Here is a 112,500-nt window from a genome sequence, read left to right on the forward strand (position 1 = left end):
ATTAACAATCACAGCCTCTATATATATATAGTTTTGGGGATTGGAAGAGGGGAAAAAAAAACAGATGATAGAAAACATATAAAAGGATGCCAGAAATATAGAGCAAGAGGCACGTTTAGTATTTATCATTGCTGCGAAGGAAAATTGAGGGAGGCGTCTTTAAATTTGCTTTCTTTGCATTCTACACCATGTCTTTTCCTTCCTTCCTTCTTTCCTTTCTTTTTCTCTTTATCTTCCTCTATCATATTTCTTCTATCCTTTACAGTATCTACTTTCCATCCATCCTTCCTTCCTTCCTTCTTTCTCTCTCCCATCTTTCTCTCTCTTTCTATTTATCTTCCATCATCTACAGTATATTTTCCTATCCATCCATTTTTCCTTCCTTCCTTCCTTCTCTCTCTCTCCCATCGTTTTCTCTTGTTCTCTTCCATTATCTATAGTATATTTTCTATCCATCCATTTTTTCCTTCCTTCCTTCCTTCTTTTCCTCCTTCCTCCTTCCTTCCTTTCCTGTCTTCTTTCTTTTTCTCTCTCCCATCTCTCTATTTATCTTCCATTATCTATAGTATATTTTCTATCCATCCATTTCCTTCCTTCCTTCCTTCCTTCCTTCCCTTCTTTCTCTTCCTTCTTTTCTTCTCTTCGATTATCTACAGTATATTTTCTATCCATCCTTCCTTCCTTCCTTCCTCTCTCTCTCCCCTTCTCTCTTTTCTCTCTCTTTATCTTCCATCATCTATAGTATACTTTCTATCCATCCATTTTTTTCCTTCCTTGCTTCCTTCCTTCCTTCCTTCCTTCCTTTTCTCTCTCCCATCTTTCTCTCTATTTATCTTCCATTATCTATAGTATATTTTCTATCCATCCATTTTTCCTTCCTTCTTCCTTCTTTCTTTCTCTCTCCCATCTTTCTGTCTCTTTCTATTTATCTTCATCATCTACAGTATAGTTTCTATCCATCCATTTTTCCTTCCTTCCTTCCTTCCTTCCTTCCTTCCTTCCTTCCTTCCTTCCTTCCTTCCTTCCTTCCTTCCTTCCTTCCTTCCTTCCTTCCTTCCTTCCTTCCTTCCTCTCTCTCCCATCCTTCTCTCTCTTTCTCTCTCTTTATCTTCCATCATCTACAGTATACTTTCTATCCATCCATTTTTTCCTCCCTCCCTCCCTCCTTTCCTCTCCCCATAATTATCTCCCATCATTTTTCACATTCTCCTCCTGGGCACGTCAAGGTGACGGCTGCAGCGGGGGAGGCTGCGTAGCAGCCAGACTTTATTGATCTACCCCTTGATTTAGGAATGCTCTCCCACTTACGGATGCTGCCAATCATGCCGGCCCCTCCGTGGCAGAAAACCAGCCCTTTCCTCCAACCGGCCCAGGGGGATTTGGGATAATAAACCCGGACCGGAATCCCGTCAAAGTCGAAATCTTTTGCGTAAACTCCGGGATGGATCTTGGATTTCTTGAAAGATATCAGGAAGCGAATGAAAGCGACTTGTCTGCATACGTGCAAGATTTCCAAGGTCTTCCCCTGTTTTTCGAAAGAAAAAGGAGGAAAAAAAGTCAAGCCCCCCCCGACTGGAAGGGGGCCTTGGAGGTCTTCTAGTCCAACCCCAACCCCCCCCCCCCGCCCGCGCTCGAGGAGGAGACCCCTAGACCATTTCACTCACAATCAGGAGGCTGTGAGTTCAAACCTAGGTAGAGGCTAATATTTGGAATAAACTCTCCAGCTCGAGCAGGGGGGTTGGACTAGATGACCTCTGAGATACCTTCCAGCTCTGTTGTTCTATGTTCTTTTTTAAAAAAAATATTCAACAGTTGTAAAAATTAAAAACATGTATATACATTTTACAGCATTGTTTGAGCAATAGATACACTTAATACTTTCCTTCTGATAGTGTGTTCTACATTGTCGTAATAACTCCTTTCTCCTTTTAAGCTCTATATATGGATACATATAGTTTATTTATATTTATTTACACGTCACCCTTCTTTTCAAGATATTACCAAATCATCAGATATCACCTTTTTTTTTTATCCAATCATACCAGATATCCCATGTTTTGTAATATTCACTGTCTTGATTATCTTTTAGCAATTTAGTTAATCTATTCATTTCGGCACGTTCATGAATCTTATTAATTCTCCTGTTTTCTGAAGGGGTCGTAGCCAATTTCCAATTTTGAGCCAAGCTTATTCTAGCTGCTGTTATAATATGCAAAATCGCATATTGGTATTTCTTTTTCATACTTGGTCCTAGCATGGCTGATAGAGAAAAACACCCGTTTCAAATTTTACTTTCTCTTTTGTTATTCCCTCTAGCCAAGTTCTAATTTTTTGCCAAAATTTTCGTGCATGGGGACAAGTCCACCACATGTGGAAATAAGTTCCCTGATTGTAATTACATTTCCAACAATTGGATGTTGTGTTTGGGAACGTTTTGGCTAGCCTCCTCGCTGGTGGTAAATGCTAGCGATGAAACATTTTGTATACATTCTCTTTATCAGAGACCAACATTGTTAACCTGTAGTTTGTCTGCCAAAGATGTTCTGTTGTTCTATGTTCAACTGCACTTCTATGTTCAATCATTTTGTCGATCAGGATAGAGCTGGAAGGGACCTCGGAGGTCTTCTAGTCCAGCCCCCTGCTCAAACAGGAGACTATCTACAGTAATAACCCAGCTAAATGTTTGTCCGCTCTCCTCTTGAGGACTTCTGGTGGCAGAAGAACCTCTTTTCTCTAGACTGGCCAAACCCCAAATCCTGCAACCCTTCTTCTTCCTCCTGTGTTTTAGCCTCCGGGCCTTTAATCCTCTTAATTGATCCCTCTCTAAACCCACAGTGTAACTTTGAAGCAATAATTGACTCACCAGTGTGAACAGCATCACGATACCCACGTGAAGGAGACGCAGCTTCAGTGGATTCTGAAATCCCAAAGGGATCTTGGTTCTCCTAAAATCGTAATAAATGCCCCAGGAGACCAGGACCAAAATTGCCATCCCTAGGGCGACTCCTCCGCCAAAGAGAACGTCCAGAAAAAGTCCCATTTTTGGTCTGGGATAAATGCCAAGACCGAGAGAGAGACAGACAGCAGAGACCCGTCTCCAACCCCAATCCAAGGTGACAGAAGTTCTCCAGAAGTTTTCCTTCCCTTCGGAGGCCGTGCAGTTGTTTGTGAAGTGATTCCTGCCTTCTGTGCACACCTCCACATATGGATCAGAAGAATATCTAACCATGGGATAATTACACCCAAGAAGGCGGTTTCCAACAATGTTGGTTGGAATGTGGAAGTCACCCAGATGCCAGCTTTGTTTGTGGGCCAGAAGATCAGATAGATAGATAGATAGATAGATAGATAGATAGATAGATAGATAGATAGATAGATAGATAGATAGATGGATGGATGGATGGATGGATGGATGGATGGATGGATGGATGGATGGATGGATGGATGGATGGATAGATAGATAGATAGATAGATGATAGATAGATGGATGGATGGATGGATGGATGGATGGATAGATAGATAGATAGATAGATAGATAGATAGATAGATAGATAGAAGATAGATGGATGGATGGATGGATGGATGGATGGATGGATGGATGATAGATAGATAGATAGATGATAGATAGAAGATAGATAGATGATAGATGGATAGATGGTAGATAGATGGATAGATAGACAGATAGATGGATAGATGATAGATAGATAGATAGATAGATAGATAGATAGATAGATGGATGGATGGATGGATGGATGGATGGATGGATGATAGGTAGATAAGTATAGGTAGATAGATGATAGATGGATAGATGGATAGATGGATGGATGGATGGATGGATAGATAGATAGATAGATAGATAGATAGATAGATGATAGATAGAAGATAGATGGATGGATGGATGGATGGATGGATGGATGGATGGATGATAGGTAGATAAGTATAGGTAGATAGATGATAGATGGATAGATGGATGGATGGATAGATGGATGGATGGATAGATAGATAGATAGATAGATAGATAGATAGATAGATAGATAGATGATAGATAGATGATGATGGATGGATGGATGCATAGATAGATGATAGGTAGATAGATAGATAGATAGATAGATAGATAGATAGATAGATAGATAGATAGATAGACAGACAGATGATAGATGAATGGATAGAGGAAGGAATGGATGGATGGATGGATGGATGGAACAGGTTGTCTCCATAGGTTTTGTGGGTGCGTCATCCCTGGAGGTCTTCAAGAAGAAACCAGATGGCCATTTTAACAGAATGGTATAAGATCTCCCACTTGAGCAGTGGGTTGGACTAAAAGACCTTTAAGGTCCCTTCCAGTCCTATGATTTTATGATTCTGAGATAGATAGATAGATAGATAGATAGATAGATAGATAGATAGATAGATAGATAGAAAGAATGCATGACAGAGGGAGGGAGGGAGGGAGAGGGAAGGAATGGATGGATGGATAGATAGATAGATAGATAGAATGCATGACAGAGGGAGGGAGGGAGGCAGAGGGAAGGAATGGATGGATGGATGACGACGGGAGATAGATAGATAGATAGATAGATAGATAGATAGATAGATAGATAGATAGATAGATAGAATGCATGACAGAGGGAGGGAGGGAGGCAGAGGGGAAGGAATGGATGGATGGATGGACGGATGGACGGAACAGGTTGTCTCCAGTGGTTGTGGGTGCTCCGTCACTGGAGGTTTTCAAGAAGTGACTGGAACACAGTTTTGTTTGAAATGGTAAAGAGCTTCCTGTTTGAGTAGGGGATTGGACTAGAAGATCTCCAGGGTCCCTCCCGGCTCTATTCTGATTGATGGATTTAAAAAAATATAGGGTCTGTGATTCAAAGCGGCTATCAGGGGATGCTTCAACCATTGGAATTACATGTTGATAGATTTTCCTCCTCTTCTCCGTTGCTGTGTATTTCCACTTTTGGATTTTATTTTATTTTAATTCTTAACACTGAGGGTTTACATTTTGGTAATTAGTGGTTTGCAACCGGTGTTTTTCTATAATGGGTTTTGTTTAATTGCTATACGCTGCCCAGAGTGACTTCGGCATAGATAGGCGGATGTATAAATTTGATTAACAAATAAATATTTGCCATTGTTGTGGATGTTATCAGAGCGTTGGCTTGCAAATTGGAAGGGCGGCTCGCTTTATTTGCCCAGCCCAGTTCAGGGCACAAAAAATGTTGGGCCGCATGTTTTGATATCCGAAAATTGGGTGTTGGAGAGAAGGGAGCAGATAGGTACTCTTCTACTTACCATTGAGCCCCAAGTGTCTGTCCTTAAGCGAGACATTGACTAAGTGAACTTAGTTTCACTGAATTTAGAGAGAGAGAGAGAGAGAGAGAGAGAGAGAATGTAGAGAGAGAGAGAGAGAGAGAGAGAGAGAGAGAGAAGGAGAGAGAGAAAGGAGAAAGGGATAAGAGAGAGAGAGAGAGAGAGAAAGAAACAGAAGGAGAGAGGACAGAGAGAAAGAGAGAGAGAGAGGAGAGAGAAAGAGAGAAAAGGAGAGAGAAAGAGAGAAAAGGAGAGAGAGAAAGGAGAAAGAGGTAAAGAAAGAGAGAGAGAAGGAGAGAGAAACAGAAGGAGAGAGAGGACAGAAAGAAAGAGAATGAGAGAGAGGAGAAAGAGAAGAGAGAGAAAGAGAGGAGAGAGAAAGAGAGAGAGAATGAGAGGGAAAGAGAGAAAGAGGAGGTAGAGAGTATGTATGTATGTATGTATGTATGTATGTATGTATGTATGTATGTATGTATATCTTCTGCGAAAAAGGCCCCTCCCTCTGTCCTTTTTTTTTTCTTTTTTCAAATCCCAGGTGAACAGGTTCTCTTATCTACCTGTTTTTGCTCCAAAGGTTCCCGTTGCTCGTCCGTGCAATTTTTCAGGGTTAGCTTCTCCTAATCTTCCCATCTTCACACCAAGCAGTAATTTTGTCAATGCTAGCAGGATCCCCAAGCCTACGCTACATCCCAAACGCCCGGGCTGGTTCTGCCACTCACACCCCTAACTTCCTTCTGACGGAGGCATGTAAGCCCCGAGGACAAAAAAGGAGGGAAGGAAAAAAAGAAAAAAAAAGGAATGAATTTGTCCTGCCGTTTTCCTTACTCTTACATAACCACCTGGCTCAGTTGAAGTCCAATGAAGTTGGCATTTATAGGTTGGCATCAGAAATAGGCCTCCCTACCTTACAACCCATTTTCCACACTTATGACATCCCTCCAAATTTGGACACTTGGCCCCTGACTCATATTTATGACTTGTTTATAACAACGGCGGCTCCCTACTAGGTGCAAAGAGAAAATACACGCTGTTTACAAAGTCTGCACTACTATTACTATTAATCTTCTCATCACTCCTTATCGCCCATCCCCTCCCACTTGTGACTGTGTGACTGTAACTTTGTCACTTGTATCCTTACGATCTATATTGACTGCTTCCTAGTATGATTTGATATCTTATTGTACCCTATATCATTAAGTGTGGTACCTGATGATTGGCCAATAAAGAATTCTGTTCTATTCTATTCTATTCTATTCTATTCTATTCTATTCTATTCTATTCTATTCTATTCTTCTATTCTATTCTATTCTATTCTATTCTATTCTATTCTATTCTATTCTATTCTATTCCATTCCATTCCATTCCATTCCATTCTATTCTAATTCTAATTCTATTCCATTCTAATTCCTATTCTATTCTATTATATTCTTATTCTATTCCATTCTATATTCTATTCTATTCTATTCTATTCTATTCTATTCTATTCTATTCTATTCTATTCTATTCTATTCTATTCTATTATTTCCATTCTATTCTATTTCCATTCCATTCCATTCCATATTTTCTATTCTATTCTATTCTATTCTATTCTATTCTATTCTATTCTATATTCTATATTCTATATTCTATATTCTATATTCTATTCTATTCTATTCTATTCTATTCTATTTCCATTCTATTCTATTTCCATTCCATTCCATTCCATATTTTCTATTCTATTCCATTCCATTCCATTCTATTCTAATTCTAATTCTATTCCATTCTATTCTGTTCTCTTCTCATTCTCTTGTTTTTCTCATTCTCTTATTTCTATTCTATTCCATTCCATTCCATTCCATTCTATTCTATTCTTATTCCATTCCAGAGGTGTGCTCTTCTAACATCTTGGCATGTTTATAATTTGAGGTTGCCAGAACGGAAACCATGCTGCACTGCCCATCAACTAACCAGTGTGCAAGAGGTGGGAGATTTTTACAGGTCATCCTTGAGTTACAACAGTTCACTTACTGACCAGTTCGAAGTGGAGACGGCACTGAAAAAAGGGACTTTGGGGCTGCTGTCCACACTTAACGACCGTCGCAGGATTCCCACAGATCAAAATTCGGATGCTTGGCAATCGATTCGTATTTATGATGGTCGTAGTGTCCTCTTTTGCGAACTTCCGATGAGGGAGGTCAAGGGGGAATTCACTTAATGGTGAATGAAGTGTGGCTAACTGAACCACTGCAGGGGTTCCCTTCATGAGAGGTTGTAAAATGGAGCAAAAATTCACTTAAAGAAAACGTCTTGCTTTAGCAGCAGAAATTTGGGGGTCGATTGTGGTCGTAAGTCAAACAGTCCCCTGTGATGTACTCTTGATTTTATGCATCTTCTTTTTGAAATCCACGCAGTTCTTCACAAAACTTTTCTCTCTTTGTTTAAAATAATGTTGAAGCAAATGTGTTATTTATTTGTAAGATTATAGCTGCCCAGCCCACAAGCAAGCGACGCAGGCAAAGTGAAACAATAAATATCTCATAGGAGGAAATGTGAAAAACATTAGATATGTAGATATATCCCAAGAACTAAAACCAGATTTTTATGGATTTATCTAATTTATAGAATGAAGCAAGCAACTAAATAAACTTTCTGATTTGGTCAGTTCCCTTTGCTGGCTAAGCTGCTGGTTGCCACTAGATGGCGCCAATGGATTGCAAATTCAGGAAGATTTCGGTCAGCTCTGCATAACTTCTTAGCAGTTGAAGGAAGGAAGGAAGAAATAGGGAGGGAGGGAAAGAAAGAAGGAAGGAGGAAGGGAGGAATGAAGGAGGAAGGGAAGGAAGAAAGAAAGGAGGGAGGGAAGGAAGGAAAGAAGGAACGAAGGAAGAGAAAGAAAGAAAAAGAAAGGAAGGAAGGAAGGAAACAAGGAAGGAGGGAAGAAAGGAAGAAAGAAAGAAAGAAAGAAAAGAAAGAAAGAAGGAAGGAACAAAGGAAGGAAGGAAGAAAGAAGGAAAGAAAGGAAGGAAGGAAGAAAGGAAGGAAGAAAGGAAGGAAGAAAAAGAAAAGGAAAGAAAGGAACAGTCAGGAAGGAAGGTAGGGAAAGAAAGAAGGAAGGAGGGAGGGAAGGAATGAAGAAAGGAGGGGGAGAAGAAAGGAAGGAAGGAGGAGGGAGGGAAAGAAGGAAGGAAGAGTAAGAAAGAAAGGAACACAAAGAAAGGAGGGAAGGAAGGAATGAAGGAGGAAGGGAAGGAAGAAAGAAAAAGGGAGGGAGGGAAGGAAAGAAGGAAGGAAGGAAGGAAGGAAGGAAGAGAAAGAAAGAAAAAGAAAGGAAGGAAGGAAGGAGGGGAAGGAAACAAGGAAGGAGGGAAGAAAGAAAAGAAAGAAAGAAAGAAAGAAAGAAAGAAAGAAAGAAAGAAAGAAAGAAAGAAAGAAAGAAAGAAAGAAAGAAAGAAAGAAAGAAAGAGAAGGAAAAAGAAGGAAGGAAGGAAGGAAGGAAGGAAGGAAGGAAGGAAGGAAGAGGGATGGAAAGAAGGAAGGAACAAAGGAAGGGAGAAAAAGAAAAGGAAAGAAAGGAACAGTCAGGAAGGAAGGGAAGGAGGGAGGGAGGGAGAAAGAGAGAAGGGAGGGAGGGAGGAAGAAAGGAAGGAAATACATGAAGTTAAAAATACAGTTACCCAATTACCAGGTATGTATGCATTTATTTGCTTATATGAAAGTATCGGGTCAAAAAATGTGAAAAAACTCATTTTCTCCCCCTCTGTGCTTGGATGATAAGTTGTAAACGAAACTAGAACCACGCAGACTAAAATAGGTTTGGGAAAGCCAGCATTTTCCATGCCAAAGTTAATAGCTCATCTTTTAAAAAGTTGACCTTAAAAAAGCAATAAAAAATTAACCCAGCCCGCTTGTTTTGCTGCCTCGTCTGAGGTTTGACTGTAGCTTCCGCCTCCCCAAAAAATAAAGCATAACTTTTCTGGATTTCTTTTAGTCAAGATAATATCACACACGTTTCCTACCTTTGTATATTTCGGTACCTGGTTTTGTTTTGTTTTTGAATTATGAAAGCCGATTAATTTTAATAAAAAGCGTTTCTACGACAAGACAGTCCTTAAGTTACGACAACTGCACCCGACCTTTATGATGACAGCGGTTAAGTGAACTTTGCGTCATTTTACAAACTTTCTTGCCACCGTCATTAAGTGAATCCTTACACTTAAGTTGTTAAGTTAGTCCCACCATCAAAAGGGGGCCCCAAGGAAACTGCAACCGTCATAAATACGAGTCAATTTGCCAAGCATCCCAATTTTGATCACATGATTTTAAAGGAGGATACAACGGTCGTAAGTGCAAAAACCGGTCCTAAATCCCCCTTTTTTACAGTGCCGTTGTAACTTTGAACCAAATGAACTTCCTCTACCCCCCTTAATATATATAAAAAAGCCTTTTCTAAGATGGTTTGCTAAATCTCCACATTTTTTAATGTCTCTCGATCACATGATAGAATTATTCCGGTTCAGGAAAAGATTGGATAATAAATATTCCATCAGAACCTGAAGATATTTTTTTTTCTTCAAGAATTTTGGCAAAAAAAAATTGGCAATGGATAGAGGAAATGTTAAATTTAAAAATTAAATTATACACCAGAAATGTTCTTCCTAGGAATAACACGTGAGAATCTTTAAAAAGCAGATCTGTATCTATTTATCTATATTATCACAGCCGCAAGATTATCAATTGCCCAAACATGGAAACTAAAAGAAATACCTAATGATGAAATAATAAAAAATAATTAAAAAAAATCTACAATGTGCTGAGATAGACAAGCTTAATGTTAGAACTGAAGGAACGAGACACTTCAGAATTCTATGAAATATGGGAAAAAAATATAATTGGAGGGATACGAAAGGAAGTTTAAAAATGCAATATATATATTAGCATTCCAAGGCTGGTTAAAAAGGAGGCGGAGACGCAGAAATAGCTGCCTGAAAGCACTCAACAAACAGAGATAAGAGTAGCTTACAACATCCTTCCCTCCATCGTGGAAGATAAACTGGAGGGGTTGCAAAAGGTTTTCTTGTTGCATTTCCTGCCGGACAAGGAAATTCGGAATTTGTGGAATTAAACCTGTTTAAATGGGATCTTTCAAAGTAAGCTCTAAGTGACAGACTTCCCCTCCCTGGATCCTGGCTTAATCAGCTGCCAACTCGGCTTGTTTGGGCTCACGATGAAGACCCCCACGTGTAGGAGGTTCTGCCAGAATAAAAGGGCTGGAAGGGACCTGTGAGGTCTTCTAGTCCAACCCCCTGCTCAAGCAGGAGACCCTAGACCCTTTTCAATCAGAACAGAGCTGGAAGGGGCCTCGGAGGTCTTCTAGTCCAACCCCCCCCTCCGTGCTCAAGCAGGCCCTCAGGTCAAAGGGGAGGATCTCAGCCCCTGCCCCCGAGAGTCCTGGGTTCAAATCCCACACACCGCCTTGTATAACCTTTGAGCCTACCAAGCTTCCTCGACCTTGGCAACTTTCCCAGGTGGGGCATTCTGGGGAGTTGAAGCCCACCTCTCTCTTAAAAGTTGGGGAGGGGGATACCACCGTAGTAGAGCACCTGAGCCCTCCCCGAAGAACCCCACCCACCCACCCACCGCAGTCCCCAACGAAGAGGCTTTCAGAACCGCCTCCCATCCGAGCCCTCCTGCGGTATCTGACCCAACCCCAGTCGGGGGCGGGGGGATCTTGGTAACCCCGGGTTTGGGGTGGGGGGCGGCGAGGGGCCGCAGGAGACGGGAGGAGGGAGCCCAGGGCAGGAGCTGCGGCGGGCGCCCGCTTGCAAAAGCCGGCGCGGCTTCTTTGCCAACCGAGAGGCGGGGAGAACTGGGGGGGCGGCGCTGCAGGGGGAGGAGGAAGAGGAGGAGGAGGAGGAGGGCAAGCCCACTCCCCACCCACCCAGCTGGTCCCAGGCAGAGAGGGAGGGAGGGGGCGGGCAAGCAAAGGGGAGGGGCTTCCCCTCCCCTCCCCGCCGCTGTCACTCCGCGCTGCTTTATAAAAACCTGCCCCGCCGGAGCGGAATCCGGAGTCAAGCCCGATCCGCAAGCGGCAACCCAACGCCTCCCCACCCACCCTCCTTTCTCTTCCCCAAGACCTCCGCTGGGGCGGGGGAACGACAATCGCGGAGAGGCGCCAGAAAGAGAGAGACACCCCCTCCCAAATCCCGCGCCCGGGTTTGGCTTGGTCTCTGCGCCCCCCCCTGCGAAACCTACCCGGGCGCCACTTGGGGGTCTTTGCCGGCTTGGGAGAGGAGGAGGAGGGAGGAAGGGGAGCCCGCTTGGCTAAGGGGAGGGGGTCTTGGGAGGGGAGGGGAGCCCTCTTGGCTAAGAGTAGGGGTCTTAGGAGGGGAGGGGAGCCCGCTTGGCCAAGGGGAGGGGGTTTAGGAGGGAGGGGGAAGCCCGCTTGGCTAAGAGTAGGGGTCTTAGGAGGGGAGGGGGAAGCCCGCTTGGCCAAGGGGAGGGGGTCTTGGGAGGGGAGGGGGAGCCCGCTTGGCTAAGAGTAGGGGGTCTTAGGAGGGGAGGGGAGGGGGAAGCCCTCTTGGCCAAGGGGAGGGGAGGGGGTCTTTGCCCTCCGCCTCGGGGGTCTCCAGGATGGGTTGGGGGCGCCTGGGGCTGCGCTGCTGCTCTTGGCGGCCCGGATCTTGCTCCAGACGGCCAGGGCTCTCCTGGGTCGCCTCTTGCCGGCCCGACCCCGCGACCTGGCCGCCGACTGCGTGCTCATCACCGGCGGAGGACGAGGCATCGGGCGCGCCTTGGCTCGCGAGTTCGCCCGGCGCGGAGCCCGCAAGGTGAGAGCCTCGGCTGAAAGGCAGGTGTGGGTGGGGGGAGGGGAGGGGCTCTGCGGGACGGACACACACACACACACACACACACAGAGAGAGAGACACAAGACCCCGCCCTCCTCTAGGGAGGCTTTTTTGGGGGATATCCGCAAGACCACCCCTCACCGCCCCCATCCGGACCCAAGCTGGCTGACCCAACCAAAGGGGCTTGAAGCTCGTCCGGCTCCCGGTTCGAATCAAATTCCGGACTTCCCCCAACAAGGGAGAAGACTGAAGCGGAGGGTGGAACGGCTTGCCACTGGAAGAAGTGGGCGGCGGCGGCGGGGAAGTGGGGGGAGGCTTCCTCCCTATAGAAGAGGTTGGACAGCCACCTGTCTGAATTGGTCTAGGTAGGGTCTCCTGCTCGGGCGGGGGTGGGGGTGGGGGCTGGGGGTGGACTAGAAGACCTCCGAGGTCCCTTCCAGATCTATTCTGATTTGATCGATGGACCGGTATGAATCTAGGTCGTCCTGTTTGAGGAGGGGGTGGTGGTAGACTAGAGGACCTCGAGTCCCTTCGAGATCTGTTCTGGTTTGTTTGTTTGATGGATTGAAATGGTCCAGGCTCACCTGTTTGAGCAAGGAGTTGGACTAGATGACCTCTAAGGCCCCTTCCAGCTCTTTTATTCTGTCCTTCCTTCCCTTCCTTCCATCCCTTCCTTCCATCCTTCCTTCTTTCCCTTCCTTCCTTCCTTTCTTCTTTTGCTTCTTTCCTTCCTTCCTTCTTTTCTTCTTTCGCTTCTTTCCTTCCTTCTCCTCCCCTTTGAGCAAGAGGGTTAGACTAGAAAACTTCCAAGGTCCCTTCCGGCTCTTTATTCCTTCCTTCCTTCCTTCCTTCCTTCCTTCCTTCTTCCTTCCTTCCTTCCTTCCTTCCTTCCTTCCTTCCTTCCTTCCTCCCTCCCTCCCTCCCTCCCTCCCTTCCTTCCTGGAGTTGTGGGCGCTGGAGGTTTTCAAGAAGAGATGGGGTAACCATTTGTCTGAAACGGACTCTGGTGGGGGTGTCTGCTGCTTGAGCAGGGGGTTGGTCTTGATGACCTCCAAGGTCCCCGAGAACGAGAACCTCATTTCTTCCTCACACGGATGGATAGAAGGCTTCATTGTCCAAGAAAGCCCAGACAGGGTGGGGGGCACCCCGAAATAACAGCGAATGGGATTTCTTTTTGGGGGTGGCATTTATTAAACTGCCCTGCACCGCTTGTGGGGTACAATCTGGTTGCGTCGCTGTGCAGATAGGCTGTGTGTGAAATTCAGCCTCAGCTGAATGGCGGAGAAAGGCCATCAAGTCTCTACTTGAGTGAGCCAAGTGTTTATGGGTGGGTGTGTTAAGTGTGTGTGCGTGCCTGGAGAAGGGGTGTGTGTGTTTTTTTGCAAATCTCATACCTTTCACACATCAGAGAGATGCCTTCGGCGCCGATGCGTGTTTCGGCTTGCCTAGGTGTGTCACCTTGTTGTGTGTGTGTGTGTGTGTTTTTTTTTTTTTGGTTGGCCTGTCGAAAACAAGTTCCTTTGAAGTTTTTGTTTTTATCGCCCAGAACCGGATTCAAACCTAAAGTCCTCGACTTAATGGCCAACCTTCCCGTTGCTGAGCGAGATGGGGCTTAAGGAGGAGGGCTGCCCCGTTTTCCGCCCCCCCCCACCCCGCCGCGGTTCCACGAGCCGCAACGTTTTGCCATGGATGAATTTGATTTCCCCATGGAGATCGCCGACGCAGGATCGTGTCGTAAATACGAGTCGGTTTGGCCCAGTGTCATGAATTTTGATCACGCGCCCTCGGGGATGTTTGCAAAGGCTGTGTTAAGTGTGGGAAACGGCCGTAAGACCCTTTATTCCAGGGGTCACTAAATGAACTTGTTGTAAGTCAAGGACTAGCTGTATTAACTGTTCTGGAAGGAAGGAAGGAAGGAGGAAGGGAGGGAGGGAAGGAGGGAGGGTAGAAGGAAGGAGGAGAGAGAGAGAGAGAGAGACAGAGACAAACTAGCTGATCAGTATAACCAAAATAGCCGATTAATGTAACCAAATTAGCCAATTAGCATAACCAAACTAGCCAATCAGCATAACCAAATTAGTTGATTAGCGTAACCAAATTAGCCAATTAGCATAAATTAACAAATTAGCATAACCAAACCAGCCGATCTGCACAACCAAATTAGCCGATTAGCCTAACCAAATTAGCCAATTAGCATAATGACTTACAACGATTTGTTTAATGACCAAGTTACGACGTCAAATGAAAAAAAAAAGTGATGTTTTCCCAACCCGGGATCCACATTCAGACTCTTGCCAAACTGATTCGTACTTACGACGGTCGCTGTGTTCTCGGGTGTATGTGTTTGTGTGTGTGTGTCACGCGGTCCCCTTTTGCGGCAAGGCAAAAGTCAAGAGGGCAGCCAGATTCGCTTAACGTCCGACTTCTATCCCGGGCACCAGGAAAGCCGCCCAATGGAGCATCCGCAACTTCTGAAGTCAAGTCGTTCCACGAATTAAACAATGGTGGAGCCGACTGACAAGAGGGAGCCTCAGCAGAGCGATGGAAAGAGCCACATGCGGCTCTAGAGCAGCAGGTTGCCGACCCCTGTTCTAGAGGTTGCTTTTCTCCTCGATCAGTTGGGTGGGGGGAGGGAGAAAGGTAGGTGGAGACATGGATTCACACACACACCCTCCACCCCTGTGTGTATCACATTCTCAACACAACCGAGTAACTCAAAATACCTTGGGAGTCTGGTTGGGGGTTCCGGTGGGCTCCACGGCAGTGGCGACTCCAACTTCTCTTGGGTGGCGTGTTAAGGTCTAGCTTGGGACTTTCCTAGTGGTATCTCAACTAGGTTGGGCTCTGCTCAGTCACTGGAGATGGCCGAGGTTGGTTGTCGAGGGCATCCCTGGATTGTGAGGGGTCATCGGGGACCACGTCCTGGGTCCCTAAAAACACGAAGCCGCTTCGTCTTGCAGATCGTCCTGTGGGGACGGACGGAGAAATGCTTGAAGGAAGCCACACAGGAGGTCCGAGCGATGGGCACCGAGGGCCACTATTTCGTCTGCGACGTGGCCAATCGGGAAGAGGTTTACCGGCAAGCCAAGGCCGTCCGGGAAAAGGTGAGTCGGTCAGTTGGTCTGCGGCCCGGACACGAAAGGACAGGAAGGCTGAGGTGGGCCTTGCCCCACCCCCGAACGAGCCACTAACATCCAGGTCCTGCTGGCAACCCTCGAGCTACAACAAACAATGGGGGTGTGTGAGAAGATTCGTTGTTAAGTGGTGTGGTCATTAAAGGAAGTATTATATGACCATATCTGATTTTATGATCTTCCTTCCTTCCCTTCCCCTCCCATTCATCCTTTCCTTTCTCTCCTCTCCTCCCTTCCCTCCATCCCATCCCATCTTTCCTTCCTTCCTCATTCCTTTCCTTCCCATTCATCCCTTCCTTCCTTTCTTCCCATCCATCACATCTTTCTCGTTTTCCTTCCTTCCTTCCCATCCATCACATCTTTCTTTCTTTCCTTCCTTCCTTCCCATTCATCCCTTTCTTCCCATCATTTCTCTTCCTTCCTTCCCTTCCCATTCATCCCTTCCTTCCTTCGTCTTTCCTTTCCTCCCTCTTTCCTCCCTTCCTCTCTTTCTATCCTTTCCCCACCACTCCTCCCGCCCTCCCTGATATCACATGGTTCCCCCCATTGGTGACCTGCTTCTCTCCCTTTCCAGGTGGGAGATGTCACCATCCTGGTGAACAACGCAGCCGTGGTTCATGGGAAGACTCTTCTGGACAGTGATGACCACGCCTTGCTCAAATCCCAACACATCAACACCCTGGGACAATTTTGGGTAGGAACCACTCTTTCCCCCTTCAGGGTGGCGGGCGGGCAGGATAGGCCCCTCCCAGCTCTACTCTGATCCTGATTGGTGATTCCTCAGACCACCAAGGCCTTCCTACCGCGGATGTTGGAACTGCAGCGAGGACACATCGTTTGCCTCAACTCCATCCTCGCTTTGTCGGCCATTCCTGGCGCCGTGGATTACTGTACGTCCAAAGCGTCTTCCTTCGCCTTCATGGAGAGTTTGACCCTGGGGCTTCTGGACTGTCCGGGAGTCAACGCCACCACCGTCTTGCCCTTCCACACCAGCACGGAGATGTTTCAAGGGATACGGATCAGGTGGGTGCTGGTTGAATTCGGGTCGATGCCCCGTCGCTTCAAAACAAAAAAAAACCAACGGTGGTTTTCCTCCTCCGCTCCAATGCTGGTGGAACGACAATTTCTGGATGCAGGCCGGAACTCCCCAGGGCCAGAAGGAGGCTCTGGAAGGGGAGGACGGATCAAAGCGGGCAGAGAGGTGGCCCTGGGTTCAAAACTCCCAGCAGCTCTGCTGGGATCTGGGTCGAGCTTTCTCTTTAGGTGAAACACGCAAAGCTCCTTGGAGCTGGTAACAACTCCTGGTTGTGAGGCTTCAACTCGGAGCAGCTTTAACAGAGGAGCCCACAAACCGAGCCCAGGTGTTGGCATTTTGTGCCCCACCAGTGGCCCTGGGCAGAGCTGCCACCCCACGGTTTCCTTGGCGGGGGGTCTCTCCAGCATAATAAGTGGCGCAGCAAAAGGGTTCCCCTCCCTACACAATTCAGCCCAGTCGCAGGGGTCTCCAACCTTTGCCACTTGAGGACTTGTGGACTTCAACTCCCAGAATTCCCCCATCCAGCTTTGCTTTGTGTGCTGGGGAATTCTGGGAGCCAAAGAACACACGTCTTATAAGATGGCTGGAGTTGAGAAACGGTGAATTAAGTTTTCTCTTCCTCCCCAGTCTGAGCAATTGGGGGTGAGGGAAAAGAAACAAAAAATGTTGTAAATTGGAAGGACTTTTCGGGCACTGGAATGGCGGCCTTGTCGGTCAGAAGCTGCAGCTAAGAGGCTGCCTGGCATTTTCGGTGTGTCCTCCACCCCAGATGGCGTTGGGACCCCCAAAATGGCTGGCGGCGACAGCTCGGGAAAGGATTTGCCGTATTTAGAGAATAGGGGATGGGAAGGGAGACTCCCAGAGATCCAAAATGTGGCCGGATCGATAACAGTCCACAAAACGGACCGCTGAAGAAATACAAATCGACGTACGACCGCAACGGGGCCCGGAATTTAGCTTGCTCAGTGAGAAATGGGTTACCTGAATTTGGTCTTGTTTTACGACCCTTTCTTGCCATGTTGGTGAAGGGAACCACCGCCGTCGTTCAGTGAGTCCCACGGTCGCTAAGTGAACCCACGGAGCTTCCCACGGACTTGGCCCAGGTTCCGAAAAACGGGTTTAGCACGCCGTGTGAACGTGGATCAAAATACAGACGGTTGTCAACTCCTGACCCCAACGGAACCCATGGCAACATGGAGGTTGCCAAGTGAGGAATCTGCGAGTTTTGCCTCGTTGGAGCAAATCCGCTGCCGTTATTCAATTAGACGGTCGTTAAGTGAATCCCCCCTGGACTTTGCCAGTCAAAAGGTCACAGGGAGCTCGAAGTCGGGCATTGAGGTGGCTTTGGTTTCTCCGGCAGGTTCCCCAGTCTTTTTCCTCCACTCAAGCCGGAGACGGTGGCCCGGAGGACGGTGGAGGCCGTTCAGCAGAACCAAGCGTTCCTCCTGCTCCCATGGTCCATGCACATCCTCATCTTCTTGAAAAGGTACTTGGGTCGTAACTCGGATGCTGCTGCTTCTGAGTCAGAAGTTGAACCTGGAAGTCATCATGACCGACATCAACCAACCAACAACTGGGAAGGGGGAGGACAGGAGCATCAACCCATCGGTGTGGCAGACCCTTCCTTCCTTCCTTCTTTCCTGCTTTCTCCTTTCCTTCCTTCCCCTTTCTTCTTTCCTTCCCTTCTCTCCTTGATCTTCCTTCCTTCCTGCCTGCCTGCCTTCTTTCTTTTCCTCCTCCCTCCCTCCCTCCCTCCCTTTCCTTTGTCCTTCCCTCCTTCCTTCCCTCATCCTTCCCTCCCTATCAATTCTTCTCTTCTTTTCCTCCTTCCTTTCCTCCCTCCTTCCTTCCCCTTCCTTCCTTCCTTTCCTCTTCCTCCCTCCCTCCTTCTTCCTCCTCCCTCTTTCTTTCTTTCCTTCCTTCCTCTCTTCCTTTCCTCCTTCTTCCTCTCATACAATTTCTTCCTTCATTCCTTCTCCTCCTCTCCCTCTCTCCTACCACCCTTCTCTTTCTTTCCTTCCTTCCTTCTTCCTCCTCTCCATACCAGTTCTCTTTCCCGTTCCTTCCTTCTCTCCTTCCTTCCTTCTTTCCTCCTTCTCTACAATTCTCTTTCCTTCCTTCCTTCTTTCTCCTCCTTCCTTCTCCCTCCTTCCTTCCTTCTTTCCTCCTTCACTACCAATTCTCTTTCCTTCCTTCCTTCTTTCTCCCTCCTTCCTTCTTTCCTCCTTCTCTCCTACCAATTCTCTTTCCTTCCTTCCTTCTTTCTCCCTCCTTCCTCCCTCCCTCCCCCAACCTACCCTACAACAATAAGAACCACCTACCAGGCATTGGGGCTCAAAACCAACCCCCCAACCAACCCAAGACAATGGTCACAACCTTGAGACCGGGTCCAAAGAACAGCTGAGGCTTCCATTATGGGGGTGGGACAACCTTCATCATAGCTATTTTGCAGCCCCTCCCTACAAGACCCTCCCCTCCCTCCCAGGCCTACTTCATTGGGGGTTTCCTGCACCAGGTGGTGGGGGCTGCCCTCCCCTCCCAGTCCTAACACGCTTGCATTTCTGGGTGGGGCTGCCTTCTGACCATCTGCCTCCGGCTCTTCCAGGAAAAGAGGGGTGGGCCCAGAAGCCCACTCCCCTTGCTACCGAAAGAGGGAGGACGGCACCCAAGTTCTCAAAGGTCTCTGGCCGCCTGCCAGAGATCTACCCCTCCCCAATTCCTCGCCACTTCTCAATGCGGCCAACAGTCTCCTCCTCATTTAATGGAGGAGTGGGCCAGAAGCGAAGCCCACCCTCTTCTAGCTTTACCCACCAATTCCTGGTCCCCAACAGGAGCTTCTGGAGAACCATCGTAGGCCAAGGCTTGGGGAGGGGTCCTTCAGAGCTCATCCAGCCCTTCCCAAGACTCGAGACTTTTGAATTTCCCACCTGGGGGTCCTGTGGAAAGTCTCCAACTTGTCCCAAAAGTGCTTTATTTTCCTCTTCCCCCCCAAAAGGTCTTTCTTAGTTTTTTTTTATCCCCCTTGAAAATGTTTCGCTTCTCCTCTGAGGAACTTCTGAGGAGCTTCTTGGAGAAGCGCCCAAGGACGTCTTTTAAAAACCATCTTGGAGAACTTCCGTGGTCTGGTCCCTCGCTTGTCAGAAGCCTCCAGCCCCGTTTCTCCCCTTCTTAGGTTCTTCTAAGACAAGCGTCTTCAAACTTGACAAGTTTTAAGGCTTCGTGGACTTCAACGCCCCAAAATCCCTGAACTACCGTGACCGGAGGAGGAATTCTGGGAGTTGGGAAGTCCACCAGTCTTTAAAAGCCGCCAAGTTTGAAGACCTCCTTGTTCTAAGACGTCAACCCAACCACGTCTCTCATTTCTGTCCCGGCAGCATCTTCCCGCAAGCGGCGCTGGACGAAATCCACCGGTTCGCCGGGAGCTACCAGTGTATGAATACTTTCAAAGGACGGACCTAAAACACCGTTGGCCATCAAAGGCTTGGTCTCCCTTTCAGGGTTGGGCTGCTGGTTCTTCCTGGCTTGCGGTGAGGCCTCCAAAAGCATGGGCCAGTCCAACTGCCACGGAAGGCCCAACGGACCAGGGTGGTTTTGTTTTTAACGACCTCCAAGGCGCCGTTATTTTAGCTTGTGATGTTCCTCAGCTGGAGGCATCTCAGAGGGGTTCCACCACCTCCTTTTTTTGGAGGGCCGAGGAGGTCCGTTTGGGCTTCTACATGCCACACTTCCAGGAAGGAGTTGGTTCTTGAGGTCCTTCTTGGAAGGAGGAGTGGAGTTTGGAGGTTGTCCTCTGCTGGTCCACCTTCACGGGAGATGAATTTAATCGGCGGGAGGATCTCCAAAGGGTCCATGGATTGGGATCTCCCAGCCAAGCTGCCTCCAACCCCACCGCCACGGGTCTCACCGAAGAGCGACGGACACTACGTGGATGTGGACGGAACCGCTTTTCAGACGGCTTCGGGGCGACTTCAGTGGAGAAACTTATGGTTTTACAAGGCGCGTAAACGCACGTCCTTCATCAAGATGGACGCTTGACCCCCAAGCGAGACCTTCTCAGCTACTTGGGCCTGGACTGGAGCAGCTGGTGGGGCCAAAAACCCACAGGAGGAGTTTCAACCAGGCCGCCTCCTGCCTTGGATGGTGGGGAGGGGGAAAGGGGGGAGGGGTCAGACTAGAAGATCTCCAAGCTCCCTTCCAGCTTTAGGAGCCTGTAATTCTGCATGGGGGATATCCATAAATCCAGAAACACCTTTCTGAGAGCGTCTTGGCTTTTGTGGTTCGCGGTGAACACCGAATCGGTCTGTGTGTGTGTGTGTTGTGTGTGTGTACATGTGCCCACAAACAGTCCTGGGTTACACACAGGGTAGTCCTTGGTTTATGCCCGCCCAGAATGTATGTAGCTGAGCGAGAAATCCGCTCAGGGAGCTTCTATTAAAAAGTGGAAGTCGGGCCGTGGGAAAAACACCTCCGAGACCATCATCCCCGGACCAGACTGGGCCGTGGCTCCTTATTGGCAGCTTGGCTTTCTGCTCTAGGGCGCCTCATCCCCGCCTCGTGATGGACCTTCACCGGGGGTTGCCCACCTGTCTCTGGCCGAGTGGAGGAACAGGTTAGCCCGCCTGGGTGAAAAGTTCACACACACACACACACACACACACTCCCACACTCCTTGGGCCGGCCGCTTGGCCGCCTGTTCCCTCCAGCTGAATTTATCGGCTGTTTGGCTAACCCTGCTCTGAACTCCAGGCTGTGGCTCACGTGGGGAGGGGAGGGCTGTGGGGCAGGGAGGGGGAGAGAAGCCCTGCCTGGATTGTCTGCTCACCCTCTTGACTTGTAAGGGGAAAAGTGCCAGGAGGAGGAGGAGGAGGAGGAGGAAGAGGCAGAAGGCAAGTCCCGGGGGGAGGGGAGAACAGTCTGGAGAGAGCTGGAAGGGACCTTGGAGGTCTTCTAGTCCAGCCCCCTGCTCAAGGGAGGAGACCCTAGACCGTTTCAATCCATCAGCCAATCAGAATAGAGCTGGAAGGGACCTCAGGGGTCTTCTAGTCCAGCCCCCTGCTCAAGCAGGAGGTGCGGAATGACAGGATGACACACCCCCGGCCCTTCTTTTCATTAAACTACGATTACACAATTCCAGCAAACGGTCTTTCTGTACGTTTTAGCCTCAGGCCTCCATTCCTCTTTGTTGCTCTTCTCTGCACTCTTTCCGGAGCTTATTTTTTGATATCATGGAGACCAAAACCAGAAAGAAGGGAGGGAGGGAGGGAGGGAGGGAGGGAGAGAGAGAGAGAGAGAGAGAGAGAGAGAGAGAGAGAGAGAGAGAGAAAACAGACAAAAAGGAAGGAAAGACAGACAGACAGACAGAAAGAGACAGAAAGCAAGCAAGAAAAAAGCAAGCAGGGAAAAGAACCAAGGAAAAAAAGAAAGAGAAAAGAAAGAAAAAAGACAAGAGAAAAAGGAAGGAAGGAAAGACAGACAGAAAGAGACAGAGATAAGAGAAAAAGAAAGACAGAAAGCAAGCAAGAAAAAAAGCAAGCAGGAAAAAGAATGGAAAAGGAAGGAAGGAAGGAAAGAAAAAGGGGAAGGAAGGGAAAGGAAGGAAAGAAAGAGAAAGATAGGAAAAAAAAAAGAAAAGACAGGGGGACCCCCAAACGGAGGGGAGGGGAGGGGCAGGGAAGATCCAGGGCTAGCAAATCCATTGTCTTGGGCTGACAGGGAGCAACTTTCACTCCACACTTTCACTGCCAACTCCCTCTCCCACTCCATCCATCACGGAGGAGGAGGGTCACCGGCGGGTGAAACGCAGCCCGGCCGGGGCTATTTTTGGCTAACCGAGACTGGTGAGATAAAACGGGGCATGAACCAGCCCCTCCCCAAAAAAAAAAACCTGGCAGTGGGGGGAGGGGGAGAAAGGACCCCTCGTACCCTCATTAAAGTGTCAATCAAAGAGAGTCAGGGGAAGGAAAAGGCCGGCAGCTCTGAAACCTGCAAGGGGGGGGGGCTGGGTTGGGGGGGGTCTGATTGACAGGCACGGCTTGGTGGGGAAAAGGCCAATTTCCCTCCCTTGCTTAGCAAACTTTCACACGTAACGCAGAAACAGGTGTTGGGGTTGGGGTTTTTTTTTGGGGGAAAGGGGGTGGCCAAAGCAGTCCCAGCGGCATCATTTCAACACCCCGAAAAGTGAGAGTAAGGCTCTAGACCGCAACAGGTGAGGCCTCACACCTGGAATAATGCCCAATCTTGGTCCCTACGTGATTAAAAAGAAAAAGGCAGTTGAGAAAGAGCCACGAAGAGGATTTAGGGGGACCGGAGGATTAAAAACCTAGGAGGAAGAATGGTGGTGCAGGAATTGGGGGTGTCCGGTTTAAATAGAAAGAAGGACATGATAGCAGGGTTTCAATATTATTATTTTTTTGGAGGGGGGCTGCCATAAATAAGATGAATTTCAATGAATCAGTCAGTCAATAGAGCTGGAAGGGACCCCGGAGGTCTTCTAGTCCAACCCCTCGACCTCTTTTTTTTAAAAAAATAATACAATGACCAAAACTAGATGCCGTAATCCAAGTGGGGTCTCGCCAAGGCATTATAATAAAACGGTGTTAATCATCTACCTGATCTTGATCCTATCCCTCGGTGGATGCAGCCTTAGGATCGCGTTGGCTTTTTTGGGGGGGGCCGCTGCCGCCCCACGGCTGGCTCACAGTTTTAACTCCCACCTGCGTTAGAACTAACTGGAATTTTTGTCTTTGGGGGAAAGGATTTTTAAAATATAAATAAATAAATAAATAAAGGGGGAAAGGAAGGTATTTTAAGAGCGAAGAGGAGTCTCGGTTACACTCTTGTTTATCCGCTTAGTAATGAGGTGGGGACGCCAATGTCAACACAGACCTCTCAGCAAAGCATTCTTGGTGGAAATAACGCCGGTCTTTTTGGCGGTTGGCTTGTGGCCTTCTCTTCACCCGAAGGATGCCAAAAGTGGGGAGAAAAAAAATTTAAAAAAATAAATAAATAAAACCCCTCCCTCCCAACCGTTTATTTTTTTTGGCTCTCCGAACGAATTCTTTCTGCAGGTATGTTCCAATGCGAGGCGCGACGTCCTGTTTCCTGCCGAGCGAGCGAGGCTGGTGGCGGAGGCCGGCCAAGCGGCCGTTGGAGGAGGAGGGGGGGGCAGCAGGATCAGCGGTGGGGAAACTGAGGTCCCCCCCGTCTTCTTTGGGGTGGGAGGGGACCTTGGAGGTCTTCTAGTCCAACCCCCCCCTCCCGGCTCAAGCAGGAGAACCTAGGCCATTTCAATCAATCCATCAGAGCAGAGCTGGAAGGGAGATCCTGGAGGTCTTCTAGTCCAACCCTCTGCTCAAGCAGGAAGGGCCTAGCCCATTGCAGACAAGCGACTCTCCCCTCTCTTCTTAAAAACCTCCAGGAGCGGAGCACCCACAATTCCTAGTGGCAAGCAGTTCCACGGGTGAATTGCTCTCAAGGTCAGGAAGTTTATCCTGAATTCTAGGAGTTGCTTCTCTCCTTCGTGAGTTTGCTTCTTCTTGTCGTGCCCTCTGGTGCTTTGGAGAATAATCTGACCCCCCCACACACACACACACTTCTCCCCACTGCCCTGTTGTGTCGAAACAACAGCCGTGACCTACTACTGTGGAAATAACCGCAAGATGGCAAGAGCAGCCGTGATGGTGGTGTGTGGTTCCTTTTTTTTGGGGTGGGGGGTGTCTTTTGTTTTGTTTTAATGAATCCACAGGGTCAGGTTTGCAAATATTAGACATTTATAAACCGAATCGGTCTGCTTAAAACTTTCCTCCCCCAACAGTCCAGGAGGATGCCGGAAAGAAAACCAGCCTACTAGCAAGGATTGATTCCCCGCCCCCCCACCAGGGGTGGGTGAGTGGGTGGGGAGAGTATTACCCACTCCTCTCTCCCCCAGGGGGGAAATCAATGCCCCCCTACCGCCACCCTCCCCCGAGATGCCAAAGGAGAAACCCCACCCAGCACTTCGGACACGTCCCCCAGTCCCTTCTTCTCCTCGGCCTCTTGGCCGCTCCAGCGAAAGGAAGGAAAAAAAAAAAAAGTGCCTTTCCCCCCAGCCCAGCCCCCCCTCCCTCCCCCCCCAAAAATGCTCAAAATCAGTGCAATATAACTTTTCCTATCAGTTCTTTACACGGAAAGAAAACAAAAAAGAAAGACTTGTTGTGCAACCTCGCTGGCGTGTGCGATCAAGTGTGCAGACAGACACACACGTCTACGCATCATACACACACAAGGGTATGTATATGTATGTATGTATATATGTGTGTGTGTATGTATATATATAAAAAGACATCCTGATACATACATACATACACACATATATATACATCGGGATGTCTGTTTTTTCAGTTTTACCTGGAACTTATATTTATAGAATAATATATATGTATACACACACACACACATATATATATATTATATTTATATGTGTGTGTACTATATATATATGTATATATATATACATACACATATATATACATACAGAAATGGTTAAGAAAATACCAGGGTTTTTTTTAAGGGGTATCGGCTGTCGGTGCAAGATCATTTTCTTCCCCCCTGCGGAGTTTTTGGTTTCTGTGCTTCACCCGAAAACGTCCTTACGGGGCCCCGATTTTCCAGCTGAGCTGAGTGTGCGGTGGTGGTGGGAGGAGGGCCGGGGTGGGGTGGGGGCGGTTTCCTCCGGGTCAGGAGTCCAGTTCTAACTGTTCGTGGGGCTCGCCGGACCTCAGCATGAGCTGCTGTTCGTAGAAAAGGCTCTTTGCATAGTTGATCTCTTGACAGAGGCGGACGGCCACGTCCTCGGCGGAGACGTGGACCTGCGGGAGGAAGGACAGGACCACGGAGGCTTAAAAAAAAGGACACACACAAAGCCTCCTGCTTCAGCAGGGGGGTTGGACTAGAAGACCTCTGAGGTCCCTCCCGGCTCTATCCTGATTGATTGATTGACTGAAATGGCCTAGGGTCTCCTCTTTGAGCAGGGGGTTGGACTAGAAGACCTCTGAGGTCCCTCCCGGCTCTATCCTGATTGATTGATTGACTGAAATGGCCTAGGGTCTCCTCTTTGAGCAAGGGGTTGGACTAGAAGACCTCTGAGGTCCCTCCGGCTCTATCCTGATTGATTGATTGACTGAAATGGCCTAGGGTCTCCTCTTTGAGCAAGGGGTTGGACTAGAAGACCTCTGAGGTCCCTCCCGGCTCTATCCTGATTGATTGATTGATTGATTGATTGATTGAAATGGCCTAGGGTCCCCAATAAAAAAGCTCTTCCCGTCAGCTCACCAGCTGAGAATTCTGGGTAATGCTCGACTTACGACATTAACAACCTAGAAATGGAAATCCCGTCGTCAAGGCAAAGACGTGCTGTGCTGAATTTGGAGACTTATATATACCGCTTGCTTCACGGCTTGCTTGACAACTGTCTCTGAGGGAATATAACAACTTATAACTGTTCGTTTAGGGACGGCTCAAGTTACGACGGGGCTGGAAAAAGGGACCTAAGGCTGTTTTCTTTCACCCTGACGACGGTCGCCGGCTCCCTGAGGTTCGACGGGGGAAGGCAGGTTCGTTTTTAACGACTTCACCGCTTGCAGCAATTCACTCAACGACGGTGGCAAGAGGGGTCATTAAGTGGGATGACCCTCCCTTAGCAACGCTCAGCCACGGACATTTTGTGGGCTCACAAAATATCCGCCTTCGCTCTGCCACTTCTGTTGTGCGGCAGAGGCGTTCGGGCATCCGACGGTGGTCGTTAAGCCGAGGACTCCCGGCCATTGGTTTGAAAAGGCCCCAGACTGAACCCTAAAACAACTGGGTTTAATCACAAGGGCTCCATGCGCAACGCCGAAGCAAACTCAACCTGGTGCCCAACCCTAAAAGCCACCTGCCTTTTTGCTTAACAAGGGAAGGTTTCGGCTCCGCGACGGTCGGTCGTTAAGCCGAGGAATACCTTGTAATAAGGGTTTCCAAAGCCTCCAAAGGGTTTCCTTTCAAACCGGTGCAAAGGATCCAACCCAACCGTCCCGAGAGAGAGAGAGAGCGGCTCACCATGGGCTTCTGGTGCGACGGGCCGGGCATCGAGACGCCGCTGGCGGAATTGACGGCCTTCTTGGTCAGCTGGACGTAGACCTGCCCGTGGTCCCTGGAGATGAGGCAGTGGTAGAGGTCGTCGTATTTCACCTCCAGGAAGATGGCCTCTCGGTCCAGGGCGTCGCCGCTCTTGAGGAAATAAACCGCTCTGGAAGAGATGACCACGCCGTAGCCGTCCACGTTCTCCACCGCGATGAAGCTGGAAAGGGAGGAGGGAAGACGGGAGGGTTCGTTTTTTTTAGAGCGTGAGATTCACAAGAGCTGGAAGGGAGCTGGTAGGTCATCTAGTCCAACCCCACCCTACGCCAAGCAGGAGGCCCTACGCCGTTTCTGACGGATGGGTAATCCAGTCTCTTCTTGAAAGCCTCCAGGGATGAAGCTCCAACAACTTCCGAAGGCAACTTCTGTTCCATTGAATATAGAATAATAATAAGAGTTGGAAGGGACCTTGTAGGTCATGTTTTTCACTGACGTCCATTTCTCCCATCCGGGTTGGCTGCCAGGCCTCCTTAGTGATCCTTAAAAAAATGCCAGGTTTTTCCCAATCCCACCAATTGCAAAAGGGAGAATTCCCAGCCAGCGCCACCGATTAAAAAAAATAAATAAATCAAAGGAGTTTTTTTTAAAAAGAAAAAAGAAAAAGAAAGGAGAATCAACCGCATCTACGGAGGGAGAATTTATGGCCCGAAAGTCGGGACCGCCTCCGGCAAAAGTCACACACAGACACACACACATCAGGAAGTAATTTAATTACTCAGCAACGTTTTTTTTGTTTTTGTTTTTCAGAAGTGAAACAGGGAACCCAGCTGAGAATAACAATGTGGGATCACTTAGCAAGATACTTTAAATTAAAAAAAAAAGATTAAAAAAAGAAGATTTAACTCTGAAGAAAAAGGTCGTTTAAGCGTCGCTCGCTTTGCGGCTTGGAAACTCGCACAGTGGCCATCATTGCGACTCCAAGGGGGTGGGGGTGGTGCTGGGTTCGGATCCAGGCCGCGAAGCCGAGGACTCCCTCCCTCTGGTACTTACAACTCATCCTGGAGGTTATCGGCCAGCCTGAGGAGTATCTCCTGCCCTTCCGCCTGGCTCCCGGAGTAGCGGGGTAGCAGCCCTTGGGGTCCCCGGCAACACCGTGGCCGCCGTATCCGCTCCGCCTGGGTCCTGTCAATCGGAGGGGGAGGAAGAAAGGGGTCATTCCGGGCAGGAAAGGAGAACCGGCCCTTGGGCCAAGGGGTCCAAGGCCTAGGGGGTCTCCAGCACCCGTGAGCCCAACTGTGCTTGATTTACAAGTTTGTGTAGTGGCCGTTCGAACTTACGACGAGCAACGGAAAAAGGGGCTTGGGACTGTTTTCCGCACTGACAACCATTTGCAGACTAGACTCCCTGTGGTGGCATCTCCTGTTCTCCTTCTCTCTTTGTCTCTCATCTAGTTAGGTATCCAGGTATCCCCACCTCTCTTTCTCTCCACCCACCCACCCATCCATCTACCATCTACAGTATCTATCATCTCTCTTTCTCTCTTTTATGTGTCTGTCTGTTTGTCTACCTACCTACCCATCCATCCATCTCCTACAGTATTTATCTATCATCTCTATCTATCCCTCATCAATCTCTATCATCTCTTTCTCTCTAATCTACCTATCACCTGTAACCTCTATCCTCTATGATCTGTCATCTATCTATCCACTCATCCATCCATCATCTACAGTATCTATCATCTCTCTTTCTCATCTATCTATCATCTATCTATCTATCTATCTATCTAATCTATATCTATATCTATATCTATCTATATCTATCTATCTATCTATCTAATCTATATCTATATCTATCTATCTATCTATCTAATCTATATCTATATCTATCTATCTATCTATCTATCTATCTATCTATCTATCTATCTATCTAATCTATATCTATATCTATATCTATCTATCTAATCTATATCTATATCTATATCTATCTATCTAATCTATATCTATATCTATCTATCTATCTATCTCTACCTACCTACCTACCTACCTACCTATCCATACATTTATCCAAAAGGTCTACCTGCCTGCCTGCCTACCTACACTGTCTGTCTGTCTGTCTGTCTGTCTGTCTGTCTGTCTGTCTGTCTGTCTGTCTGTCTATCTATCTATCTATCTATCTATCTATCTATCTATCTACCTACCTACCTACCTACCTACCTACCTACCTACCTACCTAGTTACCCACCTACCCATCCATCCATCCATCCATTCATCCATCCACCCATCCATCCATCCATGGGGCACAGTGGTCAGAGTGCAGCAATTGCAGGCTTAACTCCTTGCCCACTTGTTGGCAGTTCGATCCTGACCGACTGGCTCAAGGCCGTCCATCCGTCCGTCCGAGGTTGGTGAAACGAGGACCCGGATTGTTGAGGGGCGAGAGGCTGACTCGATTAGTAAGCCGCTTAAGAGAGGACTGCCAAAAGCCTGCGCAGCTGTCTATAAGTCTAAGGGCAGCGTGTCTTTGGAGTCTAAGGGCTCGAGCGTGCTCTTGGGTCTGTTTTGTTCTCTTCTCTGGCACGGCCTGTCCTCTGGCCACACACACACACACACACACACACACACACACCCTTTCCCAGTTCACCCAGAGTAGCATCCAATTCTCCCAGAGCCTTGAGTCTTCGCTTCCCTCCAGGGCTGGAAGTCCCTGTTCCAAAGCCAAGGAACTGGATCCATCACCAAGTCGAGGGAAGGAGGGAGGAAGGCAAGGCTGCTCAGCGGGCAGGACTTGAACCCGGGATAAGGCCAGCGGGAAAGCACAGCCTGCCCTCCTCTCCTCTCAGGCCACGTCCATCTGGCTTCCCAAGTCCCACCACCACCAGCACTCCCCCCGCAAGCGCCGGAGGGAGGAAACTTGGAACAGTCGCTAAGCGAACAACCGTGAGCCAAGCGAGGACCGTCTGGATTTCGGGCTTCGTGGCAGCCTCTTTGACGCTTGGCCAAAAGGGCAGGAAGATTCCCCCCCCCCTTTGTGTGTGTGTGTGTGTGTGTGTGTGTGTGTGTGTGTGTCGCTGGAGCAGTGTTACGTTGGCTCGGGAGCCCCAGATATGATTTTTGCAAAGCGCGAGGGAGGCCAAGGAGGCCGTTGTGTAACTGAGACGCATCAGCCACACAACGGAGGCTCCGCAAAGAGGCCCCCTCTCCCCCTCCTTCCTCACAATTGTGAAGCGCAAATTCTTTGGCAGGGACGGTGCCGAATGTTGCGCAGCCCAGTCTCCTTTTCGGGGTTTAAATTACACCCCAGATCATTGAATCGGTTTCTTTCTCTCTCTCTTTCCTTCTCTCCCTCCTCTCCCTCCCTCCCTCTTTCCTGTTTGCCTTTCTCTCTCTCTCTCTCCTTCCCTCCTCTCCTCTCTTTCCCTTCCTCCCTCTTTCTGTCTTTCCTTCTCTCTCTTTCTTTCTCCTTCTCTCCCTCTCTCCTCCTCCCTCCTCCTTTCTCTCTTTCCTTCTGTCTCTCTCTCCTTCTCTCCCCTCCTCTCCCTTTCTCTCTCCCTCCGCCCCTCTCTTTCTTTCTCTCTTTCCCTTCTCTCTCCCCGTCTGTCTGTCCTTCCTCCTTCCCTCCTCTCCCTCCCTCCCTTTCTTTTCTTTTTCTTCTTTCTCCTTCTCCTTCTCTCCTCCTCCCTCCCTCTTTCTTTCTCTTTCTTTCTCTCTCTCTTTTCAATCTTAAAAAGCTTCCCTTTCTATACGGGTAGTCCTCGACTTATGACGAGTCCTGGACGTTGTCAATGGGGAAAGCGGATTCGCTCAACGACCGTGGGAATTCACAACTGCAACGATCTGCTTAGCAACGATCGCATGAGAGGCCGTTAAAAACCTGGGCAAAGCGCACTTAACACACGTCTCACTTAGCAACGTCAACGTTGGGCTTCAGTGGCGGTCATAAGTCGAGTATTAAAATATTAATACCTTCCTAGGAAGTTTCCACTTAAGGTATTAAGGTTATTAATATTTATTATGATTAAATATTACATAAAGTATGAAGCGTGAAATAAACCTGTATTTATGGCCAACAAGCAGCTCAGGGCTTCTAAAACATTGTGTGGTGTCTTGAGGACTACGAAATAAAGGAAATATTGTGATATTGCATGGCAAATTCCTGAGAGTTAAAAAAGTCTGCAGCCTGGTCCAATTTTCCCCAGCATGATACAGAGCTTGCAATGGTTTTAATTTTTTTCCCCCCCTCTTCTTTTCTTTTCTCCAAACTTTCCAACTTTTCACATTTTCTGATGATTTAGGCTCTCCCAAATTACTTTGAGAGGAGTGTTCTGTTTGGATTTAATCCCTTTATTTGATTTCTGTGTTTGTTTGTTTAACGGAGGATCTAGCAAATGAGAAACAACCAAGAATTGGAGGCCTTTCCAGCACAATAGACAGTATTTTTTTTTTTTGGGTGGGTGGGTGGGGGAAGGTAGAGGATTACCTGGGTCAAGTCTTTCGCAGTAGCAAAAACACGAGGGGGAAAAAAAAACAACGAAGTGCAAAAATTAAGACGGTGACAGGCAGGAGGAAAGGGGGTTATTTCTGACTTGGCCAGAGGGAACCTGTCTTTCTGGCGAGAGACCCGAATGCTTCTGTTGCAGGCTTAAGCGGAGAAAATGGGACTATTTGGAAGGAATTTTTGTAAGGGGGCCGAAAACAACCCCACCAAATCTCCCACGGGGCATGTCTGACTGCAGGCAACACAACCTGCACAGCTACATTTTTCACCCAGTGTCCTCATTGTTCTTTTTATTTTTTTTAAAGGGGGAAAAAAAACCAGATTATAAACAAGGCCGAGACTTTCACAATCTAAGTCTAATGAAAAGGAGGACCGGGGGAGACAGGATAGCAGCCTTCCCATATCTCAGGGGCTGCCCCCAAAGAAGAGGGAGCCAAGCTGTTCTCCAAAGCACACCCCCCCCCGAGGGCAGGACAAGAAGCAATCGATGGGTGGGGAACAAATCCAGGAGAGAAGCAACTTAAAACTAAGGGGAAATTTCCTGACAATTAGAACAATTCATCAGTGGAACATTGCTTGCCTCCAGAAGCTGTAAATGCTCCAACACTGGAAGATTTTAAAAAAGATGTTGGATAACCATTGGTCTGAAATGGTGCAGGGTTTCCTGCCTAGGCAGGGGGTTGGACTAGAAGACCTCCAAGATCCCTAGATCTAATTCTATTCTATTCTATTCTATTCTATTCTATTCTATTCTATTCTATTCTATTCTATTCTATTCTACTCTACTCTACTCCATTCCATTCTATTTTCTATTCTATTCTATTCTAGACTGTTCTATTCTATTATTTCATTCTATTCTATTCCTATTTCATTCTCTTCTCTTCTCTTCCTATTCTATTCTTCTCTTCTCTTCTCTTCTCTTCTCTCCTCTCCTCTCTTCTATTCTCATTCTCATTCTCATTCTATTCCATTCTAACAATCTTCCTCAACAGACTGAATTAAGCCTGGGGTTGCCCAGGTAAGAGGTTCATCCTCGAGTTATGACCGCTTCCCCCCCCCTCCAGCCCCCAAAGCTGGGTGAGAACAATTTGTCAATAAGGGGGAAGCTTTGGCCCCTGGTTTTTACGACGTTCCCTGGCCACCGTTGTTAAGTGAACCCCCGGGGACGGGATCAGTGAGTCAGTGGGGTTGTTTGGCGGATCTGGCTCCCCGAGTGACTTGGCTAAAGGGGATGGCGTGACACACACACACACAAACACAAACACACACACACACAACCCCAGGGACAAACTGTGACCGTCATAAATACGAGACCATCATAAATAGGAGGGGGGGGGAAGGGCAAGCTTCTGAATTTTGACCGCGGGGAGCGAAGCGCGGTAAAAAACGGGTTCTGAGTCGCTTCTTTCATAGACGGTTGTGAAAGTTGGACCGTCGCAAGTTGAGGACTATCCCCTATCCCATGCCCCACTGCTGGGGGGGGGGGCGGGGGAGGCCTGAGAGAAAGAGGAACGTGTGTGTGTGTGTGTGTGTGTGTGTGTGTGTGTGACATCAATGTCCCCCATTGTTTCCCTCCACCCCGAAGCCGAGACTTCTTCGCGGGCTTGAGAATTGGAAATAAAAGAATAATTGAAAGTTCCCAATTTTTTTTTTTTAATCCCCGGTGGGGGGGGAAACGTCGAGATCCGGGGATCCGCTACGTGCTGCTGCGCGAGAGGGTTAAACTCGGAGAGCCTCGTCTCGCTCTCAACTTTTGCCCTCTGCATATGTACTCGTTGGCGGCCGTACAAAACCCCCGAGTAGCATTACACACGCCTTCACGCTGTAGTTCAACCGCCGGTCAACGCCGGGGCCTGGCTCCCCGCCAGACCGCAATCCATGGGACCGAAAGCTTTCTTCTCCGCTCCCCGTATCCCACCCCACCGGGCCTTCCGTCATCGCCGCTCACCTCGGATTTTGTCAGGATGGGGTAGAGGGGGCTGAAAGGGAGGCACCCCGAGTTGCGGTTCTGGCTTGGGACCCCCACCAAGGAGGGGGAGGAGAGGAACCCTTCAGCAGCCTTGCAAAGGAGAGGTGCGTGGCAAGAACGGCGAGGAGGAGGAGGAGGTTAGGGACTCCAAGGGAGGAAACGAGTTCAAGAGAAGGGCAGAAGGACAGAGAGACAGAGAGGGGGGGGGAATCCATCTTGGGGTGGGGGGAGAGAACGTCCCTCGGCTGCAGGTCAAGGCACGGGCGGGCTGGGGGCTCCGGGGCCGGATGAGCTGCCCTCCGCCGGTGCCACGGGAGGTGCCAGACCCCGGCAGGGTGGGTGCCCGGCCTTCCGTCCACGAGTGGGACGTGCCCCGAGACCCACGGGGAGCTGCGATGGGGAGATGCAGGGGAGACAGCAGCTGGGGGTGACTTTGGGCCCGTCCTGCTCTCTCTCTCTCTCTCTCTCTCTCTCTCTCTCTCTCTCAGCCCACCTCGGAGGGTTGTTGTTGCAGGGCCAAAAGAAAGGAGGCGCGTCGGGTACGTCCGCCTCCGTGAGCCCTTGGTGAAAACAATAGGGTGGGATACAGAAAATAAAATTAATAAAAGGAGGGAGGAGAAAAAGGGAAGGATAAAAGGAAAGGAAGGAAGGAAGGAAGGATAAAAGGAAAGGAAGAAAGGGAAAAAAGGGAAGGATAAAAGGAAGGGAAGGAAGGGAAGGAAGGAGGAAAGATAAAAGGGAAAAGGATAAAGGAAGGGAGGAAAGATAAAAGGGAAGGATAAAAGGGAAAGGGAAGGAAGGATAAAAAGGAAGGAAAAAAGGAAAGGAAGGAAGGAAGGATAAAAGGGAAGGGAGGAAAGATAAAAGGGAAGGAAGGAAAAAAGGGAAGGATAAAAGGGAGGGAAGGATAAAAGGAAAGGAAGGAAAGAAGGAAGGGAAGGAAGGAAAAAAGGGAGGGAAGGAGGGAAGGAAAGAAAGGAAGAAAGAAAATGGAAGCCACAGAATATGGAGGGGTTGCCAAACTATTGTAAATAACCAGCTGATCAGAATGACCATATGGCCAACATATTCCAAGGCCCAATTCACAATGCAGGACATTCCACGTTCAATTCCTACGATCTCTCTCTCTCTCTCTCTCTCTCTCTCATTCTCTCCTTCTCTTTCTCTCTCCTGCCCTCTCTCCAGAACCATAAATAAAAGCACATTTGAGACATCCGTTGTGCACCATTGTGTGTCTGTTTCTGGAAAGGCTAAACATCCATGGATTATTTTTCCCCCAAGGATGGCGGGGGGGAAACAACCCCCCCTCCCACCCAGGATTTCCTAAGCCCCATTGGGACAGAGAATAAAGAAATCACCAGACTGCCTCCCGCTCGTTTTGGCCGTTGTCACGAAGGGAAATTCCCCAGAGAAAAAAGTACTGGGAAGAGGAAAGCAAAGGAGTTCGGAAGGCAGCCGGAGCAGAGAGAGAGAAAATAAATATATCTATATTGGTTTTAAGATGGGAAGGGGCGCAGAGAAGCATCAGATGTGACTGAATGGTGACCTCATCATCATCATCATCATCGTGTCGGGATGATCCCCTTTAAATCCTTCTTTGCTCTAATCCAGCCGTCCCCGATTCCTGCAACCGTTCTTTCTACGTTTTTTTAGCCTCCGGGCTTTTAATTGTTTTAATTGCTGATGATTAGAGGGTTGGACTGTACAATGAATGGTTGCAGGAACTGGCTATGGCTAATCTAGAGAAAAGAAATGTTTTTTTTGGGGGGGGGGGCTTTTAAGAAGAGATTGGACATCCGTCTGTCTGAATTGGTATAGGATCTCCTGCTTCAGCAAGGGGTTGGACTAGACGACCTCCAGGGTCCCTTCCAGCTATTTATTCTGATTGATTGAAACGGTCTAGGTCTCCTGCTTGAGCGGGGGTGGGTGGGTGGGTTTGGACTAGATGACCTCCAGGGTCCCTTCCAGCTATTTATTCTGATTGATTGATGTAGCCTAGGGTCTCCTGCTTGCAGGGGGCTGGACTAGAAGACCTCCAAGGTCCCTTCCAGCTCTATCCCGATGGACGGATCCTGGCTGCTTTTCTTACAACGGTCCCGGAGTTACGACTGCGCTGAGCGGGGCTGTCATTGGAGGACTTTCCAGAGCATTTTCCAACGTCTTGGCTGATCGAAACGGGAGGCCATATTCCCAGGGGGACCTCCCACCCTCGTCCTCACGTGTGTGTTTGGGGGGGAAAGCGGGGCTGCCTTTTGGCCCGAGCCCACGACCACGGTTTCCCAAGAGCGCGTATCCGGGAAAGCCGCCCCCCCCCCCCATGAAATCCAGGTTGCGCTACAATGGGGATTCTTTGGCTGAACTCCACTTGAACCCAGAAGCGTATTGCGAACAATGATGCAGTGATTACCTGCTTAAGGGGGGGGGGAGGGAGGGAGGGGGGGGTCAATGGGAGTTTGCTTCCCCCCCTCCCCTCCCCTCAGCCCCTCCCTCCTCCTCCTCCCCGTCTTTCATCCTTTGGCGTTTCCCTTCGCACACTTCCTCATCGCCAAAACAGAAGAGGGGGAAAATCATAGTAATAAATAAACTCCAAATGGCTGTTTGCACACCGGGGCGACAACACACACCCAGGTTGGCAAACAGCCTGACTGGCGCTTAATTTATTTATTTATTTATTTTTTAAAGGAAACGGAACAGACTTGAATTAAAAATTAAAATTGGGGGTCGGGGGACGACGACAGGAAGAGGGGATCAGCATGGGTTTGTTTTAACAACCACGGGGCTCGCTTAACGACCGGGCTGCCGCCTAGCAGCTTGCAGGGAATCGGCTTTGCGGCCGCTGCAGAACGTGGGATCGAACTTACAACTGTCCTGGAGTTACGACTGCACTGAGCAGGGCTGGAGGACGACCAGCACACTTATGTCCGCAACGCTGCAGCCAAGGCTGGCGATGCACCAGCCTGAATGATTGACAGCCGAGGTGGAGGGACGCCTGGGAAACTGTCAATCACCCTTACTCAATCCTGGGTCGCTTGACTTGTCCAGCAAGTGCCCGGTAGTTCCTCCACTTACGGCCAAAAAGGAGCCCGGAGTTTCGGATGCCAAGCGAAATCGGTTGTTAAGTCACTTTTGCCCCCTCCCATATTTGTGAGCTCTGTGAAACTAACCCGGGGCTGCCTTCCGATAAGTGGTTTGCTCTACACAAAGCACCATTTGGTGCAGGAAGTTGGTTTGATAATCCTTTTTTTTTTTGGGGGGGGGTCTGAATAAAAAGGAGGAGAGAGAAAAAAACAAGAGAAAGAGAGAGGAAGAGAGAGAGAGAGAGAGAGAGATAAAAGAGAAAGAGAGGAAGAGGAAAAAGAAGAAGAGATATAAAAAGAAAGAGAAAGAGAGAGAGAGGAAGAGACAGAAAAAAGAGAGAAAGAGAGAGAGAGGTAAAAGAGAAAGAAAGAGAGAGAGAAATAGAAAAAGGGAAAAACAAACCAACGCTGATCCACCCTTTCTGCCCCTGATTTTAATTTTAATTCAGATTCTGCAGTTTCCTAAAAAAATAAAAATAAAGTGCCAGTTTTCCCATGTAAGTGTGTGCACTGGTGTGCAAAAGAAAAAGAGAGAGAGAGAGAGAGAGAGAGAGATAAAAGAGAAAGCGAGAGGAAGAGAAAGGAAGAGAGAGATAAAGGAGAAAGAGAAAAAAGAAAGAAGAGAGATAAGAGAAAGGGAGAAATAGAAAGAGAGAGGAAGAGAGAGATAAAAGAGAAAGAGAGAGAAAGAGAGAAAGGGAGAAAGAGAAAGAAATAGTGAGATAAAGGAGAGAGAGAGAGAGAAAGAGAGAGATAAAAGAGAAAGAGAGAAAGAGAAAGGAAAGAGAGAAAGGGAAATAAGCTGTAATTACCCTTCAAACAAACTTATTTCCCAGGCACAATGTCTGCACCCCCAACCCAAAGAGGATGCTGACTCAGCCTGAGAGGCTAAATTTGGTTTTTAATCCAGGTTGTAATTGGAGCAGGGCAATCTCGCCTTGGGGGAAATAGAGGCTATTTCACTAAACCCCTCTCTCCCCCCCCCCCAGCTGAACTCTGAGGGGAGGGGAGGACAAAGGGACGGTCTTGGGTCTCCTTGGGTCACCCCCCTTCCCCACAATTATCTGGAGGAAGCTGCACTTCCCATACCAAGGGAGGGGGAGGGGGGGTTGTGTCTGGGACTCGTGGTCAGAAAGGAAAAAAGGGAGAAAATAGAAAGTAGCTTGTTCCCGTTGGCCAAATACCAGAACTCCCAAGTCAGATGCAGCCACCAAGTTCGATAATGGGAATCCCAATGAAATCAACCCTCTGGGCCAGTGTTACTCAACTTTGGCTATTTTTCCATCAGAATAGAGCTGGAAGGGACCTCGGAGGTCTTCTAGTCCAGCCCCTTCCTCAAGCAGGAGACCCAATCAATAAATCAATCAGAATAGAGCTGGAAGGGACCTTTTCAATCAATCAATCAATACCTAATCAATCAATCAGAATAGAGTTGGAAAGGACCTTTTCAATCAATCAATCAATCAATACCTAATCAATCCACCAATCAGAATAGAGCTGGAAGGGACCTTTTCAATCAATCAATCAATCAATCAATCAATCAATACCTAATCAAACAATCAATCAGAATAGAGCTGGAAGGGACCTCGGAGGTCTTCTAGTCCAACCCCTGCTCAAGCAGAAGACCCCTAGACAAAGCAATCAATCAATCAATCAATCAATCAATGAGAACAGAGCTGGAAGGGATCTCGGAGGTCTTCTAGTCCAACTCCTACTTGGGCAAGGGGTTGGAGTAGATGACCTCCAAGGTCCCTTCCAGCTCTATTCTGATTATTCTTCTTATTTCCACCAGCATTTGCTTTGCATCAGCACCGTAGCCTCCTGGCTAACGCAACATGGCCATGGGCTAAAATAAAATAATAAAATAATATTATCGCAAGAGCAAAAATGGGACCTGGGGACGAAGGAGAGGTGTCATGGCCTGGCCAAGGAAGAAAAAACAAAAACCACAAGAGTGTCAATAAAACTTTCTGGGTCTAGGAGACAGAAAGAAGAAAGAAAGAAAGAAAGAAAGAAAGAAAGAAAGAAAGAAGAAAGAAAGAAAGAAAGAAAGAAAGAGACGAAAGAAGGAAGAAGGAAGGAAGAAGAAGAAAGAAAGAAAGAAAGAAAGAAGAAAGAAAGAAAGAAAGAAAGAAAGAAAGAAAGAGTTTTCTTTCATTCTTTTTTTTTAAGAGCCTTTACATAAGTGACACCAGAATGAGAAATGGATTATTTTGGGCTCAGGAGAGGAAGGGAGTATCCAGAGTTCAGCCAACACAAGAAAAAGACATTTGCAGTACATTTTCTCTCTCTCTTTCTCTCTCTTTTTTCTTTTGGCTCGGTTCTGGAAGAGGGAGGGAGAAGGGTGGAAGCTTGAAGCAACAGGCAAAGTCAAGGCACCTTTCGACTGCTGGGTTCAGAGGAACGGAGCTGGAAGGAGCCTCGGAGGTCATCCAGACCAACCCTCTGGAGACCGACCCTATAGCATTCCGGACAAACGGCTGCCCGGTCTTATAAAACCTCCATTCTTATCTGAATAATATCTCCATTATTATCTGTTTACGTTATGTTAGTTTCTAGAGCAACTCAAAGGCGCTCGAAAGCGAATGGGCTAACAGAGTAGCCTCTATCCAACCCCTGTCGAGGCCACCATTATTAGCCTCTGTCCTTTAAAAGCCTGCAGTGATGGAAGCCCCATTCAACTACCCTTTCTTGCCAGGTTTATCGCTGATGTAAACAGTCCCCGGACAGTTTCTCTAAGGTTGCTTCCCCAATCATTTCCATCGTCAGAATGGTCGCCTTGTTTGGAGAATAGGGGACCCCTTATGTTATGTTATGTCATTGCCATGTTAGTTCCGATTTTTGATCATGGGACCCCGGAGATGCTGCAAAAAAAATAAAATCTCAGTGCTGTTTGTAACGTTAATGGTCTATAACAACTCAAAGGGACGTCTAATACAAGTAGCCCCCACCACGGCTTTAGTCTGGTGAGTGAGTTTGCCCCTTTGACCCTTTCTTGCCGCGGTGGTTATCGCTGCAGATGTTAAAGCAGCAACCCAGCTGTTAAGGGAATCTGGCTTCCCCAACGACTCTGCCAGTCAGAATGGTCGCCAAAGGGACCGTCATAAATCTGAGTCCGTTGCCAAGGGTCTGATTTTGATCATAGGACCCCGGAGATGCTGCAAAAAAAAAAAAAATCTCAGTGCTGTTTGTAACTTGAATGGTCACTAAATGAGTCCAGAACGGCTTGCATGATGACGCCGGATGGAAGCCGACTCGACCGGTTTGACTCACCTGGGGCCGGTCAGCGTGGCTGTCTCTCGGACGGCTTGGGCGGTCTCCGAGGCGAAGTCAGGGCTCCGGCCACCGGCTTGGTTAACGTCCCAACGAGTCCTTTTCGAGACCGGACATGAAGCCGCTAACTCCCCTTCTTCGGTCTTCACCTTCCACCGTGGAGGTGATCACGCTGGTTAACCCGCCAATGATGCCTGGTTTGGGGGGAGTGAAAAGAGAAAAGACAAATATTTATTAGAAGAGCTTGAACAAGATGTGGCAAAATGGTGCAAAAGGCAGCGGCTCGCATGATTTTGGATAGAGGTCAGTGTGCACAACGTATGGCCTCTCCTGTGGAATAGAATTAGAATAGAATAAGAATAGAACGGAACAGAATGTAGAATAGAATAGAGTAGAGTAGGGTAGAGAATAATAATAATAATAATAATAATAATAATAATAATAATAATAATAATAATAATAATAATAATAGAATATGGAATAGAACAGAATAGAATGTAGAATAGAATAGAATTAGAATAGAGTAGGGTAGAGTAGAGTAGAATAAGAATAGAATAGAATTAGAATAGAACACAGAATAGAATAATATAGAATATAGAGAATAGAATAATACAGAATATAGAACAGAAAAGAATAGAATAACAGAGTTATTAGAGGTCTCCTAGTCCAACCCCCTACATCATTTCAATCAAATGTTTGTCTAATCCAGGGGTCATCAAACTTGGCAGTTTTAAGACTTTGTGGACTTCAACTCCCAGAATTCCTCCTCCAGTCACGTTAGCTCAGGAATTCTGGGAGTTGAAGCCCACAAAGTCTTAAACTGGCCAAGTTTGAAGACCCTTGAGATAAATGGTTGGAAGGGACCTTGTAGGTCATCTAGTCCAACCCCCCGCCCCCAAGCAGGAGACCCTACATCAGGGATCTTCAAACTTGGCAGCTTTTAAGACCTGTGGACTGCAACTCCCAGAATTCCTCCTCCGGTCATGTTAGCTCAGGAATTCTGGGAGTTGAAGCCCACAATGTCTTAAACTTGCCAAGCTTGAAGATCCCCCCCCCCCCCAGGTCCTCCTTTTCATCAAAACTGAAAGATACCCAAGGACAGCCTCAATGTTCTGGAAATATATCCACAGGCGGAAAACTTTACAGCCTTGATAATAACGGATTTACCATGAGCCAGGCCTTGGATGCCGGCCACGAGATGTTCACCGCTGGTTGCCGCGTGGTATCGAATGTATTCCCGCTCCGTCTGATGCCGGTTATCCATGGTCTTTCCCAGACCGTCAGACAAAGTTCCTGTAAACTGTCATCAAGATGAGAAAAAAGAAAAAGGACAAGATATTAATTGTCTGGATTAATTCTGGATATTAATTGTCCAGGACGTAACGACCCTACACGTAGCTAAATAATTTACACCCTAAGGACTGGTACTCCTATACGTTTAAGGGAAGATAACCTCCTTTGTCGCTTTTCTGTGTACAGGATGACACATATCGAAAAGAAATTCCGATGCCTGCTATCTATCTATATAGGTAAGAAGGATGGATGGATGGAGATAGATAGATATAGATAGATATAGAGATAGATGATAGATAGGTGGTTATATAATAAGGGATATAGAATACAGATAGATAGATGGTAGTTTGACAGATATAGACATAACACACATATAGGGGTATTTTTTCAGTACTGCTTTAACTTCAAACGGACACTAAACGAATGGTCGTAAGCCCAGGACTTCCTGTTTGAAGCTTGCAACCTCCAGATCGCTTTCCCAACAGACCTGGGCATTTTCCCACTTCCCTGGCTATAACCTGATCACTCCGACTACTTTCTCCCCCTCCCCACAACAGATCTGGGGAATCGACTGGCTTCTTGGGAGTGGATCGGCCAAAGGCCCAGAACTCGGATTGGAAAAAAAAAAAACAATAAAAAATAATACAAAAATAATAATCATAATAAAAAGACAGGGGCCGGCCGCCGGCCAAAGGAAGGATTGTCGAGCGGCTGCCTTTTTGTGAAGAGTGCCAAACTTTGGCACATGGCTGGTGGCAGGAGGCCTGATGCCTTGGCTGAGAACGAGAAGGGGACTAGCTTTGGACGACGGGTTAGCGAAAGCAGCGTTCATAGCCACGATTCAGGGTTAGCCACGATTCAGGGCTTCCTGGTCCAATCTTTGAAACTCCTCAACGGCCTCAAAGGCAGAGGGCAATTCATCCGGAGCCTTCCAAACATGTCTTTTTTTAAAAAAAAACTTTTTAATTGGTTTTCTATTAAATGCATTTCTTAGTGCTTAATGAGCATCATGTTGTCTGGGTAATGATTGCTTAACATTATATATTTTACATTCTTAATCTCCACCTCTCTTTGCCAGCCACTGGTCAAATAAAGACTTCCAGGGTTGATTAACAATCTGCAATCTTCTTTCTCTTTAATTTCTGAAGGAGGAGGATTGTGGGGTCCTTGGTGCTGTCTGAGCTGCGTGGTTTTCTTGCAGACATTTCAGGACCCAACAAGGGAACATCATCAGAGCTAGAAAGGAATTGGGTTTGCAGAGAGGAGGAGGAGGAGGAGGATTGTGGGCTCCTTGGTGGTCTCTGAGCTTGGTTTTCTTGCAGACATTTCACGACCCAACAAGGGAACATCATCAGGACGAAGAGGAGGAGGAGGAGGAGGAGGTCTGTGGGTTCCTTGGTGCTTATAGAGCTGGGTGCTTTTCCCGCAGACGTCCCATCGCCCAAACTAGGGAACAGCATCAGGACGACTCCCGAACGCACTAATGGCGAGGAGCAATTGGCCCAGACGAGGACTCAATGAAGCGGCAGGAAGAGGAGGGGGGGCAGCCCCTCCCCTCCTTGGCAGAGGCCTGGCGGGAGGCAGCTGCCCTCCGAGGAGGAGCTCCGGTGAAGCCGCCCAGTGGGTGCCTGGGGGTGCCCCGTGTTGTGTTACAGGCCTGAATGGGAGAGAGAGATCCCGGCAGGAGCCGCTGGCTGTTTTCCCTGCATGCACACACACACACACTGACACACAGACACACAAGGCCGTCAAAAGTCCATGGAGTGAACTTGAAATGACCCCAGCTGGAGAATCGCTGGCGGGTTCAACGCCCGGGCAAGTTAGCCTTTATTAAGCCAGGACGGATCGTATTTTCTTTTTGGGTGGGTGGGGGAAGTGAAGCCTGGCAGGAGGGGGGGGGCTTTTTCCCTCCCCCCCTCCGTAAAGAGCTTGCAAGAGAGACCCATTGCAATGCACCAGAGGCCTTAGGGGAGCATCTTGGCTCCAACTGGACCCCCGAGTCCCGTCCCATTGACGCCTCCCGCTTCCAAAGCCATCCTTGAAGCCGGCTTTAAGCTCCTTTGGTGAGAAAAAGAGGCGCAGAGGGTCAAGGGGCACAAGCCAGCCCCCAAATTGAAATGGTCTAGGGTCTCCTGCTTGAGCAGAGGGCTGGACTAGAAGACCTCCAAGGTCCCTTCCAACTCTGGCATTCTATTATGATGCTGATTTTATCCCTTCAGTCACGTCCCCCTTGGGGCAATTCTACGGGCCAGGTGTCCAAAAAAAAAAAAACCTTCTGAACTTTTATTTATTTTATTTATTAAACACTATTTATTTGAGGGTTTTTTTCCTCTGCTCTGGCTGGGCTCAGCTTTGATAGCGTCCAGCCAGCGGCTTTCCTGGTTTCCTTTCCCCGCTGACTCTTGCCAGCATTAATTGCCATTTTCCGGTGAATTTCCCACCCCGGGCGGCCACGACGACGTGGCCCAAATAAATTAACCGGCTACCTCAACCTACAAATACCTGGCCCAAAACCACCCTGGTTTTCGATGTGAGTTTGCAAAGGGGACAGGGCAATGCAGTGGCTGCCTCGTGCTTTAGCCCTCACTCTGCATTTGTGTGTGTGTGTGTGTGTGTGTGTGTGTGTGTGGTATGTCCCTGCTGAAAAGGTTGTGCTTTGGGGAAGGGTGTCAGGAAACGCTGCCAAAGTTTTGCCCTTCTGAAGGGCTTGTTTGTCGTATACATACAACGGCACAGAACATCCAGGCCAGAGGCAAAAGGAATAAATAAAAATGTTTTCCCTTTTTTGCCAAGGGTTCAAAGTCTGCATTGATAGTGATTTACAAATGGGGAGAAAGAGCGCGGGAGGGCTTGGAAGAGGGGGGGTGGAAAGGAAAACCAGGGCAACTTTTCACCTACACACACACTCACTCACACACACACACACACACACACACACAGCAGCAGCAGCAGCAGCAGCAGCAACACGGGGCAATGTTACACAACCCATCCTCCTCCTCCTCTTGGGTCAAGCGCGGGACTCATAAAACGGGGGGAGCTTTGTGGTCTTGCTGGTTGTGGCTGGAAGCACAACACTACCACCTCCAGAAGTTGTGAGTGCTGCAACACCGAAGTTTGTTTGTTTGTTTTTAAAAGAGAAGAAGATTGCAACAACCCTTTTTTGCCTGAAATTCGCTGAGTGGATGTCTCTCGCTTTAGCAACAGGAATTTCGGACTGCACGGCAGTCGTAAGGGGAGACTAGAAGTAGAATGTCTGGTGTGTGAAATTCTGCAAAATTCAGGGTGGTTTCCCCCCCCCCCCTCCAACCCCCCAATTCCTTCGTTCCCCCTGGGCCGTGAATGGCGGCTGAGCCCCTTAACCTCTCCACACTTCGGATGGAAACGTTCTGTTCCTGGTTGGCCTCCGTGCGGTTCCCCGCCTTCTCAATGGAAGGGGAGTGGGCTGCGGGGGTGGGGGGGCGGGGGCTACAGCTGCAGCTGGCTCAGCAGAAAGCAAAAACTCCCAAAGAAAAACACACGACATGTCCAACATGAAAGCCACGCTCGCTGGCTCGCTGGGGGTATTTCGTGGCCTCGTCTGTTGATATGTTTTTTTTGTCAGTTTCCAAAATCTTTTTAACACCCTCGGTCTCCACCCTAGCGAGGAAATCGTGATTTACCTCCTTTCTTCTTCGGGCTCCTGAGAGGTTATGATCTATGGCTGCTGTATTATATTTATATTTTAATTTTATATATTGCATTGCATGTACTGCATTGCATAGCACTGCATTCCGTCCTATCCCATCGTATTTTTCTATTCTATTCTATTCTATTCTATTCTATTCTATTCTATTCTATTCTATTCTATTCTCATTCTATTCTATTCTATTCTATTCTGTATCCTATTCTATTCTTTCCCTTCCTTCCTTTCCTTTCCCTTCCCACTTCCCTTCCTTCTTTCCTTCCTCCCACCCTCTCTACCCCTTTTTCTTTCTTTCTCTTTTCTCCTTCCCCTCTCTCTTTCTTCCTTTCTTCTCCTTCCTTCCTTTTTTTCCTTCTTTCCCTTCCTTTTTTCTTTCTCTGTCTCCTTCCTTTCCTTCTCTCCTCTCTTCTTTCCTTTCCTGAAAGCCAGCAGACTGCAAGGCAGAGGTAATGGAAAACTCCCTCGCAGACCTATATTTAGGATCAAAAGTCCTTTCCAAGCACGCACAGACACACACACACACACACACACAGAGACAGCTGGTCTCCAGGGATCAAACTGCAGTGAACTTTCTCGATCTGGGTTCTCCGTGCCAACTTCAATCCTCAGCTCTGGGCGTTTGAAAGAAGCCATTCCCCCCACTGCACGCTTCCAAGGTACATGGAAAAACCATTATGGGGATCATCAAGCGAAAAAAAAAAAAAAAAAATGTATAATGGCAAAACCAGACACGGCCCATAAAGAAGGATTATTTTTTATTTTTGGCAGGCAATTATTATTATTATTATTATTTTATAAAAAAGAGGGGTTATTAAAGTTCAAGCTTTGTTCAGCTTTGTGAGCCCCAAAGGCCCACCTGGTTTGAAGAAGCAGGTAACGGAGAAGGGGAAAGGGGCCGTGTTTCCCCTGACGTCGACCTTGGATTGCCAGCCGCCCACCCCAAAGCACAAGCCAGACACGGATGAAAGAAAGTCTGGATTCTTTTTTTTTTCTTTCTTTTAAATCCAGCAGAAGGATCTGGGAAGCAGACAGGGATCATTAATCATCCCTTCCCTTGTCGACAGCATCCACGGAGAAGCTGCAGCCGTGGTCAACTGGTCAAGCTCAACTTCCTTGCAGGGGAAAAGGGCAATATTTTAACAGAATGACAAGAGTTGGAAAGGACCTTGGAGGTCTTCTAGTCCAACCCCCTTGCTCAAAAAGGAGACCCCGGACCAATCAATCAATCAATCAATCAATCAGAATAGACCTGGGAATTTGAAGGTCTTCTAGTCCAACCCCCATTTGAGACACATGGCTGTCCAGTCCCTTCTTAAAAACCTCCAGTGATGGAAGGACCTGCAAATTCTAGTGGCAAGCAGTTGCACTGGTGAATGCAGAACCCACACTTACTTCCTTCCTTCCTTCCTTCCTTCCTTCCTTCCTTCCTTCCTTCCTTCCTTCCTTCCTTCCTTCCTTCCTTCCTTCCATCTTTCTGTCCTTCCTTCTTCCTTCCTTCCTTCTAACCTGCTTCCTTCTTTCTTCCATCCATCCATCATCCATCCATCCATCCATCCATCATGTACCCTATCTCTCTTAGAATCATAGAATCATAGGGCTAGGTGGGACCTTGGAGGTCTTCTAGTCCAGCCACCTGTCCAGGCAGGAGATCCTATATCATTTCAGACAAATGGCTGTCCAGTCTCTTCTAAAAAACCTCTAGTGATGGAGCTCCCACAACTCCTGGTGGCAAGCTGTCCCACTGGTTAATTGTTCTAAATTCCAATAAAGTTTTCTTTAATTCCAGGTTGCTTCTCTCCTTGGTAAGCTTCCACCCTACTATTTCGTCCTGCCTCGGTGTTTTGGAGAATAACTAAAGCTTCGTTAAGGGTGGCCTGACAGCAGTTCATAAATGGACCCCCCTCCTCGCTGGGACAGCCTTTCAAGGATTGGGGAGACTGCTACCATGGCACCCCTAGTAGCCTTCTCTTCGGACGGTCGTTAAGTGAGCTCTGTCAGAACTGTGCCTACCTTTGCTGCGGAGTTCGACACGCCGTGGGCCACGTTCCGTATCAGTCCGCCGACGTTGCCGTATTTTATCAGCCCGGTGACTCCTTCGGAAACGTCGTTTAAGAGCCCCATGGGGTTACCCAGGAAGTCCACCGAGCTCAGGATCCTGGCCGCTTGGCTGAGCAGCTCCTGGGGAAACACGAGGCGGACGTCACAACGCAGAGCTCGCCGGCGGAACTCACAGACGCTCAGGGATGGCTGCCCCGCGAGAAGGGGAATAACTCTCCTCCCTGACGGAGGAGAAAGCTCTTACCAGGGTGGCCTGGTTCAGAGAAATCCCTTGGAGATGGGAGGATAGATGGATGGGAGGATGGAAAGAAGGATGGATGGATGGATGGGAGGATGGATGGATAGATGGATGAATGGGAGGATGGATGGATGAATGGAAGGATAGATGGAAGGATAGATGGATGATGCATGGATGGATGAATGGATGGATAGATGGATGAATGGGAGGATGCACAGATGAATGGATGGATTGGAAGGATGGATGGATAGATGGAAGGATGGGATGAATGAATGGATAGATAGATGGATAGATGAATGGATGGATGCATGGATGGATGAATGGATGGAAGGATAGATGGATGGGAGGATGAAAAGAAGGATGGATGGATGAATGGGAGGATGGATGGATCGATGGAAGGATAGATGGATGCATGGATGGATGGATGAATGGATGAATAGATGGATGAATGGGAGGATGCACAGATTAATGGATGGATTGGAAGGATGGATGGATAGATGGATCGATGGAAGGATGGGATGAATGAATGGATAGATAGATGAATGGATGGATGCATGGATGGATGAATGGATGGAAGGATAGATGGATGGGAGGATGGAAAGAAGGATGGATGGATGGAAGGATGGATGGATGAATTAATAAATGAATGGATGGATAGACGGATGGATGTTTACAGGACTGGAAAGCAAAGCAGATCTGGGGGGAAAAAAAACACCCATGCACCCTGGGAGCGACTTACTTCCTGAAAGTGCTTGAGAATGTCGTTGACGATGAAGCTCTTGGTCTCGTAGGGGTGAACCCGGGTGTAGGGATCCAGATCTATGACGGCGTCTTCGAAACGGACAAGAGGGAAGCCCAGGGTGCTCTTCAGCGCCTGAGCCACAAGGGGGAGAAAAAACACCTGTCACCTGCTAGGAGGAGGGGAGGAGGGGAGGTTGGTGTCACGCAGGAATGGATATTTTACTAATTGTCACCAGACGGATGCGGACTTCGGTGGAGAGTTAGGACTGCACAAAAAGAATAATGGCAGCCATCCAAAATAGCAATAGCACTTAAGACTGATATACCTCACAGCCCTCTCTGGAAGGAAGGAAGGAAGGAAGGAAGGAAGGAAGGAAGGAAGGAAGGAAGGAAGGGAGGGAGGGAGGGAGGGAGGGAGGGAGGGAGGGAGGGAGGGAGGGAGGAAGGGAGGGAGGGAGGAGGAAGGAAAGAAGGGAGGGAGGAAGGAAAGAAGGGAGGGAGGGAGGAAGGAAAAAGGGAAAAAGGAAGGAAGGAAGGGAGGGAGGGAGGGAGGAATGAAGGAAGGAAGGGAGGGAGGGAGGGAGGAAGGAAGGAAGGAAGGAAGGGAGGGAGGGAGGGAGGGAGGAAGGAAAGAAGGGAGGGAGGAAGGAAAGAAGGGAGGGAGGGAGGAAGGAAAAAGGAAAAAGGAAGGAAGGAAGGGAGGGAGGGAGGGAGGAATGAAGGAAGGAAGGGAGGGAGGGGAGGGAGGGAGGGAGGAATGAAGGGAGGGAGGGAGGGAGGGAGGAATGAAGGAGGGAGGGAGGAAGGAAGGAAGGAAGGAAGGAAGGAAGGGAGGGAGGGAGGAATGAAGGAAGGAGGGAGGGAGGGAGGGAGGAATGAAGGGAGGGAGGGAGGGAGGGAGGGAGGAATGAAGGGAGGAGGAGAGAGGAAGGAAGGAAGGAAGGAAGGAAGGGAAGGAAGGAAGGAAGGAAGGGAGGGAGGAATGAAGGAAGGGAGGGAGGGAGGGAGGAATGAAGGGAGGGAGGGAGGGAGGGAGAGAGGAAGGAAGGAAGGAAGGAAGGAAGGAAGGAAGGGAGGAGGGAGGAATGGAGGGAGGGTGGAAGGGAGGAATGAAAGAAGGGAGGAAGGGAGGAATGAAAGAAGGAAGGGAGGAAGGAAGGAAGGAATGAAAGAAGGAAGAAAGGAAGGGAAGGCAATAGCTCTGAAGACTTATATACTGCTTCCCAACCCTCTCTAAGCGGTTTACAGAGTCAGCCTTTTGCCCCCAACAAACTGGGCCCTCAGTTTACCGACCTCGGAAGGACGGAAGGCTAAGCCAACCGGGAGCCTGGTGAGAATCATACTGCACGGGTCAGAATGAGGGCTGAGAAAATATCTGCAGACCCCCTCACATCTTGGACAGATGACCTACAAGGTCCCTTCCAACTCTGTTGATCTGAATCTACCCGCTCCAACTCCTTTCCCTCGAGACGACACAGGTTGTAGAATGATAAAATCTTGGTATAGAATGATTCACAAGAGCTCATTAAACAGGACTTAAGTTTAACGAACACACCCACACCCACACACACACACACCCGCCCACTTTGTTTAAGACATCCACAAAGTCTTGCCTTCAGATCCAGGGGGAGCTTGCTGGAGGTAAAAACGCTCAGTTTTATTTGGGGGATGCTAATTTTGAGGTTTTCAAAGTAGTATCGCTTCCGGGCAAGCTCTTGACCGGCGGGCTTTTCGTGAAGGTTTTCATCGTAATTTTCAACCTCTGCAAGGGAGGTTCAAAGAAGAGAGGAAGAAAAAGAAAAGAAAAAGAAGAAAAGGAAAAGAGGAAGAAAAAGAAAAAAAGAAAAAGAAAAGAAAAAGAAGGAAAAAATGAAAAGAGGAAGAAAAAGAAAAAGAAGAAAGAAAAGAGGAAGAAAAAGAAAAAAAAGAAAAAAGAAAAGAAAAGAAAAGAAGGAAAAATGAAAAAGAGGAAGAAAAAGAAAAAGAAGAAAGGAAAAGAGGAAGAAAAAGAAAAAAAAGAAAAAGAAAAAGAAAAGAAAAAGAAGGAAAAAATGAAAAAGAGGAAGAAAAAGAAAAAGAAGAAAAGAAAAAGAGGAAGAAAAAGAGAGAGGAAAAAAGGAAAAAGTTATTTAAGCTGCAACGGAGCCCAACATTTCTGTTGCTAAGTGAGACACTCATTAAATGAATCCCCTCCCTTCTCCATTTTACAGCCTTCCTTGCCAACATTGTTAAGTGCATTTTGCCCTGTTTTACAGCCTTTCTTAGCGGATTAGCGTCCCGGATTAGCGACGGGTAAAAAAACCGCATTTTGCCAAACGGTTTTTCAGGATCCACCGAATTTCGCGGGAAGAAACGTACCCGATTCGGACTGGTTGCAGCCAAAGAAACTGAGAAGTTTCAGGAGCAGCTTCTCCTCTATTTGAACGGTGAATCTGCTCGCCGTGACCATCAGGTGCTACAGATGATAAACAGATAAAACAATCAGAGTTGGGAGGGGCCGTGTAGGTCATCTAGTCCAACCCCACCCCCCGCCCAAGCAGGAGGCCCTACGCCATTTCTGACAGATGGGCAGTCCAGCCTCTTCTTGAAAGCCTCCAGGGATGATGAAGCTCCCACAAACTCCCTTCTGCTGGAACCGAAGAGGACGATTCCAGCCCACCCAGCACTCGGAGGGGTGGTGGGAAAGAGGAGACGAAGGAAAAGACACCAAGAGGTGACCCTGAATCGCGAGGGCCCCCCCGCAAATAAATGTGATCGTAATGATAAAAGGTCGCAAACGAATTGCGTTTTAGGAGAACCTCGCAAGGCTGGAATTCAAGTTCAGAGGTTCCTTAGGTGACCTTAGAAAGGAATACATCAAAATAAGGGCTCTTGTCCCATAAAATCAGAATTATGGGGCCCCGGGTGCTCTCTGAGCTTGGCTGTTTTCTCACAGACCTTTCATGACCCAACTAGGTAACAACATCAGTACTAGAAGGGAGGGGGGTTTGAAGGGATGGGGAAGAAGAGGAGGAAGAGGAGGAGGAGGAAGAGGAAGAGGAGGAGGAGGAGGAGGAGGGAGGAGGAGGAGGAGGAGGAGGAGGAGGAGGAGGAGGAGGAGGAGGAGGAGGACGGCTGTGGAGTCCTTGGTGCTCTCTGAGCTTGGCTGTTTTCTCACAGATCTTTCATGACCCAACTAGGTAACAACATCAGTACTAGAAGAGAGGGGTTTGAAGGATGGGGAAGAAGAGGAGGAAGAGGAGGAGGAGGAAGAGGAGGAGGAGGAGGAGGAGGAGGAGGAGGAGGAAGAGGAGGACGGCTGTGGAGTCCTTGGTGCTCTCTGAGCTGGGCTGTTTTTTTGCAGACCTTTCACGGCCCAGCTAGGTAACGTCATCAGGGCTCGAACGGATTACCTTGTATATGTCACTTAGAGGACTTTTACTGGGGAATTTCATAGCGTTCAGCTGCACCGCTGGGCCCGTTTCGGCCGCTTCATTTTCACCCAGCTTGGGGGTGAGGAAAAGCATGAAGGGCTGGGTGGTGCGGAGAAGTTGGTTATCCACCTGGGAGGAGGGGAAACAGATCGTCAAACTCCAGGCTATCAAAAAGCTCTGTTATTAAAACAGAGGCCAAAAATATGATCCATAGACAAGCCCGCCGAGGAAGCTTACAGAATGCCAGAGCTGGAAGGGACCCGGGAGGTCTTCTAGCCCAACCCCCTGCTCAAGCAGGAGACCCTAGACCATTCCAGATAAATGGCCATCCAGAGTCTCGAGTGTTTGAGCACCTACAATTTCTGGAGGCAACTTCGGTTCCACTGGATAATTGTTTCAACTTTCAGGAAGTTTCTCCTTCGTTTCAGGTTGCTTCTCTCCTGGCTGAATTTTCATCCTTTGCTTCTTCTCCTGCCTTCTGGGGCTTTGGAGAATAATTTGACCCCTTCCTCTTCTTTGGGGCAGCCCCTCAAATACTGGAAGGCTGCTATCGTGTCATCCCCTGGTCCTTCTCCTTGTTAGGTTAGACCAGGGGTCTCCAAACTTGGCCCCTTTAAGACTTGTGGACTTCCAACTCCCAGAATTCCTCCTCCAGTCATGTTAGCTCAGGAATTCTGGGAGTTGAAGGCCACAAGTCTTAAAGGGGCCAAGTTTGGAGACCTGTCTGTCTGTCTGTCTCGTCTATCTTCTATATCTATCATCTATCTATCTATCTATCTATCTATCTATCTATCTATCTATTTATCTATCTATCTATCTATCTATCTATCCATCCATCCATCCATCCATCCATCCATCTATCTCCATATCTCTATCTCTTCTCTATCTCTATCTCTCTCTCTCTCTATCTATCTACCTTCCTACCTACCTATCTATCTATCTTATCTCTTTCTCTTTCTCTATTTATCTATTCTAGCAATCTATACTATCTTTCTGTCTCTCCCTCTCTATCTATCTATTCTATCTCTCTCTCTTTCTTTCTTTCTATCTATTCTACCTCTCTTTCTCTAGCTATCTATTCCAGGGGTCTTCAGATTTGTCATCATTAAGACTTATGGACTTCCAACTCCCAGAATTCCTCCTCCAGGCATGTTAGCTCAGGAATTCTGGGAGTTGAAGCCCCACAAGTCTTAAAGGGGCCAAGTTTGGAGACCCTTGGATTAGACATACGTAGCTCCCTAAACGGTTCGTTGCATGGCTTAGCCTCCTGCCCCCTAATCCCCCCTCTTGTCCTTCTCTGCACCCCATCCTTGAACTGGTCCTCAGGTGAGCACAGTGAGGCCACCTGTCCTCTCACTTACCTGCACATCCTGAATGCTCAGTTCCAGCACCTGACTGGCCGACAGCTGGGTGAAGTGGACAGTGATGCCCATGAAACTCGCAAAGATCAGTTCCTCGGGGGCCTTGTTAACCAAAGACAAGCCGATCCCTCCTTCCAATTTCAGCTGGACCTGCGAAAGGGCGACACACACACACACACAGAAGAGGTGTTGTTGTTGTCGTTGTTCTTTGGGAAGGAATGGCAACCTCCAGGCCAGAGCCGTTTTCTGCCAAACACTCACTTCCAACTCTTGTTCCAGGTCTGGGTTTTTCAATTTCCACAGGTCCTGGTCCAACTCCTCCCCTTCGTACGAGAGACGTTCATTCCGGCGCTGGTTGAAATCGGTGATCTAATATACGGGAGGCACAGACAGGATGCTTTTTCGGGCGGCAATTCTAGGAAATGCACAATTGTCGAGGGTTGTCTGTACACAGCATGGGTCTTGTGGGTTTCAAGCTATGGGATGACAAGAGAATCTCTCTCTCTCTTTTTCTTTCCCCCCTCTCTTTCTCTCTCTCTTTTTCTCTTCTCCCCTCTTTCCCTCCCTCTTCTCACTCTCTCTTTCTCTCCCTCTCTCTCTCCTCTCTTTCCCTTCCCCCCTTTCCCTCTCTCCTCTCATTCTCTCTCCTCTCTTTCCTCCTCTCTTTCTCTCTCTCTCTCCCCTTCTCTCTCCTCTTTCTCCTCTCTTTCTCTTTTCCCCTCTTTCTTTCTCTCTCCTCTCTTTCTCCTCTCTCTCTCTCTCTCATGCTCTTTCCTCCTCCTCTCTTTCTCTCCCCCCTCATTCTTTCTCTCATTCTCTCTCTCATTCTCTCTCTCTCTCTCTCTTTCTCTCTCTCTCTCATGCTCTTTCCTCCTCCTCTCTTTCTCTCCCCCCCTCATTCTTTCTCTCATTCTTTCTTTCTCTCTCTGGATCTTGGGAGGTGATTTTGTACTTAAAAATATTGAGGACAAACAAGCACTTGGAGGTGGGGGATTTATTACTCTGTTTTAGAGGCTGAGATCAAATTAAAAATAATAAAAATAAATAAAAGCACAGGCCGTTACCTGGAGCACTCTGGTCGGGCCATCCGGAATAACCTGGACCGCCAGGGCTCCAGAACCAGGCCGCATCTTCTGGTTGATGAACTGTTGCTCTGATGGGACCGGACTCAACTGTTCAAGGGAGGTGTCAGGTCCGAGAACTACCTCTGCCCCATCACGAAGCCCGGCCCTGCCTCCTTTGGCCTTAAGGAGAAGACAAGGTGACCAGAGGAAGAAGAAGACAAACCGGAAACCCACGCAACACCCCTTAAACAGATACAGATCGACGGAGTTGGAAGGGACCTTGTAGGTCATCTAGTCCAACCCCCGCCCCCACCCCCACCCCGCCCAAGCAGGAGACCCTACCCCGCTTCCGACAGACCCCCTGCCTACCTGCACCGCCAATCCATGCATGCCGCACAGCAGTTTCCCATCCCGGAAGCTCCAGGTTTGAGTGGTGCTCCTCCGCCGGTCTGGTTTCCTCAGCATCAGGGGCTCGTATCTAGGGCAGCAGGAACAATGGTCAGAACAGAGGTGGAAGGGGCTGCAGAGGTCTTCTAGTCTAGCCCCCTGCGGAAGCCGGAGATTCTAGACCATTTCAATGGGTTAGTCAATCCATCCATCAATCAATCAGAACAGAGCCGGAAGGGACCTGGGAGGTCTTCTAATCACTTAGCAACTGCCTCGCTTAGCAACGGAAAATTCAGGCCCAGCTACCTGTACGGGACGCTCCAACCGAGCGTCTGAGATGGAGAGAAAACCACGAGCTTCGCCCACCTGTTGTCCGTCACAGCGGCCAACCCAGCGATGTCCAGAATCATGGAAGACTCGGCCGAGCGAGGCGGGGAAGGTTTATTCGGGGGACGGGGACGGCCGAGCCTTCGTGGCACAGCATGCCGGCCCCTGTCATTCTCCACAGCTGAGAGCGTTTCCCAGGTTCCTGTGAAGGGGGGGGGAAAGTGGGAGGGGGAGGCTGAATGAAACCGAGAGGCTGCAGCTCAGTTTCACCCTCTTCGAGGCAGAGCCTCTTCCCCCACACCCCCACTTTCTTCCCAGGGCTTCCAAGCAGCATCGTTTGGAAGGAAAAACCAGGAGAATCTCTGCAGCTCAGGGTTGAAGAGTCCTTGGGGGCTCCCTGACCATGGTGGTTTGCTTGCAGACGTTTCCATGACCCAACTAGGGAACATCATCAGGGCTAGAAGGGAGGGAGGTTTGAAGAGAGGAGGAGGAGGAGGAGGAGGAGGAGGAGGAGGAGGAGGAGGAAGAAGTGGCTTGTGGGGTCCTTGGTGCACTCTGAATTTGGTTGTTTGCTTGCAGATGTTTCTTGACCCAACTAGGGAACCTCATCAGGGCTAAGAGGAAGGAGGAGGAGGAGGAGGTGAAAAAGTACTTGTGTGGTCCTTGATGCTTTCTGAGTTTGGCTGTTTTCTTGCAGACGTTTCATGACCCAACTAGGGGAACATCATCAGGGACAGCGCATGTGGGAGTACACAGTACAGATAGGAGGCAGTGACCAACTTACCAATTCTCGCTGACCGCATAATCATGCTGGCGAGCAGGTAATACAGGCTGTCCTAGTGAAAGAGCTTCTCCTGGTTCAACCAGGTGAAGTTTCCTACCTTTTTCTTTAGGATGACTCTCTGCGTCTTGGGAGAAACATCCAGAACCAGCTCCGCGCAGTCCAGATCCTTGTGGGTAGCAACAGGTCTTCCGGTCTCTTCCTGGACCCTAGAATTTCGAAGGAAATTGAGGAGGAAGGGTAAGAAGCGAATCACAAAGTCCAGAGGAAAATCACCGATTTTAGCTTGATTGAAAACCGGAGTGGAAAAAGCTAGGCTGGCTTGGACATCGAGAATTATTGCTGGAATTGGGGATCGTTGAATGAAAAGGAGGCGTAGGGGCGACGTGAATAGCAGCCTTCCAATATCTGAGGGGCTGCCCCAGTCAAGCTATTCTCCAAAGCACCGCAAAGCAGGACAACGAACAATGGATGGAAACTCATCAAGGAGAGGAGTGAGAATCCTTCCCTTCCCCACCATCCAGTCAAGAGCTGAAGAAGCTTCTTGGATGAGGAGCAAAATGTCTTTTGAAAAACCAGAAAGTCCAGTTGCCTCTTGGAAAAAAAAAAAAAAGGACTTTTGGGATAATCAAGGAGGGAAGAAACCTGGAATGAAGGAGAAATTCCCCGCGAGTGAGAACAATTCATTGGTGGAGCAGAACAGCGGGTGCTTTTAAGCAGAGGCTGGACGACTCTGACTTTGTGCCTAAGCAAAAAAAAATTCACTGTGACCGCAGCGGTTAGTTGGAGGAGTTTTACTAACGGATGGAACCTTTTTTTACGTGTTTTTACCCCGAAAAGGTGTACGTGGCCGCGATGTAGATGAAGTTTTCGTAATACAGCTGCTTGCTTTCTTGGAAGTCGTTCATGCAGCAGGTGACTTCGGACGAGCCGGCTCCTTTGACGGTCAGAGTGACGTAAGGCGGGAGGGTGGGCTCGTCCCAGGCGTAGTCCAAAGTGGTGGAGGGCTTCACTTCGGTGCTGAGACGCGGCTCGGCCACCCCGTGCTGGGCGAACACGACTGGGACCTGGGAGGAAAGGTGGAGAGAACAGCAACGGAGCTTCGCCATCAGGGCCCTAGATGATAGACTGGAACGCTCGGCCCTATCTAACAAAATGAAATTCAACGTGGAGAAAAGTAAAGTCCTACACTTAGGCAAGAAAAACCCAAAGGACACAGGTAGACTGGGTGAAACCAGGCTCAACAGCAGGAACTGGGAGAGGGACCTTGGAGTCTCAGTGGACAACCAGCTAAATAGGAGCCAGCCGTGTGCAGCAGCAGCCGAAAAAGCTAATGTCATCCTTAAATTGCATTAACAGAGGGATACAATCCAGATCGAGGGAGGTGCTCATGCCGCCCTATAAAGCCTTAGTAAGGCCACACCGAGAGTACTGCATCCAGTTTTGGTCACCACACTAGAAAAAAGATCTTTAGAAAAAGGGCAGAGAAGAGCAACCAGGATGATGAGGGGATTGGAGGCTAAATAACATTCGATGAACCGTTGCAGGAACAGGGCCTGGCTAGTCTTGGGAAGAGAAGGACCAGGGGAGACAGGAGAGCAGCCCTCCAATATTTGAGAGGCTGCCACAGAGAGGAGGAAGGGGTCGACCTGTTTTCCAAAGCACCTGAAGGCCAGACAAGGAATAACAGATGGAAACTGACCAAAAAGAGATTCAACGTGGAAATAAGGAGAAATTCTCTGACAGTGAGGACAATCGATCAACAGAACAGAAGTTGCCTTCAGAAGTTGTGGGAAGTTTTCAAGAAGAGACTGGACTACCATCTGTCAGAAATGGTGTAGGGTCTCCTGCTTGGGTGTGGGGGGGTTGGACTAGATGACCTACAAGGTCCCTTCCAACTCTTAACCTGTAAGTAAGGATTGAAGGACCGCAGACTAAAACATACAAAGAATGGTCCTTCAATAATTTTGTTAATCTATCCATCTCTGTGCATTGATATATCTTATTAATACCGAAGCTGTTCATTTTCAGAAGCCCAACCCAGTGTAATTTTTTTTTTTTTAACCTTAGAAAAGTTGTCGATGCGGTACGGAGGCGGGAATTTGTCGGTGTCGCTGAACGAGACGCAGTAGGTGGCTCTCTTCAAGGTGATCTCGACCTGAAGGAAGCAGCACTTCCCGAGGGTGTCCCTGGGGAGTTTTCAAAGGCAAATGGTGTAAATATTGTTGTGCATTTTGCAACCTGGCAAATTTGCAAACCTGGCAGGGCACACACACACACACACACAGACACACACACACACACAGAGTTTCCTACCTCATGTTGATGTGGAAGGAATTGTTCTTGTTGACTTCAAAGCCTCCAGACCAAATGCAGTTGGGGACGTCCATCAGCCGGACGCACAGCAACTGGTCGTAGTCGTTGCGTGGCCAGTGGAAGACCACGCTGGAACCGGGGAGGGTGGAGAGGTAGCCCTCCGGATTGGATGTCCCCTAGCGGGGAGGGGAAGGAAAAAGTCACAGGCAGCTCAACTCAACCATCCAGGAATAGGGAATGCTGGGAGCTGAAGTCCACCCGTCTTTCAAACGGCCGAGCTTGAGAAATCCGGAGGGGTTATAGGAGGAGCAAAGGGCGAGGTTGTTTTCTTTTCTTACCTGTCCTCTGGCGAATGCCCTCTGTGCGAAGGCGAGGGTGTGCGAGGATTTATTGTCCAGCAGGTAGCGAGGGGCGAACGTCACCATGCAAGTATCCATGTAGCGACCTCGGCCCTTCTTAATGTCGATGCCTGGTTAAAACACATAGCTGGTCAGGACAGGAGGGCCAGAGTTCGGGCATCTAGCACAATTAACTTTTGTTTACTGGAGGGGAGGGTGGTCTTTGAGGCACTCTGAGCTTGGTGGTTTTCTTGCAGACCTTTTGTGACCCAACTAGGCCACGTTATCAGTGCTAGAAGAGAGTGGTTCCTAGCACAAGACATCCCCTAGTTGGACCATGAAACGTTTGCAAGAAAATCACAAAAGCTCAGAGAGCACCAAGGACCCCATAGTCCTCCTCCTCCTCCTCCTCTCTGCAAAGCCCCTTCCCTTCTAGCACTGATGTTGTTACCTAGTTTGGTAATAAAACCAAGGAAACTACCAAGGACCTCTCATTTCAGCCCTGAGCTATAAATAGTCTCCTTTATTGGTCTGTATGTTGCTCCCCTTACCCCAAAGGCTCTGAGTGGCTAACTATAAAAAACATAAAAAGAAACTTTTTAAAAAAAAAATCACGAGCCTCCACCCCGAAAAGAATAATTAGATATATTAAAAAAACAACCCAATTGAGTTGCAAGAAGGAAACACAGAGAGAAAGACCCTACCGATATTATAAATAAGGCCCGGTCGGTTTCCTTGCTGGATCACTTTAAGGGCTCGGACGCCGCTCCCTCCGTCCAAGGAGAAGGCCTGGCACCAGCCGGGCATCCCTTCGGGGTGGATACCTCTGCCAACTCTCATGGTACAACTGCATTAAAAAAAGAAAAGAAAAGAAAAGAAAATCAGAACAAATTAAGTTCTCAACTCTCAGGTATTACGACGCGACCTGTGAATTTTCTAGCAGGTAACCTCGTTCCCTTCATCTTGCAGAGGATCGAGTCGTAACAACAGAAGAGACACACCCACACACCCACACACACCCCGACACACACAGAGTCGCAAAGAAGCTCACAGGTTTGGCTGCTCTTTGTCGGCGTAGCAGAAGAGGAGGGGGCTCAGGCTGCGGGCCAACTCGTGTTCTTCAAACTGGCCGGCCGCGTCGGTCTTTGCGTTTTCTTGCCGGAAGATTAAGGGCAACCCTTCGGATGCAAGTAAGAGATAATATTCAAACAGCTGGAATTGGGGATGGATAGTTTCATGAGGAGGAGGAGCAGGGGGAGTGACACGATAGCGCTGTTTCAATATTGGAGGGGCTGCCCCAAAGAAGAGGAGGGTGTGTGTGTGTGTGTGTTCCACTTATTTTCCAAAGCACCAGAAAGGCAGGACAAGAAGCGACGGATGGGAATTCATCAAGGAGAGAAGCAATCTGGAATTAAGGGGGAATTTGGTGACAGTTTAATCAGGGGAACAACTTGGCTCCAGAAGTTGTGAAATTTAAAAAGAAATTAAAACAAGTGCATGTTTGAAATGGTGTAGTAAGGCTTCCTGCCTGAGCAGGGGGCTGGACTAGAAGATCTCCAAGGTCCCTTCCAACTCTGTTATTCTGTGCCCATGCTCTTTCCTGCAGTAAAAGCCACACAGGCCAAGAAGCGTTTCTTAAGATACTACAGACGATTCAGGATTTTGGGTTAAAACTATTTTGGTTTTAGATTTTCCAGAAGTTGTGGGAGCTTCATCCCTGGAGGTTTTCAAGAAGAGACTGGACTGCCATCTGTCAAAAATGGTGTAGGGTCTGCTTGGGCAGGGGGGGGGTTGGACTAGATGACCTATAAGGTCCCTTCCAACTCTGTTCATCTGTAAAAATCTGTAAATACTTCCCCCTCCCCACCTGTCCTCCTCGTTCTGCTCCAAGAGAAGAGAAAATGCAACGTAATCCTGGCAGGATCATGTTTCCACATCCAGCCATTTCTCCAGTTCCACAAAATTAAGAATTTTTTTGGGGTGTGTGTGTGGTTTTTTTCCCCTCCCCCTCGAAGTTGAAAAATGGAAGGGACTTGGGAGGTTTGAGCCGAATTCACCTGTTTTGTTGATGAGCCAGTAAGGAGCCGAGATGAATATCTTCAAGGAGCCTTTGGCTTGGCACACAATCCGGATAGTGAGGTTCAAGAGACGCCTGTTGTTGTCGTACAGCCTCATCCGCACCACGTAATTTTGTGTTCCTGGCGGGATCAGAAGCTCCTTGCAGTGGGTGAAGTTTTCGAGGGAGATCCCTGGCATCGAGGCAGAAGGAAGTTAAGGGTACCGAAATAAATAAAGAACAGTTCCGGATTGTAGTGCAGGCAGGCCTAGACTTCCAACATTGCATTTAGGGACACTTCAAAAGACACCAAAAAGGTTTGCAAAATCATTTTATGACACACTGTATGACCGTTGCAACTTACGACCGTGATGGGCAGAGTCCATTATGGCCGCAGGTCAAGGGACTAGCTGTAGATGTAACTCATTTTAAAATTAGATTTTAAAAAATGATTAAGGCAAAATTAGACTCACTTCTAAAAGGCAAAATAAGATTCTTGAAAAAAAATGATTAAGGCAAAATTAGACTCACTTCTAAAAGGCAAAATAAGATTCTTGAAATAAAGGATTCTTAAAGCAAAATTAGATTTAAAAAAAAACTGATTAAGACAAAATTAGACTCATTTCTAAATGACAAAATTAGACTCACTTCTAAAAGGAAAAATAAGATTCTTGAAATAAAGGATTCTAAAGGCAAAATTAGATTTTTAAAAAATTATTAAAACAAAATTAGACTCACTTCTAAAGGCAAAATTAGATTTTTTTAAAAAAAAGATTCTTAAGGCAAATTAAAGATTTTGGGAGACCACTGACCAATCGATTTGCAGACAGACATCATCGGCAGCTAGCCGGATTGGAACCGCGACCCGGAGGGATTTTGCAAAAGGGGTGCTTTGCCCTTACCGAGTTCGATGTTCTGCGAGGTGTCGGCAGTGTGCAGGACGGCTTCCTTCCTGGGTTTCAGGGTCCCGTTGATCGGGGCGCCCTTGACGTAGAACTCTAGCTCACAAGGGAGCAAGTTACCCAGCACCACGGTGGGCAGGAGATAAATGGTGTGTCCCGGCTGGCGGAAAATCTGTTTGGCGCTGTCCGAGAAGATGCTGGAAGGCATGTAGTCTGGATAATTCTCTTTCTTGATAGCCACACAAAACCTACAAGGGGGGAGACAACGGGGGAGCGTTTAAAGTGTGTGTGTGTGTGTGTGTGTGTGTCTGTGAAATCCCTGCCTTTTTGGAGGCTCTTACGAACTCTCCATGTCCTAGAGTGACGACCGTGAGGGAGCCCGAAACAGCACGAAACCAACTCCTGGTCCCAATAAAACCCCTTTTATTTAGTGTACAGGGAATTTCTCTTCAGCAAAGTCCTGGCCAACGGTCTTTCAAGAGAGTTCACAACTACAGACCTTTTATCGGGCTTGGAGAGTTGCCGGGCCGATATCTTTCAGACACCGAGCTGTAGCAGATAATGCTTGGCAAGAATTCAGGAACAGAATGAATTAATTGTCTCCTGCAAAACCCCACTCCCCTTTTGCCATTCGCTGTCCACCTGTGGCTTTACTCCCGAGTCGACCCTTGTTCCTCAGCTGTTTCCTTCTTCTGGCAGCTCTGTGCATGTGCACACTGGGAACAGGCTCCAGCTGTTCTTCTTCCCCACTGATCTCCAGCTGATAACTGTCGGACGGCCCTGGCCCCATCTCCGCCTCCGATGCAGAGCCCACGACAGAGCCTTCCCTAGACTCCAGGACTGGCCCATGCTCCTCCCCAACCTCCTCACTGTCCAAATCTGCCATTCTGCTGGCCGCTGGCGGGCCACGACCTCACCTGAAGAATCGACTCACCGGGAGAATTGGCTCAATTAAAGAATCGCCTCACCTGAACAGTCGACTCACCTGAAGAACCGGCTGTGGTCCAGCTCCATGGAGTGACACTCCCTCTTGCTGCTGCTGACCTCCAAAGTCTTCTGGACGTTCGTCCAGTGGATGGGAGATTTGCAGAAAAAGACGCCGGTGCCTTTCGGCCTGGCCTGGAGACGCCAGGAAGTCAGGTGCAAGGGGATGGCAAAAGAGTCTCCTGGCATCACCGCGGGGAGCAGGACAGGTTCTGCAGGCAGGTAGGAAAGAGCACATATTATTTCTGAGGGCTCCACTGAGCTGGCTGGGTTGGTTTCTTTTTTTTCTTCTTTTTCTTCCCAACGTTTCATTACCCGACGTGATTAGATATCTGTAATAGCAGCTTGGTTTGCGGGTGATTCTCAATTTCATCCTTAACCCAGGGGTCTTCCCCCCTCCCCTCTGGCTAAATGACTGGCCACATGTATCTCTTGGCCCCCTCCTCATTTTAGGAAGTCATCACATAAAAGATCCAGTTTTGGTCACCCCCTTACAATAAAAAAGGGACTGAGATTTTGGAAAAAGGACAGAGAAGAGCAACTAAGATGCTGGAAGATTTAAACAACAGTTGCAGGAACTGGGTTTGCCCAGTCTAGAAAAAAGAAGGATTAAGGGGGGGGGGGATATTATAGCAGTCTTCCAGTATCTCAGGGGCTGCCCCAAAGAAGAAGAGGGAGTCAAGCTATTCTCCAAAGCCCCTGAAGGCAGGACAAGAAGCAATGGATGAAAACTCATCCAAGGAGAGAAGCAAACCTAGAATTAAAGAAAAATTTTCCGACAGTGAGGACAATTAACCAGTGGAACAGCTTGCCAACCAGAGGTTGTGGTTGCTCCATCACGGGAGGTTTTCAAGAAGAGACCGGACAGCCATTTGTCTGGAATGATATAAGGTCTCCTGCTTGAGCAAGGGGTTGGACTAGAGGACCTCCAGGGTCTCTTCTAGCTCCGTTCTAATTGAAAACAAAAACAAAAACCAGCTGTTTTGTGGCTTCTGAAACTCTGAAGCACTTACTGTCCGGTGCTGAAGGACTGTCCAGCCTCAGCTCCATCGGCATTTCAAGTTTGTTTTTCACAATCAGAGCTGAACGAACTGTGATCACCTTCCTGGCGCTGCCCTCCATGGTCACAGCGAACACCACTCGAACTGGAGGCAGTGAAGAAAACTGTAAAAATATACAGATATATATATATGTATGTATTTAAAGAAAGATGGAGATGGAATCGACTTACGGACAGGGTGGGGCACGAACGCACGCAAATTCTGCAGCCGCTTGCACAGACTTTTACATCACAATGGTTTCCCTTAGTAAGATGCCCATTATTTTTTTTAAATGAGGGGGAAATGTTTGTGCCTGAAGGTGAATTAAATACCGCGGTGTCTCTAACGAGGGGAAGAGTTTTGCATTGCGTATCCAGCAAGAGGGAATGTTGTGTCGGGTGGGATGGTTTCATAAACCTCAATTCTCTCCCTCTTTCGCTCAATGCTGACTGAAACAGGTTTGGAATATAGATTTTTAAAAAAACAACCCAAAACCAGTTCCACGACTGATTTTGTCTTGCTCTATGGATGCCCAAGGGACGCTCAGCTATGCTGGCTGGAGAATTCTGGGAGTTGAAGTCCACAAGTCTTCAAGTTTGGAGACCGCTGGCTTGGAATCAGGTTAAGGGTCGCTGGAATCCAAGGGAAGTTGGACTTATAGTTTGCTTGCGGCTACGTAAGGATTCTCGGACAATCCCTCTTTTGATCCCGCCCTCCGGTTCTGCCACTCTTTCTCCTATGTCTGGTCTGTGAAAGGCATGGTGGTTTAAACAAACCACAAGCTTGAACACAAGCAGGGCTCAATGAGAAACGGAAGGATGGAGGAAAGGAAATCCAACTTACATAAACCTGTGGATGGATGATGTTGGTTCTACTAATGGGGCTGCCGACCTACATGAAGAGCAAGAAAAAGAAAGTTGAATGCATGTGTGTGTGTGTTTATTGTTAAACATAAACTGCTCTTTTTTTTTTTTCCCTGAAAAGAATAAAAGAATCCGAGCCTGAACTTACAGTGGAGGAAGAATTGCTTTTATCTGGAGCTGCATACCGGAAAAATATCCCCACTTTGTCAACGGACACAGGGTTGACGGCCTCCCAGCCGATCACTCTCACCTGCAGCTGGTGAATTCTCAGGTCATGGGTATGCCTGGAGGGGTATTTTTTAAAATAAAAATAAAAATAAATCAATTTATGTGGAGACCGACGGAACGACGTTTAGGAGAGAGACAGGCCCAAATTTACATCCCAAATGAGGAACAAATAATGATAATAATACTAATCCTTACATCTTTTCCACATTACAACCCCGAATCAAATGTTTAACCAAGTACAAAATGTTGTAATAAAGTGAGATTTAATAAGAATACAGGTGGTCCTTGACTTACAACGGTTCGTATAGTGACTATTTGAAGTTACGACGGCACTGAAAGAAACGAGTTATGACCATTTTTCACGCTTATGACCATAGGGTCACGTGATTGCAACTCGGACACTCAGCAACTGGCTCATAATTATTTATGATGGTTGCAGCATCCCGGGTCACCCAACGTCCACGGGGAAGCCAGATTCACTTAACGACCGTGTTATAAGTGCAGGGACTCACTTAGCAAATGTGGTGAGGAAAATGTGGTGAGGAAAGTCGTAAAATGGGGGCAAAATTCACTTTACAAATTTCTCACTTGGCAACCTAGCATTCTTTAAAAATAACATCTAGTTTTGCTTTAATAATCATTTTAAAAAAAAATCTAGTTCTGTCTTAAGAATCTTTTTTTTTTCAATCTAGTTTTGTCTTAAGAATCTTTTTTTCAATCTAGTTTTGCCTTAAGAATCACTTCTTTTAAAAAAAAATAACCAATCTTGGGCTCAACTGGAGTCGTAAATTCAAGGATTACCTGTGTAAGGATTAGCATTTATAGAATATGCACAAGGTGTGGTATTATTACTGCTGTTGGTTTAGGAGATTATCTATTATACACAGATGCAGAAAGAGGCTACCGATATGAGAAGAATCTAAGAGGATAAATGATAGATATAAAATTCCTCCTTCGGTGTTAAACTAACCCTGGCAATCTAACAGACTGTTCAGAAAACGGTGAGAAAGACGATGGCTTTTCCCACCCCCCCTTCTCCCCTATCTCACCTGTGCCTCAGTTTCCCCTTGGCTTCAAAGGCGAAAGGGATCTCTTCCCCCGCGAGGACTTCCCGCCACTCGCTGACTTTATGGGCTTCGTCCAGAAACGTCTCCTTTTCCTCGGGCAGGACCGGAGGGCTCCCGCTGTGCAGGAGGGCCGCGCTGGAAAGCAAGAACCGGGATCTTGACTTCGAGTCCTGCCTTCGCTAGGGAAGCCAGCTTTGGGGGTGGGATGGGTGGACTTTGGGGCCAGTTTACTCTCCTTGATCTCTAGTCCACTTCACAGGGTTGTTGTGATGGCGGGGGGGAGAAAACAGGAGGGAGGGAGGGAAAGTGTGTTGGATACGCTGGCTGTCTTGAGTGATTTGTAAGATGAATACGGGAAGTCCTTGACTTACAACCGTTCGCTTAGTGGCCATTTAGAAGTTGGGGAAAAAAGTGACCGAGAGGGCCGCCGTTTTTCACACTTGCGACCATTGTTAGCAAGCCCCTGGGCCACGGGATCAAAATTCAGACACTTGGGCACCGATTCGTATTTAGATGACGGTCACAGCGTCTAGCGAGTCTCTTTTGCGACCTTCCGACAAGTGAAGTCCATGGGGAAGGCTGGATTCGCTTAACGACCGGGGCGGCTAATGTATCGACTGCAGGGATTCCCTTCACGACAGTGGCCAGAAAGCAAGAACCAGGATAAATCTGGGCAAAGCTGACTTCACGCTTGTCTCCCCTGGACGACAGAAAATACTCGGGGCTCCGTTGTGGTTGTAAGTTGAGGATTGCCTGTGCGGTCCGAGAAACCTCGGGCGCCATCAAGTGGCCGGCCGGAAGTCCCTTCCCCCCCCTCCCTGCTTCCTTACCGAGTTGGGGTGGTGGTCATCGTGGCAAACCAGAGGGTGCAACCGGTGTGATTCCGCAGGGCGAAAGGCACAAAGGGCTGCCTCCTCTTCGGGGCCTTCATTTCAGCTGCGAAAGAAAGGAAGGAAAGAAAAGGAAGAATGAACGAGTGAATGAGGCAGGGAAGTGCAGAGCTGGGCCTCACTTACGAGGCTCAGCCTCTTTTAACCGGGTCAGGAATGTCTTCCCCGTTGGGGGGCGGGGGTGGTGGTTTCTCCTTCCCTTTTTGGAACAAGCAGGCACCTTCCCAAGTCTCAATGCCTGGGGCGAGTGCCCCCACTCTCATTTGAAAATTCCTCCCCCAGATAATTTGAAAGGAGGGAAGGAAAAAGGGAGGGGAAGGAAAGGAGGAAGAGGGAAGGAAAGAGGAAGAGAGAAGGGAAAAGGAAAGAGAGAATGGAAGGGAAAGGAAAGGAAAGGAAAGGAAAGGAAAGGAAAGGAAAGGAAAGGAAAGGAAAGGAAAGGAAAGGAAAGGAAAGGAAAGGAAAGGAGGAAGAGGAAGACGAAGAGGAAAAGGAAAGGGAGAAGAGCATAAAACACAAACCAAACCCAGCATGTGAAACCCAGGACCTATATCTGGGCCAAGCTTCCTGAAATAGCTAATCTGATCAAGAAATATTTTTTGTGAAGAAAAAAAAAATCTGGTGCATTTTACTAGGAAAACATTGACACCAATTAAGTTTTCAGGTTAGTATTTTTGACTTCAACTCCCAGAATTCCTCAGAATAACAGAGTTGGAAGGGACCTCGAAGGTCTTCTAGTCCAACCCTCTGCTCAGGCAGGAGACCCTAGACCATTTCAGTCAATCAGAATAAAGCTGGAAGGGACCACGAAGGTCTTCTAGTCCAACCCCTTGCTCAGGCAACCATTTCAGACAGATGGCTGCCCAGTCTCTTCTAAAAAAACCTCCAATGATGAAGCAACCACGACAAGTCGTCCCACTGGTTCATTTTGTTCTGACTGTTATCAATCAATCAATCAATCAATCAATTTTTTTTAAACCAATTGTTCTCTTCATGCTGGCTGAGGAATTTTGGGAGTGGAAGGTTCCATAAAGTCTCAAAAATTGCCACTGAATCTGAATCAAGAATGGGAATGTATATATATATATATGTAGGTCTAGGTGTGTTCGGGTCTTTTCCCGTGTAAGATTAAGAGTATCTGGGCGACATTTCGGCGAGATCCCAATCGCCATCCTCAGACTGGTGCTTTCGGCTTCGTGCCAGTGCAAGCAGTGTGTGATCGGAGCTGCCGTCTCTCTATAAATACTGGTGGTGGGGGCTGGTGTGCTGGGCTGCTGCCTCTTGATTGGTTGATGGTGTTGATGTTGGTATAATGGGCTGTGTGATGGCCTTGTGAGTTTTGTTGTGGAGATATCCTGGATCTTGTGCTGTAATCTCCTGTACCCGTGAAAATCTACAAACACACACACACACACACACACACACACACACATATGTTTTCTTAAGTTTTCACGGGTATTTATATGTATGGTATTCAGCTTTGTTCGGGTATATTCCCATGTCATTATAGTTGTGCTTTTGAAGTTGTAGCAACGTTTCGGCAGAATCTCATCTGCCATCATCAGGCTTCTTGTATTGTGTTCGTTTATATATATATATGTACATATAAAATTAAAACATCTGTGGGGAAACAAAGCGTCAGAAAAGCAAGGAAAAAGAGGAAAGCATCTGGAGTTTTGGGGATACGGTACCTCTAGCGTACATCTGGTGTTCTAGGTTAGTCAGACTGGCTGTGCTCCTAGTTCTAAGGGAGGCAAGAGGGACGCCTGGCAGACAGGAAAGACAACGTTAGCGAGAAAAAAGGGGAGGGGGAAAAAAAGGCAGGTCAGAAGGCAAGACGGCGGCCAGCCCAACGATCACAAGTGGGTGGTGGGTGGGAATAGGTTCCTTCGGACAGCTTTCCCCAGGCTGGGTCCACTTGGGACTACAATTCCCAGCTTTGAAAACGCGTGCGACTCCCGACTGGGGCTTGTAGTCCTACGGATCCGAGTTGGGGAACCAAACCCGGGTGAAGAGGTGAGACCAAAAAAAGGGGGGAGGGGAAAAATAAAAAGGCCGCTCAGAAAGGCGCCTCGTCCTTCAGGCATCCCGGGCAGTTCCCCAAGATACAACCGTGTGTTTAGTGACGGCGGCATTGAGAAAAGGCCCTCGGGACTCTTAGGGAGGGATTGGCCGGGGAGGGGAGGGAGCGGCGTTTGTAGAATGGGGTGGGTAGGTGGGGGGGGGTCTGAAGCATCTGACAGAATGCTTTGCAGTCTGGTTAAGGGGCCCATATCCGTGCTGCAGGCATCAAGGCTGTGGGGGTGGGGGTCCACACCTTGCCTGAAGGAAGGCGGGTCCACTGAGGAGCCCACCCAGTCCTCGGATTCCACGTCCGTCGTTTCTTTCTCCTGACTGCAGTAATCGGCCATCCAGGACTGCTTGGTGCTGGCATATTGCTCTGGGGAAGGAGACAGAGAGCCATGAATGGAGGGAGGGAGGGAGGGAAGGGGGGAGGAGGGAGGAGGGAGGGAGGAAGGAAAGGAAGGAAGAGAGGAAGGAAAGGGAGGAGGGAAGGAAGGGAAGGAAGAAAGAGAGGGAGGAGGGAGGGAAGGAGGGAGGGAAGAAAGGGAGGGAAGGAAGAAAAGGAAGGGAGAGAAGGAGGGATGAAAAGGAAGGAAAGGGAGGGAGGAAAGGAAGGAAAGAGGGAAAAGAGGAAGGGAGGGAGGGAGGAAAGGAAGGAGGGAGGGCAGAAAGGGAGGGAGGGAGGAAAGGAAGGGGGAAGGAAGGAGGGAGGGAAGAAAGGAGAAAGGGAAGGAGGAAGGAAGGAAAGGAGGAGGAGGAGGAAGCAAGGAGGTAAGAAAGGGAGGAAGAGGGGGAGAGAAAAGCAAGGAAGGAGGGAAGGAAGGAAGAAGGAAAGGCAGGGAGAGAGGAAAGGAAGAAAAAAAGGAAAGGAGGGAGGGAAGGAAAGGAAGATGGGAAGAAAGGGAAAAAGGAAGGAGGAGAAGAAGGAGGGAGGGAAGGAAGGAAGGAGGGAGGCCTCCTTCCACACAGCCGGGACAGCAGCTTTACGCCATTCTTCCACCTGCGACAGGACAGGAGGCTCCCTGGCCACAACCACCTACCGATTAACCTGGATGTGATGTTGACATCCAGACGGTGCTTCGCCTTGACTTCCACCTTCAGCCGAGACGGGTGGAGGCGGCTGGCCGGCTGCCGTTGCCAAAAGACGGAGCAAGGCCAAGGCTCAACGAAGGGCTCCCAGCCTTGGAGGAAAAAGAGAAAGAAAGAGAGGCCCTCAGGGCGCTACGGAGAGCCTAGGGCTAAGGAACCGGGCGACGGGGAGTTCTAGTCCCGCCTTCCGACATGCCTTTGGGCCAGCCACCTTCCCCTCGGCCCTAGGAAAGGAGGCAATGGCGTTCTGGTTGCCAAGCGAGGCAGTGGCTAAGTGGACTTTCTAGCCCCCCGTTGTTAAGTGGATCTTTGCCGTTGTTAAGGTTAGTCACGGGTTGCTAAGAAGTGGCCTCAGGGCCGTTTTGAACTCCAAACGGTCAAATAAACATGAATGGCTGTAAGTCGAGGACCGGCTTTTTCGCTAGCGGCCGAGGCTTACCAGAGAGTTCTCGGTTGTAATAGTCTCCGGAGAGCGTGAAGTGAGCGTAGCCTTCTGGGCTGGCCCTCAAATGCTGGAGGAAATTCAAACCTGTAGGGAAAGGAGGGTTCGTCAGTGCTGAAAGTTCGAATCTCTAGGAAAGAATAAAATGGAAAGTAAAAAAGGTCAAGGTGACTCCAGTGAACAAAGATTCCTCACTACCTGAGTGGTCGAAAGTCCCTCTTCTAGGCTGAAAAATAAGTTTTTGAGCTTTCCTTAAATATCCATTAATCAGGGCAGGTTTTTAAGAAGAGACCGGACAGCCCTTTGTCTGGAATGGTATCGGGTTGTTTTTTTCCTGCCTGAGTAGGTGGGGTTGGGCTAGAAGACCTCCAGGGTCCCTTCCGAGCCTAGCATTTCACAAACACTTACGGGAAAAGGTCAGCTCCGCCAAAGGAACGTCACAGTCCATGCAATCGTCAATGAAACAAATGCAGATGCTTTCGGCTTTGACTTCCACCCCGGAGACCAGCCGAAGAGCCCTGGAGCTCTGCGGGTCCGTGCTGCAAGACTCGAACCCGGAGCGTTTCAGAGGCTCGGCGTTCTTGAAGAGCCAGCTGGCGGCTTTCTTCAGCTGACCTGACCGATAAAGTGATAAAGGAGGCCGAAAGACAGTTTAGTGGGGCTTGTTCTAAAAAACCAGGGGGGTCCTCGACTTACGACTGCAAAGGGAGCCCCCCCCCAAAATGTCTCTTCATTAAGTGAGAGATTGGTTACGAGCGTTTATAAGTGTGAAACGCGGCCCCGCAAGTCCCTTTTTTCCCCCCAGTGTCATTGTAACTTTGAATGGTCACTAAATGGAACAGTTTCAAATTCAAGGACTCCCAAAACAAGCACAACCTCACTTGTGGTCGTTAAGTTGAGGACTGTGTCTAGTCGTTAAGTAGAAACCAGCAAAGAAAGGCTGCAAGAATTATCATTCAGGTTAACAAACCATCGTTTCAACTATTTATTCTGGTTGGCAACGATTGTGCGGGGTTTTTGTTTTCTGCTTTGGTTCTAACCACTTCTACACAAATAACACACCTTGGCAATCCAGCAGAGCCTTCCGACAGTCATCCAGGCTGAATCCCAGTTCCTGCAGGCGGGCCAGCTGCACTTCTGGAAGGAAAACATAGGTCACAAATTCGAGGTTTTGATTCCGTTCACTGCGATTTTGCTTTCCAGGTAGTTTCTACTTAAAAAAAAAATAATGGAGAACTCTGCCAATTCTTTGTCCTCGACTTACGATGATGATGGAGCCCGAAAGACGAAGGAGGGGAAAGAGAAGGAGGAGAAAAGGAGAAGGAGGAGAAGGAGAGAAGGAGAGAGGAAGAGGAGGAAGGAGGAGAAAGAGAAAGGAGGAGAAAGAGAAGGAGAAAGAGGAGGAGAAAGAGAAGGAGGAGGAGGAGAAAGAGAAGAAGAAAAGAAGGAGGAGAAGGAGGGAGGAGGAGGAAGGAGGAGGAGAGAAAGAAGAGAAGAAGGAGGAGAAAGAGGAGGAGGAAGATGAGGAAGAGAGGAGAGAGGAGGAGGAGGAGGAAGATGAAAGATGAAGAAGGAGAAGAAGAGGAGGAGAGGAAAAGAAAAGAGAAGAAGAGGAAGAGGAAAGAGGAGGAGGAGGAGGAGGTTCACTTAACCGCCGATTCACGTACGGCTGTGGTAAGAGAAAGTCGTAAAAGGGGACAAAACTAATTTCTCGCTGTCTGGCTTAGCCACAGTGATTTTGGGCTCAGCTGCCGTCGTAAGTCGAGTGACCACACTCCAACGAACAACGTTAACGGTCTGAAATTTGGGCTCCGACCGAGCAGCACGGAGCGGGGGACGCGAGGCCAGAGAAGGGAGGGAGCCTCCGTTTGAAACCGGCATTCCTACCAAGGACCGGATCCAGGGTCCGTTTCGCTGCCTCCGTCCGTTCGGGGGTCGCTCCCGGATTCTCGCTGAGGCCAGAGGAGCCGGGAGGGGCCGGAGGGCTGGGCAACACCCCGCTGGTCTGCTTGGAGATGGACTTGGCGATGGCCAGGAAGAGCTGGATGTCGTTGTAAGAGAGGCGGATGGCGAGGGTTTGCAGCTGGATCTGGGATGGGGGGAAAGCAGCTGTGAGAGGGGGAAAAGACCCCCCTCCCCAAATTGGATGCGAAAAGGGATATTCCACACGGCTGGGGAAAGCCTGGAGTTTTGACATAAGGGCACTTCCAATCAATCAGTGAGCTGGGAGGGACCTCGGAGGTCTTCTAGTCCCACCCCTGGCTGAGGTAGGAAACCCTCGACCATTCCAGACAAATGGCTGTCCAATCTCTTCTTAAAAGCCTCCCGTGATGGAGCAACCCACAACTTCTGGTGGCAAGCTGTTCCACTGGTTAATTGTCCTCCCTGTTAGGAAATTCCTCCTTAATTCCAGGTTGTTTCTTTCCTCGGTTAGTTTCCATCCCTTATTTCTTGTCCTTTGGAGAATAAGTGGACCCCTCCCTCTTCTTTGGGGCAGCCCCTCAAATACTGGAAGGCTGCTATCGTGTCCCCCCTTAATCCTTCTTTTCTCTACACCTGGCCAAGCCCAAATTCTGCCACCATTCTTCCTATGTTTTTGTCTCCAGGCCTTTAATCATCCTAGTAATTTGCTCTTCTCTGCACTTTTCCCAAACTCTCAACCTCTTTTTCCTAATTTCTCTTTTCACTTATTTCCAAGGCGGGAACACTTTCGGGGTGGGTGGGGAGAACCTTACCTCCAGAAGGGGAGGGAAGTCTCCCCCGTTGAAAGCATCCAAGAGACCCGATCCGTTTGGGTAGGAAGAATTCCCCACCAGCTCAACCTGGATGAAGGCCGGATCCAGGATGGAGAGGGCCGTTTCCTGCTCGTTGCCCAGCCGGCAGGAGAAGACCTGGAAGGGCAGAATTCGACCTGTAGACCCCCTTGGGAGGCTCCCTTACCTGAAGCGGGACTGGAAGGAGGGAGAGGCAACCCGGATTTTTCCCAATCGCAGTGACTTCAACCCGTGTGGACTCCAACTCCCAGCATCCCCCAGCCGGCGTGGGGAATGCTGGGAGTTGAAGTCCAACACCTGTTTGTCACCTGTTGAAGGCGGCGAGATTGACAAACGATGCCTTTTAAGCTTGGGTTATTTGGCAAAAAATTCTGCCTTTTGGGGTTTTTTCCCCCCTAAGAAACTCAACTCTGAAATTCATCCTTAGTGTCGAACATGCCTTATTTTTAAGATATATGTTCCTCGACTTACAATCAGTTAAGTTTAGTGACCGCTCAAAGCCACAACAGCATGGGTAAAGGCCGCTTTTTCCCACATTTAACGACCGTCCCAAAATCTCCTCCTGGTCACGCAATCAAAATTGGGATTTTTAAATCTAAAAAATAACTTTCTACAGCTCTCCATCTTCTTTGACAGTACTAAAAATCTTGTTTATATTCATACATTTTCATACCTTTCTAATTAAACGCATACATATATATTTATATCTTGTTCTGATCTATACATTTCATATTCCTACTATCTACCCATTGATACCAGTTATCCAAAACTGAATAATATTCTGAGTCTTCCTTATTATTTAATTCTACAGTGAGTTTGTCCATTTCTGCACAATCAAATTTTTTTGGGGGGGGATCATTAAAACAATCTGTCAGTATAGTGGCCAATTTACAAGATTGTGCGAGTGCAATTCTCGCCGCTGTGGTAATGCGCAAAATCAAATATTTTATCATTTTAGGATACTTTCCCAAAAGAAACAATTCCGGCTTCAATTCTATTCGGCAGCGTGTGATTTCATTTAACCATTTTTTTGTATTTTGATCCCGTATTTTTTAATTTCCGGGCAAAGCCACCATACATGGAAAAAGGTACCTTGCGCCTGTTTACGTTTCCAGCAAATAGGGTTTAAATTTGGATACATTTTTGCGAGTCTATATATATATATATATATATATATATATATATATATATATATATATATATATATATATGTATATTTTTTATATATATATATATATATGGGTTTTACATTCTGTAAGCCGCCTCGAGTCGCCGTGGGCGAATAGGCGGCCATATAAATTCAATAAATAAATAAAAATAAAAATTTGGGACGGTCTCAGAGCCTCTTTTGTGACCTTCTGATGAGTTATGTCAACGGGGAAGAAAGCCGCCTCACAACTAACTTAACAACTGCAAGGATTCACTGAACCCCTGGGGCAAGGAAGGTCTTAAAAGGGGGCCAAACTCACTGAACCAACTTCTCCCTTAGCAACCTAAATCTGGGGCTCAGTTGTGGCCATAAGCCAAGGACTTCACGTCCTGAAAAGGACGAGCCTCCGTCAGGGACTCAGGACGCCGTCGGTCGTAGTGAAGAAACTGCCCCTCCCCCCACCGGGCGGCAACCTAATAGTGTTCTCACCTCGATGCCCGACAGGCTCCCGGAGAAAGGATGGTCGACCACTTTGGGCTTGTAGGTCAGGACAGTCGTCCCCTTCAGAATGACGGCATTCGTGTCTGAGCAGGTCATGTCTTCGACCACCACGAATTCCGTATCTGCAGGAGGGGAATCGAAGGGTTGGAGGTGGCAGGGTGGAGGAACTGGGAAGAGGAGGAGCCCCCCCGCCAATAGATCTTGAATAGAAGAGGATAGAGCCGGAAGGGACCTTGGAGGTCTTCTAGTCCAGCCCCCTGCTCAAGCAGGAGACCCTGGACCATTTCAACCAACCAACCAACCAACCAACCAACCAACCAACCAACCAACCGACTCAAATAGGTCGCTTTGCAAATAATTAGCTGGGGGTTCACAGACCAAGCCAAATCCAGGGGATAATTTGCCCCAGGTGTGGCCTTGGGCATCTTCGCTGAGCTTCGTTTTGTTCAACCAGCCACGATTAAGCCAACCAGGTTTCCCCGGCGGGAACCCCTCCCTTACCGGTCACGTTGACCTTGACCTCCAGCTGTTTCTCCGTGGAGATCTGGAGCGAAGAACGCTTGGTGACTATTCCGCACTTGATGGCTTTGGGGACGACGGCCGCCGTTTCGCCCCCCAGGCTGCGCTGGCGGGCAGGAGGCGGCGGGGAGGGCTTCTTGGGATCGCTGGGGGTTTGGAGGAAGTCGTGGACCAGCACCAGCCAATCAAAGATCAGGAAGACACGGAGGTTGTTCAGGACCACCGTGAAGGAAGAGGAGTCCTTGGTCGACCTGGAAGGAAGGAAAGGAAGCGGCTGGTTAGCGCAAACGGTAATGAGGCAGCTTCCTTCTTTCCCTCTCTTTTCCTTTCCTTCCTTCTTTTCCTTCTCCCTTTCTTCCTTCCTTTCCTTTGTTCTTCTCCTTCTTCTTTCATATCCTCCTGTCCCTTTCCTTTCATTCTATCTTCCTTCCTCCTTTCTCCTCTCCACTTTTTCTTCCTTCCCATTCCTTCTCTTTCTTCTTCCCTCCTGTCCCTTTCTCCTTCATTCCTATCCTTCCTTCCATCCTTCCCTTTTCTTCCTCCTCTCCTCCCTTTCCTTTCCTTCCTATTCCTTCTCTTTCCTTCCTTCCTTCCTCCTCCTTCCTTCCTCTTCTCTCCCTCTCTTCCCCTTCATTAAGATGGTTTACTTTTCACTGAACTATAAGTCCACTCGAAACTTTTCCAGCTGAGATGTCAAATGTCTATTATATTTTAGCAGATTTCTGATACACTATTTCTAGGTGGTAAGAACAGAGTTGGAAGGGACCTCGGAGGTCTACTAGTCCAACCCCCTTGCTCAAGCAGGCCGAGGCAAATAGTTGTCCAGTCTCTTCTTAAACACCTCCAGTATTGGAGCATCCACAACCTCTGGTGGTCAGCTGTTCCACTGGTTCATGGTTCTAACGTTTAACTAATCGTTCGGAAGAGGCTGGTTATCAGGGCTGCTTTAGCTTGGATGGAGGGTCCCTTCCGACTCTCGGCTCGTGGGCTCCCCCGGGGCCTTCTGGGAAAAAAGGGGACCGGAGGCTTCCTTTCACCTGTAATGCAACTCAATCTGGATGGCCCCTTGAGAATGGCTGTTCTTCCAAGGCTGGAAAATGCAGCTGAAGACGTTGGGCGTTCCCGCGGAGGCCCTCTGCCCTCCGTACCGCGTGTCGAACGCCATCATGGAATGGGAGACCAGGTTGATGGATCGCGTTTGATTGGAGAAACTCTCAAAGAGCAGCTTTGATTTTTAAAGTCAAACCTAAACAAATTTGAAGGAGGGAGGGGGGAAAAGAGAGAGAGAGAGACAGAGAGGAGAGGAAGGAGGGAGAGAGGGGAGAAAAAGAGAGAGAAGAGATGAGAGGAAGGAGAGAGAATATATATGTATGTGTGTGTTCGGGTATTTTCCCACGTCATTATAGTTGTGCTTTTAAAGTTGTAGCAACGTTTCGGCAGAATCTCATCTGCCATCATCAGGCTTCTGTATTGTGTTCGTCTGTGAGTGTATATATATCCGCCATACCTGGCCAGGGAGCTTTGCTGGAGCTGAGGGCTGGTCAGTTCCAGACTCACGTTGACCATGTCAATGAGGAAGGACAGGCAGGTGTAAACTTCGCCACTCAGCACCGTCTGGAAGAAGAAAAAACGCTCAACTCTTTATAACATAAAACTTTTGTACCAGTGTTTACCGGCTTTGCTGAATTCTAAACTGGGAAGCAAAGTCCAGCTGACACATTATGCACCCCTCAAGTTTTCTTTTGCAGGTTTTATACAAGGGAGGGAAGGAAGGAGAGAAGGCAAAAGAGGAGCTGAAGGAAAGAGGGAGGGAAAGGAGGAGGAAGAAGAGAAGGGGGAGGGAAGAAGGGAGGAAGGAAAGTACAGACAGAGGGATGGAGAAAGGGAGGCAGGGAGAAGGGAGAAAAGGAAGGAGGGGAGGGAGGGGAGAAGAGGAAAGGAGGGAAGGAAAATGAGAAGGGGGAGAGAGGAAGTACAGATGGGGGGAGAAGAAAGGGAGGGAGGGAGAAAGGAGAAAAGAAAGAACGAGAGAAGGAGAAAGGAGAAAAGGAAGAAGAGAAGGGGAGGGAGGGAAGAAATATAGATGGAGGGAAGAAGAAAGGGACGAAGAAGAGAAGGAGGGAGGAAAAAAGGAAATAAATGAAGAACTAACACAGGGACTGGCTGCTTCCTTTCACTGGGGGCTGAACTTTAATTAAAATTTTTTTAATGCTCTCCACAATATAATAATGACATATCACAGCAGGGACCCTGAAACTTTTCAGCCTCTTTTTATGATTGTTTCTGATTTAATCTTTCGGCACCCCGAACCCAAAAATCACACCACTGATATTTTAATTGTTAAGTTTTGAACTGGAATTAAGAAGAAGCTTGACGTGCGATTAAAACAAAAGACAAACCAAAACCAAAATGAAATACCATCTCACATGTATTCTAGGGTCCTGCAAGTCGTAAGGCCGCATGAACTCCTCCACAGGTTCCCCCAAATTGTTCTCCAAGAGACCCCGAACGAGCTTGTATTTATTCAGATCCAGAGAACAATGGACCGAAGAGACAATGCCGTGGACAGAGATATCCGGCACGGCGTGGCTGATCTCCCTGGATGGGTGGTGGGTGGTGGGGTGGGAACAAACAAAAACAGACCACCTTTGTGGCACAACCATCATCAGACAACTCAATGGAAGTACAGGTATCCCGTTTCCCCAAAAATACGACCTACCCTGAAAGTAAGTCCTGGCGTGATTTTTACACCTGCACCCAGTATAAGCCCGAATTAAGACCCCACCCACTCCAGAGTGGACGGGTAAAAATTAAGCTAGGGTGGGGAGGTAGTGGAGAAAGAAAGGAGCTAGAAAGAAAGAAAGAAAGAAAGAAAGAAAGAAAGAAAGAAAGAAAGAAAGAAAGAAAGAAAGAAAGAAAGAAAGAAAGAAAGAAAGAAAGAAAGAAAGAAAGAAAGAAAGAAAGAAAGAAAGAAAGAAAGAAAGAAAGAAAGAAAAAGAAAGAAAAAGATGGCTTCAGGGCTGACAGTTGTGCTAACACTTCAGCTGATTTTGATTCTATGCCTCTGTTTATGCAACCAAGGATCATATTGGCTTTTTTGGCTGCCGCCGCACACGGCTGGCGCAGGTTTAAGCGATCGCCCGCTGGGACTACAAAGCCCATCTCATTTTATTACTGTTTTTGAGCCAGGTTTCGCCCAATCTGGACTCGTCCCCGAAACCCCAACCCGGAAGCAGGCCAGAAGGGGACATGAAAATGCCGGGAAAGGCACACCACCTCACCTGTCCAGGTTTCTCTCCACTTGCAACTTCAGCCTGAACGGCTCCGCGAGGAAGCTGCCTCCCGCCTGCCGGATGACGAAAGACGGGAAGGTCAAATCCACCGAAGCGTCCGGGACGGGCTGGGAATATTCGCGGGAGTATCGCTCCGCGGCGAAGATGTCCATGTCCTGCAGGTCAACCATGATGCAGTCCAACAGGCAGGGCTGCTCCTCTGCAAAAGAGCCAGCCGGGAGGGAGTCATTTCCCCCCCCCCCTTGGGAAGGGCTCAAAATTACGGGAAAACGTCCAAATGTTAGCATGTTGTTGGAATAGACGCTCCTGCTCGAGCAGGGGGTTGGACTAGATGACCTTCAAGGTCCCTTCCATCTCTGTCATTCTATGAATAAGCAAACCAAACCAGCTCTGGCGAATTATCAAGAGGAACAAATGTTTTGGGCGGAGGGGGTGGAGAGAAGGTAACCTTTTTCAGGAAACAGGTAAGCTCTGGGGTTGCAACACAGGTATAAAAACACAGCAGGACCAAGGATGCTACAGTCCTCCTCCTTCTCCACAAACACCCCTCCCTTCTAGCACTGATGATGTTCCCTAGCTGGGTCGTGAAACGTCTGCAAGAAAAGCCACCAAGCTCAGAGAACGCCAGAGCCGCCCAATTCCCTCCTCCTCCTTTTCGCAAACTCCACTCCTTTCTGGCATTGATACTGTTCCCTAGCTGGGTCGTGAAACGTCTGCAAGGAAACCACCTTCTCTCCTCCAACAGAGAGAGGAGGAGGAAGGAGGCTCTCCTGAAGTAGCAGCCCCCTCACTTACCAGGACTATCCGTCGACAACCAAGGAGAGGATGGGGTTGGATCTGCCCCGAGTTCTGTCCTGTGTTCGCTTTTTTGACCACCGAGAATCGATTCCGAAGACGACTCTTTGGTGGGCAAACCTTCCGAGAAATGGGGGCCTTTCTTGGATTCCTCGCCACTTGGAGTTTTCTTCACGTTATGCTTTGGGGTCCCCAGCGGCGAGGAAAACAGAATGGGATCCTAATTAAAAAAAAAGGGAGTGTGTAAATTAGCAATTTTTTAAAAGAAATTGAGTCTTCACAGCAAGGCCATTCTGCAGACCTATCCTATAGCTCCCCCCAAAATTAATAAATTAAAAGGCACGGCATACGGGCACAACAAACCAAACCAAACTCTAAAACTACTTTTTTTTCTTTTCTGAATTCTGCAGCTTTTAGGAATGTTAAATTTTGGAATTTAGAGTTCTGTTTTTTTGGAACTCTAAAAATATAACTCAAAAAACAAACAAAACGGAAGTCCCAAGGGAGATCGCTTGAGGTTCTGCCCATTTCAGAAGCAACTCAAGACAGCCGCAGAATCCCCCGAAAGCTCTCAGCTCGAACCACGGAACACCTGCCCCCAGACAGGTAGGTAAAATACCTTCCATAGAACAGGATCCTTACACACCTTGCCTTGCAAAATGGAATCCTCCAAAGGAAAGAAGGTTTAAAAAAAAAAAAAACGGGAGAAAAATTACACGCGGGTCGTTTTTACGGTTTTCCTAAACGGCCACAAGGCTTTCGAGAAACGGAAGGAACGGCGGGACGGCTCACCTTATCTCTGAGCGAGAACGTAGCAGAAGTGCCTGCCAGCAGGAAGCAGTTCTTGATTTTGAGTTTCCCCAGATTGGCTACGATAAGCTGGCTGGATCTGGAGCTTTCGGGAATGAGGAGGACGGGGGCACCGGCTTCGATGTCCAGGAGGATTCTGGCTGCTCGCTGGGCCTGGTCTCTCACCTGAAGGAAGGAAGGAAGGAAGGAAGGAAGAAAGGAAGGAGGTTTTAATAATAGGCCATTGGTGACTTTCCAAGCTACCTCAAGGAGAGACATCCAGATGGTGGTTGTCCCAAAGGGGCTTTTTCAAGAGGCAACTGGACTTCCTTGGGTTTTTTTCTTTGAAACTATAAACTAAAAATAAAACTAAACTGAACTAAAACTAAAAGTCAACTCAAAGGAAATTAAAACTGAACTAAACCTAAACTAAACTTATAACTAAACTGAATTAAAAACTGAAGTGAACTAAAATTAAACTGATCTAAACGTAAACTGAACCAGAGGTGGGTATTCAGCAGGTTCTGACCAGTTCTGGAGAACCGGTAGCAGAAATTTTGAGTAGTTGGGTACCCCACCTCTGTCTGTCCCCGCAAACCCCATCTCTTCTCTGCCTCCCATTGAGTCCCAGCTGATCGGCTGGGTCTTCTTGGGTTGCCCCGCCCAGGAGAACGGAGCTGGAAAGCAGGTTAGTGGGGTGGGGAGGGAATGGAGATTTTGTAGTATCCTTCCCCTGCCACGCCCACCCAGCCTTGGGCTACGCACCGTTTGCCCCTCCACGGCCGCCCTCTGACGGCCCAGGACGTCCTGCAGCTGTGTAAAATGCTGGATGAAGGAGACGACCTCCGCTTGGAAGCGCTGGGTGTGAATGTACTGCACCGAAGCCATCCGCAGGCTGACCCGCACGTCGCACTCCCTCTGGAGGGACACGTCTGGCCGGCCGTACCTTGGGGGGGAAATCAGATGATTCAGGCATGCTTTTTCTCTTTTTAACCCAAGAGGATTTCTTCTGGATCTTTAGTGGGAAGGAAGGAAAATAGGGAGCGAAGAAGGCAGGCAGGCAGGCAGGCAGGCAGGCAGGCAGGCAGGCAGGCAGGAAGCCCTGTTCTCACCAGGCTATGCCTCAGTGGCTCAGAAAACAGCAGGTGATTATTCGCCTCCAAGACCTCTCCAAAATCAAGAGACCCCTTGCTAGTTTCCTGAGCCACCGGGAAATATCGTACCCCAGTTTCACTCCCCGCGCTCTCGCTCCTCATTGGTTAGCCAAGATGGGACCCTGGCAAAACTTTAAGAAATAAAAACAAACCCAGGTCAGAAAAGGAGATTCCAACCACCTACTTGTGGACATGGAAGATGAGGGCCTCCTCCCCGCTGGTCGTGAAGCGTTCCCTGTACAGCTCTCCGTGGCAGGTGAGATCGCTTAAGGATAAACTCCCGATGCTTCCCCGGAAGGTCAAATCACCTTCTGCAAGAAGAAAAGGTTCCACCCTGGGGTTAGCTGAACTGGGATTCGTGGACTAAAACCCAGTTTGCCACTGTTCTCCAACACAGTATTATTATTTATTTATTTATTTATATGTTTTTCTTGGGTGTATGAAAGTGCTTAATAAAGAGTGTACTGTCTGGGTCAATTTACTTTTAATAATAATAATAATAATAATAATAATAATAATAATAATAATAATAATAATAATTGCTGGCAGCAACCCAAATCAACCCATCAGTGCCAGTTAATAATATTTGTGATATATTTTTAAATGTTCAGTTGACTGAGTTTCATGTTTAATGAATAAAGTATATAATAATAATAATAATAGTAATAATAGTAATGCTATTTATTTACACATAGTGATTCTGAAGTTGGAGGCGGAATAAATTTAAGAGAGAGATCTGAATCTCATTTCTTTTCCACTGGCATTTTAAGCATCAATTCTGCCCAATTTTCGACGGGATGCTTTAGGGGTAGAGAAACCACTTGCTGTGTGGTTAAAGGAGAGCGATTTTTACGGGCCGGGAAGGACTCTGAAAGGTAGGACGCAACCCCCCACCCACCCACCCAAGGGTTACTGAGTTGACAAACACATACCTTGCAGGTAATTCAGACTCACCTGTCGTCTCCATGTGAGCGACGAGTTTGGATACGTTGGCTTTGGCCAGTTCATTGGTGGCCTTATTCAGCACCATGGACAGAGAGTGGACCTGTTTTTAAAGAGGAAAGAATGGCCGATCAGATCAAGGCCTCTTTCTTCCAAATAAGTGGGAGAACTTCCTGCCTACCTACCTTCAGATCCAGCTTGGAGTTTACCGACTCCTCCGGCGCCTCATCGTCCGGCGAGGGGTTCAACTCCGACTTCGTGGCCTGCTGGACGCCCCCGCTCGACGTCGCCTTGACGCCGTGATTCTCAGCCGTGGAGCCGATGCTGAAGAAATCCAGGATCATCACCCAAGTCTGCAGGGTGACGAGGACGTCCAGGCAGTTGAAGTCGATGTCCACGCTGCGGTTGATCCGGTTGTAGCGCGAGGCGAACTCCGGGTGCCTCTTGTCCACCAGGAGGGCGTTGATGTGCACCAAGGAGTCGTCGAAGTTGCTCCTTCCGGAGGCCGCGGCCAGCCCTCTGGCGGTGGGGGAAGGCGGAGGGGTCAGCGGGCAGCCTTCCTCGTCCCCTTTGGGGTGCTTCGGCTGGGAGAGGCAAGAGGGCCGCTGGTAGAACTGGAAGACGTTGGGGGCTTCCTCCATGTGGGAGGGGAGAGAACGAGGCATGTCCGGGTACTCCACGTTGGAGACCAGCGGGCAGGACTGGGAGAGGTATTCCTTGTGGGCCAAGTTGGAAGGCTTGGGGGCCCCGTGGGAGACCATGAGGTTCCTGTACAGGGAATCGGGGTTCTTCACCAGGAGGTCCTCCATCAGCAGAGAACGCAAGGCGGTCTGAATGGACAGGGTGTGGGGGTGGTCCTTGGAGAACTCCACGTCGAAATCCTGGAAGGTCAAGCTGACCAGGCCTTGCGGGGCCCCCAGGGTCAGGTCGCCGCTGAGCTGGACCTGCAGCTGGGCGATGTGGAAGGTGGCTTGGATCGGAGTGAAAGGTTGGCAGGCCCCCTGCGCCGGCGGGCCTTTGGCCTGGGCGTAGGTCGAGTGGGTGAAGAAGCCGTTTTCCTTGCGGCCGGAGGAGAAATCGGCACTCAGGCTGCGGAGAGAGGCCGGAGGAGAAGCCAAGCTGGAGTAAGTGGGCGACGGGAAGCTGGACGGAGGCTTGGTCAGGTCCTCGCTGCACACCAGGTTGTCCAGGGTCTGCATCACCTGCTCGTAGACGTGCTTGGCCAAAATCACCTGCGTGGTTTGGAAAGGAGCACAAGGGGACACGGATGTTGATGGAATCTCTGATTTGTCGTCGTTCGGGTGTATAAACCCCACTTACAAGGTGGTCAAGGTGGAAGGACCTTCCGATACAAAGCAGACCTCGAGTTGTGGCACGGCGGTCTAGAAGTGGAGCTCTCGCCTCGCAATCGGGGGAGGCTGTGAGTTCGATTCTAGGGAGAGGCAAGATATTTCTCTCTCTGGGCACGCTGAGAATATATCTGCTGGGGGGGGGGAAACTCCGTACTGGTGACAGGAAGGGCATCCAGCCAGTAAACACTCGACTCCATTCAGTGGCCCCCCCACTTTGCCCCAATGCAAGGGATTATGGGGTCATTAAACCAAGAACAACAAGAAGACATTTCACTTCTCATCCCAGAAGCTTCTTCCGCTCTGACAGGATGGTAACGAATGGGTTTCCAGAGAGGAAAAAATTGCAGACGACATTTGCAACCACTCAGGTGACCCTGAGGACACAGATAAACCTCCAAGTGGCCTCAACGACCTCTAAGAGGATGCAAATGACCAGCTGTCTGCAAGAAATATAAATCTTTCCCTTCCCCACCCTTCTGTCAGAGCGGAAGAAGCTTCTGGGGCGAGAAGCAAAACGTCTTCAAAAGAAAAAGAAAAAAAAAAACAAGAAAGTCCAGTTGCTTCCTGAAAAAAATAAAAGCACCTTTGGGATGTCTTTCTACTTCTTTCTTGGGATCACTTTTCCAAGGAGCAAATATTTAGCTTAGCAGCTTCCGTTCCTCGCTGTGGAGGACGGAGTCGTGGAAAAGACAAGGGAGATTTCGGGGGTGGATTTTTACCTGCAGAGGGTTGACAAACTTCCCTTCGATCCTCATCAGGTTTGAAATGTTGACGCTGTCACTTGGAGAGAAGGCCAGCTCCGCGCTGGGCTCCACTGGGATCTTCTCCAGGATGAACTGGATGGTGGCGTTGTTCAGAATATGGAAACCTGAAACGGAAATAGTCGGAAACGCTTCATCGGATCGTTTCTTTCTCAACCCAAAGTGACTTTAAGGGGTGTGGATTTGGCTGGGGGGATTCTGGGAGTTGAAAGTCCAAAGATTTTTGACACACCCAGGGGGAGGGGGGGGGCATGGAAACAGGGTCCCAGGGGACTGTAAATGATATAGGCCAGAACTGGTTCCATACAGGGCAGGGCCAGGATGTCGCCTCCAAATGAATCCTTGGAAGTTTTTTGAAGTTTGGCTCGAGGATCGCGATTGAATGAGGGCGATGGCTGGAATCCCGACCCAGGCAGCCTTTCCCACAAACTTACCTTGGCCCTTGTGTAACGATTCGAAAAAATCGTGGCGGGTGAAGTGGGACTCTTCCTGGTAGCCGCAGCCGGCGAAGCCGGGAGGGGAGGCCAGCGGGGCGGGCGCCTCCGACGGCGAGTCCTTTCTGCCCGCCAAGTGGCTGCAATTCAGCGAATACATCTTGATATCTCTGATTTCCACCTGCAGGCTGTCACTCCTCAGGTTGTCTTCCCCCGTCACGAAATTCTGGATGGATATTTGCCCTAAGTGACCAACCAGGAGTTCGGGACTGCCCGGCTTGCGAGGGATGGAGACCACGGGCGACTCGATCTTCACATTTAAGACCAGCTTGATGGTGTCTGCCTTGGGGTACACGGGGGCCTGCTCTTCCCCCTCCTCCTGTTCCACGTTAAAGGGGTCTCTGGACCTGGGCGCCGTGTCGAAGAGGGACAGCATCTCACTGTATTCCGCCGTCTTGGTGGCCAGGACGGTGGTGACTTTGTCGGCCGCGCTCTTCAGCGTGCCACGGAAATTCTCCTCCAGCTCGTCCAGGGACAAAGCGATCTCCTTCAGGAACTTGGCGGAGTGGTTGTAGTGCAGGGAGGCCATCTGGAGGAGGAGGGAGCACTCCACGGCGGACTGCTCCAGGAAGGTGAAGCAGAGCGCGTCGGGGAGGCCGCTGGTGTCCTCGAACTGGGGGAAGGCGGGCCTGGCGTAGCCCACGTCGGGGATCAGGCTCTCGTACCGCTCCGTGTTGCCGATGCTGACCACGTACTGGTTCTTGACGTTGTCCTGGGTCAGGTCCATCAGGTGCAGGCAGCCCAGGGAGCCGCGGAGCTCCAGCCGGCGGCCCATGGAGACGTTCACCTTGGTGCCGCCGATGCTCGCCGTGGCGATTTTCCGGCCGAATTTCTCCCGGTTGGCCAAGGTGACGGTCCTGAGGAGGAGGACGTTCAGCCAGTGGATCTCCACGGCCACTTCGACGCTTTGGGAGTGGGTGGACTGGAAATTCTCCCACTCGCCGAGGGTCTTTTCGGCATCGGTCATCAAGGGCTGGGGGCTCCCGTCCTCCTTCTCCTTGGGGAAGGACTTCTGGAGGAAGCCGATCAGCTCGACAATGGTCTCCGGGTTGAGGATGATGTCCAGGTTGTTCATCTGGACAGTCAGCACCTGGAGGGAGCTGTCCAGGTTCATGGAAGGGCACTCGGCGGCGACAAATTGGTATTCCAGCTTGATTAAGGATTCGTCCCGCGTCGTCGTCGTCGACGTGCCGGAGAGTATCTTGGAGGCCAGGGTGCACTTCTCAGCGACGTCCCCGGCGAGCAGGGTCTCGCCGAGGCCGTTGACGGGGGACTGCGCTTTGCTGTCGCGCAAGCTCCCCGTCGGGAGGTCGAAACTCAGGTTCTTGTGCGACGCCATCAAGAGGTCGAAGTCGGAGCCGTAGGTCTGCATGGTGTCGACCAAGAGCAAGCCGTGGACGGTGAGGGAGACCTCGACGTCGTACGGCCGCTTGACGAAGTGAGCGTTGGTGCCGAACACCTTCAGCACCGAGATGTAGCGGCCGTTGCTCTCCACGGCCAGCTGCATGCAGTTCACCTGGAACTCCGCCAGGAGCAGCTGAGATTCCACCAGCATTTCTTTGGTGTGTTGCTCCACCAGGATGACGCTCTGGGTTAAGTTCACCATGGAACTGTGCAGGCTGGCGCGCTGTTCCAAGCTCGGCAGAGGAGCCGCTTTCCCCACCTGCGAGGTGTCCGGGTCAGGGGTGCTTAGCCTGCCGAAACAATTGTTCAAGGCCACGATTTTGTCTTCGTTGATGTGTATTTTCAAATCGGGCAGGTGGCCTGAGAGCACAGCTCCGGGGTACTTGGGGTCAGAAGTGTAGATCAGCCGGCGTTCCAGTTGCAAATGGACGTTAAACTTCTCCACCACGTGAGTCGGGCCCACGTCGATGTCTTGGGCGTATTTCCAGTTGTCCTTCACCCGCCCCACCATGATCTGGAGATCCATGAAGGACAAGGTGTAGGTCTCGTACATTTCTTTGCTCATCAAGTGCGCCTGGAGTTGCTCTTCACTGATTTCCACACCCGGGAACTCTTTGCTGCTTTTGTCCTCGCCGGTCAGGTTGGGTTCAGGAGGTGGGCTGTTGGGAGGGGTGGCAAGAGGGGTCTTGTATTCGTCATCGCTCAGATCGCTCAGCTCTAGGGAGGGGCCATCCGGACTCTTCTTTCTGTGCTCCTCTAGAAAATGAGGGGAAGAAATTCAGCCACGTGATCTTGGATAAACACACACACACAGACACTGGTCTACGACTACTTGCCACGGTCAACTTGCAATGCCCAATTCATCATGGCCAACTCACCATGGCCAAGTCTCCATGTTCAACTCATCATGGCCAACTTGCCATGGTCAACTTGCCATGGCCAACTTGCAATGCCCAATTCATCATGGCCAACTCACCATGGTCAACTTGCAATGCCCAACTCACCATGGCCAACTCACCATGGTCAACTTGCAATGCCCAACTCACCATGGCCAAGTCTCCATGTCCAACTCACCATGGCCAACTCACTATGGCCAATTTGCCATGGTCAACCTGCAATGCCCAATTCATCATGGGCAACTCACCATGGCCAACTCACCATGGTCAACTTGCAATGCCCAACTCACCATGGCCAATTCATCAGGGGCAACTCGCCATGGCCAAGTCTCCATGGTCTACTCGCCATGGCCAGCTCACTATGGCCAAGTCACCACGGCCAACTTGCCATGGCCAATTCATCGCAGCCAACTCACCACGCCAGACTCACTGCGGGACAAGAGTTGCAGTAACATCGAAGAAATGGTGGACTAGAATCTTGAAGGAAAGGATGCCAATGGAGAGGAAGAATGAAATGTCAGTGACAACACTTGGAATAATGTTTTCATTATTTTAAATAATCGAATTGAATTGCTGAGTGGTCTCGTGGCGAGTTGATCCTGCAGCAAAGTTGGCCATGGCGAGTTGTTGCGTTCTGCAGAGGGTCTTTGATGTTACAACTCTTTCTAGAGAAACTCAGAAATAAATGAGGAGCTCCCACCTTGAGAATTAGTGAGCAGCATTCTGCCCAAATCAATCACGACTAAAACAGGGTCTGAAAATTTGAAGTCGTCCGGGAAGATCACCTGAGGGGCAGAGATATCAAGGCAGATTGACCAGTGCCTGCTTTCCTCCTAAAAAAAAAAGCAAAATTTGGTTCTCTTTCAAACAGTCCAAATGATTCTCTGAATATCAATCCAATATTTAAAAGCACACGCCTAGAAACGTAGCTATAAAAAGCCAATCCAGAAACAGGTTTACCAGCAAGCAGATGTGTCTATTTCCTAGATAACGAATTCACAGGATACACCAAGGGCGCCCATTTTAATCAGAATTGTTGATTTTAATAACACTGCCGCTATACTGAATTGCCCTCATTTGATGTCAAAGAACCCTGGAACAATCCATGGTTCACTGAAACATGGTAAGCCTAAAATCATGGTTTATAAAATGAAAACGGTTGATTTCCCCACAATTTGCTAAGCCCCAAATCTGAATATACTACAGGTTGGAATAATGTGCTTTTTAACCCAAACTGAGATTTTGTGCAGGGTCAAGGAGAAGACACAACCATGTTATAATTCTCTCTCTCTCTCTCTCACACACACACACACACACACAAAACAAAGCCCACTCACAATAAAATCCCCAACAAGCAGTCGGTCAATGGTCTGGCGAATTTCAGCTTTGGTCTGCATCTTGAGCCTGTTGTATTGTCTTCGGGCAGCTTCGGCCACTCTCAGCTCCAGTTCAGACTGACATCCGAAACCTGCATTAAAGGGTCACCCCCCAAAAAAGACAATTGTTCTTGGGTGGCTCTGGTCCAAGAAGCAATGGAAGGAAACAAGGAGAATCAAGCCCACCACCCTTAAAATCTCCACAGCCAATCATGGAAGCAACAGGGGCTTGGCTGTTTCATTCTTAGGAAAATTTCAACCGTAGTTTTTTGTTTTTTTTTGAAGCTTAAATAAAAATATTTATTTTCTGCATACAAGCCCTGTCTTTTAGAATCAGGCTAAACCACATCCAAACAAAGTTGGAGCTCCCTTGAATTTTTGAAATTCATGCCAGATTCATTCTGAGAAATTTGACAAATGCTTCTTTATACCTACGTAATCTACGGTTTAACTTTCCAAAACAACCTTCGTTCTCTGGGTGGAAAATAACCTCGTTATAAATCGTAAGGAAAAATGAAAGAGATGGGAAAAGAAATCGACTAAGGAAGGTTCACCTGAGGAATGAACCCTTCCTTTGTAGAAAAAGTCAACTACTTTCTTAATGGCTTGAGGGTTGTAAATAATATTAAGGGGTTGAGTGCTGACTTCCAACCGCCTCTCAAAATTGCTGTGAGCTGGGTTTTTCTCATACAGCATTTCAAACACCGGGACAGGATCTTCTGCAAAGAGAAGAGGAAACAGTAAGCAAAAAGCAGAACTCACAGATGCAAAAAATAAAATAAAATAATAAAACGAACACATAGGTCACTCAAAGAAATGGGACAAAACGGAAGAGACCAGTCTCCAGCATCACTGGGCAGGTGGCATCCAATTTAAATGCCACTAAGGGTCTGCTGAATAAATTTTAGCTGCTCTGAAAAATTAAAAATCTACCCACATATCCAGATCAACTTCTGGAACGTGGGATTTACGCCTCGCTAAGATCCCATGAGCTAAGAAGATGGGATCCATCGATTCAAAGAGGTTGAAAAATGACACAAGACCCTACAAACTACAAATGTAAATCTACGAAGACGAATCGACGAAGACTAAAACGCAACTCTCTTCCTGTTCACGCTTTACAGGTGCCTGGATTGTTGGAAACTGCAAGTGGCAAAGGGCTGCCGAAAGGAAAATATTACCACTGCTCCGGTTGCTGGTGTCAGAAGATGAGGTCAGGAGGCTAACGGACGAGGCACAGCCGACTTCTTTCAGCTAGGAAGAGAAAAAAAAAGAGAGAGAGAAACAATATATATATATCAACCAAGGAGAATATTCACAGCTCAGGGTTGAACTGTGGGGTCCTTGGGGGTTTTCCTGCAGACATTTCATGACCCAACTAAGTAACATCACCAGGGCTAAAAGGGAGAGGGGGAGGAGGAGGAGGAGGAGGAGGAGGAGGAGGAGGAGGAGGAGGAGGAGGAGGAGGAGGAGGAAGACCGTGGGGGTCCTGGGTGCTCTCTGAGCTTGGGGGTTTTCTTGCAGACATTTTATGACCCAACTAGGGAACATCATCAGTGCTAGAAGGAAGGTTTTTTTTTTGGTAAATTAAGGATTATCTGTAATCCCACAACATCTGAAAAGAGGCACTTTGGAGAAGCAGATTCGGGAGGCAGACAAGGCCAAAAAAAAAAAAAAGAGCAAATACAGGTAGTCCTTGAGTTACAACAGTTCGCTTAGTGTTACAACGGCACTTACGACAGTTTTTCACACTTATTCGCAGCATTCCCCCCAATCCAAATTCAGGCGCTCGGCACAACTGACTCGTCTTCATGACGGTCACAGAGGCCCCAGGGGTGTGTGTGTGTGTGTGTGTCACATGATTCCCCTTTCTGACCAGCCAAGTTAGTGGGGTCCACCTAACCACCGTGTGTGACTCATTTAAGGACTGCAGCGATTCACTGAACGACCGCGGCGAGAAAAGTTGTAAAACAGGGGCGAATCTCAACGTGGAGGGACATCAATTTGAGGCTCAAAGGCAGACGTAAAATCGAGGCGTTCCCTTGCGAACGTCAACAGGAAAACTCATCACGCTTGCCCCGAGTTCGACGTACCGGATTCGGGAAGACGAGGACGGGGAATATGGTTCCTTCGGTCGCTAAATCCCGGAGGAAGAGGCTTCCAAGCTGGACTTTCAAGAGGGAGGAATTCCTGCGAGGGAGCGTTTCCGCAAGGATGGTCACGCCTGAAAGCACAAGACCGGGGGTGTGAAGGAGGCTACTCAGGGGTGCAGGCGATGTAGCCCACGAAGGGAGGAAGCGGAAGGAAAGCGGAAGGAAAAGCCTTCACGGAGTCTTAACTATGTTCCCAGGCAGCTCTTTCTGCCTATGATACTCGGAGTCCCCGGTCCCGATAGGGGAGAAAGACAAGAGGAAAGTGCAGAAAGCAAAAGGGATGGGAAAATGAGGGTGTTAAAGAAAGGACTTCCGGGGTTTTGTTTTGGGGCAGTTGTAAGTAAAAGGTAAATTAGGCCCTTACTCTGTGGTTACAACGTTGCTCCCATTTTTCCCCCTATTCTCTCTCTCTCTCTCTCTCTCCATCCATCTATATCCTGTCTGTCTATTTTATCTATCTTTATTTATCTATCCATCCATCCATCCATCCATCCTATCTACCTTGTCTGTCTGCCTGCCTCTTTATTTCCATCTCTATCATCTATCCACCTGTCTGTCTGTGTATCTTGTCTGCCTACCTGCCTCTATCTGTTTATTTCCATCTCTTTCTATCATCTACGGTATCCACCCATCTGTCTGTCTGTCTGTCTATCTTTCTCATCTGTCTGCCTGCCTCTATCTGCTTACTTCCATCTCTTTCTCTATATCTATCCGCCTGCCTGCCTGCCTGCCTGCCTGCCTGCCTATCTCTCTCCTCTCTCTCCATCCATCCTGTCTATTTTATCTATCTTTATTTATCTATCCATCCATCCATCCATCCATCCTATCTACCTTGTCTGTCTGCCTGCCTCCTTATTTCCATCTCTATCATCTATCCACCTGTCTGTCTGTCTATCTTGTCTGCCTACCTGCCTCTATCTGGTATCCACCTGTCTGTCTGTCTGTCTATCTTTCTCATCTGTCTGCCTGCCTCTATCTGCTTACTTCCATCTCTTTCTCTATATCTATCCACCTGCCTGCCTGCCAATCTCTCTCTCTCTCTCTCTGTCATCTGTCTGCCTGCCTCTATCTGTTTATTTCCATCTCTCTCTCTCTATCATCTATCTATCCACCCATCTATCCCTATCTACCTGTATCTGTCTGTCTGTCTGTCTCTCTCTCTCTCATCTTCCTTCCTTCTGTCCTCCCTCCCTCCCTCCTTTCCTTTCCTTTCCTTTCCATCAAACCCATCCCCTGTACGGTAGGGCCGGCCTCATGTATGATCAAAGGCCGGCCTCCGTTTCACAAGAGCCGAAGGGGACCGAGTACCCGAAAACTGCAGCTGCATGAAGGCCCTCTCGCTGTCCGGCCCACTTCTCTTCTCAGCGTGCGACAGCGTGACGGAGCCACCTTGCAACCACAGGTTGAGTTTCACCAGGACGTGGTCTCTCTTTGTGAAGGTATTGATACTGGAGACATCGGGAGCTGGATCGAAAAAGTCATCGGCTCCTGGTTTGGGGGAAGAAGAAAAAAAATCCAAGGAGTTAAAAAAAACCACACACACACACGGGAAAATAAGATAAACCTAATTTGGTTTATGAAGTTACTAATTATCAATAGAAGGATGGGTTGAATTGTGAGGTCCTTGGTACTCTCTGAGCCTGGGGGTGTTTCTTGCAGACGTTTCATCACCCAGCTAGGGAACATCATCAGCGCTAAAAGGGAGAGGAATTTGCCCACAGAGCACAGTTGATGTTACCTAGCTGGGTCAGGAAAAGTCTGCAAGAAAGCAGCTACGTTTAGACACCACCAAGCGCCCCGCCAAGGATGCTGAATGTATCCAGGGAAACACAACCTCTCAACTCATCCCGTACCCGTAACCTCCTCCGGCCGCCACTCTTCCGCTGTGTCCGACAGGAGTCCCTCGATGGTCTTGGTTTCCAGCGCTTCTTGGGACTGGCTGTGCCAACCTCCCCATCCTGGGAACCAGGACTGAAGGTACCGCAGCATCCCGCTGCTGCTGTGGCGGCCTCCTTCCAGTTCCGTCTCCAAGGTGGAATCCAGGGAATCAGACAAGGGCTTCTTGATGCTCTGTAGGAGAATAAGTCCGCCGGGAACCAAGATTTATTTTTATTTTTAAAAAAAGAAGAATGCAATTAAAATAGATCACGCCCGGGTTGGTGGCAAACCAGTTCCAGCTCAAAGAGACCTATATTGGGCTGGACTCCTGCTAGGGTATTAAAACCTGCTGGCGATGCCAACCGGAGGCCAAAGACAGCTCCGCAAAGTCCGGGGATTTAGCTACGGAGCGCCGAGCGTCAGGAAAGAAAGATTCAAGAAGGCTGGAGGCGTAAAGGGAGGTGGCAGATACAAACCTGGCCATGCCCAGCGGAACCGGCCGTCAAGAACAAGACGCCCCTGTTGGGAGAAAGACCCCAACACCGCCGCAATTCCCTAAGATATACCCCCAAGAAACAAGGGGTGGAAACTCACCCAGGAGAGAAGCAACCTGGAATTTAAGGAGGAACTTCCCAACAGTGAGGACAATTAACCCGTGGAACTGCCTGCCACCAAGAGCTGTGGGTGCTCTATCCATGGAGGCTTTTAAGAAGAGAGTGGACAGTCCAATGAATGTCCAATGGCCATGACTGAAATGAAGCCGTTTAGCTTTCCTGCCTGAGCAGGGGGCTGGACTAGAAGACCTCCAAGGTCCCTTCCAACTCTGTAATTCTGTTAAAGATGAACAAGCCCTGCAGTGTCGTATAAGGCCCTCTCCCTCCGCCGAAGTTGCCTTGCAAAGGGGCGTCGCAACCAGGAAGTAGGGATCCGACCGTCCGTACGAAGCGCCTGCTAGTCTTCCCACTGAAGTGGTACCTATTTATCTACTTGCACCAAACAGGTTTTCGCGCAGCTGAGGCGGGCTGAAGCTGAGGCAGGCGATGGGAACTCAAACGGCTGCTGGGACTCGAAACGCTGGAGTGAAGACCATCTCCAGAGTCATTCAGCCACCGCGCCTCTCTGGTGTTCAACCTCTAGCAACAGCTTGAACTCACCTCAGCCAGCTCCTGGAACCGGTTGTAAACTAGTTCCCGTAGGATTTTCAGCTCCTCAAACGTCTGCTCGTCTTCAATGCGTTCCACTTCCTCCTGCCGGTAGGAAAGGAAACCGTGAGAAGCTGCTAAGGAAACACAGTGGCCGTCACTGAGCCTAGAATTGGTGTCGCTGAGCGAGATAGTCGTTAAGTGAGTTTTGTCCCTGTTTTACAAGCTTTCTGGCCACAGCTGCCACGTGAATCACTGCAGTTGTTACGTTAAGGTTGTTAAGTGAAATCTGGTCTCCCTGTTGACTTATCAGAAGGTCGCAAAAGGAGACCACACACGATTCTGGGACATTGCAACCCGTCGTAAATATGAGCCAGTTACCGAGAACCTGAATTTTGTTCACTCGACTGCAGAAAAGCTGCAACGGCCTTGTCAAAAGTGATCCTAAGTCACTTTTTTTCAGTGCCGTTGTTAACTTTGAACGGACACTAAGCGGATAGTTGTAAGTCAAGGACTATCTGCATTCAGAGATGACGCTTCCAGATTACGACCACGCAGGCCAGCTTGATGTGCAGCCACGCACGACAGCTTGGTGCGTACGAACCCCGCATGGCCACCACGAGATGTCGCAGACCCGGAGTACCTGCTCCTCCTCCGAAAGTGACAACTCCTTCAACTTGTTGTAGTACAACTCCGTGTATAGGACCGCGTCGCGGGCGCGTCGCGAGGCGAATTCCCAGGAAGAACGCTCCTTCTGCTCCGTGATCTCAGCGAGGTGGGCATTCAGGGCGAAGAGCCACCACTCTCGACAGCTTGGAACAAGACGAACAGAACGACGTTTGAGCGAGCGTGGCCGGGTTAAGGAGGCGGACGTAGAAACAAGGTGTCATGCCCTAGTTGGAATCTGATTCGGAGGGAGAGGTGGAACAGCTGACAAAGGAGTGGGAGTGTGGCTCCGGTGGCTGTGGAGGAAACTGGGGAAGGGCAGAGGCCGACTGGGCATTCAGAGGAAGACCCAGGCCCACCCCCTCTTCATCCTAGGGCACGTAGGGAGGAATGGAGAAGGGAGCAACGTGGCTTATGGGAGAGGAAAGGGCCCTAATCCCCTTCATGGGCTGCAGCTGGGAAGATTGTTTAAAAAGGCAAACTGTGAAGTTGCTGGAAGCAACTGTTATGACTTAAATTTTAAGGTTTGGGTGGGTGGGTGTCCGTGGCCACAAAGGGTATTTAAAGAGGGTCCGGGGTGAAGAAAAAGTTGAGAACGATTCAATTAATAAAAATAGTAACAGACAACTGCGATGGCTTGGGTGATTGTGGGTTTCTTTTAGGGGAAATGCTGGTTAAAGTGAAATTACACCAAGCCAAAAAACAAACAAAACCGAAGGGTGATTTAAACTTGTGAAGGTGGATAAACTTAGATGGGTATTTCATAAACAAAGGAAAAGGAGAACTCGTACTTTCCGCTCACTGCGACTTTTGGCCTCCATTTTCTGAATTTGAGCTGTCGTTCTTTTCTATCCAACTCCTTCAGGAAGTCCATAATTTGTCGGTACTGCATCTGAATGAATAAAATAACGTATAATGGCCGGTTAGGGCGGCTGACGGGAGAAGCCTCCTAGAAACCAATATTTTTTTCATTGAGAAGGCAGAACTTGCTTTAGAGAACGGCCGGTTCACTGTACAGGAAGTCCTCGACTTTACGGCCACAATCGAGCCCAAAATTTCTGTCGCCGAGTGAGACGGTTGCTAAGTGAGTTTCACCCCATTTTACAACCTTTCCGACCACAGTGGTTAAGGGAATACTTCAGTGGTTAAGTTGGTCATGCTCACGGGGGTGTCCTAACTGCACCGCTTAGCAGTTGCCGGTCTCAATTAACGTTGTTCAGTGAGGACTAGGGGTTTGTTTTTTCCCCTTAGGGGCGGCTGGATGGAGCTGAGCATTTACCGTCGGATTCCCTTCCCGGCGCCTATGCGGAGCTCACAGCAAATATTTCCTCTACGCGCCCCGAGAAATATCGACCTAGCAATCCAACGCTCCCCGTTTCAAGTGGGAGGAGACAGTCATCCCCACTAGGCCACCACGCCACTTAACGTGGGGGATTCCCTGTGGCAGAACCCAAACCCAATTTTTTTTGGTTTTCATTCCTCTACCTGAGAAAGCTTCAATGGGATTGTTTCCAGCTGGATGTCGAACTCCAGGCGTGGCATATTCCGTGACCGGAGGGGCTCCTTGGAACAATTTCTCTTCAGTAGGGCAGATGTGCACACGGGCTCCATGATGTAATTATGGTCCCGGCGTTCCATGCTGTTATCCATGGCTACCTGGAAATCAGAAACACGTTAATTCCAGGTTTGTTTGCTTTTTAAAAAAATCTTGCCAATGGGCGTGCACAGAGTGTGTGTTCTGACCCAGGCTTTGTCAAACGTACCGAAACACAAGCTTGTTTGAAAAAGCAAAACCTATTTTAATGCCACTCTGGGAATTACATTCATTCCCAGCCAGAACTAATCTTAAAACAGTTCCCCAAGATAAGCACACGCCTTTCAGTGCTGGGGAATGCTGCCAAAAACAGAAGTCTCCAAATTAATTATAACAGAACCCAACCGAAGTATCAGAAACAACAACAACAACCAGAGTACACAGTGTTTCAAGGAGGACTCAGAATCTATTGAACTGCTTTGCTTCCTGCAAAGAGTTCGCCCTTGAAGGCTGACTTTTATCCCTTATGGGAGGGGCAATCGCCTTCCAGCCTTACTCTGGAGTCGCCCCTTCTGTTTCAGCTGCTCTTGCCTTCTGGCAGCTCTGCGCATACGCACACTGGGAACAGGCTCCCCTGGGTCCTCTGCCTCGCTGCTGCCAGACTCCGAAGGCTCCAGAGGCAGCACCCCACTCCCAGATGGTCCTGGCCCCATCCTTGCATTGGATGCAGGACCCTCATCCGAGTCCTGGTCCCCGTTCTTCCTCACTGTCCAACTCCGCTGCCGGCTGCATGGCTGCCAGCAAGCCACGCCCACAGAACCGGTAGTAAAAAAAGTTTGAATCCCACCACTGGCGTAAAGTGAACAAATTAAGGGGAGTACCTGCAGCTCCCCAGGAAGCATATCCCCCCACAGGGTGCAATGACTGTCCCAGTAGATACTGAAGTCGGAAATGTCCAGCTGTTTTTTCTTCATGAGTTCTTCCACCTTGAAGTAAGGAAAAAAAAAATGGCACTTCAACCCCCATTCTTGCACCGTTATTCCTTTCCGTTACTTCCTGCCTTTCCGCAAAACTCTCGGCGGCGGTCCATCTACAAGCGCCAATGTGTGATCACTGGAGAAAGCAATCGTGCCTTCTCTTCTGTTGTATTCCGTGTTCTATTCTATTCTTCTCGTGGCAGTGCGGTGGATAGAACTGGCTCAGGGTTGACTCGGGCCTTCCGTCCTTCTGAGGTCAGTAAAATAAGGACGCAGGTTGTTGGAGTGCAGCACACTGGCTCTGTAACCCGCTTGGAGGGGGCTGTGAAGCACTATGAAGCGATATATAAGTCTAAGGGCTATTGCTATTCCTTCCTTCCTTCCTTCCTTCCTTCCTTCCTTCCTTCCTTCCTTCCTTCCTTCCTTCTTTCCTTCCTTCCCTTCCTTCCTTCCTTCCCTCCTTCCCTTCCTTCTTTCCTTCTTTCCTTCCTTCCATCTATCACATCTTTCCTTCCTTCCTTCCTTCCTTCCTTCCTTCCCATCTATCACATCTTTCCTTCCTTCCTTCTTTCCTTCCTTCCTTTCCTTCTTCCTTCCTTCCTTCCTTCCCATCTATATCTTTCCTTCCTTCCTTCTTTCCTTCCTTCTTCCTTCCTTCCATCTATCACATCTTTCCTTCCTTCCTTCCTTCCATCTATCACATCTTTCCTTCCTTCCTTCCTTCCTTCCTTCCTTCCTTCCTTCCTTCCTTCCTTCCTTCCTTCCCATCTATCACATCTTTCCTTCCTTCCTCCTTTCCTTCCTTCCTTCCTTCCTTCCTTCCTTCCTTCCTTCCTTCCTTCCTTCCTTCCTTCCTTCCTTCCTTCCTTCCTTCCTTCCTTCCTTCCTTCCTTCCTTCCTTCCTTCTTCCTTCCTGGCGCAGAAGTTAGAATGCAGCTATTGCTATTTTGTGTTCAAACCACGTTTTATAGGACTAATCAGAGCAGGCTCTGGAGCTGTTCTACCCCCCCAAACCCCTAAAATGGTGCAGTCTGAACCACTAAGGGCAACTCCTGGCATACCCCACCAGGATTTCTATGGGGTGGAAAGAAAGGGAAAGGTTGCCATATCACAACTGTGTTTGGTCAGCTTAACGGGTGGGTGGGGGGGTCGATGTTTACTCACCGGCTCATCCGTGGCATTTTGCATGGAGACGTTTTTGATGCAGATGCCAAAGGCGAAAGGCTGGGACGGGTTGGAGACCCCATCCTCAAATCTCAAGTGTACGTCCTGAATGTTTAGCTGGAGGGAAAGCAAAAGGGGAAGGGTCTCTTTTAATTCGGCTGTCTAAAGGCCGATGCCCACGTCGCCATCGACGAACGCAGCAAATGTGGGGCCTTGCCGGCTGGCACAGCTAGCGCCCGACTTACGACAAGAACGGAGCCCCGGATCCCTGTTGCTCAGGGAGACCGTGGTTAAGCGAGCTTTGCCCTGTGCTTACAACCTCCCTCGCTAAGTGAATCACTGCCGTTGCTCGGTGAGTATCAGTGAATCTGGTTTCCTTCCTGAATTTTGATCACGGGATCAAAATGGTCGTTAAGTGTGTGAAAAAAAACAGTTGCAAGTCATCTTTTTTTTAACTGTGAGCACACAAAATGAAATTTTGTTGCTTGCTCTCAAAAGAAAATAAGCATATATCTACCCATACACTTATAAAACACCCATGCACACATGCTACATACATACATACATACATATATACACCTACATTCGTGCGTATATATACACATATATTACTCATTGCCCATTTTGAATACATAGCGGGAAAAGGAAACTTGAGGGTTTGCAAGGTGGATGCAACCTGCGACCGAATCTAGATGTTCTGCTTTGTTTAGCGACCGTTCGACGTTACGAAGTTGAAAGAAAAAAAAAGGGACTTTGTTTTTCACACTTATGACCACTGCAGCATCCCCACAGCCAGGGGACCAAAGTTCAGACTGTCGGCCGCAGATGCCTTTTACGACAGTCGCAAGCCGAGGACCACGCCGTGCGGAGGGCGCTTCCCCCGTTCGACTTACTTCAATGTTCTCCACAATCTTGGTGACGACGGAGGCGGTGACTGAATACCAGTAAGACTCTCCGACCTGCTCCTGTTCTTTCTAAAAGAGAGAGGGGGAAAGGCAGGATTCGAACCGGCAGAGGAGACAATTAAGGACCCGAGCAAGCAACCCTCACACCCTCAATCCCTGTTTTAATGATAGAATAAAATTATAGAATAGAGTAGAATAGAGTGGAGTGCAATAGAATAGAGAATAGAGTAGAGTAGAATAGAATAGAAAATAGAATAGAATAGAAAATAGAATAGAATAGAAAATAGAATAGAAAATAGAATAGAAAATAGAATAGAAAATAGAATAGAATAGAAAGAATAGAAAAGAAAATAGAATAGAATAGAAAATAGAATAAAATAGAAAATAGAATAGAAAATAGAATAGAATAGAAAATAGAATAGAATAGAAAATAGAATAGAATAGAAAATAGAATAGAATAGAAAATAGAATAGAATAGAAAATAGAATAGAAAATAGAATAGAATAGAAAATAGAATAGAATAGAATAGAATAGAATAGAATAGAATAGAATAGAAAATAGAATAGAATAGAAAATAGAATAGAATAGAAAATAGAATAGAATAGAAATATAGAATAAAATAAAGTAGAATAGAGTGGAGTAGAGTGGACTGGACTGGACTAGACTAGAAATAGAAATAGAAATAGAAATAGAAATAGAAATAGAAATAGAAATAGAAATAGAAATAGAAATAGAAAAGCTGGAAGGGACCTTGGAGGTCTTCTAGTCCAACCCCCTGCTTAGGCAGGAAACCCTCTACTCTTTCAGAGAAGTGACTGTCTAGAGGCTCTTCTTAAACGCCGCCATGGATGGAGTGGCCACAACCAAAGCCGAAAGGTAGAAACCATCCAAGCTATTTTTCTTTTTCTTTCTTTCACAGGAAAAAAGGGGACTCACTTTCCATTTTTCTTCCAGAGCGAGGAGAAGAGCTTTCTTGTTCTCCTGATCCAGCAATCGCTCTCGCGCTTCCACGAACTCCTCCGGCTTTTCCGGGGAGCCGATGAGGTACAGTTTCGACACCGAGATCACCCAGGGATCGATGTGGGGACGGTAGAAGGGGATCTGCAAGGTGATCTTGCCGACAAACCCTACAAAGCGGGCAGGACAGAAAGAGCCTCAGGCCACCCCCGAATGCGGAAAAACTGCCCTTCCCAGCGGAAGGATTCCTAAACGTGGGCGCTGGTAACGGGCCAGCTAGGTTGAGTTAGGGGACTCCGACGTTGGGCACTTTTCAGACTTGTGGACTTTTGACTCCCAGAATTCCCCAAGCCAGCTACAGGGGAATTCTGGGAGCTGAAGTCCCACAGGTCTTAAGGTGCCCAAGGTTGGTGACCCATTGCTAGAGGGCTCCTCCCTCTCTTTCTCTCTCTCTCCTGGCCCTCTCTTTCTTTTCTCTCTCTCTCTCTTTTGCTTTCTTTCCCTTTCTCTTTCTCCTTCTCCCTTCTCTTTCATTTGATTTTTCTCTTCTTCTCTTTTGCCTTCTCTTCTCTCCTTTCGATTTGTCTCCTCCCCCTTTCTCTTTCCCTCTTTCGCTTTCTTTTCTTCTCTCTCTTCTCCTTTTGATTCCTCTTTCTCCCCTCCACCCTTTCTCTCCCCTCTCTCATCTCCCTTTCTCTCTCCTCTTTCTCTCTCTTTCTTTCTCTCCCCTTTCTTTCTTTCTTTCTTTCTTTCTTTCTTTCTTTCTTTCTTTCTTTTTTTCCTTCCTTTCTTTCTCTTCTCTCTCGATTTCTTTCTCTTCTCTCTCGATTTCTTTCTCTTCTCTCTCATTCTCTCCTCCATCCTCTCTTCATCCCCCCCTACGCTTTTCTCCCAAATACCTACCAGCTTTCACTTCAAACGGCAACACTTCCTTCAAGGCATCCTTCTTGAGAGGCAAGTTCTCCAACTCTACGGCCCCTGAAGGAGGAGGGGAAAAAAGCCAAAAGAAAGGAAAAAGTAGCAAAAACCTGGACAAAACCGCCCTCTGGACGAGGCCATGATATCGCAGAATATTCCAGATAAGGGAAAGAGACAAGCTAGCTAAGGGCTGGCTGCCCTTCTTGGCACAAGGCACAAAAGGATGTGTTTTAGTTTAGCCAGAGATCCATAAGCCCAGACAATGGAGGTTTTACCACACTGACTGGTGACCGAGTGTGTGATGTATAAGTAGCCAACAAGCCAGTTTAGCATGAATGGTGATCACTCAGCCATCATGGCCATCATTGGCCGAACGCTGCTGGCTGATTGGCAGAAGGAAACACCGGGTGGCAAGATTTGGCCGAAATCCATCTGGAGGCCTTACCTTTGAGGAGAGCGACCGAGAGCTGGTCTGTGTTCAGGTTACTGACATATTTCCCCAAGTAGGTGTTCAGGACCCACGCGATCAACCCTTCCAACATGGCGACTCCCAAGGAGGACAGGATTCTCAGTCCATCATTCCCAACTTCTTCCTTCCTTCCATGGGTGGATGCTTGCCTGTCTGTGAAAACGGGTCCAGTTAAAAAGTGCACTTTCTCACACTTCGCTCTACGTTTGCATGCTTGGATGGCAGCCCAACGCGTTGTTTAAACTTAATAACTACGTTACTGAACAACTTAGCTTGTACAACTTATTTACTGGACACCTGGGTTGCTGTCATGCGATGTTTCTCAACCTCAGTGACTACCGAGATGGGTGGCCTTCAATTCCCAGAATTCCCCAGCCAGCCAACAACAATAAAAGTTTTTTTTTTTTTCCTAAGAAAAGTTCAACCTTTTGATGGGGTAAGAAATGGCCTTATTCTACTCCTACCCTCACTGGTAGAGTTGCTATTTTATTTTATTTTAATCGGCCGTGATTTCTGCCCAAAAGGATAAATTCTATATGGAGAGTTTTTATTATTTTGTTTTATTATCCTATTATAATTTTTTTATACTTTGTTTTTTAAATTTCTGTCTTTTAAAGTTTTATTATGTTAGTGAGTCACTGCTTCTGTCTTTTATTTCACCCGGTGAAATAAATAAATCCAATAAAAGCAAACAGGTGCTACAAATATAATTTTTAAGAACCAGAAGGAAGGAAGGGAAGAAAAGGGAAGGGAAGAGGGAAAGGTGAAAAAGAAAGGAAAGGAGGGGAAAAAGGGGGAGGGAAAGGGAAGGGAAAGAGGAGGAGGAGGGAAGGAAAGGAAGGGAAAGGAAGATGGGAGAGAAGGGAAGGGAGGGGGGAAGAATAAAGTAGAATAAGAACATAGAATAGAACAGAACAGAACAGAAAGTAGAACAGAATATAATAGAATAATAGAAAATAGAATAGAATAGAACAATTGAAGATTAGAATAAATGAAGATTAGAATAATAGAATAGAATTCTTTATTGGCCAAGTGTCATTGGACACACAAGGAATTTGTCTTGGAAGGAAAGGAAAGAAGTATAGAAGGAAGGAAAGGAGGAAAAAGAAAGGGGGAGGGGAAGGAAAGGAAAGGAAAGGAGGAAAAAGGGAAGGAAAGGAAGGAAAGGAAGAAGGGAAGAAGGAAAGGAGAGAGAGAAAAAGAGAGAAGAAAGAAAGGAGGAAGAGGGTGAGGAGGGGGAAAGGAAGGAAAGAAGTATAGAAGGAAGGAAAAAGGAAAGAAGGAAAAAGAAAGAAGGGAGGGGAAGGGAAAGGAAAGGAAGGGAAAGGAAGATGGGAGAGAAGGGAAGGAAGGGAGGAAAGGGGAGAAGTATAGAAGGAAAGGAGGAAAAAGGGAAGGGGAAGGGAAGGAGAGGAAGAAGGAAGGAAAGAAGGAGAGAGAGAGAAAAGAGAAAGAGAGAAAGGAAGAGAGGAGGGAGGAGGGAGAGGAGGAGAAGGAGAAGGGGGGAGGAGGGAGGGAAGGAAGGGAAGGAAAGAAGTATAGAAGGAAAGGAAAGGAAAGAAGAAGGAAAAAAGAAAGGGAGGGGGGGAAGGGAAGAAGGAAGGAAAGAAGGAGAGAGAGAGAAAAAGAGAGAGAGAGAAAGGAAGAGGGGGAGGAGGGAGGGAGGAAAGGAAGGAAGGAAGGAAAAAGAAACAGAAAGGAAGTACACATTAACTACACATAAACTACACATTAACTTCAAGTCAAACTTGTGCTGGAGAGGTGGAGGCCCTTTTAGACAACAACAACAACACAAGCACACCCTTTTCCAGGCTCTTCTTTCTTTCTTTTCCCAGCTCCCCCTTTCCGTGGGTGGGTGGGTGGGTGGGGAGAAAGAGGGGGGAGAAGAATGCCGTCATACTCGCCTATCACACCCAGATCAAAAGATAATTAAAACAAAAAAACAACCCCTTGCCGCCCGTGCCAAGATTTTTGCCGTCTAATTGCTTCCTTGGGAAAGGACAGAAAGGCTACAAAAACAAGATTAAGAACTTCTGCAACTCTTATTATAAGAGTTGGGCAACGAGGGCCGCACAAGATGGACTTTGTAGTACCAGCAACATGGGACTTTGGGGTATTGTTGTGCTGGCTAAGCACAGCCACGACCCATTTTCTCCTCTGCCGATGGAAGATAAATTTCTCTTCTCCATTATTGGAAAAAGGAGCAGAGGAAAACGCAAAAAGGTCCTCGACTTTATGACCACAAGCGAGCCCAGTTCATGTTGCTAAGCGAGACGTTGGTTCAGTGAGTTTGGCCCCCATTTTGGCAACCTTTCTGGCCGCCGTTGTGAAGTGAATCCCTGAAGTTGTTAAGTTAGCCACCCGGTCGTTAAGTGAACCCGGCTTGTTGCAAAAGGGGAATCTCACCACCCCGGGAGATGCTGCGACCGTCATAAAGACGAGTCGGTTGCCAAGGGGGATGTTGCACCGGTCATTAAGTGTGAAAAAACAACAACGGTCCTACGTCGCTCTTTTCTTCCCATGGCCACTAAACGAACGGTTGCCAACTCAAGGGTCGCCTGTAGTGGCAATGAAACAATGAACAGATCCTAAAAAAGATTTGCAGAGGTGGAAGGGACCCTGTAGGTCATGTAGTCCAACCCCAGGTGTTTTTTGTTTGTTTGTTTGTTTGTGTTTGTTTTTCTCCTTTTAAACCAAGAAAAAGAAAATTTAGGAGGCAGAAATAGGAACAAACCCGAGGAGGGAAAAAAAAATGATGCTCCTGGCCGACATTGCAGGGTTGTTGGAAGACACCAAGAATTAGGAATCAATAAGTCCTTTTATCATTTCTTATTTATACTTATTATTCTCCCATTCCCCCACTTTCCCGGCCCAGCGACAACTTTATTCCTCCAGGCAGTTCTCGACTTACAACGGCTTCATCTAGTGACAGTTCAAAGTTACGACGGCACTGAAACAAGGGACTTAGGACCGTTTTTCACACTTACGACCACCGCGGCATCCCCATAGTCAAAACCCAGGCACTTATATTTATGACGGTGTCCGGAGGGGAGGGTCATGCGATCCCCTTTTGCGACCTTCCGACCAGCCAAGTCCATAGGTTTCACTTAACGACGGTGGGACTCGCTTAACGTTTGCAGGGATTCGCTTAAGACCCGCGATCCAACCTTGAGGAAACTCGTATTTATGACCATTTCAGACCCGTGGTCAATTGATTCCAAATGTTTGGCGACCGACTCACATTTACAACGGCAACCGATTCGTATTTATGTCGGTCGCCGCTGTCCCCGGGGGTGGGGGTGGCAGGGCATGTGTCACGTGATATTTTTCCCCTTTTGCGACCTCCTGGCCAGCAAAGTCCTAGGGGGGAAGAAACCTGCTTCGCTTAACGACCGTGTTACTCCATTCACAACGGAAGTGATTCGCTTAACCACCATGCGACTCGCTTAACGACCGTGGCGAGCAAGGTTGTCAAACGGGGACACAGGTCACTCAGCCTCTTTAACAATGGCCATGGGGGGCTCAGCTGTGGTCATAAGTCGAGGACTGCCTTCAGGGGAAGGGAATATACCAAAAAGGAACAAAAAGGGGGAAGCTTTTGGTGGGGAGGGGGCGGCAGCAGAAACATCCCCCCTCTTATTTTATTTTAATTTAATTTAAAATAGTCAATTAAAATAAAATAAAAATAGGCCCCGGCCTACCTCGCAGGGCTGGCGTTGAGGGGGGCGAGGGGCGGGGGCGCTCCTCCGCGCTTCCCCCCTCCCTTTCCTTTCCCGGCATGCTTTGCGCCAGCTGAGGTAAAAGTCACCCCCGCCTTTTGAGGGCGGGGGGGCTTAGCGCACCTCCCTCCAGGGCCCCCGCCTCGCCTGAGGAGCTCCCTCCCCCCGCCCGGCGCCCCCCGCCCCGGCCCCGCTCCGCACCTGCGACGCTTCTCACGGCACGGCGGCAGCCCCGCCGGAAGTCCCGCCCCGCGTCAGGTCGAGGCCTGGACGCGCAGCCCCGACGGCCGAGCGCCGAGCGGACCGATCGGACCTCCTGGGCGGGGGTGGCGGGGGGGGGGAAATAGAGGAAGAGGCGGTTGCCCGGGCGACGACGGAGGGACGGGGCGGGCGTGGGGCGGGGCTTCCTCTCGACTCTGGTGGTGTAAGGGCTGAGGTTGAGCCAGCAGAGGTCGCTGTCGAGCCATGCTCAGAAAATAGAATATAGGATATATTCTATATAAACTAAAAATATTCTATATATAAACTATAGGAAATACAGTATAGGATGTAGAATATAAACTATAGAATATAGGATATGTATATAGAATATAGACCATAGTATATAGAATATAGGAATATAAACCATAGAATATAGGAATATAAACGATAGAATGTAGGATATAACTATAGTATTTAGAATATAGAATATAAACTATAGGATATAGAATGTAGGATATAGAATATGAACTATAGAATATAGAATATAAGATATAGAATATAAGATATAGAATATGAACTATAAAATACAGGATATAACTATAGTATATAGAATATAAACTACAGAATGTGGGACATGGAATATTAACTATAAAATACAGGATATAAATATAGTATATAGAATATAGACCATAGTATATAGAACGTAGGATATAAGATATAGAATATAGGACGTAGAACATATCGAATATAGATTGAAATGGAATGGAATAGAAGAGAATAGAAAAGTACAGAATATATAAAGTAGAATAGAATAGAATAGAATGCAGAAAAATGCAGAATAGAATATATAAAATGGAACTTTGTTGTCACTATAAATGTACACTAATCAGCATACATTAAAATGAAATTTCGTTGCCTTCAGCTCCCAAATGATAACCTTTATGCGTATATATACACCTGCATATGTGACACGGTAAAACATCAGAGAGTGGGCTTTATGCTGGGACAGAGCACCACCAGGAGATCCTAGGGGGAAAAGGATCGCCGGAACAGGCACCTGGAGACCCTTCAAGTGTCGGGACTGAGACAAGCTAACCAAAAAAAAGGAGGGTGTTTATTAAATAGCGTGGCCTGGGTGGCGAAGGGAGGCATGATGTCCAGACAGTGTCATCTGGAGTCAGAAAGATTCGCCACACCTGAAAACAGTGGGGGCTGAACCAACCTGTGCACAAATCATAGTTGATCATGGTTTTTTCAATAAGCCACGATTGGTTGCATTTACAACAGGCTAACTAACACTGGCCATAGCAAAACCCTTCAAGGCAGGCTAACCCTCTTAGATATGGGTGAGTCTCTCCCAAGACAATGGGAATCATACTTAAGAGTTAGTTATATCTCCATCACGGTCGTTCCAAAAGTTAATTTCCTCCCCCCTAAAATTGGACTTTCTTGGGTTTTTCCCTTTCCCTGAAGAAGTTTCTTGGATGAGAAGCAAAACATTTTCAAGGGGAAAAAAAATAACAACAAAATCCAGTCCCAAAGTTTTAATTTGTTTCTCAAATTCGGTTGGTCTGCAGAAATCGGGAAGGCAACACCGTTGTGCCAACTTTTGATAACCTGGAAACATGTCTGAAATGTAGGGTGTAGATTCTCCTGCTTGGGCAGGGGGTTGGACTAGATGAGCTACAAGGTCCCTTCCAACTCTGATTATCAGTTATCTGTTATTTAATCATCGGCCACGCAGGATAATTGCCTTGCCGGTGTATGTAAGACGTTGTGCCTTTGGAAAACCACCACCAAGCAAAATCTGTGCTTTGCTTTCTGCAATCTTTGCCATGGAAAACTCGGTCTTTTAAAAGTAAGTAGTGAGTAGCTGAAACAGGCAAACAAAATAGGATTTTATTCAGCCGGAGTACAAAAAATAGGAAAGATGACAACAACAAAGAGTTTTTTAAAAACCTGAAATTAAAACTTGGCGGTGAATATTTCAACTGCAGAAATCTGGGCCGCCATGAGGGGGCAGCAAAGAGAGAGGTTTACAGCTGGTCTGAAATTTGGCACCGCCATAAACTGAGATATTTTGAGGGGTATGTGTGGAAATTGTGCGTTTTTAAGACTGTTTTTTAAGGATGGTTGCAAATCATCCCTCAGGGTTGGGGACAATTATTCCTTAAATTCAACGACAGGCTGTCCTCGGACTTATGACCCCAAATGTCCCTGTTGCCAAGCAAGACAGTGACTTCGGCTCTGTTTTACGACCTTTCTGGCTGCCGTTGTTAAGTAAATTGCTGCGGTTGGTCGCACGGTCGTTAAGTGAATCCCGGCATCCCCCGCTGACTTGTGGCTCGTCGGAAGGTCGCTAAAAGGAGGGAATTGCGTGACCCTGGGAGGCGGCGACCGTTGTAAAGATGAGTCAATGGCTTCAGCACCTGAGTTTTGATCGTGCGACCACGGGGAACGCCGCGACAGCCATAAGTACAAGGACCTGTCCCAAGTCGCTTTTTCTTTCCAAGCACCATTGCGACATCAGCCGTCACTGAATAAATGGTCATTAAGTCGAGGACTACCTAAATAGGTTTTTTTTGTCCTTCGCGAACGTCTTTTCTGCCTCAGTCATTTGTGGAGTGACTCGAGCAAGGCGGAAGTCGCTGCCTGGAAAACCCTCCGTCGTTCTCATGCCGGCATCTTGGACGCTAAGCGGGAGGGGCTTCCCCCCACAGGGGTCCAAGAAGTCCGAGCTGTCTTCGACCTCCACCGCGACTGCCCGGCCGGACTCTCCTCTCGTGGCAGTTTCTTCCTGCGAGAAGGGAGGGTCTGCGGGGTGTCCGGTTTCGGCCGCCCCTGAGGGCTTCAAGGCCGGAGAATGGCTGTCATTGCAGACGCTGACCACGCAGCTCACGTTGACGTGGATTTTCCCGTTTGCCACAATCCCTGCTGAAAAAGGAAGGAAAAGGTTATAAATAGGAAGGAAGGAAGGAAGGAAGGAAGGAAGGAAGGAAGGAAGGAAGGAAGGAAGGAAGGAAGGAAAGAAAGAAAGAGAGAGAAACTGAGAAAGAGAGAAAGAAATAAAAAGAGGGGGAGAGAGAAAGAGCGAGAGCTGAAAGATGGAAGGAAGGAAGGCAAGAAGAAAGGAAAGAAGGAAAATAAGAAAGGGAGAAAGAAAAGAAAGAAAGAAAGAAAAAGAAAGAAAGAAAGAAAGAAAGAAAGAAAGAAAGAAAGAAAAGAAAGAAAGAAAGAAAGAAAGAAAGAAAGAAGAAAGAAAGAAAGAAAGAAAGAAAGAAAGAAAGAAAGAAAGAAAGAAAGAAAGAAAGAAAAAAAAGAGGGAGAGAGACAGAAACAAAAAGGGAGAAAGAAAAAAGAAAGAAGGAGAAAGAAAAAAAGAAAGGAAAAAGAAATATTTGTAGCTCAGCTTTGAAATGAGAGGCACTTGGTGCTCTCTGAGCTTGGTGGGCTTCTTGCAGACGTTTCATGACCCAAGTAGGTAACATCATCAGTGCTAATGTTCGTTCTAGCCCTGATGATGATGGTTCCCTAGTTTGGTTCAAGAAACGTCTGCAAGAAAACCGTCAGGTTCTGAGAGCACCAAGGACATCCAGTCTTCTTCCTCCTCCTCCTCCTCCTCTTCCTCCTCCTCCTCCTCCTCCTCCTCCACTCCATCAACCCCAACTCTCTTCCAGCACCTAGTATGGCCATGAAACGTCTCCAAGACAAAGCTCAGGGCACTCCAAGGCCCTCACAATCCTAGGCTTTACAACGACCTGATTGCCCGGCCTGATGTGACTCACAGATGCCCCCCCTCCAATCTAAACCCCCCCTCCCCCCCAAGGGTCTTACTTGAATCTGCTGTGCTCTTGCACGCCTCCGTGTTCACTGATCTCTGTTGAACGTCGTCCGTTTCCAACTTGGGAGGGTCTCCGTTGTCGGTTTCGCTGCTTTTCTCGCACCCGGCTGGACTGTCCCCCAAACTGGAAGGGGACATCCGCAAGAGGCTGTCCTTCTCCTGCCCCACAGCCGCGGGCTCCTGAGGCCACTTCACCGGGAACTTTTCGGCAGGCAAGAACGGCTGGGAGGAAACAGGGAAGCCAAACGTCACTGGTGGATCGATCTGCCAGGACCCCAGACCCAAAATGGGGTCTGGCAGCCCAGTGTTCGCTTTTGGCATCTCTGACGAGAAAGCTGTCCAAATTCTGATTTATAGACCCCAAAAAGCTCCATGCTCACCTGTTTTTTCTCCTCCCGTTTGAGGACACACTTTTGACCTGCCAGAGAGAAAATTCATTGTTGGAATGTATTTGTGTACAACAACTTCAACAACATCCAGCCACTAGATGGCAGCATTTACAAGTTTGGATCTGCTACTCTATGTTCTTTTGTTCCAAGTCAACTTTCCTGTTACCGTTAAGCAGTTAAGCAGTAAAGCACATGGTGGTGGTGCTCTCTGTTTGATCTTTAGTGCTATATATATATATATATATAAAGAGAATTTTATAACATTAAAACTTTACGAAAAAGTTCAGATTAACAGAATGACACAGTTGGAAGGGACCTCCGAGGTCTTCTAGTCCAAACCCCCCCCCCGATCAGGCAGGAAGCCCTTTACCACTTCATACAAGCGGTTGTCCAATCTCTTCTTAAAAACCTCCAGTGTTAGAGCACCCATAACTCCTGGAGGTAAGTCGTTCCACTGATCAATTGTTTGGAACAATTAATCGGAGCAAATTTAAATTTTATTTAAAACCGTAACAATAACGAAATAACACGCCTTTTGTTTTGGATCCTCAACTTACCATTTTTTCTAAAAACGATGAAGCAAATGAGGGCTGCCAGGACCACTGGGATAGCCATCATACCAACAATCCGCCCTGGACATAAAACAGATAAAAATGCACAGTTAGGGTGTCCAAACCGTGTTAAGAAATTGCAGCTTTCATTGGCCTCCTCTGTTTCAGGAAACTGGGATAAAACCAGAGGAAATTCTTCGGAGAAATATTGGTTATTGTGGTATATTGTGTTTAAGCTGTAGAAACTCTAAACAGCCACCGGAGAGCAGCAGAGAGAGGTCATCGTTTTGCTATCCTCTCAGGTTGTCCTAATTCCTCCAGCATCTCTACGGTATCTCTAGAAAACAGGTAATCCTCAATTTACGACCACAAGGGAGCTCAGAATCTAGGTTGCTAAGTGAGACATTTGCGAAGTGAGTTTTGCCCTATTTTACGACTTGCCTTGCCGCATTTCTAAAGAGAATCCCTGCCGTCGTTAAATGAGAAACACAGGCTTCCCATTGACTTCGCTTGTCGGAAGGTCGCTGCGACCGTTATAAATACGAGTCAGTTGTCAAGCGTCTGAATGTAAATCACATGACCATGTAGACTTGGCTGGGGAATTCTGGGAGTTGAAGTCCACAAGTCTTAAAATGGCTGACTGGGGAATTCTGGGAGTTGAGGTCCACAAGTCTTAAAGTCTCAAAGTTTGGGGACCCCCTGCTCTCAACTAAACCCACCTTTAGAAGGAAAATGCCAACAATTTCTTTCCCTCTTGCTCACCAGTCTGTGCTGATGGATCCTGTTGGTTGGAGGTTGGTCTCTCGGTCCCAAGGCGCCACAGAAGCCTCTTCGTAGCGGTTGTGACTTGCGGAGTTGTTGTCCTGGGGTTAACCTGCCCACCTGGATTGCCACAAACGGTGTTGTGGGTGCTGTTTCCAGGAACGAGCACGGGCTGACATCTTGTAAGGAGAAGAAGAAAAACAACCAACAACCCAAATTAACAAGTGAACCACAGCAAACTTAACTCGAGGACTTTCCAGACAAGGTCTCTGTTGTGCAAATGTGACATTGTTATGACACAACTTTTCTTACCCACAGAAAGTTCAACGGGACTTCATGGTTATTAAGAGCATGGAGGAGTTTCCAGTAAGGAGGCCAGATATTGCATCCAGAGGTCATCTTTCCCAACCCCTGGGTTTTTATTTTAGAACTTCTATTCTATTCAATTTTCTATTCTATATTCGATTCTATATTCGATTCTATTCTATATTCTATTCTATTCTAATTCTGTATTCTATTTTCTATATTCTATTCTATTTTCTATTCTATTCTATTTTCTATATTCTAGTCAGTTTTCTATATTTTAGTCTATTCTCTATGCTATTCTCTGTTCTATTCTATTTTCTATTCTATTCTAATTCTGTATTCTATTCTATTTTTATTCTATTCTATTTTCTACTATTCTTTTTCTACTATTCTATTTTCTATATTCTAGATTCTATTCTACTTGATTTTCTATATTCTATTCTATTCTCTATTCTATTCTCTTTTCTATTCTATTTTCTATTCTATTATTATCCTATCCTATCCTATCCTATCCTATATAATAATAAATAATTTTATAGCTTGGACGCCTATTGTGGTTTTTCTTTCCTGCCAGGGTTTTAAAAGCCGGCTCCCTTTCCCCAAAGCTCTGTATAAACAACACAACCACAAACTTACGTCCTGTGAGGGGTGCAGACATTCTGGTGTGATTCGTGATCGGAAAATGTGCCCGGTTGGCACGGGGCACATTCCACATCCGTTTCTCTTGTGCCTGCAAAGAAATGAGAAATTATGAAAAGCGTGGCCACGGCCAGAGAAGTGCAAAGAGAAAGGAGAGGAAATGGCTTTAAAAGTTTAGACAGACACTTTGGAACCCCCGTTCCTGTCCACAAATGCCCGTCTCTTTGGAAACACAACAATGTGAGGAAATCAAGAACACACAACATTAAAAAATAAATAAATGAGAAATGGCAACACAACAGCCTCCTACTTCACATGTTCCCAGCCTTCCCCCCTCTACAGGTAGCTCTCAACTTGTTTTATCTATCTATATAAAAGCAAAATTCCCCCCATGCATCCTCACAAAATCTCCAGAACCGTAAAGCCTAAAAACTTGAAATTGGGCCCATATGTTCCTCTTGGCTTCCAGGGGCTCCCTAAAAAAAGGACTTTTCCAAATGACCCTCAGAGCATTTAGGGGCTACACCTGAAAATTAATGTTTTTAATAAATGACAAAGTTTCTGTGGAAGTTTATGGATCATGCTATTCCTACCTGGCTCTTTCCAATGCACCGGACCACCTGCATACGAGCTGAAAATCCATCTCATCCAATCCAGCTCCTTCTTTGGAAATGCAACATTTCTAAAGCGTCTGCATGGCTAACGTCCCACCGTCTTTGTGCCAAAATCCCCCTGCTTTTTCCTGACTTTGTGTAAACTTCCTTTTCCCGTCGATAAGCTTTTGTGCGTCCCGACCCTGGCGGTGTTGTGTGAATCTGGGAGGCCATGCACAACATTTCATCGCCCTGCGAGGTTTTCGTCCAATATCTTTGCTCTCCGAGCCTGCTTTCTTGCTGGTGTTTCGTGATCCAAACCAGGTAACATCCTCATCATTCCTGGCCCTGATGCTGCTACCTAGCTGGGTCATGAGACGTTTGCAAGGAAAGAGCCAGGCTCAGAGAGCACCAAGGACCTCACAATCCTCCTTCCTCTTCCTCCTCCTCCTCCTCCCCGTCTTCCGATGGGCACCAGCCGGGCCTCCCAACCTACCCGGCTGCAGCACTCCGTAGCCCATCTCGCACTTCCGGTACGGCTGGCAGTGGTAGCATTTCCCGGAGACCAGCGAGCTGCAGAAGTGGCCCCGGGGACACCAGCAGACTCTGTTTTGGGTGCTGGTGCAAGTTTTTTCCTCCACAAAGCCTGTTTCAGAAAAAAAAAGGGGGAGGATGGAGGGTTAGGGGCCGAAGGGGGGCTGGGAAGGGGGCAGCTGGAGGGAGGAGGGAGGAGACCGAGGGGAGGGGTCTCCATTTCCCTTCGTTTGGGGGCTCCTTAAGACCTTCAAGAGGCCGAGAACCTCTTCCCTCCCGAGTCTTAACTGTGAAGCCAAACTCAGTTAACAGTTGTCTCGCTTAACGACAGAAATTTTGGGCTGGATTGTAGTTGTAAGTCAAGGAGAAAGTCAAGGGCCAAAGATATGATAGTGTTGGGTCATTATCTTCTCCTTCTTCTCTCCTTCTTTTCCTCCTCCTCCTCTCCTTCTCTCTCTCTCTCCTTCTCCTTCTCTCTTTTCTTTTCCTCCTCCTCCTCCTCTCCTTCTTTTCCTTCTCTCCTCCTCTTCCTCTACTCTCCTTTTCCTTTTCCTCCTCCTCTCCTCCTCCCTCTCTCCTTCTTTTCCTCCTCCTCTCCTCCTCCTCTTCTTTTCCTCCCTCCCTCCTCCTCCCTCTTTCTTTTCGTTCTCTCCTCCTTCTCCTCTCCTTTTCCTCCTCCTGCCTTTCTTTTTTTTTTCCTCTCCTGCTCCTCTCCTTCTCTCTCTCCTCTCTCCTCCTCTCCCTCTCTCCTTCTCCTCCACTCCTCCTCTTCTTTTCCTTCTCTCCTCCTCCTCCCTCTTTCTTTTCGTTCTCTCCCTCCTTCTCCTCTCCTTTTCCTTCTCCTCCTCTCCTTCTCCCTCTCTCCTTCTTTTCCTCCTCCTCTCCTCCTCCTCTCCTTCTCCTTCTCCCTCTCTCCTCTTTCTCTCCATCTTTTCTTCCTCCTCTCCTTCTCCTCCTCTCCTTTTCCTTCCCTCCTCCTCCTTCTTTTCCTTCTCCTCCTCCACTCCTTCTCCTTTTCTCCTCCTCCTCCACTCCTTCTCTTCTTTTTCTTCTCTCCTCCTCTCCTTCTCCCTTTCTCCTCCTCCTCCTCCTCTTTTCCTGAGGCTTACGCGCCTCTTCCAGCTGTGCCACCTGCCCTCTGCTTACCTTCTTTGCATGGTGGTGAG

General features: G+C 48.2%; 4 protein-coding genes across 7 annotated transcripts in view; 1 reads left to right on the forward strand and 3 right to left on the reverse strand.

The window, feature by feature from the left end:
* LOC113427803 (arylacetamide deacetylase-like 3) overlaps positions 1-6,443 on the reverse strand; it is an 8,437-nt gene extending 1,994 nt beyond the window's left edge. The window contains exons 1-2 of one of the 2 annotated variants that reach the window (XM_087944373.1): positions 5,868-6,443; positions 1,309-1,525 (exon numbers count right to left, since the gene is read on the reverse strand). In XM_087944373.1, coding sequence (XP_087800499.1) covers positions 1,309-1,324 — 16 coding nt within the window. In that variant the 5' untranslated portion in view covers positions 1,325-1,525; positions 5,868-6,443. Of the gene's footprint in view, positions 1-1,308; positions 1,526-2,863; positions 3,602-5,867 lie in introns of those variants that run through there. The other variant, XM_026690343.2, reaches the window with a different exon arrangement.
* A 5,302-nt stretch (positions 6,444-11,745) lies between these two features.
* DHRS3 (dehydrogenase/reductase 3) lies at positions 11,746-20,558 on the forward strand. Its single transcript, XM_087944648.1, has 6 exons — positions 11,746-12,116; positions 15,095-15,238; positions 15,843-15,962; positions 16,053-16,291; positions 17,665-17,790; positions 19,679-20,558. The coding sequence occupies exons 2-6, from the start codon at positions 15,155-15,157 to the stop codon at positions 19,761-19,763; spliced, it is 654 nt and encodes a 217-aa protein (XP_087800774.1). The 5' UTR covers positions 11,746-12,116; positions 15,095-15,154; the 3' UTR covers positions 19,764-20,558.
* Positions 20,559-24,410: 3,852 nt separating this feature from the next.
* On the reverse strand, positions 24,411-99,930 carry VPS13D (vacuolar protein sorting 13 homolog D). The gene is given in 73 exon segments (XM_087944629.1): positions 24,411-25,150; positions 26,379-26,619; positions 27,450-27,581; positions 39,213-39,273; positions 39,276-39,317; positions 39,320-39,406; positions 40,380-40,512; positions 46,198-46,365; positions 47,223-47,357; positions 48,838-48,986; positions 49,583-49,679; positions 50,617-50,766; positions 51,999-52,148; positions 52,260-52,367; positions 53,063-53,242; positions 53,432-53,540; positions 53,816-53,903; positions 53,906-53,978; positions 54,658-54,766; positions 55,389-55,624; positions 56,623-56,746; positions 56,874-57,049; positions 57,212-57,342; positions 57,916-58,058; positions 58,263-58,389; positions 59,269-59,460; positions 60,170-60,417; positions 61,155-61,365; positions 62,167-62,317; positions 63,037-63,084; positions 63,205-63,340; positions 64,334-64,486; positions 65,182-65,287; positions 66,933-67,007; positions 67,559-67,681; positions 68,346-68,486; positions 68,834-68,923; positions 69,245-69,451; positions 69,899-69,973; positions 70,724-70,925; positions 71,572-71,727; positions 73,250-73,383; positions 73,763-74,031; positions 74,818-75,016; positions 75,019-75,026; positions 75,288-75,394; positions 76,207-76,378; positions 77,062-77,272; positions 77,869-78,088; positions 78,661-78,843; positions 79,423-79,603; positions 79,996-80,122; positions 80,766-80,856; positions 80,939-81,985; positions 82,825-82,973; positions 83,301-85,520; positions 86,361-86,493; positions 86,998-87,128; positions 87,591-87,755; positions 88,218-88,290; positions 89,130-89,260; positions 90,498-90,677; positions 91,043-91,259; positions 92,222-92,314; positions 92,853-93,021; positions 93,667-93,767; positions 94,361-94,531; positions 95,291-95,395; positions 96,551-96,667; positions 97,444-97,524; positions 98,392-98,582; positions 99,316-99,390; positions 99,776-99,930. Coding segments are annotated over 73 exon segments (13,143 nt in total). The 5' UTR covers positions 99,873-99,930; the 3' UTR covers positions 24,411-25,018.
* Positions 99,931-105,607: 5,677 nt separating this feature from the next.
* The window catches only part of TNFRSF1B (TNF receptor superfamily member 1B), a 14,073-nt gene continuing 7,180 nt past the window's right edge, over positions 105,608-112,500 (reverse strand). For 2 of the 3 annotated variants that reach the window (XM_026689816.2, XM_087944655.1), the window contains 8 exons: positions 112,481-112,500; positions 111,297-111,446; positions 110,205-110,298; positions 109,263-109,441; positions 108,507-108,581; positions 107,941-107,978; positions 107,554-107,782; positions 105,608-106,653 (listed from right to left, as the gene is read on the reverse strand). The exon at positions 112,481-112,500 is cut by the window's right edge and continues 109 nt beyond it. In XM_026689816.2, the coding sequence (XP_026545601.2) occupies positions 106,283-106,653; positions 107,554-107,782; positions 107,941-107,978; positions 108,507-108,581; positions 109,263-109,441; positions 110,205-110,298; positions 111,297-111,446; positions 112,481-112,500 (1,156 nt within the window). In that variant the 3' untranslated portion in view covers positions 105,608-106,282. The remainder of the gene's footprint in view (positions 106,654-107,553; positions 107,783-107,940; positions 107,979-108,506; positions 108,582-109,262; positions 109,442-110,204; positions 110,299-111,296; positions 111,447-112,480) is intronic. The other variant, XM_087944654.1, reaches the window with a different exon arrangement.

This window comes from Notechis scutatus, chromosome 16, assembly GCF_049901735.1.
Source record: "Notechis scutatus isolate UNSWTSFEM ecotype Mainland chromosome 16, rNotScu1.2, whole genome shotgun sequence".
Lineage (NCBI taxonomy): Eukaryota > Metazoa > Chordata > Lepidosauria > Squamata > Elapidae > Notechis > Notechis scutatus.

Excerpts from the sequence above, each read along its gene's own strand:
- DHRS3 (XM_087944648.1), top strand. The coding sequence starts at position 15,155 with ATGGGCACCGAGGGCCACTATTTCGTCTGCGACGTGGCCAATCGGGAA. Across the intron at positions 16,292-17,664 it reads TTTCAAGGGATACGGATCAG|GTTCCCCAGTCTTTTTCCTC; the intron begins GTGGGTGCTGGT and ends TTTCTCCGGCAG. Across the intron at positions 17,791-19,678 it reads ATCCTCATCTTCTTGAAAAG|CATCTTCCCGCAAGCGGCGC; the intron begins GTACTTGGGTCG and ends CTGTCCCGGCAG.